Source organism: Neofelis nebulosa, chromosome 16, assembly GCF_028018385.1.
Source record: "Neofelis nebulosa isolate mNeoNeb1 chromosome 16, mNeoNeb1.pri, whole genome shotgun sequence".
In the NCBI taxonomy this organism is placed as follows: domain Eukaryota; kingdom Metazoa; phylum Chordata; class Mammalia; order Carnivora; family Felidae; genus Neofelis; species Neofelis nebulosa.
This window is the reverse complement of record NC_080797.1, coordinates 44,534,657-44,676,760: the sequence shown is the minus strand read 5'-3', so window position 1 is coordinate 44,676,760 and position 142,104 is coordinate 44,534,657. Positions and strand designations below refer to the sequence as shown.

Here is a 142,104-nt window from a genome sequence, read left to right as displayed (position 1 = left end):
AGCAACCAAACCTACATCATATCGCAAACAAGTGTGTGAATGTCCGAGCTCACTCCCTTTTCCACAGTGCAGCGTCAGAGAGGTTCGACTCCTTCCCCAGAGTCAGGGAGCTGGGACAGGCACACAGGTCCCTCTGGTTCCAAAGCCTCCTACTCACCATACACCACTGCATTTTCAAAGCCAGCAAAAACAAACCAGTCAAGAAACTTGAACTGAAAATTCATCTGCAATGGCCATGGGAAAGAAAACACTATTCATGCAGTTTAGAGCCTCAGTAGACCCTCAGGCAGCCCTCCATCAAACCTAATCTTGAAGACCAAGTATCTTGAAACATTATTATTCCCTATAATTCTGTCCCCTAGTCCCACCAGGGTAACCTCATCTGTTTCTAGAGCATCCACCCACTCCTGTGCTCTCTACCTTCCTGATCAGTATCCTCAGCCTAAAATTATTTTCTGAAGACCAGACCCCTCTCATCAACTGCCCAGATGGCCCCTCGGCACGTTTCACTCTGCCTGTCCCAAACTGAGTTCGTTATCTTTCCTTATCCGCCCACCGCCAAGCCCATTTCTCTGATGTTCCCTATCTTAGTTCATGGCATGGCTAGGGCCACACGCCCATCCTTGATTTGTGTCACCCTCAGACCCAGCCAGCCAGCCAGAGCTGTCACCTCTGCCTTGGTCACCACTCCCTGATCTGCTTCCTTACCGCTCCCCCCACCCCTTCCTGCTGCAAGGAGCTACCAAGCCCTAGTGAGCTGCCCTCAGACTGCTGAGACCACCTCAACGTACCACTACTACCCATGTACCCTTGCCACTGACTCCATCCCTTGAACAAGCACAGCCTCTTACACTGCAGGTGGCATTATCTTCCCAAAATAGAATCTAAGCACGGCTCTCTCCTGCTTTAAAACTTCCACTAACCCTTAGCCTGTAAGACTTGGGTCCACCCCCTAAGCATGGTGTCTTCACATGCTGACTCCTTCCTGATCCTCTCTCTCAGACTAAAGCCCACAAGACACCAGCCCCACCACCTTCCCCCTCAACAACATGCCCTCCTGGTGCTTTTGCAACTGCCCTTGTAGCTGCTGTTCCTCCGCCCAGGATGCCTTTATCCCAGCCTTTCTCCTACCCTGGCAAACATTTCCTCGTTCCCAGCCGCCATCAGATGCCTTACTCTATGGCTGCACAGCACTGATATGGTGGCCTCTGTCGTGTTGCGTTGGGGCTGAGTTTGCTCCTTCTTGTCCTGGGCTGGGCTCCCTCAAGGCAGGAGCTGAGTCTCATCCACCTCTGCTTCACTTGTGGCCTAGCACTGGGCTTACCAGAAGGGTGCAGAGAGCAAAAGGAGAGAGGGAGGGGTGGGTTAGAGGAGAAAGACCGACGATGAAGTGTGTTTAGGACAGACCTGGTTTGGACCAAGTACCTCTTGTCCATCATGAACACTGTAGCAGGCTCTCACTGACTCCCTGGAGATAACTATTTCTAGGTCCCTTGGCCTGACTGGCCTCCCTGACCAAGGGTCAGCTAGAATGTCCATAGCAAACGCAGAAAAGCTGATGAGAAGTTGTCACGGAAAATATTAGTGTGTCCGAAATAAGGGAACAACTCCAACCTTATTTACTGAAGCTTCCAGAGAACCAACTGTCACCGATTTATAAGTCGGGAAAATTATTTTACTACCTACTTCCCTTAGGTCCTCTTTTTCTGAAAGTATTGATAAAATTAAAAAAAAAAAAATAGCACTCAGTTCCTTAAGCCTTAGTGTAAATTGCCCTCAAAAAGCAGCAACTTTACATAACTTTTAAATATTATTTCATATATTTTTACTCTGAAAATACATAAAACACTTGGGAAAAGAGAGCATGGAAAAATTTTAAATTACCCAGAGTTCACTCATCCTAATACATTTTCATGTATTTCCTATAAATCTCCCTTCCCCCAATTTATAGGACTTGGTTTTTGTACTATATGATTGTAATTTGTATGCTGCTCTTTTCTCCACTTATTTTATCATAAACACTTAAAAAATATTCTTCTATAGCTTTCATAGCCGGCATTTTTTTTTTTTAATATATGAAATTTATTGTCGAATTGGTTTCCATACAACACCCAGTGCTCATCCCAAAAGATGCCCTCTTCAATACCCATCACCTACCCTCCGCTCCCTCCCACCCCCCATCAACCCTCAGTTTGTTCTCAGTTTTTAAGGGTCTCTTATGCTTTGTCATAGCCGGCATTTTCAAAGGCTCTGTCTTTTTTTTCTGGACTGGATATGCAGTCTATTTTGCTTAATCATTGACTTAATTTTGGATTTTTATTTTTTACTTTATTATTTATTTTTTAAACGTTTTATTATCCATTTTTGAGAGAGAGAGAGAGAGAGAGAGTGTGAGTGAGTGGGGGAGGGGCAGAGAGGGAGACACAGAATCCGAAGCAGGTTCCAGGCTCTGAGCTGTCAGCACAGAGACCAACGCGGGGCAGGAACCCACAAACCACTAGATCATGACCTGAGCCGAAGTCGGATGTTTAACCGACTGAGTCACCACCTAGGCACCTCAATTTTGGATTTTTAGATTGTTCCCAGTTTTTATTATAAACTGTACTGCAGTGGCTGCAGTGCATAGCTTTGTGATTGGGTGTGTAAGGTAATAATAATAAACAACTGAGGGCTTCCCATATATTGGGGATTGTGCTCCTTTGCATGGATTATCTCATTTAACCTTTATATAAATCCTTATGGGTAGATAATTTTATTATCCCCATTTTACAGATGAGGAAACAAACACAGATGAATGAGTTTCCTTGTCCAAGGCAAGTGGCAGAACTGGACTGAACCCAGGAAGCCTTGCGTCTGTTTTCATTCTCAGGAGTGCAAGTCCTGTTAAAGGTTTCCTAATGGGTCTACCCAAGGGAAGACCTCTTACAAATAAAACTCATTCCAAACCTCCACATTTTTACTGGGTGTCTCTGGGTTATGTCTACTCTTCTATGCCAATTAGGTGAAGAGTGGAACACGACTATCCCCAAACGAAACTGACCACAAAGAGGCTGGTTCACCTCCCTCCTTGGGAAGCCAAATAAAGTCTCCCAAGAGGGCCCAAGGAATGTTTTTAGTTTAACGGGGTTAGAATTACTGCATTCATGCCTTTCTGCTGCTCTTGCTATTTTAAATCGACAGTGCCAACATGTTCTTACGTTCTGTGCCATTACCACCTACATCTCTGCAATGTATCCGTGATGTTATTTTCCCAAGAAGCAGGGCTACTGTGCACTCGAGCCACTTTGCAAGGCGAGTTAAGCTATTCTCATCAGGAGCCTGTTCACCTCCCATTTTCCTCCGCAGCTCATTATCCCGCACACTTGCACTGCAGTCAGAAGGTTTAAGCTCAGACTGGCTGGGCTTAAGAGGGCCTTGGGGAAATATGCTTTGGAGCCTTACCTCATCCGCTTGGAGGGATCACAGGCCTTCTTGCCGTTCTGCGCCAGGCCAATCTCCGTATGCCCAATCAAACGTGTCCGTCGCTGAAAAGGTCAGGAAAATGTATTCATCAAGAGGATTTGGTTCTCTTAAAATCACGAGTGTTTTCTGAAGCCCATCTGTGAGCTGTGTGCTGAGTTGGCGTGGACTCATCAGCCAGCCTGTGACAGATTGGGTGAGCTGAGGCAAGTTACAGATTACCCTCGAGCCTCAGTTCCTATCTGCAAAAGGGGTATAGCACTTCCCTCATAGTGCAGTCATAAGGATTGAATAATTACCAGAAGTGTCTGGTTTATGCATTCTGGCATATGATTGGCACTGGATAAATGCTAGCTTTCTTCCCATATGGCCAAGCTTTAAAAGTTATGGTTATAGCCCACCTGCAGAGATTTTTCATGCAAAATCAACCTGAAGGAAGAGTTTCATTACACTCAAAAAACAATAAAAATAATAAAATAAAAAATCTTGTGATCTTTTAGCTCTTAAAAGTGGTTCTGGGTCGGGGTACCTGGGTGGCTCAGTTGGTAGAGCATCCGACTTCAGCTCAGGTCATGATCTCACAGTTCGTGAGTTTGAGCCCCACATTAGGCTCACTGCTGTCTGCGCAGAGCCTGCTTTGAATCCTCTGTCCCCTGCGCCCTCTCCCTCAAAAATAAAAATAAAAATAAAAACTGGCCCTGGGTCAAGTTATAACCAAGGCTATATGGAGGCATGTGGTCACTCCCGGCTTTCTAATGATTTTATGCCCTTTGTAGCCAATGTTCCTCAAATATTCACTATTTCTTGAGACAGGAGCTGAGCACCACATGGAAAATGAGAGAAAAGGAGGAAGCTGGGCAGTTCTCCTTTTGTGCCCAGATGGGAACGTGCATACTCCACTGTCAGACCAAAGTTTAGTTCATTGGACCCACACTCTTTGGACAGCAGTTTGGTCACCATCTGCTTTTCTGAGAGTATGCCTCTTGGGAGACTCACCCACCAGACCCACCCTTCAAGGCTCATTAAAGAGTTATTTCTAACTGCAGTGCTATAACGTCTTCTCCATTCTTGGTGATATTTTAGAGTCCCTTAGTCACACATTCATTCAACAGATATTCTGGGAGTATCAGGTATGTGCCAGGGACCCGGTCTAGACATTGGGGATGCTATAATGCAAAACCAAACAAACGAAACAAAACGAAAACCTTGCCTGTTGCTGTGATTCTCTGCCCCTCCTCTCTTAATCTGGATTTGAGGCCTCGTAGATTTTTCCGGATCTGGTTTTGGGCACCATCCAGATGCCCATAGCCAGTGTGTACAGACAAGGAGAAAGTGACAATGATCAAGCTAGCCATTCACCTGGGGTGCCCTTGTGCGAAAGTCTGCGGGGCTGAGTTCGGATTCCCTGGCTGATTCAGCTCTTGCCTTGGAAAACAATGAAGAAACTCATTATTTAAAGGAACCCTGTGGTAAACTCTGCCCTCAAATGTATACTCCGCCAGCCTGAATGACAGCCCTCCGTTCAGCAGCATGTGTGTTAAACATGTCAGGTTCCTTTGAAGCAGAGTTTACCTGGCCTCCCAGGCGGGGAATGATGACTGAGAAATCGCTGTTCCGGGCAAGATGTTTTCCTTCCCTGTTTACAGCGTCTGGGATGCCTACAGCCCCTCCGTCATTCACCGCAGTCCTGCCGTGAGTCACACACGTGTTAGTGGCCAGGGCTACAGTACTGAGTAAAGTAAGTCTCTGCCCTCCAGGCTCCTACAGTCTTCTGGGGAGAAGGACAGACTGGGAACAAATTAGCAATTACAATGCAACATAATTACAGTGTTTGTATTGGATGCTATTATTGGAGGAGGAAGTGATTAACTCTCCCCAGGGGAGTCCTTCCTAGGCAGTATCTCAGCTGAGACTTGAAGGGTGAGGGAGGAATTACAGAGAGGGGAGAAGTGAGGGGGCAGTGGGTGGACACAGGGTAGGGGAAAGACAACATTCCAAGCATAGGAAGGAGCTTGTGCAGGGGCATGTGGCAGGGGGAGGCCGAACTGGTTCAGGAACAGCAGGAGGTGGCCTTGGGAAATGCTGCATAGGATGTGTGGAAGAGGAGATAATAGCTATTCAGTGCCCACTGAGGGTCCCTTACATAGGAGTCTGCATATATATATGGAAGATGATCTCGTATGCCTGTGAATTTTTCTGCAGCAAACTGAATCCCGGATGGGCTTCTTTGTCCCAGTATTTCTGGGCTTCCTTTTCCTTTGTTCCACCCCTCAGAGCCACGTAACACCATCAAATTCTTACCGAAGGCAAATCCCTGCAGTCCTGTATTAAAATTGAAATAACACATGGTAAAGTGCATTATGAATTGGTTGCGCAGATCATCCGTCATTGGGGATTATTATCCTTTCCTGTTGACGTAGGTAATCAAGATCTGAGGGTATTTGTGGAGACCTTCATCTGGGCATCCAGTTCATTCAGCAAAGAATGAGCCCATCCTACGTGCCAGATGCTGGTCCAGTTGTTAGGGATACAGCAGTGAACAAAACGGATATACGTCCCTGCCTCGTGGGACTGACATGGTTGCTGGGGGTGGGGGGTGGGGTGGGGGGTGGGGAATAGACTATAAATAAAATGTCTAAGTAAAACATCTTGTAATGTTTTAATAAGTGCTATGGAGAAAAAAGGCAGGGGAGATACTGAGCAGGGGTGGGGATGTGAGCTCATAAATAGGGCACTTGGGGAAGGCTGCACAGAGGAGGAGGAGGTGTGGCTAAGGACCTTGGCCACAGAGACACCTGCTGGCAAAGACATTCCAGCAGAGGCCACAGTAAATGCCTGGCACAGAAGGCACGACTTGAGTATTTTGAGTGAGCAGAGAACAGCCTTGGCTAAGAGGACACAGGGGTAACAAAGACTCTCTCCTTCAACCAAACTTGAGTTAGGCTCCTTGAATCCTCTTTCTGGCCAGTCCCTGACCTTGAGCTCTGTCCTTGGCCCATTTAGTTCAAGTTTAGCAAGTATCCTGCTGTGTCAGCTCAGTGAAAATCCCCCTACTCTCAGTAGTGAATGAAATCCCTCATTTATCAAAATTGATATCTTACAACCTTGGCTTGCCTTCAGTAAGACTCTTCCTAGATCTGGCCCAAGTTTCTCTTCTTCGCTCATCAACTTTAGGAGCTGGAGCCTGTCAGAGATGAAGACTGGCTCTCCACAGATGGGAAGCACAGTTATGGTTCTTCACCGATGTGTTTTTAGGGGGTTGTGACCTGGCAACCAGTGGACAGGAAAGAGAGGAGCAAGTGATTTGGCTGTGCTGAGCCTTGATTTCATCATTTTGAAGGGGAGGATTGTGCTCTCAGCCTCAAAGGGCTATGACGAGATTACTTGCATAAAGTACCTAACACAGAACTTGCCAGTCAATCAGTGCTGAATTCTGTTCCCAACTATCCTTCATCAGAGGTGCTCTGAAGACTGTGCAAGAGCCCTTGGCTAGGAATTAGGGCAAAGGGGTGCAGGCGGATTGCTCTCCTCCTCAGCTCGGTTCATCCTGTATGAATGGCGGCCCTGCTCCCAACTGGGATTCTTGTTCGGGCACATTTGCTGCCAAGCGCTGGCTCTACCAACCAGGTCTTCCCTGGCCCCGTGTGGGGTCTGTCTTGTTCTTATCTTCTCTGAGGAACTTGCTAGCACTGTCTGTTCTCCCTTCTTCTATCTCCCCAGCCCTGGCCTCCCTAACATTGCTGTGCCTTGGTTTCCACCCCACACCTCCCTAAATTTCTGGTCTGAGTCTTTTTTCCCCCCCCTGGCTCCTCCCCCTCTACCGGTCCTTAAATATTGGTTCCTCCAGGGTTTTCCTCAGCCCTCTAATCCTCAGTGGCCTCACCCACATGCATAGTGAGGATCTTTAGCCTCACACTCTGCTGTCTCCCAAGTTCTTAAACCCATTTGCCCACCAGCTATTTTCACATGGATGTCCCACACCCACCTCAAAGTCAGTGTCATCCACACCACCCACCCCAGTACATCCCATTCCATCTGCCCCACCCACCTCATCCCACCTGCCCTACCCTACCCACCTCACCCCGTCCCATCCTATCCCTTCTATCCCACCCACCCTACCCCATCCACTTCATCCACCTCCCCATCCACCCCATCCCATCCACCTCGCTCATTCCATCTCACATACCTCTCATCTAGTCTCTACATTTCTACCTGAGGGCTCTTTCTAAAATGAGAATCTGGTCTGATTCTCTAATATCATTCCTCTTCTTCAGGATAAGCTTAGTGCTGGATCTGGTACCTACTTACCTGTGTGGACTCACCTCTCCCCACTCCCAGGTAGCCTCCAGCCAATCAAGAGGCTTGCTATTCCTCAAATATGCCACTGCTTCATCATGCCTCCATGCCTCTGTACATGCTGTTCCCTCTTCCTGGATGCCCTCCCTGCCTTCACCTTCCACCATCCACATTGAACATCCCTGTTTATCCCTCAAGTCCAAATTCAAGTGTTACCTCTTCCTGAAAGTCTTTTCTGACTCTGCTGGGCTTAGAAAGGGCTCCTCCTTCACATTCTCCTCAGGAATTCCACTGTGATAGTTATTAATCATACTGCATTGTGCTCATCTGATCCGTACAACAACCATCAAGTAAAGGCAGGTTACTAATCCCTGTACTATTGATCCTTGGGAGGTTCTTGACACATAGGATCTACTTAGAACATGCTTATTGAATAAGTGAATGAATGCATGATTAAATAGAGACTTGATGGTCAATGACATCCTTTTGTTAAAAGGACATCAGTAGTGCTGAGAAGATAAGAAACTGGAGACCAGGCTGTCAGATGTGTCCTGATGTCTTCACAAGTGACAGCAGAGAGAAAACCTTAAGCCAGGCTCAACTCTAGATAACCTCCCTCCCACCACCCAGAGTCTGTCTGGGCCACCTCCCTCTTCCATCTTGTAAAGTTCAGCTTGAGCAAAACAAAATTAAGAGAGTAAAACTTTTTTTTTTTTAATTGCAATGCTGAATTAAAAGGACCCACACTCCTTGAGATCACCTGCTCTCTGAGATCGTGCTTCACCCCTTAGCATGGATGATCAAGGATTGACCCCATCCCTTTCTTACAATACTGTTCCCTGAAGCAATCAGAGCCAACTGATAACACCTTCCGGTGGGATGAAAGCTATGTCAAACCAGCCAGACCAACCAGGAGGCATCCTGGAGAAGCAGAAAGAGCACAGGTTCAAAAGATCTGAGGTCCCATTCCGGCCGGGATCCAGCCAGGATTGCTAACGTCCTTCCAGCTTTAATTCCTGGGCAGCAGACAGCCATGGACTATAGCCACTCCCACAAACCCAGGTGATTCTGAGAAATGCTGTAATCAGAATATCTTCCAGCTTGAGACATTCCTCATTGGAAGTGTTCTAAGTGCCTTCATGGCCATCACCTCACCTTCTTTTGCATTTTTTGGGGAGGCCATTTGGTGGCAAATGTTCTAATTCCTCTGTTACAGTTGGAGAAAGTGAACCTCCTAGGTAGTAAATAACCCAAGACCACACAGTGAATTGTAGATCAAGCCAGGACATGCACCCGGACAAAAATAACTTCCGAACGGCCACTCTACTAAGCCTTCTACGAAACATCATCTGCTCTTTATTTAAGTCTGGGGGGAAATTAAATTTGGGAAAAAAGAATAGAAGCATAATTAAAGGATCTGGCAAGAGAATATAAAACCCAGAGGGAACAACTCATTCCTTTGTGCCTTTTTTTTTTTTTAGCTGCTTGAGCACACACATGATTTTTCTTATTCCTTATTCCCAAATGTTCTTTTTTTCCCTCTTCTTTCTTTCTTTCTTTCAGTCAAATCGTAAAGCACTGAAGCCCAAACCTTGAGCACCTGACTTCGTTGGGGCCTGACCTTCCCTTGACTTTCTCTACCAGGGCCTGACCAAACAACTTGACTCTATTCTTACAATGTTCTTAAACTTTTTATTATGAGAAATTTCATGTTTACACAGAAGGAGCTGTGTAACTGTGAATTACACAGCAACTCCACTCTACACAGAAAGACACATAATGCAAGGCAGAAACACCTAAGCCTAAGATGAATTTCCATCTCAGGAAATTGTTACCCATCCTTCTTCAACTGCGCTGAAATAGGATGAACCCGGGACTCGAAAGAGAGTATCTGCACCCAGCTTTCCCTCTCCGGAACCGTGTGGCTTTTGGAAAATCACACTGAGGGCTGGTGTCTTCACTTGCAAAATAGGAATGATCCAACTAACCCCACAGGATGGCTGTGACAATGAAGTGAGATCATGTCTGCAAATGTGTTTTGTAATTTATGAAATGCTCTGAAAATGTGAGGAGTTCTTATTACTATTTCACAGGGCCCTTGGAGCACGGCCATGCACAGCGTGGTTAGCACGCTCAGGAATGTCGACAGAAGGCCTGCATGACAGGAGTTCTGCCATACCCACCCTCTGTTCACACTTGGTCCTGAACCTTCATCTTATGTCATTTTGCTCTTCACCCACTTGATTACCAACTTTGCTACCCACCACTCATTTCCCTCCTTCCTCTGAGGACAATGTGTCCACCAGTCTTATCTTCCCATCTTTTCCCAGGCTGTTCGCCTCACCTCCTATTTTTTCCACCCGGACTATATCAACTTGGGCTGCCTTTGTTTAGAAAGGCGTCACTCCGCAGGGCACCTGTGGTCCTCTTTTTCTAGTGACGTCCTGATTGGTAGCACTCCTCTGCCCCCTACACCCCACCCCAGCAATCAGGACTCAGGCAGGAATCAGCATGGGCTTAGGAAGGAGGACAGAGAAGAAACCCCTCGCAGCAGACTCAGCGTCTTTCCTGTAGGTCAACAAGGAGGGGCCTGCTCTCTTAGAAGGGACCAAAGGTGAACAAGATGAAACCCATGACCTTACGGAGCCAGGGGGAGTGGGGGAGCTGACTATAAATGAGTAAATATACAAATAAGTAAAATTAAAAATAAATAATATTTCAAGATGACAAGGAAGTCATACATAGTTAGGGACTGGCAAGGCAGTGGAGATAGGAGTGTCTGATTAAGATAGGGTAGTCAAGGTCATGGGTAGTGGCTCTAGTTTTATAAGTGCCCTCCCACCCCACCTTACTGTGAACAAGGAAGCTAAGAACTCCACTTGCTGCTGGCAGTCATCCCATACCCTGAGGGGAGCCAGTTCTAGGATAAAGCCATCACTGTAGATAACAGAACAGAAAAAGGAGAAAATTGCATCCTTAATGCTATAGTTAAGCCACTGTACTCTTGAACCCTAAAGTCTACCTGACTCTGGACCTTCCAGTTAGGTAAGCCAACAACTCATTCAGGCCATTTTGATTTGGGTTTCAATGCCCAAAAACCAAGGGTGTTGTAAATGATGCATGCCTCTTGTGGGTTATAATCCCCACCCCAGGCAACGTATCCATCCAGCCACATACAGCTCTTCCCAGGAAGACTCTGAAAAACTGAAGTGTCTCCATCTTCTTATATTTCCAGGGACACCATTACCCAGGTGAGGCACGTGTTAATGTGCCTATCATATAAATGATACTTGAAAAATGCCTATTGAACTGAAGTGAGTGGTTAAGCCAGAGCACGGTTTAAAAGAAGAAAAGACACAGGCCGTCCTAGTCTCCCAAAAGACAAGGACATTCCAAAATAAAACTTCACAGCCCTTTCTAGGTCACAGAAAGCTTTCGCATACCTTATATCATTTAACCTTGTACTACCCCGGGATCATCATTTTATGGATGAAGGAATACAAACTGAGAAGGATCAAGTCAGGGGCATGGCAATTAGGTGATACTCAAAGGTATTTTGACCCCTGTTCTCTCACTGATTCCTGGATTCTGAAAATTAACTGGATGATATGGTAGACATTCAAGTTCCAGGTAAACCAGAAGAATTCCCAAAGAGTAATATGTGGGCTTCTTGACCTTGGAAATCAAAGATTCTGGAGATGCTGGCATGGAAAATGTGTTTGTCCAGACTTGCCAGACACTGGAGGAGCCACATATTTGTGACAGGAATACGAGGACCCTTTTCTGTGTTACTTCAACCAAGGTTGGCTGTAAACGCTACAGTTTCATGGGAGAGCAGGGTAAAATCTCGTATAGCTCTTTCCTCCCATCCTTTCCCTTATCATGCTGGCAATAAGTTTATTGTGCTTTTTTTCACTGTACAATGAATATTATTTTTAAAAATTTATCCCACTTTTTAAATGTCTATTTATTTATTTTAAAATAGAGAGAGTGGGGAGTAGGGGCAGAAAGAGAGGGAGACAGAGACTCTCAAGCAGGCTCTGTGTTGTCAGTGCAGAGCCCCAGGTGGGGCTTGAACTCCCAAACCGTGAGATCATGACCTGAGCCAAAATCAGGAGTTGGAAGCTTGACTGAGCTATGTAGACACCCCTGAAATTCACTTCACTTCTAATTAGCTTAAAAAAATTTTTTTTACTGTTAATTTATTTTTTGAGAGAGAGAGAGAGAGACAGAGCATGAGTGGAGGAGGGGCAGAGGGAGAAAGGGAGACACAGAATCTGAAGCAGGCTCCAGGCTCTGAGCTGTCAGCACACAGCCCGACACCGGGCTCGAAAACACGAAGCATGGGATCGTGACCTGGGCCGAAGTCGGACGCTTAACCGACTGAGCCACCCAGGCTCTCCAACTTTTAATTAACTTTTAACTTCGGAATAATTTAATTTACAGAAAAGTTGTGACAACAGTAGGGAGTTCCCCTATAACTCCACATCCAGTTTCCTCCATTAACATTTTACATTAAGGAGATACACGAGGCACAGTCAACCCAAATTGATGTTATTATTAACTAATGTCAATACTTTATTTAGATTTCCTTAGCTTGTATCTAACTTCCTTTATTTGTCCAGGATCACATCCAAACTACAGTAAGTCATGTTGTTTCCTTAGCCTCCTCTTGCCTGTGACAGTTTCTCAGACTTCCTTGTTTTTGATAACCTTGACAGTTTTGAGGTGTACTAGTCAGGTATTATGTCGAACGTTCCTCAACAAAGATTCATCTGATGATTTCTCATAGTGAGACTGAGGCTACAGGTTTGGCGACGAATAGTCACAGAGGTCAAGTGCCATTCTCATTACATCCTACCAAGGGTACATACTGTCAACCTGACTTATCACTGTTGATGTTGACCTGGATCACCTGGCTGAGGTCAAGTTTCTTCACCATAGAGTTACTCTTTTTTCTCTCCATACTATGTTCTTAGGAAGGAAGTCACTATGCACAGCTCACACTTAAGGAGTGGAGAGTTATGCTGTACCTCCTTCAGAGCAGAATATCTAAATAAATGATCTACATTCTTCTTCAGAGATATCTGGCTGTTCTCCCACGTTTATTTATTTATTCAATCATTTATTTATATCAGTATAGACTCATGGATATTTATTTTATACTTTGGGTTTAAATACTATTTGATTAATTTTGTTGCTGAGAATGTTCTAGCTCTGGCTGGTGGCGGCTCTTTCCATTGGCTGATGGCACTTTTAACCCAAACATATGTTCTGGTGTCTTTTTACGTAAGAGCACAAAGAATCAGAAGAACTAAATTTCCCCTTCTCTCCCCTACCGCCCCCCTCCTCCCTCATCTCTACCATCAATTTCTGTGTCACTTTGGTCAAATCTCAACTTGTCTTTGTCTTCGCCTCAACAGTGAAGTTAACACCACCTGCTTCACTTCGCCTCTGCTGTGACTGTGAAGCCAGAATAAAGTGATAAGAAAGGACTCTCGAAAATTTAAAACAAAACAAAGCAAAACATGCAAATACCTCATTTTAAATCTCTGCCTCCCGTCCCCACTCACATCTGTGGAGCTTCACAGTTCAAGAACTCAATAAATATTCTCTGAGTGAAGGCATGGATGGATACGTGAGTGTAAGAATGCATACATGCGTCCTGAGTTGTGACAGCAGATAAGCAAGGGAAAAGAGAGGACACAGCCTGGGTTTGCCAAGAAAACATATGATCTCCAACTCAGCTCATTTCAGAGCAAGTTCACAGACTTGTCAGGTGGGCTTATGATATGCAAACCCTGGCTTCGGAGAAGCAGGGATGCATGACACAGAGCATCCCATCGGGGGATTTATAGTCTAGCAGGGATCCAGACATACAAACAACTATTCATAGAGGATGTGAGATCTCTCATGGGTATCAAAAATGCATCCCTATTTTGTTATTTTCTGTAACTTGACTTAATCTCTCCATCCTCCTGGACCCCTCCTTACTGAATCCTCAGTCAAGCCAATTCCAGGATGTCAATTCCATGTTTTCTTCTCCTTCCGGGGACTTCCAAGGGCTGTGTCTCCGTTCAAGGTCTCGTGTGCTGGGTGGGCATGAGAGGTGGGGGTGGCACTGAATACCTGGATGTCACCTATCACCTGTGAGCCCACCTCTTCCTGATCCCCAGCTGTGGTTATCTGTGGAGTGGCTGCCTGCCCATCAGCTTCCTCATGACGCAGACGCCGTCTGGATCTACCTGCTGGCTATCTGTCACCATCTGCCTTGGAGACAGAGGGAAGTCTGGAATTCTCCCACACTGCTTTGGAGCCTAGGAAACTGCCAGTGGCTGTTTCAGGTGCTCTTTGCTCTCAGCCTCTCGCATAATCATCTCTACCTTCTGCCCTCAGACCACAAGGGTATGACAAACACCTTCCTGGGTCCCACACAGGAATCAGGGAAGGGTTCCTCTACTCTTGCATACTCACACTTACCTGGGAACACTGTCATCCTACCCCCTTTGAAGCTGGCTCTGGGGAGGGCCCCTTCCCCGTGCACTCAGCCTCTGCTTTCATTTGAACCTGCTGAGGTCCTTCCTCTTGGGAGATGGATGTGGGCAGAGGGGAGCCCGTCTCAGCAAGTACTCCATTAGATCTTTACAGCTCATACCTGGACTGCAATGTCAATCTTAAGACCCAATAGCTTTACAATGTTGTTCTTGCTTCTCAGTTCCACCTGACTCCAGAGACCTTTTCTCTAGCAGCCTGTATGAAGAAAGATCACAAGAGGATAAGAGAAGACTTGGAGGGGAAAAAAGCCAGATGTAGAACCAGTGGAGAGGGTAAAACAGCATCTTCTCCGTCTAGGAATATAATGTGATGAAGAAAGCAGGACGGGGGCAGCCTACCCTCACCATCAGGCACCTCATCCATGCACTTACTTCCCTCTTCTCATGCCTCTTTAGGCAGTGTAGACTCTTGCCTAAAGGAGGTGATTCCTCTTTTGGTCTGTGTTGGTGACCTTCTGAGATTAAATGAGAATAAGCCCTTAGGTTTGCCTAAGTCGTCACAGTTTGCCAAGCACGTTACATCACTTAGTGCATTCAGTTAGCACATCCCTGTGAAGAGGGCGGCTACTGTCACCCCTCCACCCTTTTACAGATGAGAAAACCAAGCTTCAGAAAGGTTAAGGGACCTGGCCTGAGCAAACCAGAGAATGATAACAGTCCCCAGAACTTACAGTCTTATTTCTAAATCCTTTGTGAGGCGTGTAAAGGTGTGCATCATCACGTTTGGAGAAGGAAGAAATGGGAAGGCAGAAAGCCCATCTCACTCCTAGAGCTTTGGGGAAATTGCTATGATGTGACAGTTACAACAAAACATCCAATTCTTCAGTGTTAGTAAACCGCTGCCCTGCAGGGCCACAGAGGGGAGTGTGTCACAGAGAAAAGGATGCAAATTTTGGGATATTAACTATTTGTTAACCCAACATACATTTTTAAGTGTCTATTAGCATTGGATGGTGTTCTAAATGCTAGGGATATAAAAAATGAATAACACAAGATTTTATTTTATTTTTTATACTATGTTATTTATTTTATTATTTTTAGTTTATTCTCTAGTAATGAGAGACCTGTGAACAAGTAAGTGAAATACAATCTTATGTGAGATTTAATTTACACAGAGTTTGATTCCATTTAAAGAGGGATTAATCAGTCCTGGGACGCAGAGGTGGGACGCTTAACAATTAAACAGTGTATTGGGCTGGATCTAAAAAATTGGTGGGTTTTGACACATGAATGGGGGGACAGAGTGATTGAGGAAGAGGAGGAGTCATGGGAAAAGGCCCAAGGTGTGAAATGGCATGGAATATCTTAGGAGATGCACTTCTGTGTAACGGAATCATTATGTGCAACAAGGGACGAAGATAGGACATACTGATGAAGTCAGAGAAGTTAGTTCACAGAGAGCCTAGGAAGCCATACCAAGGAGATCAAATTTTGTCCTCTAAACCCCACTAACCAATACGGTAGCTACTAGCCACATGGGATTATAGAGCATTTGAAATGTGGCTAGTGTAACTGAGCAGTTTAATCTTTAATTTTAATTTATTTAAATTTAAAAATGGATTCAATTTGGTTACTGGAAAACTTTTAAGTATGTTTGGAACAACTTGGATAAGCACATGTGCTCTTTCAACTCCATTGTAAATTGCATGAAATCTAAATATAAGTCAAGTTTCTCCACTGAAAATTTAACATCTGGAATTGAGATACGTAAGCATAAAAATATACACCAGATTTCAAAGATTTGGCATGCAAAAGGAATATAAAATATCTTATTAGTGACTCTCATATTAGGTACAGGTTGCAATAATATTTTTGATATATTGGGTTCCGTAACAGTGCTCGAATTAATTTTTAATTTTGCTTTATTTTTTTTTAACTTTAAAATTTTTCTAGCAGCCACACAAAAAGATTACATATGTGACCCATATTATATTTCTAGTAGTGCTGCGTAAGCATTGGGGGAACACTGGAGAATTTTATGTAGGGTAGAGACGTGATCAGATTTGCATTTAGAGGGAACATTCTGGTAGGAAAGGGGAGGGTAACATGGAGGGAACTAAGGGTGGAGAAAGGTAGACTGGTTAGGAAATGATCACAATAAAAGCTTCAGGAGTGGAGTAATCAGAGAGATACTATGGAAGGTCAGTTTAGCAGGCATGTTAAAACACAGCTTAGTGGGTCCTACCTACAAAGAGGCTGAACTAGGGAGAAGTCTAAGTATTTTTATTTCTAACTAGTTTCCAGATGTTACTGTTGCTGGTGATCTAGAGATCTTACCCTGAGAACCTCTCCTGTACAGGACTTGGCCACCAATAGGATATGTGAAGAGAGGGAGACAGAAAAGTCTCTGAAGACTTGCAGGTTCCTGTTATAGCTGTCTGGGTGGGCATGGACTAGAAGAGAGAAGCTTACTTGGGACAAAATGGGATGGGTTTTATTTGGGATCTATTGAGTTAGTGGTCCCTTAGGAACCGCAAGGAGGAGATCTCTCATGGGTAGTTGGATATGTATAGATCTGGAACTCAGGAAAGAGATTGAGTTGTAAAGATTTGAAGTCATCAGAAGTGAGTTGGCAGGTAAAGCCGCAAGCATGAGTGAGATTGCCCAGAGAGACATGGACGCACCCAAGGGCAGATTCCTATAGTTGAAATTACGTTTTGATCAAAGTCATCAGTGTTCAAGAAAAATAAGATAGGCATCAATATACACTTGTCATGTTTGACTGTATGTTCTTGTGTTTGATCTCAGTGACCTAGGCTTAGGTAACAAATTCATAGGGCTTTAAAATCTGCCTTAAGGGGCACCTGGGTGGCTCAGTCGGTTAAGCGTCCGACTTCGGCTCAGGTCACCATCTCACGGTCCGTGAGTTCGAGCCCCACGTCAGGCTCTGGGCTGATGGCTCGGAGCCTGGAGCCTGCTTCCGATTCTGTGTCTCCCTCTCTCTCTGCCCCTCCCCCGTTCATGCTCTGTCTCTCTCTGTCTCAAAAATAAATAAAAAAACATTAAAAAAAATTTAAAATCTGCCTTAAGGTTCCAATCAAAGGTCAGCTATGCTCCACCGCTAACATGATAGAAGTTAAAGAAAACCTTTTATTCATGAATTTGATCGTTAATAAAATAGGCTTGGCTGAGCAGCAGAACCTTCTTAAGCTTCAGGGTTTTTCACCTATAAAATTGGGATACCGATACCCCTCCCACAGAGTTTCTGGGGGAAGGGGATAACGTGTGTTAAGCACAGTACCTGGCTGACACTCAGGAGCATCTCAGTATGGTTAATTATCATCCTCGCTGCGAGACCACCTTCCAGGTGAGGCAACTTCACTAAACCTTATTGGATAGAGGGTCACAGAGGACCCATCTCACATAGAATCCCACTTAATGCAAAGAAAGTCATTTAGAGTCAACAGTACCAATAATAATAGTTTCATATTGTAATGATTGCAATTTTAAAGGTCAGAAGGAAAGAAAACCAATTCTTTAGAGAATGTGTGTTATCCATTGTTACACTGTGTTTTTACAAAACAATGAAGTGGAAGGAAAGTAGCCTTCGTATGCACTGGGCATGCTGGATATATTATCCCATTTAACATATCATGTACTATCTTTATTATTTATTTATTTTTTTAATGAGAGAGAGCGGGGAAAGGGCAGAGAGGCGGGGACAGCGGATGCAAAATGGGCTCTGCGCTGGCAGCAGGGAGCCCCATGCAGGGCTTGAACCCACGAATTGTGAGATCAGGACCTGAGCCAATGTTGGACGCTGAACTGACTGAGCCACCCTGACACCCTCACTGTAATACCTTTAAGCGTCCAGTGAATGGCTCCACGTGTTTCTTAGCACCAGGAAGATGAGCTGGGTCCTTGTACCAACACATTGCTGAGGCAATCAAAAGCTGGGTCACTGCAGGTGGCTCATTGTCATTATTCAGAGCAGCAGATGGCCACTCCCAGTCTGACTTGTCTGATGGGCAGGCCAGACCTGTATAGACAAGTGCAGCCTTTCTTTCGGTCATTTAAACCATATTCTCCGTCACCCTCTTCTGTTCTCATTTTCTTTGGGAGCCGCAGCACCTCCTTTGATTTGCCTGCTGCTTTCCCTCACACAAAACCCTTGGTCTGAGAGAGAGAGAGAGAGAGAGATCCTCACATTATCTTTAATCTGAATATCAATTTCAGCATCTTAACCAGAGAGCCTTGTCTAGTCCAGCTGCTTTGATGAGATGTGGTCTGTCAAGAAGTAAAATAAGAGCTTGTGGGGCTTGGCTGACATCTCTCCGAGCCCTCCTGTACTTTTCTTTCCAGAGAATTCTCACCTCTCCCAGGTCCTGGTGTGCTAATGAAATAGATATTCTGTTTTGTTTCTGCTGGGCACCGACTGAGGTACAAATGCATTCCCTAATGCTTTGTTTTCCTGCGGGGCTGAACAGAATCAAAGCCACAAACCACCGAGGGCCCAAGACATCTAAATGGACAGGGGAAGCCATTTAAAATGCTAGAAAAATAAAATAAAATTGGAAGCTGGTGGGATTCTCTGTCGTTATTTTACTGAAAAGATTATTTTATACACATATAGATGTATGTCATTATATTATAGCAAGCTATTTACCAATCAGCAATGCTAGTCCTGTTTTTTATTAATTTAATTTAATTTTATTTTATTTTATTTTATTTTTGAGAGAGACAGAGTGCGAGGGGGGAGGTGTAGAAAGAGAGAGGGAGACACAGAATCCAAAGCAGGCTCCAAGCTCTGAGCTGTCGGCACAGAGCCTGACGCGGGGCTCAAACTCACGGACCGTGAGATCACGGCCTGAGCCGAAGTCGGACGCTTAACCAAGTGAGCCACCCAGGTGCCCCCTGTTTTTTTTTTTTTTTTAATAAAAATGTATCTATACATCCCCTCATCTAACCAACTCTGTATTTCTTCCCTCCCTCCTAACCTCTGCTAGTCTGCCACCAAGAACTTCCACTAAGTGATCAGCAAACTCATCTATATCTTCAAACACGTCAACTATTTTCAATACCCACTTGCCTTAGTTGAAACCCAAGGTGACTGTGTGTCCTCTTACTCTCTCAAAGCTCAGGATCCAGTGGAAGGATGATGGTCCTCCTTGTTTGCCATAGCTACATCCAGACAATTATTTCCTTCCCTCTTATGAAAAAAAACAAACTAAACCTAGAGACACCTGGGTGCCTCAGTCAATTGCCCCTCCCTCACACACACACACTCTCTCTCTCTCAAAAATAAATAAACATTAAAAAAGTTAAAAAAAAAAAAAAAGACAATCACATAACCAACGTAGCTCCTTTGAAGCTCATGCTACCCTACATTACTTCCCTCCCCTCTTCCTTAGTTGTCACTTGCTCTCCTTCACCGAAGACTGTAGGACCCAAATCACAGTCACTGTCTCTTGCGGTCAATGTCATTGAGCTTATAAACTTGTATATGCAGGTTGGCTGCTCACCCAGCACCTTGCACATCTACTCATTGACCTTCTCAACTGTCCCTCAACCCACATGCCCAAGATCCTGCCCCAGACATTGTCAAATATCTGCACCCCTTCCAAAAATCATGAGTTTGCAAATCCAATTTCTAGGCCTCCTGCCTTTTAGGCTAACCACTTTTTTTTTTCTTTTGTTCATTTGCTCTCTCTTGACATCACTTACATCTTTATGACTTCAATTTCATGATTTATCAGCATTATCACTCCCCTGCTGCTATCTTTCTTGGTTTCACTCTTTTTTCTTTTCATCAAACTCACCTTTCAAGCCAAAGTTTCTATACCAGTGCTTCCAGGAACGGCTAGAGAAAACCACAATATGGAGCATACTGTTGTTGCTCTAAATGAATAACTCACTTCAAGTGGGCACACTGGGGTGCCTCGGATTCCTTCCCTCTCTCTCTCTCTGTGTCTCTGGTAAGCTTGATCTCCTATCCTCTTCCCAAATTTCCTATTCTTATCTTTCACTTCATGGTTAAAGTAAAAGCCATCATATGGTAGTGCTGCTGCCTTTCCTTGACCGACTCTGTCCACGTGCTTACGTCTGCATCAATCTTTTCTTCCACTCCTAGTTCAATGGAGCAAGTGTCCTGTCCTCTGAAAGGCCAGTCTCTTCATGTGCATCTGGTCATCTCTCTTCCCAAGGCAATACCGCTTCTGCACACCAGTAACCGCCCCTTCTTAATCAGGTCCATTCCATCCACACACAAACATGGTGCAAAAATTTTCATCTTAAAAACTTGACGAACTAGCATAACTTCTCCGATGATCCCACATCCCTGTGGAGCTCCACGCTGTTCTCTTGATTCCTCATGACACTTACTTCTGACAAACTATCTTCACTGCTCTACACGTTTGCACTTCACTCTTGCTCCCATTCTGATCTGGTGTCTCCCCCTTACCACTCCAAAATGGCTCCTCTCAAAGTTTCTGGGGACTTCTGTCCTCATCCTGCTCTGATGGCTCCTGAGGGATACAGTGCAGCCCAGCCTTCCTGACTCCCAGAGTTGACTGTGATCCAAGGAGAGTTCTTGGCTTCTCCTTTCCTTGGTTTTCCCTATGAAACTGCTGGCCATTCTGCCATTTTGTTTGTATCATGTAGATGATGCCAGCCTCCTTCTGCTTTCCACAAAGATGTCATTACTTTCAACGATGCACTTAGTCATGGAGTTTTCCATTCTTTATTCCAAAAAAAAAAGGTCAGTCCCCTAAGTCAGAGCTGTGGAGCTTTTCCTCCTTAGGACCTGCTTTTCCTGCTAGGCAGAACCTGTCTACTACTGCACCGGAGCTGGGTCAGAGACCCTCTTTTCTCAGGATGACATCCTGCTCTGTGATTCGGTATTAGGAGAAAGGGATGTGGAAACCCTTGGTCTTCTCGACTTGCCCTTCCCAGCATGGCATTTCTTCTCTGCAAGGGAGCTGGGGTGTAGGCAAGCAGGGCCCCAGTACCCGTGACTGACCATGCCTGGAGAACTTCCACCTTACCAATGGATGCCAGATAAGGAAAAGGAGACCCAGTCCTCCTGGTGTGTCTATCTGGAATAGAACTTCCACAAAATGGAGCTGGGAGCTGAGAAACACCAGCATCCTGCCCCTTCAGAAGTCAAACTATAGCCCGAGTCTAGGGTCCAAGGGATGATGGAGACCCTGGCTGCACATGCCCCGAGTAGAGCTTCCATAACATGGGGCTAGTAGGAGGATAATCGAGCAGAACACAGCTCAAATGCCTCAGACTCATGCTGTTCTTAACTGAGATTTTGTAGGTTTTCTTGAAAGAATGTTTCTCCTTTGCTGTATGTCATTAGGACACTTTCCAGAGACTTTAAGTAATGGCTATTTTAAATAACTTTCTCAGTTAAGTTGTTATTTTTCTGGGTAGAAATTCTTCCAAGTTGGAGCACCTGGGTGGCTCACTCGGTTAAGCCTCTGAGTTTGGCTCAGGTCATGATCTCATGATTCATGGGTTCAAGCCCTGCATTGGGCTCTGTGCTGACAACTCAGAGCCTGGAGCCTGCTTTGGATTCTGTGTCTCCCTCTCTCTCTCTGCCCCTCCCCCACTAGTGCTCTGTCTCTCTGTCTTTCAAAAAATGAATAAATGTTTAAAAAAAAATTCTTCCAAGTTTATTAGTCCACGATTCCAGAAAATCCCACCTCTTAATTCATCTTTGTATACCTACCACGGTATCTCTGGACATGTTAGCATCAGGGCTAACAGCATTACCTCCTTTAAAAAAAAATTACTTACCGGATTAAAAAAAAAATCTCACTTTTGCTAACCCAGTTGGAAAGAACCCAGTTGAAAATACTGGTGCTGTTAAGTCCAAGTTCCTCATACGGGAATTTAATGTGGGCTATAATCAATCTTTTTGTGGGAAACCTCAATCGCATGATGGCCTATATGCTGAATATCTAAAGTAATGTTGGGGGGCTTACCAACTAACCAACTATCTAACCAGCCCAGATTCAAGTCTCCGTTCTGCTACTTGTTAGCTATGTTACTTAGAACAAGTTGTAAAAGTCCTAGTAACTACCTAAGAGCATTGTGGTGAGGATAAATGGATTAAAGCCTGGGAGGTAGTTGGCTCAAAGTTAGGTGCCCACTAAGGGACCACTCTCCTGTTCATCTTATTAACCCCTGCATGGTGACAGATTGCCACAAGGGGGCATCCAGAACCAGGTGTAATGAAGCCTGCCAGGAATCCTTAGGTCATCCCCATGGTTATATTTCTAGGCCAATCAGAAGTGAATCCCCACTACAGAAGATAGGCGTGGTGGCACTTCCTAAACATCACTGTATTATTTTCCACAGAAGACAGAAACTCAAGACCCTTCCTAAACATCACTGGGTCATCCCCCGCCCCCCCCCCCCCCCCCCCCAACTAGAATTTTAGCTCTATAGGCATAGGAAGTATGCTGTCAGGAGGAAAGTCTCATTTGAATTACAAGGTGCTATTCCTGTGTGCAAGGTAGGGCCTGGGAGATGGGAGGATGCAGAGCTTCCCTTCAGGAACAGTTGTATACATGAAGCTGGTGTTGACTTACTGTGTCCCACACATCAAGGATCCTATCAGCATAAGGCGTCATCCCATTCCTTTGTTCTGATGGAAGAGGGCCCCAGGGGCTCAGCTGAGGATCTGACCTTTGCTCTGAGGATGATAAAAAGACAATCCGTATTCTGGAGCAAGGAGGAGGTAACTTGAAGAAGGTACGTAGCATGATTCATTCAGAGTGGAGTACAGGGAAGAAGAGTGGGGAGAAAAAAGGCAGAGATGTCCCTGGCAAGGTTGCAGTAGACCAGTGTGAAGTCAAACTTGATTAAAGCAAAAGCTCTCAATAAAACTAAATTGTAGGAGAAATCCCAACAGCTAAGGAAATAAAAATGAAGCTGAAACATGAGACAGTGAATTAAGCTGGCTGAGACTGGAGCCTGGCGCTTGAGTCTTCACCGACTGGACCTCTTTCTCACCTTCTTACAGCTCCCCAAATGGTGAATTGGATACAGTTTTTCAAAACTGAGTTAAATGTTGAAAGAGCCTTGGGTGTACCTCTGTGTAACACACCTCAAGAACTATTGCAACTGTCCAAACATTAGAGTGGATGGATGAAGGCGCAGGATACGATGACATCCAGGATGGAGGAAGGAGGTGGGGCAGAAAGATAGCCCCGGACCCAACACCAGGCTTTCCCCGGGCGTCTTTGCTCGGTCACAGCTACATCCTCTGTCCTTTACCTGCTTTCTCCTTGCTCCATTTCGCCTGCTTTTCTTTGCATTCTGTCCATTGGCTTACATTAACGTATAATGGAATACAATATAATACAATAGCGTATAATGGAATTCCCAACTCCTAGCGTATGTCCAGGATATGAACCTGACTTTTGGCGCTAATCTCGGTTCTCATCTTTGGTTACAATTCACATTTGCCTCTCCCTTCCCAGAGACAACCCAGCCTGACCCAGGCTTATAAATCAGAGCCTTGACATGGACCTGGGAGGCCACTATTCTTGCCAGGATTTTCTAGCTGCTGTGAAAATTGGGAAAGAAGAGTGAACGGGATCTAGCAACAGATCGTATATGGAGGCAGAAATAATAAAGGAAGTGAAGAAAAGGAAAAACAGTCATTGATAAGCAAATATTTATGAAGTAGTATCTAAGTACCAAGCACATTGCTAAGATGTTATATATACATGTGATATACATCTTACTAATGTATACATATTTATATATAATATACATAGTTGTATCTTTATATATCAAAAAGATTTATTATATCATTTATATTTATATGGGCAGTGGGTGGGAATAGACAAGTTTAGATGCCCCAAAGCACACTGTTTTTGTTTTTGTTTTTGTTTTTTATTTAAATTCAAGTTACTTAAAGTATTGTGTAGTATTGGTTTCAGGAGTAGAATTTAGTGATTCACCACTTACATATAACACCCAGTGCTCAACCCAACAAGTGCCCTCCTTAATGCCCATCACCTATTTAGCCCATCCCCCCACCTCCCCTTCAGCAACTCTCACTTTGTTCTCTGTATTTAAGAGTCTCTTATGGTTTGCCTCCATCTCTGTTTTTATCTTATTTTATTTTTCCTTCCCTTCCCCTATGTTCATATGATTTATATCTTAAATTCCACATATGAGTGAAATCATATGATATTTGTCTTTCCCTGGCTAACTTATTTTGCTTAGCATGATACACTCCGGCTCTATCCATGTTGTTGCAAATGGTAAGATTTCATTCTTTTTGATCACCAAGTCATATTCCACTGTGTGTGTGCACTACATCCTCCTTATCCATTTATCAGTTGATGGACATTTGGCTCTTTCCATAATTTGTCTATTGTTGATAGTGCCGCTGTAAACATTGGGGTGCATGTTCCCCCTTTGAATCAGCATTTTTGTCTCCTTTGGATAAATACCTAGCAGTATAATTGCTGAGTCATAGGATAGCTCTATTTTTAACTTTTTGAGGAACCTCCAGACTGATTTCCAGAGTGGCTGCACCAGTCTGCATTCTCACCAACAGCAAAGCATGCTGTGTCTCAGGAGATGCAGCCATTTCTCCCCAATAAATACTCCTTGGATTATTGCAAGGCTTTGGTTAATTTCCAGAGTTCTGAAAACGTTGATTCTGATCAGTTTTGTCAGTGTTCTCATTGCTTTTATGGAAGAGTAGGTTTTCAGAAGTCTTTACCCTGCTGTCATGGACATCAGAGCTCCCAGGAACAGTGCTTCTTAAACCCCTGCTCCGTAGGGCTCACTCATGCTTGACTTGTAGTCCTCAGGCCCCTGAGTCTTTGTCATGAACTGCCCACTACTCCTTCCTGTATTTGATTGTTTTCAAGTAGGTTTAAGACTTTCTATTTTCACTAATTAAATTTAGTTTTCTTAATTTTTGTTGTTGTTCCAAGATGTCAGATAATTTTGAATCCTGGCATCGGTAAGTGTGGGTTTTTTTTTCATTTGTTTCATTTGAGTCATAGACAACATTACTGGCCCAAGTCAAAGCAGGGACCCACCTTTGGGGCTCCGTAAGGTATCCCCTCCAGCGGGATGTTTACTCCATTAACTAGTTTGGGCACCCTTTATTCCCAAATGGTGTCTTCTAGCATTCCAAAATCTACCAGTAAGACACCTTTTCCTAAAAAGGAAAGTTGGTTCATTTTACATGATTTATTCATAGCGAATGTTCCCAACTCCTATTATTCACTATTTCTTTACTGTTCACACAGCATTTGCTTCTAAAGAATGTTATACTCTTTGAAGTACCAAGGACCCATCATTGCCCCTCTTTGAAAAGCAAAGCAACATTTGGTTTATCCTCAAATTTCTAGCTCCTTTCCATCTTTCCAGACATTTCTCAGAGGACAATAGCAATTGTGTGGGAATTAATCTGCAGACTTTTCTGTCTTGTCCCTGGTGACGGAGGGGCCAGGCAGAGTAAGGGAGGAACAAGCTTAGCGCAGGGGCTGTTCCTGCTAATCCAGCAGCCCGGATAGCTAATAGCTAACTCCTGGAGTGGTGTGGAAACCATCAATACCAGAGTTCCAAGCTGCACTCAGTGGGTTGTGCTGTCTCAGGACTGGCTTTTTTGGTTATACATGACAGCACCTCGTCAATAATTAGTGGACAGAGGGAGGAGAATCCAGTGTTTCCCACTTCCTAGGAGAGGGAGCTGGTGGGAGTCATACAGGGTAATAAGGCCCACTGAGCTGACTGCAGTTCAGGACTGGAGCCTCAGACATCGTCTCCAGGGCAGAAATGCTATACTATGTGGACACAGGGGACAACAGTGCTGTTAGTACCCACTGCTGACATGTTTTCTGCCTGACTCCCTGAATGCCTCAATACGGAGTGTGGCGCATTCACCATGCCAGCTGGCTGTGAGGGGTTGCAGAAGTCAGGATCTACCAAGGAATGCTACTTTTGAGAGTTTGCACGGTACAATGGAAATAAAGGCTGAGATCGGCTAAATAAACTGTGTTCCGGCAACTCGGAAAATTACTTATTGTGAGTTTCAAGTTTCTCATTTATGCAATTAAGCAGTCAACACACAAGAGCCCCAATAAATTGTACTTGGGAATTTCATTTTGCCGGCAGGTTTCTTTCTCGGAGCAATTCCACACGTCTACTGCCAGGTGGCGCTGGTGAGCAGCGCCGCCCTTTCCCAAAGGCTTTTCTTTCCCCTCTTTGGACGCTAGGTAGGTAGTTATCTTCCTGTCAGTGCTCAGGCTGGCATTTAAAATCCCGTAATGCACACAGACTTTGTGTTTTTGATCCATCTGGTCCATGAAGAACTGTGAAACTCAGAAATACCTACTGCTACCCAGACACCCATTGCTCCAGTAGGATTTGTCAGTTGATAAGCCTTTGTGACATAACCAGGCAATAGGGACGCTCAAAAGACTCAAACACGTAATTAGAATCTGATTTTTTTTTTCTTTGCATGCTTATCTCTATTATGAGTTAGAGAATCTGGAAAGAGTGCAGAGACTCAAAGTTCAGGCCTCATAGATCTGAATCTCAGTATGCTGAACCACTTCTGACAAATGATTTCATCTTTCTGAACCCCACTTTACCTGTAAAATAGTTGTACCACTAGTAGCTGCTTTATAGGGTTGTTGTTAGGATAAATGAGATAGTACACATAGGACATGGCATAAAACCAGGCACATAGTGCTCACTAAGTATAAGCAACTCTGTCAAGAACATGAGCTTTGAAGTCAGACCAATATAGATTTAACTCCTAGCTCTTTGACTTAAAAGTTGCATGATCTTAGGAGGTGCCTGGATGGCTCAGTTGGTTGAGCGTCTGACTCTTGATTTTGGTTCAGGTCATGATCCCAGGGTCATGGGGTCAAGCCCGGAGTTGGGCTCCCCGCTGAGTGTGGAGCCTGCTTAGGATTCTCTCCCTCTCTCCCTTCCTCTCTCTTGCTCTCTTTCTCTCAAAATAAATAAATAAAAATATTTAAAAGTCGTATGATCTTGAATAAGTTATGCAAACTCTCGAGCTCCTTGATACTTGCCTTGAAAGTTGCAAGATTAGGGATGTCTGAGCGGCTCAGTCCATTAAGCGTCTGACTCTTGATCTCGGCTCAGCCCATGATCTCACAGTTTGTGAGATCCAGCCCTGTGTCGGGCTCTGCACTGACATCCAGGGCCTGCTTGGGATTCTCTGCCTCCCTCTCTTTCTGCCCCTTCCCTGCTGACACTTGCTCTTTCTCTCAAAATAAATAAGTAAACTTAAAAAAAAAATCTTAAGAAAGTTGCAAGATTATGAAAATTACAGAGATACATACATATACAGCACCTCTTATTTTTATTTGCATCATGACCCACTTCAGATAGGAATTGAGTTTACCCACACAAAACAAAAAGTAGCCCAGTGACTTTTTCTTTAAGCAGGTAATAAAATCAGGGTGAAGAAAAAGCAAGGATAGGAAACATGAGGGAAAACAAGAACTAGGTTAGGATCTCAGGTCGCATCCTCAGAGTCTCCGTGTGTCCTTTGCCAGTGATGGGGTCACAAATTTGGCTTTGGGCATCTTAGCATCCAAGGCAGTAAAAGAAAGGAAATATGGTTACTTAAGTGATTCAGAGAGCCAAGATAAATGCAGAGGAGTTCTGAAGAAGAGTCTCAGCTATTCCTAGTTCTGAGACTGAAGACGCTGTAAGTAGCACATGACGGATACACAATAGATACATAAATGTTAGCTGGGCTCATCTTCAGGCACAGAGGAAAAAGTGAGTCTAGGAATAAAAGCAGCATGGAAGGGGTAACGTCGGAGCTGAATAGAACAGAATACAAATGCCAGGTGCCTGGAGGGCTGGAGAAGGAAAGGAGTCCGTCTGTGAGGGGAGAGCAGGTCGCTGTCAGGATCACCCCTGCCCATCAACAGCTCTGCAACTTGAAAGCCAGGGACTCACATGGTGGAGAGGAAGCTCCCATCAGACTGACAGGCACAGGGACTTGTGGTTTGCGGAGCCTGGAAGGAGAGAGGTGGCTGGGGAACTCAGGCACAGCTGTTTTGGTTTAGCATCTCTCCCTGCTGGACATCTGGTGTTTAATGACGGGCCTCAGAGGGAAGTGAGTTCTCTCTCTTTTTTTTTTTTTTTTTTCTTTGAGTGTGTTTTGTTTTCTTCTGTTTTCCTGTGGACCCAGCCTTGTGGTTCTTGAAGGAAGAAAACAGTCAGAATGGTCACAGGGAATGTTACTTTTTTTTTTTTTTTTTTTACCAGGTCCTCTCAGCCATTACAAGCAGGGCTGGAGGATTCTGGGATGTCACTGAGTCAGAAAGTGTTTCTAGGCTGTAGAGACCCACAGACTTGTAAGGGAATTGTGTTCCCATTCCTTCTCTTCTCACACCACACTCTGTGCTCCTTTTTTTCTTCTTCCTGTCTTTCAACACATTCTCTCTCTGTCTCTGTGTCTCTGTGTCTCTCTGTCTCTCTGTCTCCCTGTCTCTGTCTCTCTTGTGCTAAATGGGAAGGGGTCAGATAAGCCTACAGAAATCTGTGTTTTCTTCTGTGTTAGCCATCCGGAGGGGGAGGCCCTGAGGAACATCCCCTCAAGACTTTGTCCTTAATAAACCTATATGCAAGGACAGAGCTTTGCTGCTTCGAGGTGTTCATACCTCGTACCAGGGAGGTTGACAATGAACTAATTAGTGCTTACAAGTAGGTTTGGATCCTTGAACACACACATGATATTGCTGCCTTTCTCTTGGTGACTACTGAGTAGTCACTAACTTTCAGGACTGAAGTACCTCCTAGACTCTTCCTGGCCTGCCCATGGTGGGCAAAGCGTGATCACTGCAGTCCAGGGTAGGAGCTTATCACCTCTGCAATTGTCTGTTTTCTAAGAATTCTCCCCAGGGCCAGTTCTTGGTATGGTTCTGATTGTTATCTTTGCACCCTCTGTGGGACTATTGTGACAGAGTCCCCGTGTTAGCCAGGTCTGCCCAGGCACGGTGGAATGGACACAGAATAGGAGTCAAGACACCTGGGTTCTAGCTATGATGTCATAGACAAGTTTGGTAGCTTCGGATAAGTCACTTCTGTTGTGTGGTCCTCAATTTTCCCATCTGTAAACAAAACAAAACAAAACAAAACGAAAAACAACAACAAAAAAAAGTCCTTAAAATTTTTATTTTATGTATGGATTTTTCTGGGGAAAGGGTCCATGGCTGCCATTATTTTCTCAAAAGGATCTGTGACTAACAAAGGTTAGGAATCCCTGGGCTTGTTGATTTACAAATTCTTAGAATCCACCTTAGAGCAATTCTTCGGTTCCGTGCTTCTAGGAATGTCATGCATTGCACAGTTCAGCAAGTTTTTGCTGACGGCCTACTGCATGCCAGCTCCTTTGACATGGTGTGAGATGAAGAAGTAAGCAAGACAGCTTCCAAGGAGACTACTGTCCTGCGGGGAGACAGACCTGCAAACAAAGAATTATGATAAGATGTCTAAAAGATAATGATGGAGATACACACGGGCACTTGAGGAACACAGAGCGTCTGGAAGTGACAGCACCTTTTCCTCCTGGGGGTGGGGAGAAGAGGGGCGTGAGGGAGGTGAGGAGGGGTAGAGGGGAGTGGGAAGTGAGAAGGGGTGGAGAGGGGTGGGAGGGTAAAGGGGTGAAGGGGGTGAGGAGATGGAGGAGGGGAGCAGTGGGGTGGGAGGCCAGGAGGGTGGAGGGGGTGGGGAGGAGAGAGGGGTGTGGGGTAAGGAGGGATGGAGGAGGATGGGGGGTGAGGAGGGGTAGAAGGGGGAGGGGCAGAGGGGAATGGGGGGTGAAGAGGGGGGTGGGGGTGGGGCGGCAAGGAGGAGGGGGGTGAGGAGAGGTGGAGGGGGTGGGGGTAAGGAGGGGGTGGTGGGGTAGGGAGGTAGGGGGGTGGGGAGTAAGGAGGGGTGAAGGGGGTGGGGCGGATGAGGAGGTGGGGTGAGGACAAATCTTCTAAGGGCTTCCCTTCAGGTTTCCGAAGTGGAGGGCCAGCTCTCACCCAGTAATTCTGAAGGCCTCAGGCTCCCACTGACCCTATCCCTCCCGAAAACCCCCACACAGGTTCTCTGTCCTTGTGCTGCAAGATCACTGAGCTTCAGAAACTGGCCTCCCCCTTCCTGAGTGTAAGCCCTACTGTGCATTCCTCTGATGCCCCATTCCCTGCAGGAACCCAGGACTTTGCTGGCCCCTCTTTTCCTGCCCCTACTGGGCTCTCCTGGCCCCTTTCATGTCCAGTGCTCCGTCCAGGATACTGAACTGTGGAGATGCTGACCGGGGTGCTGTCCCACCCCCGTGTTATTCTTGTTCTGGTGTAGACCTTAGCAACTCCCAGTGACCTTATGGCTCTGCAAGAAGCACTGTTAGGAGGTAAGTCCATTTAAAAGAGAAAAGCAGGAATATTTATGTTGGCCAGAGGGATGGACGCTGCTGTAAGCCCGGTTCTACTCCCAGCTCCCTTACTCACCAGCTGGATCCAGGCCTTTCCATAGAGTCACTACCCCTAGTCCAGACTACCATCACCTCTGCCCTCGACTGTTCCACTTAACTCACATTATAGGTCTCATAATTCCCTCCTCATATGGCAGCCAGAGGGTTCTTTTTAAAATGTAAATCAGAACATGTCACTCCCCTGCTGCAACTCTCCAAATATTTTCATAGCACTTGGACTAAAATCCAAACCCCTCACCAGGTCCTGTAACACCTTCCATGATCTAACACCTGCCTACCTCTCTATCCCTGTCCTGGACCAGTTTCCTCCTCACTCACTAAGCTCACTGATCGTCTGTCTGTGTCCACATCACAGTCAGTTCTGCCTCAGTACCTTTGCATTTGCCATTTTTGTTAACTGAACTTCTCTTCCTCCAGGAAAAGTCTAGGCATGGCTTTTTTTCCCCTTATGATCCTCAGCTGAAGAGGCACTTTTTGTGAGAAGTCTTCCCTGAGGACCTCCTCTAGAGTTTCCCCACTCTGCCCCCAGCACAGCCTTTTTATTTTGCTCTCTTTTACTCTCTTCATGCCTAAAATCGCAGCTGTGTCCTAAAAGTATATCCCCTTTGGGATGCCAGTAAAAATTTGGGGGAGAAAAATTCTCCCTATTCTTCCAGATTTTAAGTTCCACCAAAAAGTTATCCATCCATTGTAGAATGGAACAATAAATATGTTTGGTCCACCCAAAAGCAAGGTCTGTGGCCAAGATAACCCGGTGGGGTGACAGACCCTATCCTCACAGATAATTCTTCTGTATCTTACTCATTCTGAGCACATCTACATTAGGTCATTTATATATTGATTCATCTCACATGCACATTAAGAGCCAGCCCTGCATAGGTATATGGTTGCTCTAGGGAGGAACCCCTGATTCATGCTAAGTGTACATCCCTGATCTCCCCCAAGAAATAGATGGTCCCCAATAGGACTTGTTGGCTAAATTGTAATTCTTTTGACTAAATAATATAATGCTAATAAAACTGGAGTTCTGGTATAGAGTGGGCACTCAAGGAATGCTAGTGATGATGACGACGATGTTGATATTAGAACCTGGATCTCCTTTCTCAGCCAGGCTGCCTAGAAGGAGAGAAAGATATTAAATATTCCCTTGGCAGTTTTCCCCTTCCAGAGTGTCATCCCATTCAAAAACCCCAGCACACATGACTTCCATTTCTTTTTCCTAAATCCGCAGCCTGTACAAGCAACTGAAAGTAATAAGCATAGTTTAAATGCTGTGTCTCTCCTAATTAAACTCCATCCAGAAGGGGATGCCAGAGTTATTTTAGTCCATGTGGCGGAGGAAGTTCCATTCTATTAACCCAGGCTTCTAAACAGAGTCCAAGGGGAGATGTGTCCTTGTGTGTGTACATGTAGCATACGTTTGTGTGCTACCAAGAACGCACAGTTGGCCCTGAAATGTAGGATACAAATTTCCAGAGGAAGCTGTTGATGGAGCCATTGGGAATTGCTCCCAAGGCTCTCTTCAGCTGGGGAATAAGCCTGGAGTCTGTCTTGGCCCTTGTCGGTGGTTCTGAAGAAACACACTGGAATGGCTTTTCCATGAGGAGATGCTGTCCCAGCTCTCCCCACGGAGGCTCCACATGCTTGGCGGCTCTCCTTGGAAACACCGGTTGCCAGAGCAGCTGTGTCAGCCCGGCTTCCCCAGAAAAGATGGGAAAGCGAGCAGGGAGCCCTCGGCTAACCCAAGGGCCTCTTTCCAGGGGACCACTCCCAAGAGCAAAGCACACCGGAAACCAAATCCAGAGAGAAAGGAGATGACAATGGAAAAACAAGGAGGAAAAGAAGAGAAAGCAGGGAAACTTAGAAGGGCAAGGAGGTTTAAGAGACATTCTCTCTGAGGATAGGTTTTGCTTTTCGAGGGCAGGAGTCCGTCTCCGTGTGGGAGGACAGTTGGCCGACATAGGAAGGCAGTTTGGGGCATGCTTTCCATTTTCAGAGGATTCTTCTTTCCCATCACCTGGCCCGGAGCCTTCACTGGAGCTGCTAATGGTTTTGAAATACATCTTAATGTATGTTCTCTTATTGATAAACCTGTTTCCTTCCTAGCAGCCCTGTGGCCATATTACCACTGGGAAGGAGGAGAGTCATTTACAGGTCTGGGCAGGGGCCGCGGAAGGGAGAAGATGGTAAGAGGTGTGAGATGGGGGTGTTTCTGCTCCCCAAATCAAGTTCAAACCCTGGGTTGTTGAAGGTAGGAGAGGTGAAAGATGTTTAGTATGAATTTAGAAGCACTTCGATGGGGAAATAGGATAACTTGCCCCTGGAACATGTACATGTCTTAGCCCAGGGTCGGTGGCCCAGAATGCACCCAGCATGGCACTGGGGCTGAGGAAGGTGTCCAGGTAAGGGGCTTGAGGTCTGACTTGCAGAGACTTTCAGACTCCGGCCTGGTGCGGAGAACATACCTGGGAGTTCCTGTCCCTCCAAGGGATGCAGAGGCTGAAAGAAATAAAGAACCCAGTAGATCTGGGTGGTAGATAAGGTGGCTTCAGGGAGTGGGGACCAAACACAACGCTCCAAAGGATAAGGTGGGACTCCCTTTCCCAGGCAGATACCCGGGAACAGTCCAGAACTTAACGGATCAGCGGTGACAGGTGGCCAGCATGTGGAAATGAGACTAGCCCCCATTACTGTAGGACTTGTAAGTCCCCCCGCCAACACCCCCCTCCCCCAACACAATCTGGAGAAAGAGAAGAAGGTGGAGACATATCTTGAGGGAAACTGCCCTGGCCATTTGTATTTTGAATTGATTGAATTCGTAACCCAAAGAAATTAAGTTGAACGGAAAAGGCTGTTTTAAATGGGAAAAAAAGAAATTACATTTAATTGGCCAATTAAGTTTTCTGGGGACTCAAATAAAGATGAAATCAATTATAGATCCTTTTAAGAGCTACAGCATTTTTTCCCCCCACAACTGAATTGCAGCGTAAAAATTTTGACCTCTCCATAATAATGCCCTTCCACAACCACAAATAGATTTAGAGCATTCAAGTCATTTTCACATACGTTATCTTTTTTGAACCTCACATCAAAACAAAATAGATCTTCTTCTTCCAACTTTACAGATGCAGAAAACAGAGGCTCCGCGATGCTGGGAGGGTTGTCCAAGTTCAACAACGGAGAAGAGGGCCCCTTTTCCACGCCCATTTCAACTACAGCCCGCAGAACCTCAATCTAAATGGTGGTTTGCAACCAGGGCCATTTCTGGAGACCATTTTGGTGGTCACGCCTGGGGGGAGGCAGTGTTACTGGCATCTGGAGGGGAGAGGCCAGGGATGCTGTGACACATCTCATACGATGCACAGGATGGACCTCACAGCAAAGAATTTCCTGGCCTAAAATGTCAGTAGTGCGGAGGCGGAGAGCCTCTCTAACACAGGCGATTCCAAGGGAGGAAATTGTATTTCTCCTTTTACATTGTAAAGATGGACAAGGACCCAGAGCCAAGGCGATTGCAGTTTAATAAGGAAGACACAACTAATAAACCTTAACTGGCCAGAAACACAGCCTCATAAGAGCTTCCTTTCCAAAACGCTGAGGGATGGGGACTCCAGTCTTGCTGGAGGATTAAAAGGAAATGGAGTTCACCATGGCTGGAGGTGGGGGCGGGGGAGGGGAGCACCCAGGGATGGACCCAGAATGGATCGTTTTTAGCCTTCTTTCCTCTGGACAACACAATTATTTTACATTGTTTTGTTTTGTTTTGTTTTAATGTTTATTTTTGACAGAGAGAGAGACAGAGCATGAGCGGGGGAGGGGCAGAGAGAGAAATGGAGACACAGAATCCGAAGCAGATTCCAGGCTCTGAGCTGTCAGCACAGAGCCGGAGAGAGGGCTTGAACTCACAGACCTGGAGATCATGACCTGAGCCGAAGTCGGTGGCTCAACCGACTGAGCCACCCAGGCACCCCACAATTATTTTAAAACAAATAATAACGGCAGATGACTGCAAAATGGCCTCTCATTGAACACCATATACATAATCATGTCAGTAACAAAAATGTGTATAGTGAAAAAGGAAAAGCATATAGTAGGTTAATACTTTTAAAAATTATATTGGTGTATTTTCTTTTAAAGGAAGACAACCTATACCTGCAGGTTGGTCTATAGCAATTAATAAGGAATAATATTATAAATTCTGCATTTGCCCCTTAATGTCCATATATTCGTCAGTGATTTTGTCAAAATTAGTCTTTGTAAATTCACGTTCAGTACCCAGATTTGTCAGGCTGTTTTCTTCATTTCTGGTTCATCAAACAATTCTTTTTACCAATTAAATTAAATTAAATTTATTTATTTAATGTTTATTTTTCAAAGAGAGAGACAGAGCGTGAGCGGGGGAGGGGCAGAGAGAGAGAGGGAGACACAGAATCCCAAGCAGGCTCCAGGCTCTGAGCTGTCAGCACAGATCCCCATGAGGGGCTGGAACTCACAAACCGTGAGATCATGACCTGAGCCAAAGTCAAACACTTATCTGACTGAACCACCCAGGCGCCCCTACCAATTTTAATTTTGAAATTTTCTTTCACACAAAGTAACAGATTTACAAATAGGGATTTTTACTATCTTCATCAGGGCAAGTTTGGCAGGGATACATAAACTATCTCATTTCTCAATAAATTCCAGAAATTGCAGTACTGTCCATGTTTTTGTTTCCCTTCAGGATTTATTCTAGCAGTGTTCCAAAGTCTCCACAGTTGAAAATTTCCACTAAAATACCTTCAGCGGAAAATCCATCACAATTCCTATTGTTTTTGGTAAAAACTGAGAAGTTTTCTACCGTGAAAACAGAGAAAATGGCTGAAAAACAGAGAACATCGACATTATCATTTTAAAAAATCACTTCAGACAATGTACCCCTTATTGTCTACACCCAGGGCTAATCTGTCCTGCCCCCAGTCATCTGTCCAGCCCTTGGTATGAGCCTGTCCACAGATGCATCTTTACGCAAAGGATCAATGTGGTAAGTCAGGCTTCATGGAATCAGAATGCTCTAAAATCAGATCCTTCTTTTCTTTTAAACTTTGTGTTTTTTTTAACTCTGTAAAGAGAATATAATAATACAAAAATGCATTAACGAATAAGGATCGTGCATTGCATTCATTAGAATTAGGTTTGGCTGTAATCCATTACCTACAGTATCTGCACCCAAAGATGCTGACATCTTGGGGCGCCTGGGTGTCTCAGTCGGTTAAGCGTCTGACTTAGCTCAGTTCACAATCTCACGGTTGGTGAGTTCGAGCCCCACATCGGGCCCTGGGCTGACAGCTGGGAGCCTGGAGCCGGCTTCGGATTCTGTGTCTCCCTCTCTCTCTGCCCCTCCCTCATCCATGCTCTGTCTCTTTCTCTCTCTTAAAGTTAAGTAAATATTTAAAAAATTTTAAAAATAAAGATGCTGACATCTTGGTAGAGGGGCTAAGTTGTGGACAAAGGTATCACTGTAAGGAGTTAACCGTCACAAGACAGGGGTGGATAGACAGCCTGGGTTGCAAGTGGGTGAGGTTCACAGGAGGCAGTGGCTGCTTCCAACCAAGGGACTAGAGATTTCATGGAAACAGTGACGTTTCAAGTTGTCTTGAAGAATGCGTAGCAAGCATCTGGACCCTTAGGGACCATGCTTGGACCTCAAAGACAGTGCACTGAGGGAATCAGGCTCTTCTTCATGCCTCCACTTCTGCATTAGCAAAGCAAGGATCAGATCATCTTTGCCCCTTGGGTCCACATGGAAGACAGCAAAAGAGAGGGTGCTTGTTCTGTTGAACAGAGCGCAGTCTGGGAAGGAGGGGTCGCTGTACTTGTATTTCGTGCTGTGTGACATTCAGCAAGGCAGCTTTCCGTCCCTGGACAATATTCTTGTCTGAAAAATAAAAGGATTTACCAGACGAAATATCTCAAAGGTATGCTCTGACTCAGACATTACTGTGTGATCCTAAAAGTGCCTTGGGATGGATTTCTGCCAGAGGAAACTGGGCTTCCTGTTCACACAGACACTTTGGTAAATGCAGATTTTGCTTAAGAGAGTCAACCGTGGTGTTAGCAAGTCACAGTCAGGGGGCCAGGAAGTCTGGGCTTCTCCAGTCCCATCCATCTGCCTGAGGCCTTGAATCTCCACCCAGGATATTCCTATAGCCCTTCCCACCTCTCGTCCACATCCACCCACTCACATCCCCCCTCCCCCCTCACCACACACGGGAGGGAGGGGGTAAGAAGGGAGAGAGTGGGGAGAAGCCAGGAAGGAAGAGAGTGGCCACCTTGGTGCACAAATAGCTTCAACCCGAGCTTCCCACTGAGAACCATTCACCTGCCCCCTCTCCTCTTTTAAAATGCTTTTCCTCTATTTCTGAGATTTCATCTTCTTTCAGAGGAAAGAAAGGCACTTTGGTCTTTTAAGGGTACCTTTTCATGAAGCTTTGGTGTGTGTCTGCTTCCCTCTGTAGTTCTGGGGAGGCAGCAGGGGGTCAGGGGACCTGAGAGAAGGGCGAAGGGGTTTCTTCAATGCCTCCTGCCTGGATAGGAAGGGGGGGGGCCGTGAGGACAGGGAGGGGCATCTTCAGGCTGTCGCAAGAGCCTGTCAAAGGACACTCATTTGCTGGCCTTCAAAGCTATGAACAGAAAGGATAGGAAGAGGAAGATAAGGTTATAGGTGGGAAAGATTTACTTCAGGAAAGACAGTCCTATCTCAGATGAAACCAATGGAGTCCTGGCTTCTCCCTCACCAATCATAACCTTTGATCTCAGAGATAGTGGCTGAGGAAGCACCAGGGGGCAGGCTGGGGAGTCAGTACCCTGTCCACGGCATTAATTTTTTTTAATTTATTCAAAATTCATTAATTATAGCTGAAGAAGTTGGGTGTATTTGTAGGGCATTGAAGAGACACATGTGATGGGCTGGGGTCAGCGCACACCCCCCAAGGGAATGCATAGACGTCAAAATACACTCTCCCCTCCTCTCTGAACTTGGACAAGGCTTGCTATCCCTAATGCTCAGTTTCCTTATTTATTTTACCCTGAGCACCTCTCAGGGGTACTGAAAGGGCTGAGATGGGGAGCAGGTGAGGGAATGTTCAGCTGTGCAGGGGTCTTCAGACATGTTGGGATCCTCACCACATGGGAGGGAATCATTTCTCGTCCCCAAGTGCATCCTTCTCCTGTGAGACACTCGTGGAGAGACCACCCTTCGCCTTCCTTCCTCATGAGCACCTCTCAAGCCCCCAGAGGCAGCCAAAGGAAAGGACAGAAAGGGAACATGAATCATAGCTACACCTTGGGGACTCCTGCTTGGAAGCCCATCTAACCCCCCGGGGGGAAAACCTTCTACAGAAGGCCATAGATTCCCATTCTTCACATCCTGGGACTCTTTTTCAGTCATGGCTTCAGAATTTCTAGCTAGGAGTGGTTTGGGGGCTGTGATCTATTTGGGTGGCGGGGGCATCTCTAGAAGAACTTGAAGCCATGTTAGCTAAAGCAAGTGTCCCGGAGTTACGCGAGCCCATGTTGATTTGGAGAGACTTTCAAAAATGAGTGGTGATCATGGGGTTCAAAGGTTCATGATGTTCCACTATATCAGTTTATCTCTGAGTGAAGATTAAAGATGTAATATGGGGGGCGCCTGGGTGGCGCAGTCGGTTAAGCGTCCGACTTCAGCCAGGTCACGATCTCGCGGTCTGTGAGTTCGAGCCCCGCGTCAGACTCTGGGCTGATGGCTCGGAGCCTGGAGCCTGTTTCCGATTCTGTGTCTCCCTCTCTCTCTGCCCCTCCCCCGTTCATGCTCTGTCTCTCTCTGTCCCAAAAATAAAAATTAAAAAAGAAAAAAAAATTTTTTTAAATAAAAAAATAAAAAAAATAAAGATGTAATATGGTTCTTAGAGGCAAGGCTGATGTTACTGCATGAGCAGCAGAGGTTTGCAAACCTGGGTGGAATCCGGTCTCCACTAGAAAATGTTCAATTCCTTATCTTAGAATAAGGGTAGATGCGAGCTTTCCCAAGATCCTTTCTCGATCCACTCCCTCTCCTGTGGTATGTTAGGGTGGAAAGCTTACAAGTAAATCTAGCCTAAGGAATAAAAAAGCCAAGTGTCTCAGCATGTTTTGTCATGTCTCTTGTGTTATTCGCTAGACTTTCAAAGGCCAGAGAGAGGACACAAATCCTGGGCCACTCCTGAGAACTTTTTATTTCCTGCAAGGCCAAGGAAGAAGCAGGGACTAGCAGTGTGCAGGAAGGAACTAATAATACTTAAAGAGGAAAATAGTGACTGAACTGCTGCATATGCTGCACACCTTTGGTAAGCTTTGTGTAAAAAGATATCATCGGGGGGCTCAGTCAGTTGAGCATCCAACTTCGGCTCAGGTCATGATCTCACGGTTCATGGGTCCAAGCCCCGCGTTGGGCTCTGTGCTGACAGCTCAGAGCCTGGAGCCTGCTTCGGATTCTGTGTCTCCTTCCTTCTCTGCCCCTTCCCCTCTTGTGCTCTGTCTCTATCTGTCTCAAAAATAAATAAACATTAAAAAAAATAGAAAGACATCATTCGGGAGAAATTTTTGAGATGGTGCACCCACCAAAAAAATAAGCAGTGACCCAGTGCTACCATGCTAACGAAGCACTCTGCAAGGCGCTTTTTGGTTGATTCCCACCAAAGGAAATTTTTTAAATGTTTTTTTATTGTTTTTAAGTTTATTTATTTACTTTGAGAGAGACAGAGCATGAGCAGGGGAGGGACAGAGAGAGAGGGAGAATCCCAAACAGGCTCTGCTCTGTCAACGCAGAGCCCAACGTGGGGCTCGAACTCCTAAAACTGTGAGATCATGACCTGAGCTGAAATCAAGAGCTGGACACTTAACCGAGTCACCCAGGCACCCCCCCAACCAAAGGAAATTTTAAAAAGCGAGTGTCTTGTGGCATCCATGGTAGCAAGAAACAGAAATGTACTCAAATTAGCCCAATGAAAGGTGTGGTGGTGGTGGTGGGAGTAATTATAATGCTAGAGATCAGATTGAATCCAAGGGATTGAATCCAGATTAATCCGTGATTAAACATGAAGAAAGGCAAGAATTGGAGAGGTCCGAGGACTTTGCAGGATTACACAGACACTAATTTGCATTCCCTCCTCCAATGATCTATTCAGTCCCTCTAAGGTTGTTTAGAGGAATGCTTTGCAAACTTCAGCCCACACAGGCATCACCTGGAGATCTCGTTAAAATGCAGATTCTGATTCAGTAAGTCTGGGGAGGGGGACCCAAGAGTCTACAGCTCTAACAAGCTCCCAGGTGATGCTGACGCTGCTGAGTTGTGGATTTCACACTTAGCAGCCAGAACGCAGACCACTAATTCACAAGCTGCAGTTGGAATCACCTGAGAAAATTCTTAAACTTGAATTTTTAATCTTTAAATTTTGAAATATGACCTGAGAATTAGGATTTCTTTTTTTAAAAGCTCCCCAGGTAATTCAAATGAGCAGCAGAGTTTGAAAGTCACGCTTGGATCAAGTTCTCAGGGGATTTGGAGTGGCTTCTCTGAGGTTAGGTATCCCTCCTGGTCCAGGCAGCTATGGTTGGATGTGGGGCTTACCAAGTACAAACATATCAGCCACACTCTGGACTACGTAGCATACTTGGAACAACAAATGGCTTGGCATGCAAAAAGCATGAACACAAACTCCAACATTCCCATTTTCCAGCTGGATGGTCTGCTCCAGAAAGTCTGGTTTCAGAACTCTTTCCATCTTAGTTTTTTTTTAAGTAAAAGATAGAAGCTAAGATTTCTGATCCACATCCCGCTGAGGGTCTTGTGAAGCTCAGTGCCGTGTTGTTCAAGCAGGGGGCTCAGGGGAGAATAAAGTGGGAGAGCTTTCGAAGGAAGACAGGCTGGCTTTCCACACAGAGGCTGTGAGTCTCAGGGCGGTGCAGACATGAGTATTTTTACAAGCCTCCCCCAGATGACCCTTCTGTGCATCCCTGGCTGTGAACCATTTATCAACTGAGATCATATAATGAAACCTTAGAGCTGTCCTTGACTCTTCTACCAAACCCCATGGATTCAAGCTCCCTAAATAGCTCTTGAATCTCTCCATCTATCTCATCCCTAGAGCCCTATTCAGAGACTAACGTAGAAAGTTCCCTCAGTCTCCAACTCTTCTTAATTCCCTGCAATCCATCTTCCAAGTAGCTGCCAGTGTCATCTTTTTAATACAGGAACTGCTTACGTCATTCTTCTGATCAGGATAAAGTCCGAAGGCCTTAGAGTGGTGTGCAGGGACATTCATGGTGTGGCCACACCTCACTTCCCATGACTCTCCCCCTCATATCCTGTGCTCCAACAGTGCTGTCACCCCCAGGAGGGTTCTTTTCTCTCTCACCTCTGTGCTGCTACTTGGAATGACCCCCCCCCCCCCACTTTCCTTGACAAACTCCTGCTTTTCATCTCCCTGCTCGACCATCCTCTTCCCTGCAGAGCCCTCCCAGACTCATCCTACTCCCCATTGGAGATTGAGGGAGGCTTGGGGCCGATTCTGTTTTATGGATCTTAGGGTATATTTCAAAAAGATGAAGAAGTGCCCAAAGAGAGTTACTCAAAATGTTATCATTGTATCTCTGTGAATATATATTCATTTGTGACAAGTCAGTCATCTTACTTGGAGGCCCTTCAAAAATGTAAGACATGGCCAAAAGACCTTTCTGCTCTGTCCTCCATCCACTCCACAATGAGCCAGCATAATCTTCAGACTGGGGGAGCCATGCATTAGTGCTATACAAAGTACCTGCGAGAGATATGTGTGCACAGGCAAATTATAAGGGAATTTCTAGGTCCTTAACTTGTATATGTCCTTTGCTTAAACCTATCTGTGCAAGTGCTTGTGGCTGAGGCCTTGTGCTGGTTCTCCCATTGTTTCCTCACACAATCAGACTCCACCCACTTTACCAAAGATAGACATACTCCCACCCATCCTAAATCTTACTATGGTTCAGGGCTCCAGTTCCAAATGTCAAAATGTCTGCGGCACCAAAGAAACAACGAGGAGATGGGCTGTTGGTGAATTCTTTTGTTATTGATGCACCAAAATCACCCACATTTATCTCCCCAGATTGGCAGTTCCAATAACGTTTTGCTTTTTATTTTTATTTTTAATTTTTTTAACGTTTATTTATTTTTCAGACAGAGAGAGACAGAGCATGAACAGAGGAGGGGCAGAGAGAGAGGGAGACACAGAATCTGAAACAGGCTCCAGGCTCTGAGCTGTTAGCACAGAGCCCGACGGGGGCTCGAACTCACAGACTGAGATCACGACCTGAGCTGAAGTCGGACACTTAACCGACTGAGCCACCCAGGCACCCCTTAATTTTTTTTTTTTTTTTAATTTTTTTTTTTTTAACGTTTATTTATTTTTGAGACAGAGAGAGACAGAGAATGAACGGGGGAGGGGCAGAGAGAGAGGGAGACACAGAATCGGAAGCAGGCTCCAGGCTCCGAGCCATCGGCCCAGAGCCCGACGCCGGGCTCGAACCCACAGATCGCGAGATCGTGACCTGAGCTGAAGTCGGACGCTTAACCGACTGAGCCACCCAGGCGCCCCTAACCCCTTAATTTTTTTAAGTAGGCTTCACACTCAGGTGGAGCCCAACTCAGGGCTTGAACTTATGACCCTGAGACCAAGACCCGAGCTGAGATTAAGAGTCGGATGCTTCACTGACTGAGCCACCCAGGCATCCCTAATGTTTTGCTTTTTAATATTAATAATTATTTATCAAAAAATGTTAATATATGATATGGTCTTATCAATTGTATAATAGTAATGAAGGTAACCATCCATCATACCTAAAGAAAAAATATTAAAACATTTTGAGCTTTCTGTTCAGGGAAAATAGAAATAATAATTTCAGTCTCTAGGTACGGTTTTCTGGCTGAAAAACATGATGGAGGCCCAATAGGAGACTTTCAAGCACAAAAACATATTTCTCTTAGAAACAAATTTAATGGGGGGAAATATAATGGAACCAATAATTTCAAGGGGAAAAGGGGTGCACGAATTCCAGCCACATCCTTCAAGCGGATGTTGGTAGATGCCACATCAGTGGGGGTCATTGGCTCCACTACAAAGAGCCATGTAGTGACTTACCTTAAAATGCCAACACTTAGAGCAGCTATTGTGCCCTTTGCAACTAATGAAATCTGCACTGAAATATTTTAGATGCTAGCTTTATAATATGCAATGCAGGTTCATGGTTTAAAAAGAATTTTAGGAAGTATGTGAGGGGGAAAACATGGGAAGATTGAGCTCAAAGAGATGTTAGGCCTCATTTTGAGGTGAGTGTCTGTAATCTTGGGTGAGGGATGGAAGAAGGCCCAAGTGGCCAGGGGGAGAGTCTGGGTGCGGGGAGGAGAAGAAGATGAGGAAAGTAGGGGTGGATGTAGAGACTGGCCCTCCTGAGGGAAGCTGGATAGTTCTGGACAGTGTTCAATGAAGGACACAGTGAGGCAACATGTAGGCAGTGATATTTTGAAGGTCCAACCCAGCAGGCTGGGGCACACCAGGGAGGGGGATCTGTCCAGAAGGTAGGTCAACTTCAAAGTCACGTATGTAATTGGTGATGAGCCTGGATTCCAACCAGGAACCGTCCTCCACTCCCTTGGAGGAGACTGGCAAAGATGTCAAGGCATCATATCAGGCCACTGGACTTCAGAAGAAGGTTCTCATATCAGGGAAGTTGGGCCACTGCAACAGCTAACTCCAGTCTCTCAAAGGTTTAATTCAGAGAAGCTTTTTTTCCTTCATATCATAGTTCAGTGACTTAGGGACCTAGGTCCTTTCCTTGTCTCTATCTTCTCAGGACATCTGCTGGAGCCAGAAGAAAGAGAAGAGAGGGGGACCATGTAGCTATGTTTATGGGCCAGTTGTAAAATGACAGCCATGCTCACGTCTACTCATATTCCAGTAGCTGGAATTTAGTGTATGGCCACACTCAAAGCAAGGAAGGCTGGAAAAGGTGGTCTAGGTGAATGTCCGGAAGGAAAAGGAATGGATTTGGTAAGCCATTAACATATTACTTACCCTTGTCAGGGACGGCATATGCCTGGGCCTGTGTCTACAGGTGATTAGCAGGAGTTAACACGCATAGAATGTGTGTGTGTATATACACTATATTATGTATATGTATATAAATACTGTTATATATATGTGTGTATATATATAGTATATTACATATATATGTATATATAGTATATTATATATTATATGCATATATGTACACACACACATAGAGTATATATCTATGTATATACAAATGACCCTTGAACAACATAGGGGTTAGGGGAAATGACCCTCTGCACAGTTGAAAATCTGCATATGACTTTTGACTCTCTCAAATCTTAACTGTTAATAGCCTCCTGTTGACTGGAAGCCTTAGTGATAATATAGTCATTTAACATTAGATGCATTATCTACTGTGTTCTTACAATAAAGTAAGCTAGAGAAAAGTATTAAGAAAACCATAGGGAAGAGAAAATATATTTACAGTATTGTCCTGTATTTATTGAAAACAAAATCTGCATGGACCCACACAGCTCAAACTGTGTTGTTCAAGGGTCAACTATAGGTATATGTCTATGTATGTACATAGATACATATGGGTATATGTATAGGTATAGTATAGATATAGATATAGGATAGATATAGATATAGTATAGGTATATGTATAGCATAGGTATAGGTATAAGCATAGGCATAGATATAGGTATAGGATAGATACAGGTATAGGTTTAGGTTTAGGTGTAGGTATAGTATAGGTATACTTACTGGGGAGACTGAGGTGGGCCTGAAGGCAGAATCTAACAGGAGGGCCTCTGGGAATCACCACGACTTCTCATCTCCATGTGAACAGGGGGTGACCTCAAGCTACAAGTGTCAGCATTTTAGTACCATTCAGTACACTGGTTAAAATAAAGGTCTCCTAACTCCCAAGGCAGCAAAGCTGGCTTAACATTAGTGATGCTTCATGAATTTTATGTTTATAAAATCCATCTCAGAACCACAGTTTGGCTCATGAAGTGGCCACACTCCCTCCCCTGTTTACTCATCCATGTGGGACTGGGATGTCTCAAAAACATAGCAGTGACTCTGGAATCAAGTATTTGCAGAATGAAAATGCATCCACTAAAATACGCAATGTATGGTCTGACTCTGTTGTAGCACATCACGAGTGAAATCAAATCAAGCAATTTTATTAATAATTACTATTATTATTACAAAAAGCAAGTGTTTGTTAAATTCCTGTTACACTCTGGGCAGTGATCTAAGTGTTTTGTTTATTTATTTTTTAAGTTTATTTATTTTGAGAGAGAGAGAGAGAGAGAGAGAGAGAGAGAATCCCAAGAAGGCTCTGCACTCAGCACGGAGCCTGACACAGGGCTCGAACCCATGAACCATGAGATCATGACCTGAGCCAAAACCAAGAGTCAGATGCTTAGCCAATTCAGCCACCCAAGTGACCCAAAGCTAAATGATTTATTTTATTTTTTTATTAAATTTTTTTTAATGTTTATTTATTTTTGAGAGAGAGAGAGAGAGAGCGAGGGAGGGGCAGAGAGAGAGACACAGAATCTGAAGCAGGCTCCAGGCTCTGAGCTCTGAGCTGTCAGCACAGAGTCTGATGTGGGGCTCGAACTCATGAAGTGTGAGATCATGACTTGAGCTGAAGTTGGATGATACTTAACCAACTGAGCCACCCAGGCTATATATATATAGCCACCCAGGTGCCCCCCAAATCTAAGTGTTTTAGATGCATGTTCTCACTTAATCCTGGTAACAACCCTACAAGGAGAGTACTGTGGTGCCCATTTAACAGATAAAAGGGTGATTTGGTGAACTGTCTATGTCACATGAATATTGAGTAATGGATCTGGGATTCACATCCAGGCTTCCTGCTCCCTGCTCACCCTCCCGACTACAGCAATTACCGTTGGCCTTTGCTGAGCACCTAGTTTAAATCACAGAGAGGAGTGGTGTAGAGCACACTCTCAAATCAGCCTTTCTGCCTGGGTGTAAATTCTGCTTACTTCCTTTTTTGAGTCTGTTTCTTCATCTGCAAAACAGGGACAATGCTAGCACCCTCTTCACAGTGTAAGAATTAAATGAGATGTGGCAGGTAGAGGTCTAGGACTCTTACTGTTAGCTTTTCCTATTGTTTCCTGGCACCGGGCCAGGCTTTGCAGGATGAAAAGAAGTCAGAGAGAGGGGCCTTTAGACCCAAGTCCACACTGACTCAAAGCCCAGAGAGGCAGAGGAATCTCACCATCATCTTCACTCGGGCCTTTCTTCTCTAAAAGGTCCTTTTGATTTATTAGCAAGAAGCCATCTGCCGACTACAAAGGCAAGATTTCAATAATTCTCACCCAGTTCCGGCTAAAGACGCCCGAAGAGACTTCTAAGCCAGTGATTTTCAAAGAGGGAATTTAATTCATATGCTTTGAAGAGGGGGGCCTGAGGGTTGGGCAGTTTGTTATATTTTAAGTGGAAATGGAAGAGCCATCCCACATGGGCAGCATGTGATGGACCCTGGGGACTGAGGACCTGTGAATGACCGGGCTTCTACACAGCTTGGCTTCCTATCTGTTCCTGCCATCTTAGAGGTCAAAGTCTTCCCAGACATGGAGACACGGTCACCTCCTATAAGAGATTTGAAGATGCCAAATATAAAATCAGCCACCCAAAGAGAACCTTACGGTCACTGTGCCTATTCCCCTGAGAGAGGAGAAAGTTGTTTGATGATGACAGTACAGTTGAACCTCCACTTGTAACTGTTCGATCTAAACGGGAAGGTGCCGCCAAGCAGATGGATGCCCACCAACCTGCGTACAAAGCTAGGATCTATTAGGGATGTCAGAATATGAATCCACATCTATGTAGCACCCCTCATTCCCACACCTCCAGCCACCTGCTCCTTCTTCTGAGCAGGATAATTTTTTTCTGTCCTCTTGGAAGGAACAAATGGTCTGAGACACTGAATTGCAGAAATTGGTCCCCATCCCACTCCCCGAGGCTCCCCACGGCAGTTATTAGTTGAGGGCCTATCGTGTGCCAGAGACTATGCATTTGTTATGGCATTCATTCTCCCCACAACACTCAGAGGTGGAGATTATACTTTTACTTCACACATGAGGAGATTTAGGTTAAAAAATGCTTCGCTCCGCGCAAGGTCATACACCCGCTAAGTGACAGATTTGAATCATCGAGCTCCTCACCAGAGTCCCCTTCTCTTACGCCCGAGATGCTGAGTTCCTTGGCCTGGGCTGCAGCCCACGCAGTGCCCGCGTTTGGAGCTCTCCAGGTGAGTCTCATGGGCTGCCAGGGCTGGGAACCACTGCACTGCATCAGCCTTCCTACAAATCCGCAAATGGGGACTTTATTCCATCTTGCATCACAGATTCCTTTGGGGAGTCGGGGTAGCTGTGCATCTCCCCTACAGAAAAATAAATGTTTATACGCAAAAAGTTGCATACAATTTCAGGTAATTATGGAAATTTTAAGCTTCTTCATGGATCCCCCAAGAGTCATGAACTCAAATTAAGGTCAAGTCTGTAAATCCTTGCTTCCAATTACTTGGCCACACACGGGAGTGAGTTGGGAGACTTTAAGCAATTCATTTTCTCTCTACTGATTCAGAGTTGCTGGATCTGTAGTCCTGGAATATGTTCCCAGTTGATTCTTATACGTCCAACCAGAAGCAGTCTTTGGACTTGTTTTTGGGAACCAGTTCTCTAAATGATGCCCATTCCGTGGATCAGAATTCATTTCTGTCACCTCTAATGTTGGGGAAGCTGCTTCATCACATGAACCCTCTATTTTCTCTTCTGTAAAATGGGAAAAACAATAGTCCCCACCTTGTAGAGTTGACATGGGATTACAATATTCCAGGTAAGTGTTTAGCACAATGTCTGGCACATAAGTGCTCAATAAATATTAATTTACCATTAATAAATTACTTATTATTATTTGTCATTGATGTAATTGATCTCTGTAAGTGGGCTCTTGGTGATAGGATTGGGAACAGAATCTAACTTCTAGCAGACTATCAACAAAAATACATGAAAGAAAGGAACAAATTCAAAGTTTATTAAGCATTGAGAATAACAGACAGATAAGGGTTCAGACTTAACAGCATAAACACCACCCATATCACGATGTACAATTAAACTGACCTCATGTGAACTTGTACCTGTTTAACAGATGCAACCTTTGTGGTGTTGTCAAAAGGATAATGGTTATGGTGGTTATGTTCGGGAAGGTTCTCCAAAATTAAAGATGTTATTATTTGACTTAAATATCCACACACGTGTGCACACACACACACACACACACACACACACACTCACACTCCTCTACATACACTTGGCCCTCTGCACAATGTACTGACTTGTCAAGTCTAATCCAATTGAGATCTAGGATAAGGCTTTGCTCATTTTTAAAATGCCATTATTAATTGTAGAGAAAACGAGGAGGAGACCTTGGCCTCCCCAGTGGGGCCCAGGAGCCCTCAGCAGGGAGCTGCACCCTGAGAGCAGAAGCTGTCTAGCACACTGTCCCCCATCACCTGCAGCTTGCCGACCCCGGGGTTAAATCCCAGCGTCCGTGCTCCACACAGGCAAACAGGCCAAGCCAGCCTGGCTTGGGACAGCTCTGATGAACGCTGACAAAGTCTGAATTTTCTTAAAAGGAACACCAGGGGGAAATTAGATAAACTACCAGAAAAAAAGCAAGTATACTTCTGCATGTTGTTTTCCTCAGGGGTGGCTGGAGAAGAGGGGCTGCACTTAAAATTCTTTTAGGCTCAAGACCTTCTAAATGCACATTTAGAATTATTGTGTGTTCCCTCACAAAACCGGCGAGTCGGAAGGAACCCCTGGGTTCTCTAGCACAGCATCCTACCCACCCGAAGCCACATCCCATCTGCACGCTCCTGGAACAAATGGTCCTTCTGCTTCGAGGGATGACTTCCCCCAGGCCTGTCGTACTGGAAGATGAAAGGCCTGGCACAGTCTTGCCCACTGAGTGTTTTGAATGGTCAGAAGGTGGCCCCTTTCTCAAAAGGAGGACGTGATCTCTTCCAGCCCTCCTATTCCCTACCTGCAGCCTCAAATTGCATGAGGCAGGACACGCTCATCAGGTTTTGCCCTTCTCTGCAAGTCTAAGTCCACAGAAATGACACCGCGACCCTGTCAGGAAAGCAGGCCGCTCATTCCAAATTGTGTCTAAATGATGTTGGCACGATAGGATTTGCATTCATTTTTAATGGCCAAGTAATTAATCTCCGAAAGATGCTTCTGATGAAAAGGTGGAAAAATGACAACAGGACTCTTTTAATAGCTGCGGTCTGCAGAACTCATCTGACCCTGCTTGATCTGAGTCCTTCCAAATCAGGCCACGGCTTCCTACGCCATCGAGCAGAACTGCCTTGTTTACTAGTTAACCGCCCTCGACAGAAAGCAAGTCCAGGAATGAGTGTTCATGTGTGTGTGGGGACAATGACCTACATATAAGGCACGGGTACAGACTCCAAAAGTTTTTAAATTTTAAGACGAGGTAGGTTTCTGAAACCTCTCCTGGCACACCCAAGAGTAAATTTTATTATGATCTTTTTATTTCTTCCACAGAGAAAATGTGTGACCCTCATTTGATACAGACAACCTCAGTCCAAGACCAGAGCTCAAATAAATACGGTTTTTTCAGCTACCATGTCATCCTGTGGTGAACCTGGATGGCCAATGGTGCAACACTTCTCCACTTACAGACATTGCTTGTTTCCGTTTCAGTCACTCCTGCCACTGAATACTTCTGCTGCCACTGGTCTCTCTACCTATAAAAAAGCTAACACTGCGTCCACCTGCATCTCTTCCTGAATATTGCTTATTCAGTTCTGCTTACTTTGGCCAAAGGTCTTCTTTTCTTAGTTGCATACCTGAACAATGCATTTCGATTCTAAAGCTCTCGCATTTCCCACCATAATCTGTAGCTCAGGACAAAAGGAATATCTAGTAGAAATAGCCTTCTAGTCAGATTTACGGAAACTATGACACTCGACAGAAGCACTGCTGGTGGATGGACAAGGGGACCACCAGGTCATTCAAGGATTAGATACTCTGGAGGCAGGAGACTAGAAAATCCCATTGATGAAAGGGTGTTTTAATCTAGCACAAAACGTATCTTTGCAATAACAGCGGAATCTCTTGACATTACACAACTTGGTGAAACAAAAGAACAATCACCTTTAAGGTCAAAACATCTACCAAATTATAAACCGTACATATAACACCGGTATCAACCTCATACTGCATAAGACACACGTGCCCACAGAGGGGAACAGAATTGTTTGGGGTGCTTGCAGTGATACTTCATTCCAGAAACTCGTAACTTTGAAGTGAACGTTTTCATGGCAGATGCTTTTCCTAAAAAACACTGTATCAGCCAATAAATATTTGACTAACATCCACTTTGTGCTTCTGGGTGATGTTAACTGACTTCTTTCTGAGACCTAATAGGGAACAGGAAAGCTCTTTATATATTTTAGAGCGGGATTCGTCACACCAAGCTTCGATACTGTCATAAAATTTTAATTTAAAGCAAAAAACATGCTGATGTATCAGTGATAGGCTTAAAATATTAAAGACTTCAAAAACCCCCAAGCGCTTCTTCTCTGTACAACACTGATGAATATATATCTTTGCTATATAATTTTAAAACATGGAATAGTTTTCCTCTTCTTTGCTATATATAATATATGTCTTCCAAAATACATTGTCAGTATTTATATCTGAAAAATACTGTACAAAAAAGAACTTCCTATAATTACTCTGTATAAACATTAAACAATTTAATAATCTCTCCTTTTGGTCTATAGTAAACATTTAAATTGATTGGATTAACCACAGTTTACGACAACACCATCCTTTCTGAGATACACCAGTGTCTTTTACATTCATTTTTCAAAAGTCCTCTTTATAAGAGCACATACTTTCAAAAAAGCAAACGAAATAAGAAACGTAAGCTCCAGAATCATTAATTTATGAAGCATTCAAAAATGACACCACTAGGAAAAAGGGTCTTACAAAACATCAACTTATTAACTTAATTAACTGATTTTTAAAAACAGCAAGGTATAATTCACAAAAATATATATATTACCCAAAAACGGGGAAAACTGAATCTTAAGTAATTGTTTTGAATATCAAGAGGGATATGGAAAAAGGGAACTAGAAAAGTGGGGGTGGGGAGCAGAGAAAACAAAAGCAAACATATCAATGTCAAAAGCTGTTCCAAGATGCAATTTTTTTTTTTTTTTTTTTTTTTTTTTTTTTGGCTCCTATGCTGATAAATTAATCCCTCGTTCTTAGACCTGGCATTTCCCTCTGCTTCCCTGTCCTGGGGATATTCTGGGCATGCTCAAATGCATTACTGTAATTTTTGTTTTTTAAAAGACAGTGAAATTCTTAGGTAGGGAACATATCCTATGTCCACTAGTAATACTCAGGCAGCATGCTCTAGCGTACAATAGGATTATTGCTTTAGGTACAGACGGTGCAAAAACACACTCTGTGTTCTAGAATAGTACTCTTACTTACCTGGGGTTGGTAGAATTAAAAGGAAACTTAGTAGATAGCAGTAAGTAAATATGGGATCTAATAAATCTAAACAGCACTTGAAATTTGAAGACAATTATCACCAAAACTGAAAATATGAGGAAAGCAACCTATAACTGAAGAGAGAGAGAGAGAGAGAGCGAGAGCTGCAGTGTAGTGCTAAGTGATTTTTGCGCACCTTATTAGCATGGTAACTTACAGATTAAAGAGAAACAAGAGCTCGTAGTCTTGACAACTGAGATCTACTATTTCACCAGGGTCCTGCTTGGTGGAGCCCAGCAGAGGGTCCCGGAAGAGCAGGCAGGAGCCACCAGAGAGCGACGCAGGAAGGGGCAGGAGGGGGGTTGGAGGGAGGGGCAGGAGACCCCAGGAGGCGTCTCCGCAGTCCAGTAAAAACACGGCACCTTTCTTTTTCGGAACTGAAAGATGAGGAGAGGGCTACCTTAACATGGCAAGTGCAAAGGCACGCGCGCGCACCGCGGACCACACAGGAGCAGAAGCGCGCGCGCGCACACGCACACCAGAATGTGAGTCAGTTGTGTTTACGCCTCTGGTAAAGTGCTGATGTCAGAAAGGTTGGTTCGGGTGTGGTGCTATCAGGCGGGAAACACACTGTCCATCTATTGGAAAGCCAGCCCGCAAGACTGCCATCCTACAGGGGCCCGTGCCTGGCCTCGTACTTGGCAAGTATGTTCTTGCATTTGCCCAGCTCCTTCCGCAAGTCAGCCACTTCCTGGCGCAGGGCCGAGTTCTCCTTCTCCAGGAAGGACGCCCGGATTGCGATCTGGTTCTCTTTCAGCCGCCTGGCGTCGCGGGAACGCTTGGCTGCCATGTTGTTCTTCCTGCGCCGGGCCCAGTACTTGTCATCCTGCTCATTAGTCACAGGGGGAAAGAAACAAGATGTTAGATTTCAGCCGCGCGGAGGGGCCCGGGGTGGCGCCCAGGAACCAGGAACCCACGCGTCTCACCTCACATCTCCTTCCCTGACAGTCCGTTTGAGTCTGAGACCACTGCTCGGGCGCCATGGCTTCCCTCCCGCAGCGTGGACGCACCTGTCACAGAGTGTTCCTCCTTACTCTCTGCCCTGCAGAGGCCAAGCCAGGGGCCACACGAAAGCAAGTGGCTCACCTCACACCCTAAACTACATTCAGATCGCTCTGCTTTCTTTGCCGAATGTTTTAAGAACCCTTTTCTTCCATGGGCGCTCATAGGCTTGTTGGTAGAAGTCCATACGATATGGTTGCAAGGCGACTTGGCAGTATCTATCAACTATTTAAATGCACTACCAATGATGAAGCAACTCTTCTAGGATCTGCCTCCACCCATCTGCATGCATGTGCACACAGACACCCCAGGCACAGAATTCTCACTGCGGCATTGTCTCTAATAGAAAGAGATGGGGGAAAACTAATCAGTAGGAGATTTAATAACTACATGACTGTGGAGTCCTACAAAAGCATACTCTGCAGCTGTTACAAATAATGACCCAGCTGAACCAAAAAAGATGTTTATGATCTACCACTATGTGGGTGGAAATGGCAATTTGCTGATAAATATGTATGGCCTCATCCCACTTTGGTTAAAAAATCACAATATTGTATATTCATAGAAAGAGGCCCGGAAGGATTTATACCAAGCTATGAAAAGTGGTGCCTCTAGACGGGGAATCGGAGGAGGGATGCCAAGGAGAGAAGTAGGATCTTTCACCTTTTCTTTCTGATGTAACCCTTGGTCATCAAAAACAGGAAGAAGAAAAAAAAAAAACCCTCCACCTGCCACCGATCAGTATGCTCATATTTGGTGGCTACCATTTAAATGATTTACTCTAATTTCCTGTTTAACTGTTCTCTAGGCCTTAATTCACCTGGGTACTATTTAAATGTGGTCAGTGTGAAAGCAAGGTGTCCTCTCCCCCTCATCCTTGCCCCTCCCCCAAAGAAAGGAAAACCTTCCTAGGAAGACTAAGAAATGTGAATCTTCTTTTAGGTCTTACCAATTCATTTATGGAGCCACCTGGTGTGTTTTGCAAACCCCTCTTTCCAGCCACTTGCAACAGCAAATCCCTCCATCCTAGCAAGGCTAATACCTGCAGGTACCTGTCACCCAGAATAAGTGAGTTGAGGCCAGTTCTTTCCCTCCCCCAGGATTACAAGGGGCAGCTGGCATTGGAGGAAGTCACATGGCTTGGGACCATGGCTGCAAGGAAGGCCCAAGGTCAGCGGTGTATGCCCATACCTGTCCATTACCTTTGGCAAACATCTGCCCTGCACAAAGACAGAACGTGTGAGACAGAATGCCCGAGCAGGCCCCTTGTGTCAGCCACTCACAACCTGGTAATGTTATTTGTAAAGCAAGCCTAGCTTTCTACATGTTTCATAATAGTATCTACCAAAGTGAAAACAGATCTTCATAAGAGCTGGTACCAGCATCCTTCTTTCAGAGAAGAAGGCTGTCCTTTGAAGAATCCCTGGATAAGTCAGCTTGGGCAGGTGTGCTGTGGCCGTTGGTGGGATTTGTCGTTTGTGCTTGGGAAAGGGGACAAGGGGCTGAAGGAAGGGGGGAGAGGCCTGACCAGCTGGTTGGGGGGAGCAGGGAGGAGCTCGCCCCAGGACTTCACAGGAGGTAGGAAGACCTGAAGGCATATTAATAACAGTGAAGGCTCCAGTTCTGATGGCAGCTGTTCGGTTACTTGGATAGAAGCCCCAATTCCACCACCCTTGGTAGTCTCAGTGAATCCACCACATTCAATGTTCCTTGGGCATATGGTTTCCAAGATCATGCAAAAGAGGGGCTAACTCAGGATGTATCAGTACCCAACATAGAGGAACGGGAGCACAGAAGTGAAGGAGTGCATAAGAATAAGCCCCTGGGAAATGGCAGAAGCTGGGGGAGTGGAGGGAAGGGAAGGGAAGGGGTGTACTGCCATAGGCCACGGACTTGGTGGCATATGACAGAGTATTATGGGCCAGGGGGTCACCAGCTGACCTCAGGGGAACAACCAACATTTCTGTCTCTTAGAGCTCTTCTCACTTGTAAGGTGCTTTCATTTCCCAGCCTCACCTGTCCATACATGCAGGCGAGCCAGGAAAGGTATCGAGTGGGGACCATCTCAGGTGAGAGGGGAGCTAACAAGAGGAGAGGAGTGGAGCAGAGGATGCAGAAGGCAGGAATGAATGATGGAAGGAGGGGGACCAGAAAAACCAGCTTGCCTCCCTTTGTTACCAGGGCATGGTTGGGGGAGGGGGAAGCAGGATATTGAGTGCCGCTGACAACTCCGGCACCACATTCCTGTCCTCTTCTCTATTCCCAGGTGCAGGTGCCATCTGGCTAGCCGGTTGCCCCCACCCAGCAAGGGCCCACCCAGTCCTGCCCCATCGTCTTTCGGAAGGAAGGTCTCGTGTTTGACAGCGCCTCCCCCAGTCAGCCCCCTCCTGAAAACCAGCGATTCCTTTCTCTTGCCAGACTCGAAGTTCCTTGAGAGTAGGAACACTATCAGTTCTGATTCACCTTGGTGTATCCCCAGGGCTTGGAACATACAAGCCTTTGAGATATCTCAGTCACGTGAATGAATGGATAGTCAAAAGTATTAAGACATCAAGGTGATTAAACCGATTCTCAGCTGGGAATGCTGGTACTGCTTAATTCTCCTGGGGCACGCTAACCCAAAGGAACGGCTCAATAGAGGGGTTCGGGCAGCTGTGGGGAAGACCATTTATTGGTGGGGCTCTTTCACTCGTTTGGTTTGCTCGTCCAATGTTGGGGGCCACAAATATGTCACCCACCCCTAGCTCAGCCCTCTCTACTGGAAGGAAAAATATGTTACAGCTCTGCTTCTTGTTTTACATAAGATCATGGCCTGTGGCCTGAGGCTTCACTCACAACTGAAGAAATCCAAAGACACTTGGCAGGAGAATGTTCCTGCCAGCTACCCACCTGCCATGGGAAAAGGTCAGGCATGGCCATGACAGCAGTACTATGCATAATTCCAACACATACTGTTTTCACAGGGCCTCTTTGTTGCCAAGGTTACCTGGGTTATTGAGTTTGCTCTTTGCTTTGAACTTGTAAATCTGGAGACCTGTGAAGGTTTGGCTGGAAGTTTTATCTACTGCTTAGCATCATCCTTCTGAACTACCCTCTGTTCAAAAGGAAACCCATGCTGCATGGCTCCCCAGTTTAGCTGAAGAGGTGAGCTCGAAAATACACACAGGATTGGGTGGCTAAGATGAGGAAAAGCATCCAGTTGAAAGAAGATTCTCAATTTCCCAGGACCCCATGGCCCCTTCTTATCCTATCTTAGTCTTGACCATCAGTTCCCTGACTTGTTTAGATTTTTTTTTTAAGTTTTATTTATTTAAGTAATCTCTACACCCAACGTGGGGCTCAAACTGATGACCCTGAGATCAAGAGTTGCACGCTCTTCCAACTGAGCCAGCCAGGCACCCCTTGTTTAATTAATTTTGTGGAGTGTTTACTATGAACTTTACTCTTTTGATTCTTAGGGTGACAGCTACTGGTTTGTCACCCAAGAGACCCTGCTGTAGCCCTTGTCAAGGCCAACATGCTGCAGTGACCTTTCTGGAAACTAGAAGACTTCCACTAACTAGCAGTGTTCACCTCACTTAACCCTTCTATTTCTCCATTTCTTCAACTGCAAAACAGCAACTTTGGTCTAACGAACCTCTGAGGTCCCTTTCAGCCCTGACATCTGATGAGTCTGCTACACTCAAGGTAATCTCAAGTATGTAGTCAACAGAAGTGATTTCAATCTGCAGGGTACCTTTTCCTCCAGTGGTCTTTCTAGATGGCAAAAATAGGTAAGAGGTCGAAATTGGTTCCAGGACAACATTCCAAACTCCCATGTTCCCAGCTGACAAGTGACTTTCCATCTGTACCACAGTTAGTTTTGAGAAATGGGGGTCAGAAGTTAGAAAAAGGCTAATTATGCCTGGTGTCAACGCCTCCAACATATACAATCAAATCTCTATTGTCCCTATGATTGGAAGGAAGCATAAACACAAGAAATTCTAAGCCATGGCTAATTAAAATTGTTCTATTTTGGGATTAGTGGACATGGCAAAATTTTGGAAAGAATTCTCATTAATTATCATTAAATGTGTCAGATTAATTTTGATTCTAGTTGTATCAGACCTCATAAGGTAAATCTATTTTCCTTTATAAATCATGTGTCCCCTCAACACAGCTGAAAAGAAACAACTTGGAATGAACCTTTTGCTGAGATATTCAAGTGACCGTTATTTAAGATACAGAGTAAACACTGCATATCAACAACATCAGGGAACCCACCAGCTTCCTTGAGAATATCCCACCCAGGTCCTCTGAGAGTGGCAACATGGAGAGAGGTCTTAGCTCTAGCTGTTGTTCCCTGTGGACTATCGGGAAAAGGCAGCATTGGTTATCAGCAAGTTCCCCGAGGGAAGGTAAGCCTTGGAGAACTATTGGCCCAGATGTCCTCTGCAGATAATGTCCTTTCTCTTTCCAACCCTGAAGGATTTTGGGTTTGGGTTGATTTTATGGGGCTTTCAGAGCATTCCCTGCAGATAGCAGCAGGTTTGTTTCCTTCATGGGTTGTAAATCACGCCAACATTTTTACTGCTTCTTCTTTCTGTGCTATATCAAGACATGAAAGGCATATTTCAGAAGATACCCAGGGAGAAAGCAACTTGCCCACAGTCACATGCCAAGAAACGGGATCAGAAATCACAAGTCTGTGGTTCACCAGCTTGTGTGATCTTCCTAGAGGTCACCCTTTTAATCTGCCTCTTGATCCCACCCTCTGTTTGCCCAAAGCCTGATGACCAGTTCCAATTTACCTTCAGATCATCAGGGATGAAGACTTTACGCGCTTTCTTAATCATGGGCTGTGGCTTCAGTTCTTCCTCAGAGAACTTGCGTTTGCGAGGGTCAAACATTTCCTGGCCAGGGATGCTGGAGAGGGCAAGATCTGCCGGGTCTGGCTCGTAACCCACAGGGACCTGGATGGTGTCAGGATCAATGGGACTCGGTGTATTGCGGTTTGCTGGCAACAGCTGACCTGGAACAAGGCAGGAGCTTCAATTCAGGAACACTACCAGCGCCCCAGACAACTCCCTGGTGATACTTCGGGATAAGTGGCGAAAGTCTTCAACTTGCTTACATATGACTAACACTGTTCATTTTATTCATCCTCACTATGTTACTGAGAACACAGCAGGTTGAGTAGGCCTTTACTCATGTCAGATCAGGCAAAAACAAAGACCCACACACGTCTGCAAACTAAATTTTAAAGATATGGGGCGCCTGGGTGGTTCAGTGAGTTAAGTGTCCGACTTGAGCTCAGGTCATGATCTCACAGTTCCTGAGTTCTAGATGCGCACCGGGCTCTCTGCTGTCAGCTCGGAGCCTGCTTCGGATCCTCTGTCCCCCTCTCTCTCCTGCTTCGGATCCTCTGTCCCCCTCTCTCTCCTGCTTCGGATCCTCTGTCCCCCTCTCTCTGCCTCTACCCCACTCTCTCAAAAATAAACATTTAAAAAATTTTTCATGCATTCATTCTTTCCAAAAACACGTTCGTGGAGCACCAGCTATGTGCCAGGTACTCTGATTTTTACCTTTCTCATGTTTTCCAGGCAAGTCAAGGAATCAGACCCATCACTAGTCAGTTAGGATATAGTGAAGGTGCTGAGACAGAAGTAAACATCACGTGCTTCCAGAGTGTGGGGGACAGTATATAACACAAAGGAGGTTAGGGACAATTCCTAGAGGTGACACCTGGTGTAACTGCATCTTGAGACAAACAGTAATTAGCAAAGAAAGGTAATCTAGGGACAAATACAAGCCAGAGGGCTGCCTTTTTGAGGGGCACAGGTGGTCTTGGGTAGCTGTAGCCCTGACTCAGAGCACAAGATGAAGTGGAGAGAGACATAAATGCAAGAGATATGGTCAGGAGGGTGGGCAGTGGGGATGTTATAAAAGGCCCTGAATGTCACTGAAGGATTCTGAGCTCCAAAGTGACAAGCAGAACTGAAATCTGCAAAGAAGATTCAGGCAGCGTGAGGAATGGACCAAAGGATAGATGGCTGGAGAGGGGAGCTCGGCTTCCAGGATGCTGTGATGACCCACATGTGCATCTGTGTTGACAGTGAGACAGTGGGAAGAGGGTAGGTTCAAGAAGCATTTCACAAATCAGAAAAGATGCAACAGAGGGGACCTGACTTCCACTTGAGGGTTCTGCAACCACTGAAACGCACAAACGTCCCCAGAACAACAGGCTTACTGTGCTTTGGAATGTGTCTTACTGGTGAAAGTGAACTTAATGACAGACTGCGATGTTTACGTGGGCAGCTCTGAATCTTCACTTCTAATTTCATCTGAATTTTACAATTGCCCCTTTCACACCCAGAGAATAAAGGAGAGGATACTGCCCGGCTGTATTTGGCACACCGCCCCCCCGCCCCTCCTTCCTCACTGCCAATGGTTGGACAACGTGTGAAATCTCCTTTAGGCTTCATTAAAACCCACCCCAGGTTGAAGCACGAAGCCATGGGCTCCCATTCTAGCTGAACTATTAAGCCATGCTCATCTGTTTTCTGGAAAGGCCTGGTGGGGAGCCTGCAAAATGAATGTTCTGGGTGACCTTTTAGGTCCTCACTCTGCCTGGAGCTCTCTTTGTATCCTGCTTGCCAAAGAGGAAGAGATGGGCCCCCGAGGCATTGGCGGAGGACAGAGATGTCTCATTAGCCAGCCTGCCGCTCAGCTACAGCTTCTAGAGACTGCTGAGTTCGGTATTGGATGGTGTCAAGCTAGATTTGATCTTGTGCCTCTTGACATCGCCTCAGAAAATGAGCCATATCTGAGTCAAATGGGGATTTTATTTTCCCTTTAGAAATTCTCTTTGAACCAGATAACAAAGCTACCCCAATGCCCTATCACTACCAGCACCACTGCACCAGCACCTCCCCCACAACACACACACGCACACACATGCGTGCACACACACACACGCACACTCATAGGTGTGTACACCCTCTCCTACCCTCTGGAAGCATCTCGTGATTAGTATTTCCCAAACCTAATTGCTGCAAGTTTTCACGTTCTTCTTGAGGACTTTGGAATTCTGTTAGTTATTCTATATTGCAATGTTCTCCTTTATTGCTTCATAAATGTTAAGCTTTACATGCACGCGTGCAAGCGCGCACATGCACACACACACACACACACACACACACACACACACACACCTCTCCTCTACCGGACAACACGGTCTTTCATGTTTTATCTACTTTATCCCCACCCCTCCTGACCATGGTACCTACTTCAGAGCTCGGCTTCTACCAAGCGTATTCCTCATGTAACGGTGGCCCACTGGGACGCTGGGCTCTGAAATTCATTCGTGGACATTCTAGCAACAACATAGGCCGAACCTTAGTTGGGCATTCTTTCTCCCCAGCCCTTTCTGCAATGGAAGTAGGTCATGCCTCCCTGCAGAATGCAGAAAACCTACTGGACAGTAGATGAGCTCAACGGCTTCCCCAGCGTCAAACAGTACATGGCAATGGACCCGAGTGAACCTGAGAAATACATCCAAATCCTCTTTCTCCCCAGAGACACCCTTGAGTTTACCTACACTTTCTACTGAGTCAACTCTGCTGGACTCATTTTTCCCCCTTTCGTTCCAAAATGTCAACAGATGGGTAATGGAAAGGAGGACCTTTATTATTTTGTCCTACCTTTGCAGATTTTCAAATGTTTTACATAAGAATTTTCAACCTAAGAATGTTTCATTCCATACATTTTTTAAATTACCAAGGATGTTCATTGTAAAACTATAACAAATGCACAAGTGTGTCAAGAAGTGCTCCTCTCCCCTGCCTCCAATCCATCTTGCTATTTTTCCCAGAGGTGACTGCCCTTAACTGCTTGGTGAAAACCTTAGTTTTTACACATATGATTTAACTCAGTAGGATGATACTACCCACATATCTTAAATTACTTTTTCAACATACCATACACAATTTCCCATGTTCTTTTTAATTATTTACTTACTTAAGTTTATTTACTTTGAGAGAGAGAGAGAGAGGGAATGCATGAGTAGGAGAGGGGCAGAAAGAGAGGAAGAGGGGGAGAGAGAATCCCAAGCAGGCTCTGCACTGATAGTGTGGAGCCTGGCACAGGGCTTGAACCCGCAAACCGAGATCATAACCTGAGCTGAAGTTGGACGTGAACCGACTAAGCCACCCAGGCGCCCCTACTTTGTTCTTTTTAAAGGGTTTATAGGGGCGCCTGGGTGGCTCAGTCGGTTAAGCGTCCGACTTCAGCTCAGGTCACGATCTCGCGGTCCGTGAGTTCGAGCTCCGCGTCGGGCTCTGGGCTGATGGCTTAGAGCCTGGAGCCTGCTTCTGATTCTGTGTCTCCCTCTCTCTCTGCCCTTCCCCCGTTCATGCTGTGTCTCTCTCTGTCTCAAAAATAAATAAACGTTAAAAAAATTTTTTTTAAATAAATAAATAAATAAATAAATAAATAAATAAATAAATAAAGGGTTTATAGTCTACCTACTCATTCCCAACTGATGGATTTTTAGGTGTGTATTTTTGTAGAAAAGATTTCTAGAAGTGGGACTGCTCATCCAAAGGGATGTACATTTTATATTTATACATGTGCTGCTAAACTGTCATTATCTATTTACACTTGTACCAACATTTATGAGTGCATTTCCACACAATTAAATACTAATTGTTAAAATGCTGTCAATTTGAGGGACGCAAATATCACTGTTGTTCTAATTTCCATTGCCATCACTACTAGTGAGACTGAACATCTCACATATTTATTATTTATTTCTTCTGCTAAACACCACCTCTTCCTTCCCGTCATTTGCCCCCTATGAAATGGATTTTGTTGCTTACTCATTTATAAGGACTCTTTATAGACTGGATGTCATCCTTTCATCTGATTTATCTATAGAAAATAGTTTCTCCATGACTACTGTTTTCTAACTTTGCATATGGAGTTTTTCACTACTGGCAAGATCTTATATGGTAATGTAGTAGTATTTTTTTTAGTTTGTTTATTTTTGAGAGAGACAGAGACACAGAGAGAGAGAATCCCAAGCAGGCTCCACCACTAGCACAGAGCCTGATGCGGGGCTCAAACTCATGAAACCATGAGATCATGACCTGAGCCAAAACCGAGAATCAGATGCCTAACGATCTGAGCCACCCAGGCATCGCTATAATGTAGTAATATCTTGAAATCTTCTCATTTATGGCTTCTTACTTCCATACCCACCCCCAAGTTATATTATATATGCATACATATCTATCTACCTATATATCTCTGTGTATTTATTAAGTTTATTTATTCTGAAAAAGAGAGTGCACATGAGTGGGGGAGGGGCAGGAAGAGAGGGAGAAAGAGAGAATCCCAAGCAGGCTCTGCACTGTCAGTGTATAGCCCATCATGGGGCTCAAATTCATGAAACATGAGGTCATGACCTAAGCCAAAACCAAGAGCTTAACCGATTGAGCCACTCAGGCACCCCAACATGCATATGTATTTGTAGATGTATACTACTCTGTATTTTTCTTTAATATAACTATAATGGATTTATGTTTTCAGAATTGTGAGTCACCTGGAATTTAATTTTGTATACAGTATAAGCAGGGGTTTTACTTAATGTTTTCCAAATGTCTTAATATAATGATATCAGTAAAGCTGGATATTCGATATATCAAGTTTTACACCCCTTATTGTTCTCTTTAGAAAATTTTCTTTGGATGGGCATTGAGGAGGGCCCTTGTTGGGATGAGCACTGGATGTTGTATGTAAGCAATGAATCATGGGAATCTACCCCCAAAACCAAAAGCACACTGTATACACTGTATGTTAGCTAACTTACATATATATACAAATATTTTTTTCTTTTATATATTTATATATATATATTTTTTTTATATTATATATATATATATATATATATATAAAAGAAAATTTTCTTTGGTATTCTTACAGTCTTCAGGATGAATTCTAGAATCCACCTATTAAGTTATATTTAGAGATTTTGAATGAAAACTACATGAAAGCTTTGAGTTCAGCTGGGGACAAGTGAGGTCTTTAAAATATTTACTATACCCCTAGCATAACTTTCCTTTTTTTTTTTTTTTTTTTTTGGTCTTTTTCTTATATCCAGCAGTTGAGGCTTATAGCATTCTTCATTTTAACTATTCACGTTTATTGCTAGGCACATCCCTTAAATGTTTTATAGTAGTTGTTCCTAGTGTAAATTTTCACTTACCTCCTAATTGGTTATTGCTGGCATCTAGGAAGCTACTGGTTTTAAAATGCTGGGTTTTATATCCAGCCACTTTACTCTCTTATTAGTCCTAATTGCTCTAGCATTGCCAGCTTACTTTTCTAAGAGAAAACTAATATAATCTTCTGCCTCTAGGGAAGTTGTTGCTTCCTCTCAATGTTTATAATTCCTACTTTTTACAAAACCTCACTGCATTAGTTAGGCTCTGCAAGACAAGGAGGAGTAAGGCAAGTAAATACCGGAGATTCCTGCCTGTCCCAGACTTTAATGGAAAAAGTTTTTAGGACGTCCTCTGAAGTATTAAAGCATAAAGGCCTGTTCCTGCATCCGGATAGCTGCAGCATGACAAACTAAGGCAGTCCCAACATATTATATTGAGAGTTTCTTTTTTTTCTTTTTTAAATCAGGAATGGTGCATGAAATTTCCTCAAAGGCCTTTTTAGAATCTGTTGCGATGATTGTGTGGTTTTCTCCTGTATTTATTAAGTCTGAGCTTGATATTTCTCCAAGGCTTTCTTTGAAAGGTCTATGGGGGACGAGATCAACCCCACAACATAGACTCTGCAGTTTTCTGGTACACTGTTTTCTTCTTTCTAAAAACATCTTGATGAAAGTCACTTCCAAAAGGGCCAGGGAGGATTTCTGGAGGAAAGGACGGAACGAAAGGGCTCAAATCTGGAATAAGATTAGAAGTCACCTTCAAACCCAGAACTGGCCTCCACTTCTGTCACAGATTAGGCATGACTAAACCTCCAACTAGTGTAACTGAAGATCAGCCATTTCTTATTCTTCTATACTTTCACAAGGATTTAGCATCTCGTGTTCAATTGGCCGATTGGCTAGAATTCAGCAATGAATGGGAACAGCAGTGATCTGTGTTCTTATCTCTTCTCAAGTCAACAGTTTGTTTAATTGATGGCTGCCTCAAAGTAGTCGGTTATAGCTGTATTTGCTATTTCGTCCTCAAGGCTAATTGCAACACCTCCAATCTTTCTCTTGTGCTTCTTGTTAAGTAAATAAAACCTTACATCTGCAGCAGTAATGGCAGGACAAATAGTACTCCAGTGTTTATCACTGACAAGCATTATTCTCTATAAAGGAAGGCTGAGAAAAGAGAAAGTAATCTGGTTTTGGCCAAAGTGTTCTCTATTAGCACTGATGGGTGAACTTCCTTGTGATTTAAAGTTTGGTCCCACATCTTGATCCAAAATCTTTCTCTCCTCCCCATAACCAGTTTGTGGTCTGTTTGCTTGTCATCACCTCCTGGACCCTGGGTGGTCCTAATTTGAATCAGCACCATTTACCCTCTCTGCACCCACGGTTTTCAGAAGAAAACTGACATGGGGGGCACAGCCTATTTCATTACAAAACACACCTGCTTCTGAGAATCTCTTAGAGTACAAGGAGCCAATTAACTTAGAAGACTGTAGTAACACTAGAGGGTCCCTAAAGAGTGCTCACAATATGTATAGAGATTAAATAAAACTCTTACAAGTACATCCTAAGGATATGGGCTTCCTGGACATGGAGGCCAATTAGCTGGGCTCTGTTCCGATGGCAGGAACCTATTCTCTTGTTCATCAAGCAGTCTGCAAAAGCAGCTACGTGCTAACAGATAAAGGTCTCACCCTTCCCTCTACCCATGTCCCATTCCATGTGACTTTGCAGTTCCAGGCAGAGTCTATCTCCTTACCCCTTGAATCTGGGCTGGCCTTGGGACTTGTACTGCCCAACACAGTGTGGCAGATGTGGCAGTGTCAGTTCCAAGGCTGGACCTAAAGAGGCTTTGCACACTTCTACCTCTTCTCTTCAGCACTTGGCACAAACATGCTCAGTCCAGCCTCCTAGGGAGTGAAGGGCACATGGCCAGGCTAGGTCAGCTCCCTCGAGGTGTGAGTCCAGCCCTGATCAGCAGAGCCATCTGACCAACCCATAGCATTTCCAAGTAGGTAAACAATAAACCTTCATGTGTGCATGCTACTGGGTATCTGCGACTACCTGCTAAATACAATCAGGAGAACAGAAGACTGATCTGCAGAGCTGGGCTACTGCATACAGGGAGATGCTTATACAATAGCGTAAATACCACAGCAGGGTTTTTCAATGTATGGGGTAGTGGCTAAACTGTGAAGTGAGTCAGACTTGGGTTTCAATTCTGATTCTGCCATCAGTATGGTATCAACTTGGGTGTTTGTGAATAAAGGACCAGAAAGAAATACCCTCTCCCCCATTTCCTAATAAGGTCTGCTTTAAGGAACAGAACTATTGGGGGGTGCCTGGGTGGCTCAGTCAGTTAAGCGTCTGACCTCAGCTCAGGTCATGATCTCACGGTTTGTGGGTTCAAGCCCCGCATGGGGCTCTGTGCTGACAGCTCAACCTAGAGCCTGCTTTGGATTCTGTGTCTCCCTCTCTCTCTGCCCCTCCCCCGCTCACATGCTTTCTCTCTCTCAAAAGTAAATAAACATCAGAAAAAAAAAAAAAAGGGAACAGAACTATTGGTGTCTCCCCTTCCCCCCCTCTGGCTTTTTTAAAATTTCCCTCTCTGAGTTTCTTCATCTGCAAATGAAGATTACTATGCCAGCCTCATGGGGTGGTGTGAACAATGAATGAGATAATATGTGTATAAATAAAGTGCTTAACACAATGCATAGTACCTGGAAAGTACTCAATAAATGATCTATATATAAATACAATTACAAAGTAGATGCTGTAATCACAGATGGTTAAAAAACATGAAACAGGCTGTGCCCCCTTGTCCAAGCCAGCCCAGTCTCCCCAGAACCACTGCCACATCCCCCTAGCTGCTCCTTTTCCTTCCATTCGTGTCTCCACAATGCACTCTCCACGCAGCTACCAGAAGGTATTCTAAAAATGCAGACCTATGCAGGGCACTCCCCCATACCAAAACCCTCCCAAGGCTTTCCATTGCCACATATGATAACATTCAAGACTCCCCCTCACTCAATATGCTTAGCCATGCTGGCCTTCTTTCTACTCACAGAGCCCAAGTAGGACCCACCCGGGCCTTTGTACTTAGCGTTCTCTCCCCCTAAACCGTTCCTCCCCTGCTCTCTGCCTGCCTGTCCTTTTGCGTCATTTAGACACCAGCTCTCTGCATCTCCTCTGTCCTCTGACTTTCCCCCCCAGCACTCGGCCTTTCCAACCACCCATCTCATCACCTTTACAATATCTATCTCACCCAAAACTGGCTTTTCTACTTCCTTGACATTTGGTGACCACCCTCCTCCACCTGTACAGAAGCTCCACAGGATGGAGACCTTGTCTTATTTGCTGCCCTGTCCCCAGCTTCTACAGGCGGCCTGCATCCGGGTGGCACACAGAGCACACTCTGGAGTAACCAGAAACAAAGACTCCTAGATCCTAACAAGGACTGTTTGGGGACACAGGGGCTATTTTTTTCTTTTTATTATATTTTTGCAGGTTGTCTATAGTGAGCACCTTTCACTTTCAAGGTCAGAAACTAAAACCTTATTTTTTAAACAATGGACTTTGCTACACTTCATACCTAATATTTTCAGGAGCCCATGTTAGATGTGGTTGAGAGAAGACCATTCGAGTCCCTAGAAAGGAAGAAGAGAAGGAAGAGGAGAAAGAACAGACCAAAGAGGGAGAAGAGAATGGGACAAAGGGAGAACAGGAAGGGGGAGAACGAGGAATTAACAAACTAAAGCAGGAATACAAGGATGAATGAAAGAAAAAAATGGAAGAAGCGGGGAAGAAAGGAAAGGAAGAAGAGAAGGAACATGAAAGGACAGAAGGGCATAAAAAAAGAAGAGAAGGAAGAAAGAAAGAGGGTGAGAAAGAAAAGATTTAGCTGAGGACTGAAATGGGAAATGTCCTTCTAGACCCCAGCTCCTGGGAATCCATCATGACCCTAACACTCTTCAAGCGTCCTGAGCCTTATACAGCAGATACACTGACGTTAAGGCAAAAACGAATCTCACACACACACCCACCCACCCTTGTGTCAGATTCAGACAAGGTTCCAGTAAGTGCCGTCCATGACTGCTGAACAGATGCACCAAAAGGCACGCTACAAAGATGGCTTTGATATAAGTAGCTCTTTTCCTGCAACGCCCTGAGCACAGTAACAGACTGTCAACAGAAATATGGGACCATCAGTGAGCATCTCCTGGAGTCCGTGGGCTGGTCGCCAGGCCTGCCCCACCCACGGGTAAGCAATGTCAGTGATACTGCTGGTGACTGGGTGGGGCCCTTACTCTCCACCAGGCCCCTCTGATGGGTGGCCTCATTTAATCCTTACAATGGCTGCATGAATGTGGAATTATTAGTATCCCCATTTTTCTGACGTGGAAATAAAGGGATGGAAACAGTTTAAGACAAGCTCGGCGAAGCTAAATAATTTGCCAAAGGTTGCCCAACTAGCAGATGAAACAGGGACTCATCTTCTGATTTTTCTGACTCTGAAACCCAAGTTTTTAACTGTGTAAATGCCCCAGAAGTGGGGGCCAGAGAGCCTAACCCTGGGCCAGTGGAAAGCAAGGGACTTTGTGCTTCCGGAGTGAGAGTCCTGCGTCAGGACCCGGGCTTGGAGCCTAATGTGCAACACTGAACTGACCCGTTAGCCTGCCCCATGGGGGCGGATTGTGTCCCACATTTTATGGATGAGGAAATGTTTGGTCAGAGAGGTGAAACCACTTGCATAAAGTCATGCAGCTAAAAAGCTGGGGGGAGGGGCAAAGGTTGGGTAGAGTTCAGACTCCAAGTCTGCTTGATCCACAGTGGACCCATGCCCTTTCTACTCTGCTTTCCTCTCAATGGGACAGAAGAGGATGAGAAGGACTCTGAGGGTTCCCTTCTCTCTAACCCGACATGTGCAAGCAAGATGGACCCCCCAAAGGGGTGGGAATAGCCTCCTGTCATGGACAAGAGCCCCCAGGAAGTTATGGCCGGACAACCGCTATTTTCCTCTCCCTCCTTCTCTCCCCCTCCCTCCCCTCCTCCACTACCTCGGTCCCCCTGAATGGCCAGCCTGTGCTAAGGGCACGTCTGCCTTTGACAACACCACTGCTGGCCACGGGGTCAGGGCTACTATGTCCACACTATGTCTCGCTCAATGGCATCTTAACGAGCTTCTGGATATCCAGAGACCATGCCTCACAAGAAGAAGGGCCAGGATTCCTGGAAGGGAGGGTGTGTAACATACCGTTGTGTGGATATGAAGGTTGCCTCGTGGGGGGGGAAGCATGTTTTACATCTATACCCTTAAATTATCACTATGCCAATTAGTGCTTGGTCTGGGCTTAGGCAAAGAAAGTCAGCTGGAACTCTGTTTCTGAGGCTCAGCTCTGGCCTTCATCCCTCTGCTGTGACCCGTCCTGCGAGTCAGCACGGTTCGTCAGAAAGCTCAGACACACTTGGACTCATCATGGCTTTGCCCCTAAATGGCTCTGTGGCCTGCGGCTGTCGCTGCACATGCCATTTCGTTCTCTCCTCTGCTGTGTAGGGCTGGATGGGGTGGGCAGCAGGCCGGAAAGCAAGTCCCCGTGTCCCTCCCTCATGCTCCCCAGTGCCTGCTCTCCTGTAGCTGCAGCCCAGGCGACCGTGTCCCCCCATGTGACCCTAGGACCAGGACAAGCACTCTGCCCTGAGATTGTGCAGCAGTACCCGAAATGGCCCTGACTTGACTCGGCAGCTCCTAACTTGGCAGGAGCCGGGACCAGATTAACGAGGCCTCTCATTCCAAGGGTGTTTATCATCATGCCTCTTGCCAACGGTGTCAGCAAGAAAGCTGCCTCCTTGAACTGACAGGAAGGTGAGGCCAGAGGAGCTAATAAGTGCAGCCTGTTTCAAGTCAGTCAAGTGGGGGGCAGAAGTTTCAGCTAGTGGTCAGAGCACACATGGGCCTATTGGCCTGCTCGCCATAGCTCCTGAGACAGAGCACCCTCCACCTCCTCTCCTTGGGGCCCGTGGCCTCTCCCTATCCCTGCCACAGCACCTCAGGGTGCAGAGGAATAAAGCCTGGCTGGAAATGAACTTGGTGTCAAAGACTGAGGCCCAAGTGAGGCATATTTCCGATCGGGCCACACTGGCCCAGGGCAGGTAGGTAGGGTCATGAATGGGTAACAGGAGGCACTGTCTTCTTCCCACACACTCATGCCCCTGCCCCCACTCCACCCCAAAGCTCTGGTGCTACAGCAGGGGAAGATCGGGCCCCCTGGTTTCCTCTGTGGGTGCAGGGAATGCACGGTGGGGTAAAGACCCAGGAACTGGAAGGTTAAATCCCAGCCACCTGCTGTCTAGCTCAAAGTGTTTGGATCGTTTTGTGCTCCAGCTATCCCTTCTGGAAGAGGGCAGGCCCTATCCCTCCTGAGGCTGCCATTGTGACCATGGGAGTGGCAGACAATGGCCATCTCAAGTCTCCCTGCAGCTCCACGCACTAGACACTAAGCAACAAGAAACACGTGGAGAGGACCAAGTGGACACTGAAGTCCAGTGTGTGCTCACCGTGGGCCTCTCGTCAGACCCCCGCCACGGGCTGCATGGCGGTGGGGGGGTGGGGATGCAGTCAAGACCGACCGTGTTCCACAGAGGAGCGGTGACGGGCAGGGGCTCCCACTCGCACTGACTGTTGCATCTGGACCTAGTTCGACCGCATGTTGCGTCTCTCGGGCCTCAGTGCACCCTCCTGAGGGCCCTGGGAGGCAGGCAGAGCCAATGGGCATGTTTTCCAATGGAGAAAGTCGCTAAGGGATTTACCTGGGTCCCCGTAGGATGGGGCTACTTTCTGATCAAGCAGCGAAACAAGCTCTCGCAACCTGGAGTCTATTTTCAGAGGCTCTTTCCATTTTTAATGACAATGTGCACCACTTGAATCAGCACCACCTAGGTCCCCGGAGTCTCTTTAATTGTCTGAGTTGGTGAAAATGTGCAGGCCTAGTCATTTGAAACCGGCAGTTTCCAAAATGCTGCCACGGCGTGTTATCAAACTGTCCATTCTCCTTTGGGCTATGTTAAATTTTTTGTTTGGATTGAGAGGAGGGAGTGAAACAGGAGGCCAGATAAGTGGCGAGGTTGCTGACGCTCCCGGAGAACCCAGGAGCCCACAGCAAACAAAGGGCCCACACTGTCCCTGAACAACACCCTTCCTCCTCTCCCCAACCCCCAAACCACAGTAAACAAACATAGGAAGAAAAACAGGATTGTTTTAAAGCCTGAGTTTCCGGATGAACACGAATAGGATTCAGGTGTGTCTGTAGTTCTGCAGCTTCTCAAGGAGATTCACAAAAATTCTTTCCTGTGCAAGACTCCAAGCTGAGCACCCAAAAGTAAACACGCTTTTCCAGAGCCTCCTTGCCTTGGCCCTGGGCCAGGGCTCTGTGTGGCTGGCTCCTACCAAAGTTCACAGAGTCCTAGCCTGATCCGGTCGTCACTGCACATTGCCCCTGGTTCTCACTGTCACCTCCACCTCAGGGTGTTTAGGCCAAACCCATTCTCCACACTCCCAGGGATCATCAGCCTCTCGTGCCGGCCAACTAACTGTCCATTTCTCCATTCTATCAGGCTTTGAATATTAACCACAGGCCTCTCACGTGGGAAGGAGAAGTGAGCCACACATCTGAATCCAAAGACTCCATCAGTTATGGAAACCTTGGGGAGACTCCCTGGGCTTCCCTTTGACCACCCATTAAATAACGGGATGCAAGGTTGGAATGACGGTAAAGGCTCATTCCAGCTCTGGCAATAAATGATCCCTGAAGCTCCAGGGAGGTTTTCCTTTGTGGTTTAAGTCCTTGTTTTAGGCCAGGTGCGGGCCCTTCTACTAAGGACTCCAACAATCTCAATACCTTCTGGACTGGTCTCTCTGACACCTGCTATCCTGTCTGCCAATACAGCCACCAGGATACTCTTTCTAGAACATCTCCAGAATCAACAGTAGCCAATGGCTCCCCACTGCCTCCCATTTCTAAACTCTGAGAGTGAAGGCCCTCCTTATTCAGGCACACTGCCCTCATCTTGTAGTCTCTGCTCAAGACAAGCTGCCTTGCTTCCTGGATATTCTTGCTCACATCCTACCTCTACCTGTCTTGCCACCCATCGGGGTCTAATTCAAACCCTCCTCCTGCTGAATGCCCCAGTGTTGGTAGCAAATTCTAACTGCCCTCGCAGTTAGCATCCATTTCATGTTGCACTAAGCACATGCCAGCCTAGAATTTTTACCAAATTAAGTCAGTCTACAACTTCTAAGCAATTACCTATTCTCAAATTAGATTGGAAATCTTTTGAGAGAAAAGCCTTGCCAACGCCTTGCATAAAAGATGATTAACAAAGGCTTGCTGATTAAAACATTCATTTGTGTAACAAACATTCATTGAACACCTAGTATGAACTAGGCTCTGAGAATTTATAAATAAAACAATCCCTGGGAGCATACGGAGTGCCTGTGGAAGCAAGTGAGCAAATAGATGAATACAGGTGCTAAGTGCTCCAAGAGAGAGCTTTACCCTGGGAACCAAAGGTTGGAGTTCAAAGGTTGATCATTAATCCAGATCCCTGCAGAGACTGTAGGGACATCAGGAATAACTTCTCTGAGGGAGGAGGCATCTTGGTGGACTCTTGAAATTGGCCAGGCAAATCAAGAAACAGGGTGGTCAAGGCAGAGGGAGCAGAATATGTGAAGGCATGACGATATGAGAAAATTCATGGCCAGTCAAGGAACTGAATGGTTGGTATAGTTGGAGCTCAGACGGCAAAGAGAGGTCTCAAAAAATTGAGACCACAGAATGGCTTCAGATGGTCAGATTTATCCTCAAGGGACTGGAACAATTGATGGCATACTGCTATAGCAACCAAACAGAGGAGAGATCAGAGGGAAGACTGGAAAGGAAGGCCCCCCACAAAATGGCAGAGGACTAGGTAGGTTCAAGACCTACTGATGAGTTGAGTTCACTATGAGCCAACTAGATATGGGGAAAAGAGGAGAGAACAAGATAAATTTTTAGGTTTCTGGCCGGGACAGCTGGAAAAAGGAGGTGGTTAAAATTCACTGGAAATAGGGACTACGGTGGAGTGAGCACATCCAAAGGAAAGGAGAGTGTCTGGCCATGGGCCCATTGAGTGTGGGGTGCCTATGCATTCCAGATGAAGAAGCTTGAGGACATGATCTCAGCTTTGTACATGAGTCTAGGCTTCAGAAGAGCAATCCTAACAACACCTACAGATTTAGTAACCTTGAAATCCCCCACCCCAGGTGAGAACACAGAGCCTGAAGGAAACCAGAGAAAAGGTACTGGGGGAAACCCTGACATTTTAGGGACAGGGAGAAGAACACTCCATGGAAGATACTTTGGAGAGGCCAGAGAGAGAGGAGGTAAGCTAGTTCTTGGACAAGCTGGTGAAATGGGACTGACCAAAAAGATGGTTCTCCTAATTATGTTGTTACTCCCTTATGGGCAGTCACTGTGCCTCCTAATCAAGGAGCTATATTATTACCTCCATTACACAAATGAGACACAATACAAGGAGACAAATCAAGTAATTTACTCAAGGTCAAGTACTCGGAAGAGACTACATTCAAATTAGGGCTAGTTCCAAGGCCCTAATGTTCTTTCTACATTTCCACCTGCACCCACACACGCCCACCAGTAAAATTAGTGCCAAAAAGGCTGGTGTCCAACAACTTCCTCCAAGCAATGCTCATCTGGCCCCTACATGCGGCAGAGATCCGAGGGTTCTTCCATGCGTCTTGGGATGTTAGGTGTCTACTTCCCATTCTCTGTGTGGGTATTTTGTGAGGGGGGCTTGCAAAGGCATCTTAGTATAGCAAGCCTAACAGAGGTATTTCTCTTTGCTGCCCACTGTACCTACTGCGTGAAGTTCCCACAAAATCTTTATTATTATTATTATTATTATTATTATTATTCCTGGTCTATCAAGTGTATGTTTTGCGGGCATGGGCAGTAGAGATAGGGAGGATGATGGATGAAAATGCCTGGAGAGATCCCCTCTCTAGCCTACAATTAGAGATGTCTGTATGTACCACAGGCTGCGTATATAACATGGAACAGGGACATTTTTCTCTCCTTATTAATGATAATTCTGGAAGGTTACTAAATAAGCGTTGCTAGGCAATACGAACTGCCAAAGGGGAGGGGGGTTATGCTAAGTCAGGGATGTGGATTCTTGGGGGAAAAAGAATCAACTTCATTCCATGGAGTCAGCTGTTATCTAAATAAAAAAAAAAAAAATGGATGTTGTGCCCCCAGCGTCTCACGGCGGGTGAGGTGAGCAATCCCCTAATACTGCCGGCCCTGGTAGCTGCTGCTGGGCATTTCAGCTTCAGTCTTATCACTGCCAGACTGGCATATACCTTTGTGATGAGGTGTCACAGAAAGAATTACATTATAAATAAGAGACAGCTCGGTCTCAGTCATTTGGGGGGAAGTAAAGAGAAAGCTATGGCGTGAGATATATAGTTTACAGCAATCTGCTGATTTTTACATTCAAATGCAAGCCAAGGCTTGGGGAAAAGGCATACACTCAGGTTTTCTTAAATAAATTCAAGTCCCACAGAGGGAAGAACATGCCAAACAGCCACTGATTCACACAAGTAATAAAAATGGAGGGATTATTAAATCTAGTTCTTACCACCATGTTGGTTGGGGGAGGGAAGAGGGAGACACAGGTAAATTTTCACCCATATTTATCAACCTGCAGTAAGTCAGCCTATAGTCCTAAAGTTCCTTAACACACACTACAATAATACCCCAGACCAGGCAGTTTCTTAGAAAAATGTTGTTTCAGAGAAATTGAAAATTTCCACCTTGCACCAAGAGTTTGTAGCCAAGCTAAACCCATCTGGCTCCTGCCTGATGTAGTCTAGGGAGAAATCGGCATGGGACAAAAATCTGCCTTTACATTTCACAGGCAGGAGATGTGGATGCCTCTCGGAAAACAGAAACTAGACACTAAGCCATTGTCAAGCACTTTCTTCTTTAGTTTGTCAAGCCAGTGCCCACTAGGATGGTGCACGAGAATGGAAGTCCCGCCATAGTCTGCAAGTGGACCAAGACTACTCCAGTTACTCTGAAATCCTTCACTGTTCTAACGTCTTGAGAACCCCGCATGCCAATCCGCTCAGGTTTCCTAACAGAAAATTCTCTTCACAGAAGGCAGTTCTTGCCTAATCATGGTGATTGAGTTGGTTGACAAGGATACCAACCGTAAAGATAAGCCAGGCAAATGACAGGTGGGAGGGGCAGGAGTCAGTTTCCTCGAAAAGGAAAAGACATACATGCTGTTAGATGGAGAAAAATGGTCTTCAGGTTGGTAGGGGCATGAGGGGTGAATGTGTCATGTGGCTTCCCAATGCCACACAGCAAGGGACACGATGTCCCTTTGACAGCAGCTCAGTGGACAGACATACAGAAGAGGATGCTGAGCATGGCCTCAAGGGAAAGGACAGAAAAACTGAAGATGGTGATTTTTTTTTTTTTTTCATCAGAAACAGGCTATGAAAGAAGGCCAATAACTGGAGTAATTCCTCAAGATGGATAATTCTTAAAACAGGTCTCCTGGAGAAGAAATGTCTATTCCGTGTCTCTCTCTCTCTCTCTCTCTCTGTCTCTGTCTCTCTCTCTCTTGCAATCTATTGAGGCTAACTAAGCAAAAGAAAGGAGACAATTTAATTCCCAGAGCTGGCAAGCTGTGTACCACCAGCCTGGGGGTTTTTCATACTGAAATCAGAGAAGGAAGTATTGACTTTTAATACCCACAAACTCTACTTACTTCTGATGGAATCTGAGGCCATGCCAAAAGGAGCAAAATGATTCTTTCTTAAAGGTCCATACAAAGAAAAAACGGATTATGGCTAAGTAATTACAGAATAGTGAGAAAAGTATCAAACTGCACCTACGTCCTCCTTCTCAGGCTCTTGTAGCTTGACTCCTATGCTATTTCAAATACAGATTCATTTAATGTTTATATTTGTCTAAATAAAGACCTCCAGTTCAACAGGAACTCTAGAGAAAATGGATCGTTCTATTTCTCCAATCGACCACATTACAGGAAGTTTTGCTGTATGGATATGAAAGGGCACAACCAAGGCATCATTGTTGAGGACCACTGCCTCTTAATTGCACCCCCTCTATATAAGGCCATAGTTCCCAACCCTAGCTAGGGATCGGATTCACCTGTGGAACTTTTAAATAATGTAGATGCTCAGTGCCCCTTCCACTCCAATCAGAAGCTCTGTATTTTTTTTGTCTGTTTTTTGTTTTTAGGAAGTAACCATGTTATTTTATTTATTTTTTTTTGAAAATATTATTATTTTTATATTTTGAGGTTTTTTCTAATATGAAATTTATTGTCAAATCGGTTTCCATACAAAGAAGCTCTGTATTTTTGTTGTGTTTCATTAGTTTTGTTTTAATGAAAGAGGAAATAGTCTTCTCACATACTTTTGGTGGGAGTATGAACCAGAACAATTCTTCTAGCTCCTATACACTTTAATCAAGCAATTCCACATCTAGGAATTTAAACTTTAGATATGCCACACAAATGTCCAAAAAAAAATTGGCAACCAAGGATGAAAACAAGCTAAAGGTACTTGTTAAATAAATTATAGCATAGTCCTGACAACGGGATTCCATGTAGTCAGTAGGTCCATATACACTATTGTGGAAAAAGGCAAGTTGTATAACATTATGTATAGTCTATATATACTATGTGTAGTATGCATACTGTTCTATGTATAGTGTACGTACATACATATATTTCCATACTCCATACGCACACTCTTATAAACACAAAGAAGACGGAAGAGTGTCCAAGAAACTGCTGACACTTAAATCTGGGAATGAGATGTAAGAACTCAAGCTGTACACTTGTAGAGTTCCGACTTAATTTTACAACGATCATATATTACTTTTGAACTAAATATTTTAAAATAAATTGTTTGAAAGAGATCCGCCGGCAACTTTCACATGAGGCCAAGGTTGAGAACAAGTGATGTAAGAGAAATAGCCCTTGTGGATGTAAGTAGATCAGACGCTCAAGCTTGTTAAGGAAACCCACCGCCCACACAAACTGGAGTATTCACACCATGTGCTACCTCAGACTCGCCAGAAGATGGCGCCCCAGAGGCAATCATCCAGTTCTCAGTCAAAACTTGTCAAAACCAATTTTTCATTAACCCAAGTCTTTTTACTACTCTAAGGATGGTTTTATTTATGTCCAAAGCATTCTTTGATGCTGCTTCCATAAACAGAGGTTTATACATATTTATGTCATGTGCATTTTTTTCATAGAAATCCATGGTCGTTCAATATATTCAAACACAACACTGGGGAGATGTTTTCCTAAAAGAAATTGGCAATGCTTGCTCAGGCCACCCCCTCTTCCTCTGCACTGTTTCCCTGTTGTCTTTGCTCTGCTTTACTCATCTCCTTATCTTATTCCAGAGTCAGTGCCACAGAGGCAGGTGATAATCAGACATGTGGGGCATTTGTCCTTCTCAATCTATCCACACCTTTGGCCCAGAAAGCATGGGGCATAGGGCAGCCCGGGGCGAGTGCCACGAGTTTTTCTGCCCTCCCACTAACACTGATTTTCTGGAAGTGGGCGTGTTGCCACAGCAACTGTCAAATCACATCAATTATGCCGCCTCTAACCTCCCAACATCTTCTTTAAACATACCACGCTTGAGACACGTGGCTCAGCTGCCCTGGAAATGCAGAGCACTGGGTCCCTCACCATACAGCAAACATGTCCTTTCTCTGGGTGGAAGGGAGTTAGCCCCTTTGGGGATTAACCACCACGTACATTCTTTTTATTCTTTTTCTCCCCCCATTTTTTTTTTATTCCAGTTCAGTGTGATCACATTAACACTATGATCTGAAGGGTTTCCTGTGCTTTTTTCCCCTGTGCATATTTCATGGAGATTAATTCTTAATATCAGTCAAGAAAAACTCAATGAGTCACTTAAATGTATCCTTCCTATTGACTCATTTTTGCTCATTCTTCAAGACACAAGGGTAAGGGACGGTGTCTTCCTTACCTCTGAATCCCCAACACCTCATTCAGTGCCCTCAGTAAATATCTGGTTAGAAAGTAAGTGCTCTCCCAAATGTCCATTTGATGGATCTCCATTAATTTTTATTATGTTATTAAATAACAGGGATAATGACCAGGTATCAGACTTGCCGTTAAGATCCAAATAAGACATTACAAGTCCTTTTGAAGAGGGAGAATACAGGAAGTTCATTCCTAAGACTTTTATACCATCTTCCTTTTCATTCTTGTTTTTTTGGATCCAAGAAGTGCATTGAAAGGGAGGCTTCTCCATATGGGGAGAAGCAGCGAAGCCCCAAAGAAGGAAGCCATCGCATTCCCCGAGTCCTTACCAGGCAGCCTGACATCTGGTCCGCACTCGGGGAAAAGAGGCCACATCCTCACATGGAGCTCTATTTTTGCATTCCGAACTGCTGATGCTTCACTCCTACAACTCGCCTCACACACAGGAAGGGGAAGGGAACCAATATTTACCAAGTGCTGGCTGCATGCTCTCTGCTGCTTCAGATCCAACGCTCTGGGAGAAAATTTCGGCCCCATGCTCTGAGTCTGTGGGGAGCTCTCACCAAGCACAGCTCTCAGGGGGCAAACAGGGAGTAAGCACCTACAACTGCTTCCATTCACCCAGCTGAGGGCAGATGCAGAGCTGGTGCCCAGCACAGTCACATGACCATGTTGCTTCCCCTCCCACCCCCCTGCCCCCCAGGACTTCTCAGGATGGCTGAAGGGGGAAATCCGTGTCTCTCTGTTGCACTGGGACAGACCACCAGAGGGTGGGCACGGGAAGAATGAACCCTGTCTTGACTTATGCAGACTGTACTGCGGGCTTAGCTGAGAGGCATTAAGTGTTCCTAATACCCCACTGGAGCATCCCTATATCTTCCTGGATCAGCGTGCTTATCATTTCATGGTGTTTCACATTTAAAACGATATTGGAAGGCACTGTGGACTTGAAGCGTCCTTCAAAAGCACAGAATTCATTTGTAAATGAAATCCTTCCTGATTTATAAGTAACGCCTGTGTTTTGAAAACCAGCTTCTCTGTGTCGTTTAAAATCAGACTCCCCAGGAACTGGCTGAGAAACTAGGACCTCCAAAGACAGGCACTCTGGTCGGATTACAGTGGCTCCTTTTGTCTTCTTTCCTTCTGCGTCTAGCTTCCCGGTACCTATGTGTCACTCTGTTGTGCCACTGACAAAGGTGTTCAGAGGTTCCAGGAGTTCTGCCACGTTCCACAGGCCAAGAGCCTTCTACTGAGAAGCAGTGGAGGGTAGTGGCTCAGCGCGCGGTTCGGGGTCTGACTCCGTGGTCTGGTCTCGTATTCCAGCCATGCAGACTACTAACTCTGTGTGCTGCTGCATTTCTTTGGTTCTCTGGGCCTGTTTTCTCACCTGCGAAAGGGCGGTAATAGTGCCTGCCTGTACTAATAATAGGAGTACCCACAGGCTGTTTGGAGTTTTAATGAGATGATACATGTAAACCACTTAGCCTAGTGCCCAGACCGTAGTAAGCACTAAAGAAGGGTTCGTTATTACTGTGCCGTTTCTTTTCTACCCATCCTGTGTGATGGAGGCTCTACGTTCAGAGAAAAACTGGTACACACTGCAGACCGCCTGATCCTGAGGATTTCATCAGTCAGGAGAGAAAAAGCACAGTGACCAGCAGCTGCACATGGCATAGGTGTGCCACCGGCATCCCCTGGGACCCTGCGTCCTCAGGGTGAGCCAGCATCACAACACACGACTGAAGTCCTCAGGCTGCACAATCTCCTTCTTTTAATGTTGGTTTCGTGTATCGGTCTGTTTCTTCCTTCAGCACAGAGGCAGGAAGGGATGTGCCTCTGGGGCTAAGGGATGCTCCTTCTACATCCCAAAGGGAAACATCCAGCGCTGCACCCAAGAGCTGCCCTCCCGCCCTCCCACCCTCTGACAAAACGCAACCCAAGGGAATGCAGCCTTCTAATGAATTAGCCTGGCCTTCTTTTTTTCTGTACTAAAAACAGGCTTATTTATTAATACAATAGATGCAAAGTGCTAGGAGGGGGTTAAGACCTGAGAAAACAGACTTTGAATTATTTCAGTGCTCCCTTAGGAGTTAACACATTCCTCTTTTTAAAAAGTTCCCCAAGATCCCAACGCGATCTGCAATGTTTAAATTCATAGATGAATGTGTTCATGATGTTTGTATATCAATATAAGGTAAATATGTTAAATTGTTAATTCTGGGAGATGGGAAGGATGCCTGCTATGTACTATTTTTTGTATTTTAGAACTTTTTCAAAATAACGCTTCACATGCCTCAGTTGTTTGAATGATTTTCTGCACTGTTCTAGCCACAGACCTTTGCCGCTTCACCCTGGTGAGAAGGCTGTGATTTTTTTTCCCCAACATACTACTAAACTGAGGCAGAGTAAGCTGAAAAGCAGCGGCCCATGTGGGAACAGTCCAGCCTCTCAGGGCATTTGTCAGAAGGTTCATGCTAAATTCCCTGGTGTGGGCGCAAGCACGTAGGGCACTTAGAATGAATTCTGCAGGGAATGTTCAAGACATCACAAAGCCAGGGATCAACCCATTCCAACTCTTGACCTGTGGCTGCCGGTAGAGCAGACCAGCAACATACATGTCAGTGGTGGGTTGTGACTCTTCAGGGCAGTGACCTGGGAAGCCCCTCTCCTCTTCAGCAGCACCATGTCTGTTTTAGTGAACCCCAACTGCTGGCTGGTATGGGCAGAAGAGCCATTCCATGGAGCCATTCCATAAACCAACCAAATCCTACACTCAAAGAAGTTCCTCCCTAACATGCAACACCCAGAGGCATCCTCCCATGTCTACTGACCCAAGAAATAGAAGCTGGTGTTTTTTTGTTGTTTTTTTTTTAATTTTTTTTTTCAACGTTTTTTATTTATTTTTGGGACAGAGAGAGACAGAGCATGAACGGGGGAGGGGCAGAGAGAGGGAGACACAGAATCGGAAACAGGCTTCAGGCTCTGAGCCATCAGCCCAGAGCCTGACGCGGGGCTCGAACTCACGGACCGCGAGATTGTGACCTGGCTGAAGTCGGACGCTTAACCGACTGCACCACCCAGGTGCCCCAGAAGCTGGTGTTTTAAATAAAAGTCTCTCTGCATTTCTCCCTTCCCCCAACCCAACATAGAACTTCTCTACTTACCCAGGTAAAATCCCAATCAAGAACCTGTTGGATGAGTTTTAAGAACTCTTACAAGTGATCTGGGAACATGCAGGCTGGAGCTGGTGCCTTCCAATTCTGCCTGCCATCGAGGGATGGAAAACTGGGGGGTCAAAACCCACTTTTATTTGTAAGCATCTAAATGCTCTGGTCAGAAAACACTCTTCATCCATGACTATCGAATAATTAGTTGGAAAATAGCAAAGCGTTCACATAGAACAGCAGCTCACACAAGCCTCAGGATGAGCTCTGGAGCTATCACCATGTCAGCAGCAGGATATATCTGCACCTCACCTCCTCCAAGACCACCCTGAGTCAGCTCTGTCAAAGGGCCATCCTGACCCTTTGCAAAGACTCACCGCGTTGAGCACAATTCTGTCGGCATCAATGAAGATATTAAAGTCAGCACAAGTTCTCTTTTAAAACCATTTATAATGAAAGTAATGCCTTTGTTATTTCAACAAATGTTTACTGAACGTCAACTATGGTATAAAGCACGTGCTGAGGCAATGGAGATAAAAGCCTAGTCCCCACGTCCGAGAACCTCAAGGTCAAGTGCAGAGTCATGCATCTACAGAAGTGCTTTGGGAGACAAGAAGATGGGTTTTAACACACCTTCACCTACTTCATTTCACACAAAATGAAAAAAAAATCCTGCAGGATTGAAATACTCACACTGGAGTGAGGACAGGCCAACTCAGGACCAACAAATTCACCTACGGATTTTCAAAGCAGTCCAGGGACGGCCAATTCTGAGTGATAACTGCCCTGCCACAATAATGCATGAAGAAATGCACCGTGCATCACTCCAGTTAATTATGAAATGAAATCACATTCCCTGAACACTTCCCCAAGCGAGGGCACAAGGTGGAAGCCTTGAGGTGGTCTCTGGCTGGGTGGCAAATGGCAACCAGCCAGGGCTTACACATTGACCGTGGCCAATATGCCGCACGGATAATCCACACAAGCAATGGAGAACTGACACTTGATGCCGACTACAGATCATCTCAATCATGTGCTAGAGCTTTGGTCTGTCAAAAAAGAAAATGTGGCTAAAAATTACCTGTCTGGCTTATCAGGGGAAGGGGAACAAAGCTTCAAATAAACTTCTGAACTTCAACTATTTCTCAATACTTTCAGGAGACCTCTTTGAAACTGCAGGGCGACTTCCATCTCTCCAATAACCTTCTCTGACCTCGCCTGGAATGACTAATGTGATCGCAACGGTCTAACTCTGTGAAGTAGCACTCTTTCCACCCCCCCAAGGAGCGTGTGCATCTACTAGCCATGTGAGGACTTGGCATTATTTTGAAAGCTAATTACCAGCAGGTTTTTGAGACAGGTGGAATGGGTTTCTGTCACCTCCCTTCTGCAGAGTAAGCAAAGGCTTCCCCAGGTGACCAGCAGGAGGCTGCAGCTTGGTCCCTGAGGTTCTGGGCCTCTTTTACAAATGAGGGGCTTCCCATGGGTGGCCTGTCCTATGAAGCAGCAGCCTGATATATGCACCTTGCTGGAAAACGTTTCTTTAAATCTAGATTCATTGTTGCTTGGCTCCATGGTACTGACAGCAACAGTCCAAAGCAGAAAACACTAGAATCAGAATAAGGCTGAGCACTTGGGAAATCCCTATGAAATTTATGGGTTGGCATGACTGGAAAGGAAGAGTTTATTTTCAGTCATTTGTTACAAGAGGGGTCTGTTTCATCGAGAGAGGAGAAGTTAGCATTATTCCCATAAATCTTTGCTTTCAAATCATTTTGATCTTTCTTAAGGAGAGCTGAAAATTCCAGAACCAACTTTATTTTCAAGCCCAAGTCAGGCGCTAGGCAGCCATCTATAATAACTGAGTATGAGGGGATAGACCAAAAGAAGCATATCACCTCTCTTCTCGGAGTCTTCCTTTTGAAATTAAGATATTTGTTTTCCCGAAGGCAAAATGATCAACTTGGTCTCTGAGAGGAGTAAGATGGAGAGGAAACAGAGGTAGAGAAAGGGGGGTGGGGTATTACAAAGCAGTAAAGTACACGGGGTGGGGGAAGAGGATAAATAAAAATAGACCAGTGAGGGAAAACTGAATGGAAGAGGCCCATTTGTTTATTTTAGCAGTGTTTGCCATTCCAGGAGGCTAGCTGAAGTTCCTTCCTTCAGTGGTTGGCCCTGGACCAACATTTGAAAGTCTTAGATCTTTGGAAAGAAAGATTTGGACAACAAAGTTGTTTTATCTGGGAGGGTAACTAGTTTACTCAAGAGTTCCAGGACTTTGGTTTTGATGTTATTACCTTGGCCTAAGTTTCTCTGTCCCAGGCGGTCCTGGCTATGTTTACCGATTTAGCAAGGGAAACAAGAGATGGTGGGAGGGATGGGATGCCACTGAGACACAGCTTCCATGTTTGGTTGGATCGCCTTAATACCTGGGCACCCTGAAGATGGCAAAGATGGGGAAAAGTCAAATATTTTTTAAAGGTCCTATCTCTCTACACTCATAAGAGGGAAACAACACTTCTCTAACTTACTCCCCAAATAGACACTGCCGTGGATGTTCTGCCAAGGAGTGATGTGAAAGTGTGTTCCAAAGTGAAATGTAAGCTTGGCCCAGTGCCCAGCTCTTGACTGTATTTTGCACAGAGAGCTGCAGGCTGGTGTACCAAAGGAGCACATTTCTCTCCACGTGACTGCAAGAGCCAGGCAGCCCAAGCAGATTTCTTTGTGTTAATAAAATGTGATCTCTAGACGGTACACACCAACAGCCCTAGGGAAACGTGAGCCAGGGAGAAGGACCCAGGGAAACCCATGGGCCTGGCCAAAAAGGGACTGCAGTTGCCGGCAAACTCAGTTGTATCCAGGCAAGGCATTCCAGGCCTGGCGAATGCAAAATGAGAACAGAGTCAGAGAGGAAAAGCCAAGTCAGGTGCTCAGGTGAATGCTGCTTAAAAAATAAATGTAATCCATGGAATCCCATCAAACATAATCCTATACAAATATTTATGCTTTCTTGGTAGGCCTTCACGGACACTTTCTCAAGATTTGGAGTATACTTGGGACTCTTGGCACCTCCCCCCAAAACTGAGATTACCCCAAATACGGCAGTTTGACTCCTAGGTTAAATTGTGTATATTCGGATCTGGTGTAAGGTGTGGCAAACACACATACTTCTACTCCCTCACCCCCCAGGGGCCCAGCAAATGCAGTCAACTATCCATGAACCCAGGCAACCATGGGGAGGGACTCATAAGTAACTACAACAATCACCATGGGAAGGCCTGAACCATGAATGGCTTGCTTTTGTGGACAACTCCTGCCTCATGGCCCCTGTGGCCTTGGCCTCCTCTGACCTCAAGAGGGATGCATTGCTCAGTGCCTCAGGCCTGTCAATCTACATCTTTGGGCAGGAGGTACACAGGATGAGGAAGAAAAGGGGGTATTAGCCACCCCTGCTCATTGGGCCTCCTTTCAACACAGTAGATCACTTAATCTCCAGAATTTTCCAATTCACTGTGCCCTTTGGCCAATTTCATCTTCCCAATTTGGAGAGTGTGTTGAGGCTGGAGGTACCAGGGGCAGAGTACCCTGAACCTCTCAGCGATTATTCTGGGGATTGCAGGACTTTACAGGCCAATAGGTTCCTCTGGCTGAAGTGAGTAGAAGGTCCTAGAAGACACTGCTCCTTTGATCCCCTCCCCTGCAGCAGCCCAGCCCCCAGGCTCCTTGACCATGGGTAGGCAATCAGCCATAACCAGCTAATTTTGGAGCAGCTGAGTTGATGAGCACCTCCCAAGCCCAGGTGAGCCTTCACCTTGGTTAATCTGCAAACCAGTTAATCGGCCTCAGGATAATTGAAAGTTAATCGTATGCAGAACTCAAGTGCAGTCATTGGAAACAAGAGGAAACCACAGTAGCAGAGGAAGTCAGGTCCACTCTCGGCGAACTCTCTCACACCACTCTTTTCTATATTCTCCACAATGTTTAACCTCACTTCACCTCACTGCCTCACACACTCTTGGACCCACCCCTTGTCACACAGTGACCTTGATCCCAGGGAACACATAGTAAGTTCTCAATAAAATGCGACTGTTATTAGTCCACTGGTGCAGGGCATGGATCTAAAACTGGGAGAGGCTGGCTGGTTGTGGGAAGCATAATGGGGCAGGGGGCTGCAAGAAGCATTATGGGTTCAAACATCAGCAGGAAAGCAGATCAACACACCAAAACATAAAGCTCATTCTAAAACTGGTGAGAAATAAACGTGGAATATTGGTTCCATTAGCACAGGTAACGGAAGGTCATCCCAAGCCTAAGCAGACTGGTAAATTCTCCAATGCCTTCTTAAAGAAGATGGGGCCACTTCTGTTTTAAACGTCAGGAATCGCAGTGTGGAGCACTGGGGGGCCCAGCCTCCTTGCCATTCCAAGGTCCAGGTTTCCAGGGAATCCGCAGCCGTGACCGCTGGCCACAGCCTGCCAGGCTCGGTGGTTTATGGCAGCCTTCACTGAAGCAGTGAGCACCCACCCAAGTCCGCCTTCCACTGGAGTATCTACTGGAACCTGATGGGGACTGTTGGAATTACAACTTCAGTACATGTTGCAATTCCTGTCCTGTGACCATGGTGCAGAATCAATAGTCTTCCCTTCTTCTATTCTATCAAACTAACCAGAATAAGCCTCCTGCAGAGAACAAAATAGTAGTGCCAGGGGCTTGGAATAACACTCTTCCAGGACACCAGAAAGAGCACTGGCCCGAGTCCCTGATCCTCTGCCCAGTGGAGGGACCAGTACTAAAGGATCTTCCCAACTTGCTCTGTCAGGACAGCAAATACCTGGCACAAATACTGTCCCACCTAAGCCTATGGCAGACATCCCTAATTCATCATAGAACTCTTTCCGCTGAGCTCAGACCAAGCTTCAGTCTTTCATGATGACATTCAAGGCACCTACCAACCCACAGCAGCCAGCTGGGAGGTGAAACCTACTGACATGGATTTGGGAGGGGGGTCCCTACAAATCTGAGTCCAGACATGCAGAGGAGCAAGCCAAAAGCAGAGATGGCTACTGCTCTTCTAGAGACATTGCCATCAAAAGAGCTAGCTGTGGCCTTTGGAGTTTTTTTTGTTTTTGGTTTTGGTTTTTTTGCTCTTTTTAAAAAATTATTTTGTCTGGCTAATAAAACACTGCTAGAAAAAAAAAATCCAAATCTTGGAGCGATAATTCCAGCCAGATAATTTGCTTCCAGGGTTACTCAGATATGTTGAATACCAAAGAGAAGCCAGTGGTTCCCATTCAGAATGAAGACCATTTTTAAGGAAGAAACTAGCTTGAGTGCTGTTGAGTTTTTTCCCCAAAGGTGTCAAATGTCTTTTGCTTTTCAGCTTTAGTTTTTAAACTCCATCACTCTTTACGAGTGGCAGAATGTCAGATTCTTAATCCATCTACTTGCTTGGGAGCAGCACCATCAACCCAAGAGGCTTTGCATTCTTTTCCACCAAAGTGTGAATGTTAGTCTTCCAGCTTATGGAGTCTTAGAGCAGAGTCATCAAGCTAAAAATAGCACCCATGTTTTACAGGTAAGAAAACTGAGGCCTTGAGAACTTCAGTGACCAGGGACATACAACCCAATCCTGGTAAACTAGCCCTAGAGCCTCAACTTGGTAGACTCCAAATTCAGTGCTCTGTGTAAATGACCTACCTTCAAATTGTCGCCACATGTTTTCTCTTCTTGCCACCTAAAACCCAATGGAAATAAGAATGCTAACCCAATTTACACTTTAATTTGAATTTAGTTTGGTCAATTTTCTAATTGGTTAACTTATGTTATATTTATGACATACTTGTAAATAAGAAGGGCACAGATTATTCTCATCTTACAGATGAAGAAGTAAAACCCAGAGAGGTTGACTACTTGCTTAAGACACTTAATAGCAGAGCTGGGACTATAAATAAGTAAATCTTCTCATGTACCTAGAGAAGCACCTGAGGCTTTGCAAAGACTCAGTCCAACAACACAGAAATCTGGGACTGAGAGTCCAGAGACTGAACTACAATCTTTATATTTATTTAAAGATTACTTTTAGGAAGTAATCTTTAAATACCAGATTCTCACTCTGAATTAAAATTTACTGAGTGCTAACAATCCCAGGTCCGTTCACTGACTAGCCCATTTAATGTAATTTAACCCTCATGATAATCCTGTAATTGGCTGCCATGTTCCAGGTGAGGAAATGGGGGGGGGCTCATAATTTAAGTGACTTACCCAAGGTATCATGGCTTCTCAGGAGACCTCCGACTCTAAATCCAATTTAATTTAGTGCCTAAAGGGTCTAACCACGACGTGCTTATGCTATTAGACTGTGTTTCTTTGAATATCTTTATCAAAGCTTGTTATTTCTGCCTTGAAAATGATTTCATCCTGATCTCCATGGTTTTTGGCCACCGAGACATGCCCAAATTTATTTTTAAGCTGCCTGTAATCAGAGTGGAAGGGCTGATGAAGAAAAGAGAAGACACACTTTGGCGACGTCGCCACAATATTCAATCCCCTTGGGAGACACACTAAATTCCAGGAACCGACATCATTTCTAATATGAGTTGATTTCCTACAACCTCTTGCATTAAGTGCTTAGCGCCATCCCGGCTGTAACACATAATGGGTACTGCTATGATTTCATATGCATTTAGCTGATTTAAACTTAGGAGCATTGTGCCCACTCTTTTATGAAAGCTCAGAGATACTTCATTAGATGTAAAAATATGCTCAGGGAGTCTTAGCTGGAATCAAGAGGGGGAAATCTTGCTTAGTTTGATGTACTTTGTTAATCTTAAGACAGGACTGTTGTACCTTGAGAAGCTTTATCCTGCCACACCCGTATGTACAGTACACAATGTACTATATCAAGACCCATGCCAAGAGCTCCACATCTCTAATCGGGCTGAAAAACAAAGTAATATCAGGTTAATCCCAATTCTTAAATTAATCAACATCACATTGTCTCCTTTGTGTAAAAACTACTTTCATACTTTTCTCCATTTTCTCAATTTCCTCATGTTCCCTTTCTCTTTCAACAGAAGGGTCCATTTTTCCTATCTGGGGACCTCCCTGGTAAAGGTAAAGTGAAACACACTTTACCATCTTGTAGGGGGAGTTAAGAAGAAAGTATCTAAGAGATTTACACTGGGGGGAATGGCAGGCCAGGGAGAGGGCTACCTTTGGAGACCCATAATCCTGCCTCTCCCTACCCCGAAGCCCATCACCCACAACTAGGGGGACTGGTAATTCTTCACTACGTGGCCCAAAGGTGTCACCAAAGAGCAAAAAGAAGAAACCCAACTCACAATACTTACAGCATGTTGGAAAGGCTTGAGAGCCCCAAAAGACATGTATGTAAGTTCCACTTGTCCCTTTCTCCCCTCAAGCTCTTTTTTTGGCACAGGGTCGGAGGATGGTGGGAGACAGAGATGAAACACACAGCCCTGGCTGGTGAGGCATACATCTCTTAGCAGAGCCACCCAAGAAAGCAGGTGGTTACATGGTCACAGGACCACAACAGGGGTTTCCAGGTGGATAGATCTTTCCACAGAAGTCAATACACAGGATGCTCAGCCACTCTGCTTCATCATTACCCTTTCTTCCCTACAATGACATGGGAGGTGGGGAGCCATTTCCAGGCCATCGCTGCTGCAGCACAAGAGTCACTCCTACTTGAGTGTCCATAAGATGAAGAGGGAGGCAGAGGAAAAGAAAGAGCAGAAAACGGATTCAAGTGATGAAAGCTCCCACTCATATATTGACCACCACTCAAGTGCTTTGCATGCTATCACCTCATTTACTCCTCCAGGGATCCTCTGGCACAGGTGTGATCTCCCCAACTTACAGAGGAAAATTCAAAGGCAGAAGAGTTACAGAGGCAAGATCTAAGCTCAGGCCAGAGGTTTAACCCCCACGTTATGCTGCCCTTTGATGTAGAAAGGGGAACATGAGAGGAAGTTGCTCCAATAGATGATTATTTCATTAGTCAGATGCAAGAAAAAAAACCATCCTTGGGGATTGGTCTAGGACATCCCCTCTGTTGGTAGGTAAATGAACAAAAATCCTCTTTTGGTCCCACACACTTCCTGTATATGGAAATTTAAGTTGATGAATATAAAAGAAAAGCATGGCAGAGCAAACGGGGGAGGGAGGCAGAGAGAGATAAACAGCAACAATTTGGTGGAACACGGATCCACACAGCCACAAATGTCCAAAGGACAGACACTCTCTTGCAGTTCACTAATATACACTGTGGTTACGAACATCAATTTATATGCACACGGAGAAGATGTTTGAAGATTACTTTGAACTCAAATAAGTTAAACGTGCCTAAGATTATATTGGCATAATTAACCTACTGGGGGCTATCTTTTTTTTGAGAGGTGGGGGTGAGGGCAGAGGGAGAGAGAGAATCTTAAGCAGGCTCCCCACCCAGCACAGAGCCTGATGCGGGGCTTGATCCCATGACCCTGTGATCATGACCTGAGCTGAAATCAACAGACACTCAACTGGGCCACTCAGGTGCCCCAATATCTTTCTTTATACAGAAGACAAAAAAGTAAATTTCTGTTTAATCAATTAAAGATCAAGTAATTGTAAAATCTGAATCAATGCGATGTGACTATCAGGAAGGCTTAAGGGTAGAAAGAGAAACAGAATATAAGTAAATTCAAATTGTTTCTTCACACCTAGGTTTGGTAGTAGTGAAATTTCTTTCATCTTCAAACTTGTAAGGAATCCAGTAACTAAATGCCGCTAAATGGTCTGTTCTGTTTGAGTAAATTTCACTTACAATGCTAAAAAATACTTATTTTTTGACACGGATGTATATATTATTTTAAAAATCATCCAGGTGGTTACTGGCCATTTGAAATAAACATACATTGGATTCTACAGGAAAAAAGACCCCCACCTCCCTTGGGAAAGTGTATTAATATAAATAAATCAATTGTAATGAAATAAGTTCTGTGAAATTCTTATTGTCAGTTCTAGAAATTTATCCTCGGAAAGTCTATCAAGGCTGCATTTCTCTATTTGTACACAGTATATCATCACTCTCTTCTCTTTAAATCTCTCAGTGGCCTTTGGTCTCTTAAAAACAGTATTATTTTGACTGAATCTGAGATCCCCATTCTATTTTTAAACTTTTCTCTAGTAAAAGCCTCCATAATCTTCTTAGTGATACTAACTAATGAAACCCAGCCCACAGAATAATGAATCCATTCTAAGGTGAATTAAGTCTCAAGGCAGATGGAGTTTAACTGTTTGCCACTCTCCATATCTTGGAGCATTGAGATCTCTGATCTGGGTAATCTGATTACTCCATATCTAGATGATCTTGTTCATCTGGTTTACAGCATGGATTCCCATTGGTCCCAGGGGGATCCTTCCCCAAACAAACCTTCCCTTTCCCCATTCAATTCAATTCAACAGGCATTTACTGTGCATGAATGGACAGCCTCGCTTCTTAACTCTTTCCATTAAGTGCAGAAGCACTTCTAGAGCACCAACGAGACTTTCCTTCTCTGTTCGGCTGTCCGGGCCTGGATTCCACAGCAAACACATCAAATCAGACGGTTAAACCCAGAGCTAATTAGAAAAGAAAGCATTGCTCTTCCCCACTCAAGGATTTTTCTGCCAAAGCACTTATTTTTGCTGATCCATTTATGCAATCCCACATTCTAAGAGAACATTTTGTCACAGATGATTTAGTGTTGTAGCTCCCTGGAGCATCTTTCTGTAGCATGCACTCATTGTTTTTAGGAATCTACGGTCTCCCAGGCAAGATTTGAGAGGGAAAGAGGTTTAATTAGCCACAAAGCCATCTCTCATTATAAGACCCCAAATTCCAAAGCATTCTTCCAAAAATCATTAATGAAAAAAAAAATCCCAGATTAAACTACTAAAACCAAAACTTTTAGGAACCTTGAGGAACAGGGGAACTGTCTGATTTTTCAGGAAAGAAAGTGAGACTGGATTCTCATTATGAGCTGGATGGGTAGGGAGTTGAGACAGCAATGATATTTGTAAAAGTCAGAAGAGAAGGAAAACAAACATTTTAGGAATTTCCACCTTCAGTCACAGAGTATGTATCCACCAGAAGCCAATTTAACAGAAACAAGTACTGTATGGTTTTCCCCCAACAGACACTCAATTCTGCCAACAGTCCTGTAATTGTCTACTGTACATAGCTGGAGGTGGAATTGCACACATTAACTCTTCTTCTTTTTTTTTTTTTTTTTCAAGTGAACTGGTTTGGGTTAGGGCAACTCCTCCAGTTTTCTGCAATCTTGGCCTGATATCAAAATACCCTTTGGGGGTATTTGGGCGAGTCACTTCACACATGTGCCATTTGGTGTCCCCATCCCATCCCCCAAACCCTGTTCCTATAACACACACAAAGTCCCTTTACTCTAGCAGCATTCTCAGTAACACACACACACACACACACACACACACACACACACACACCTCATATCCACCGTACCTAAGCATGATGTGCAATTAATTCCGGTTTCAGGAAAGAAGGAAGCCACAAATATAAGGTCAGGACTCAAGAATGCAAAACTGTAATAATGATTCCTTTGTCTCTCAGGAGTAAAATTAATAAGTTGGCCAGAAACTTAGCTAAGTATTTTTAGCTTGATATTACTGCTGCAGGTAAACTTATAATCAAGTACTATTTGTATCACTGAGGCATCAATGTTTTCTTTCTTTTTCTCACATGCATATATACACACATAACAGCAACAATAAACAAAACACACTCAGAAATCAGTTCAATACACTTGTTTGCAAACCTAGTAAGCTTATAACAGAGGCATTTAAAAGTGATGAATGTTAATGGGTTGGGTTTATTAAAATCTATTTTTCTACTCCTGTGAGACCAGGCCTGCTTTTGGACTTTTAAATTCTGAACCATTCAAGTCCCTCAAACTATGTCCTTGCCAAAGACGGTTTCCCCCAGTCACTAAAACCATAAAGCCCAAAATGATGGGCTTTATAAGTGAAACCTAAACCCTTTGTTTTTGAATTACTTTCCCTAGATCATTAGAACATTGTGTTTGGAAAAGCTGTTTGATGTTCAAGGGAGAGTATTTATTTTCAAAATAATAATAATAAGGAAGTCCCGGTTTGCCAGAGGAAACTATTGTGAAGTATCTAAAAATGTTTCAAATCCAACCTTGAACCCAACTGGAAATGTCCACATGCCACTTCCCTCCTCGCAAACCTTCAATGGCTCCCCACTGCCTCCTGGATAAAGTTCAAGCTCTGCAGCCCAGCACTCCTGAAGCTGCCAGCCTGCCTGGCACCTGCCCCTCCAGACTCTTCTCCCCGACTCCTTCATATGAATTTCCCGTACCAGCCAAACTGGATCTACACCTTGTTCCCTAAACACCCCGCAGACGTTCCTGCCTCTACAACTCCGCGCACCGGCTGCCCACTCACCACTCCGGCTCTCCACACCTCTCATTCCCAGGCCCAACACAGGCTCCAAGTCTTCCAAGAAGAGGTACCTCAGACGCTCCTGCCCCGGGCGCTGGCTGCTTCCTGTGAGGTCTGGCCCTTCACAGTGTCTGCCCTGCTCCCTTATTCATTTTTAAACACTTTACTCATTTTCCTGATTACTCTTCCATCTCCTCTTTTCAGCAGATATTGGGGGCCTCTCGGTCCCCATCATTTGGCACCACGGACATGCTACGCTGTCCTGTCACTCACCCTTTTACCTAAAACCTCTATCTTCCCTACTAAATTGCCATCTCTTTGAGGCCAGAAGCCAAGTGGTACCCTTGTCTGTCTTCCCCAGGGCACACCACAGACTGAAAGCTGATGCTATTTCTGGGAACCATCCACACTGCTCCTAAAAATGCCTCTGTTGCTCCCTAACCTTCAAATCAGAGAAAAGGGGAAAGTAACAGAGCTGACCTATGGTGCCACAGTGGACCCTTCATGCACATTAGCTTTAGAAAGCTCACATAAGCCCAAGAAAGATGCTACTCTACAGATGAGAAAATGAAGGCGCAGAAAGAGTAAGGATTTATCCAGTATGGGAGCATTTGGGGGAAAGAGGAAATATTACTCTGGAATGCTTATGCAAAGTATTGCCTGTGAGCAAGGGGATGAACTAGACCTCTCTCCTCCTCCCGCAACATAACGTGCCTTACAGCTTCTTTACCCCTGAGGTCATTATATTGTCTTCAAGTGTAATTACTTAATGCCTGTTATTAAAAATTCAATAGTAACATCAACTGATGGATTTTACTTGCAAATATGTCACTGAGAAGCCTTCTAATCAGGAACTTATTTGAACTGCATTTTGTTTGTTTCAGTTTTCACCTCGTGAGCAAGGAGGAATGCATACAGGTTACAGTTTAGCTACCCCCGGTTACCTAAAACTCAGAGGCTAAGTGGGGTAAGCAAGACTAGGCAGAAAAGCAGAGGAGAGATTCAAATGCCTTGACCAGAGGCCTTAATGGGCTAGGAAAGGAAGCGTATACAGACCTGGCTGGAGACAAACGCTAGGTCCTCCTCTGAGAAAGGAGATCAGATGGTAATGAGAATGCCACACACAGCAGCTGTTATTGAGCACTTACTGTGTGCAAAGCACTGTGCCGAGTACTCTACACGCACCGGCTCACAGGACCTTCCACGGTCCCATGAGGCCAATCCAGAGATTATTTCAAAGTTCCAGATGGGAAATCATTTCAGTGATCTGCCTGAGACCACAAGCAAGCAGGGCAGTCAAGATTTACACCCAGGTTTGTCTGTTTATTGGATCTTAAGCTCTAAAACTTTGCTATATTGCCAGTAGAGAGTGGTCCCAAACATTGGGCATTCTCACGGATGCTGTGAACAGTAAGCTGGTAAGCACCTAGGCCTTAAGGAAAATTAAGTTTATTCCAAAACAATGGTTTCATGGCTTCAGGTCAAGACATTTGCTGGGATAATATCAAATATAATACATGAACAATATTCTCAACCATTTCCATTACAGAATCCAATGTAGACCTTGTATCTCCCGTCCCTCTCATGTTTTTTTCCCAATTTTTTTTTTTTTTTTAATCTTACTACTTCCCCTGCTACTTTCCCTCTTCCCTCCATTTTCACTGCTGAGACATTTAAAAAAAAAAAAAAAAGGCTCTTGGTTAAGAGTAATTAAATTAGTCCGGTTGCAGAAGAGGGTTCCAGAGAAACCTAATAAATCACTGATGTCTTTTCATCCTCTGGCTTTCTACATCAGGATGTTATCAATGCTTTTCTCTTCCCACCTTCCCCACCCCTCTCTTTCTCCCCTACCTAGTTCTGTCTTCATATTGCTATTTTTCTAGTCTGGTAGGCACAGTGCTCAACTCAGAAGACTGTGCCAAGACCCTTGGCAGGAGCTGGCCTACAGGAATCCGCCCGCCAGGGCGGTGCAGAGAAGACAGGGCTGCTGGGCAGGCAGGCAGGAGAGAGGGCCGAGTCTGGGGTCTGGCTACAATGCTGGACCGAGCTGGCTTCCTGCATATGAACTGCCCTACAGAGCTCAGCTTTCTCCTGCCAGGGTCGGGATTACAATTTCTTGCTGGCACTTGCCATAGTTTGCCTGGGAGGAGAAGCAAGGATTGGGGTGGGGGATGGAAGCAAGCCAGCACACCACCCAGGGTTGGGCAAGCTCGACGGGGCACAGCCATGTGCCTGAAGCACACGGTCACGCAGGCAGGTGGCCAGGGTTGTCAGGGTTCACACGAGAGCTGGGGCGGGGGGCGGGGGGGCCTTGGGCACGGAGTGAGTGGCTGTTTCCATACTGGCAGACCAGGAGCTGCTAACCCAGAAGCGATGCTGCTGGGTTAACACCAGGAAGTCACTTGTCCTAACCCAGAATGAAGGAGAAAAGTCAAGCAGGCTACACAGAATAAGGATTAGGCATGCTGGAGAAAAAAAAAAAAAAAATGCATGTCCTATTTTTGCAGAGAGAAGGGGACTGGATGAAACAAATCCCTAAACGGAGAACAGGGGTTGGGAATCCAGTTGAGTTCTCTTCCCGCTCCCATGCCACTGACATCAGAACAACAGCTCCAGGCACTGAGTATTCATGTGCCATACACGGTGTCAAACTCTGTCAGGCGTTACCTCATTTAACCGCAAAAACCCCAAGGGAGGGGTCTATCATCTCCATTCCAAAGACACATAAACTGAGGCTTAAAGAGGAAGGGAAATTAACACTATGTTGCATAGCAGGCCAGTGTGGGTCCAGGACGTGAACCCAAGCCCCCCGAGGTCCAGGGCTTATGCTCTGAACCGCCACCCAGCTTTCCATACCTATCTGAAAATACCTCTTGCCAGGAGACTAGAACACTATCCTGGGAATGTCACAACAGGTCAAACCCAGCAAAATAGGGCAAGTCTGTCCTCTATAGGGTGTGTGTGTGTGGGGGGGGGGGGGAAGATAAACTCTAACAAGAAACAGAAAAAAAAATCTGCCTGCCTCCAAAGAAAGCTGGACTCTCTCCCCTTGATGATGTCCTTGATCCCAATGAATGTAAAACACTTCCAAGATACTTGAGGCACAGTGCACAGCAACGATCAATCACGATGCTCCCAACCTACAGACCTACGAATGTGCTGGGTGGGAAAACACAGAACCACATGCCCTCACGGGGAGGGGGAAACTGAAGCTTCTTCTCATGACGTTGAGAAAAGCAAGAGAATCCTGTTGCCTGGGCAGGACCTCCCATAATCCCAGAACCACCAGCACAGAACTCCCCTCTGTCATTACCCAGATCCCAGGGCCAGCAGGTTCCTTCTGTGCCAAATCCTTAGCACAAAGGAAGGTCAGCAGAAACAGGACACAAATTCCATCTCGCAAAGGTGTGAGGGCTTCTCCCCCATCTCCCCACTCTGCTTATACCACCCGCTTACGCCTTCCTCTTCCTACACACCGCCACATAGAAAGATTTTCACTTCACTCTGTCAGCCTTCATCATGACCCGGTCTCTGTGCCCAGAACTAGAAAGACAGCCTTCTTAATTCTCAGCCGAGTATGGGTCTAACAGTGGTAGGACACCCCCAAGCTATTCAAAGAAAAACCACCCGAGGAAACGATTTCAAATCTGGCTTTACAAGCATGTGATTTAAAAATAACTCTGCCTTTGTCTGCTACAGATGACTTTCCCTAAAGGGACTGCTGTCCTTAAAGCAATCGCTCAATTCTCCGGGCAAACAGATTCTTATTTTTCCAGTACCCAGGACATACCTCCAGGAGAACACTCCTGGGTACTATCTCTGATAGCATCTGAAAGGCAAACAGCAAAGCCGCCAGGATGACTCCTGCCATCTCGGCTGACCTGGGACCAGACCATCTGGGATGCTGCCCTTCAGATGACAGAGGAGACCGTGCAGGTGGCTACAGCATCCAGCAACCAGCACTCTGCCTTCATCAAGATGTCAACCAGAAGGCTTGGCCATCACCCCATAGCCACAGGAGGCTTCGACAGATTCCTGAGTTACTTCAGGGAAACTGGATTTCTTTGGATATCTGATTTATCCTTTGATCAGACAGTAGACAGAGGAACAAGGACGAGTGCACAAAGCAGGAAAGGGGGTCGGGGGGCAGTCATGGTGAACAGTAAGAGAATTCACAAGAACGCTCACCTTGCCGTTCCAAGACACTTGGGGTAGACCTAGAAATGCAGTAGTTGTCAGCTCATGGCTTAATTTCCTTTCAACCAGACAGGTGGCCCTAATGACACAATGCTACTGAGCATAACTCAAAGATGTATGCTGAGCAAATACAGAAAGCAAATGTTCAATAAAATTGTTTTGTAATTACCTCCTGATTCGCTGGATGTCATAGCTTTATCAACTAACAGCGTAGAACTATGCTTTATTAACATGATATTTCTTCTTGGCAACCTAATGCCTCCTGACCTTCTCAAAAGTTTTGCCAGTAAGTGTTACAGGAGGCAAAAAGCATCCGGGTGTATGTGACAGGATGTTGAGTTGTGCCCAGGATAACTACACCAATTTGCTGCCCCAATTGAAAGTTCTCAACAGGGGTGTCCCAGGGGACATGTAGCAGTGACTGGGGGTGGGGGGTGGTGTGTGACTGGCATCTAAGGGACGGGAACCAAGGATGCTGTGGAACGTGCAACAACGCACAGGACACTGGCCCATGGCAAAGACTTACCTGAAGCCTCACCAGTGCCAAGGTTGGGAAATCTTGGTCTAGACTGAAATAATATAATTCCCAGAATGCTCAAGGCTACACCTGTGCTCTTGCCTTCTGAGGACTCCCTTTCCTCAAGATCCACTTGGCATGTCTACTCTGGTCTCTACTGTGATTACATGGAAAAACCAAGAACTGTCTTCCTTTTCAGTTTTGTTGGTGACATACCATCCATCAAGTCCACATCCCTTAGATTTTTATTTTGCACATAATCTTTATAATGACCAACCCTGTACAAGTTGTTACAGCAGAGTGTCATTGTCTCTATACTTGGTATTTGAAGAAGACCTTTAGCTTTTTTCCCTTCTTGTTAGGAGTATCACTGAGTTTCCAATTCAAAAAAGAAGATTATTTTGAAGTATGTTTCTGTTACCAAAAACAAAACAAAACAAACAAAAAAAAACCCCGAAAAACAAAAACAAAACAAAACAATAACAACAACAAAAACACATTTAAATGAAGAACTTATTTCTAGATTCCAGTTCCCCCTTGGATCCTGGTACCTTTCCCCTGTCACCTGACAAAATGATTTCTGTGGAAACTCAGAAGCCCTTTGTTGTGGATTACAAATCTGATTGGGGCATCCCAAGTTTTTGAGTCACTGATTAATTACCGATTCTAACAAGCTCTGACAAATGACTTCTAAGAAAGCCTCCAAACTTCAAACCTTAATTCTTGATTGTCAGTAGGAACCAAGATTTGGGGACCCACTGTTCACGTGCCTTTTCGGAAAAAAATACAATACTTCTAACATGGCACACATCTTGTATTTGGCAGGGGATGGAGAAATACTTGTCAATTGAGTATAAGTGTTAAGGCTGCAACACACCAATCCAATAACTATCAGCCAAAATCTCTTGTTATTTCTCTCCAGAAGGGAGGAGGGTTATCAACTGTTCCTACGTATCTTAAGGAAGTATTTCAGAAGACAGGGTTGAAATCAATGATAAAAATTGACACAGATAATAACAGTGACAACTATTAGTAATTATTTGACTATTTATGTATATTATATATAATTTTCACACTAACCCAATCAAATAAAAATTATATCCTTCAAAGGGAAGGGAAACTGAAGCCCTGAGAGGTAATATCACTTTCTAAAGCTACAAAGTAGTTAAATCTCATTCTACAGAGTAGAGTGACTGAGATACAGGGCGCCTTCTCACTGGGGCTCCAGCCCCTTCTCCCTGGTTTAAATGTTATTTCACTCACTATCTGTTTCTGGAAAGAAACAAAACCATGGCACCACTGTCCATTCCAGGAAACTAGGGCTTGGGGTCACATCAAGGAATGTGTTCCCAAGCTTCTGCAAGCTCCTGGAGTGGTCAGAAGTTAAGACTTAATTCCATTCTAGCCAGTGGCTTTGAGTTATCATTCAAAGTAGGTTTCAGAGCAGGGGGCCAGCACAGAAAGATGTTAAATCCAATACTAATATTTCAAGGCAGGGGTGTTTTCTTCCTCCTTTGCATCATTTCCTTCCATTTTAATCTTGCTCTGCATGTGACATAAATTCTATGCGAGGTGAAGACACAGAGTTCAGGAATGATCTCAAGCACAAATCCCCCATTGTCCTGCTTTCTGTCTTCCCCTGCAGCAAAGGCCTTCAGCTCAGTGACCTTCCTGACAATTTATCTGGCTGAATCTTTGTTCCTGGTTACCTGTGCACGTGAAATGGTCTTTCTACCTGTTCATTTTGCACTACAGAGTACTAACAGCATAGAGCCAGGGCTGAGCCACCTCAAACCGTGTCTCTGTCTGAGCACTGAGCCATGGGTTTTGAAGTACTGGACATTTTGGGTGATGTTTCTGTGTAATATTTCAACACCATTTACAGCTGACCTTGTGGGCTTTGATAGACATGGGTTCAGTATGACAAACAAGTGAAAATGAAAAAAAAAAAAAAATCCCTAAGAACAATCTGGTTTACAGAAATAATAGAGTTCCGGCCCTGAGAAAAGCTAAGCCACACTTACAGTGAGAGGTGCTTGTAGACTCAATTTCTCAACACAAGAGAACACAAGAGGAAAAGGATGAAAAAGTGATCGGCCCCCCACCCCTAACTCACATTTTTTTTCCCTTCAGACGAGACAGAAATGAACACAGGTGAACCACAGCCTTAGAGAGAGCCTACCCGCATCATTCATCAAGGTCCTATATCATGTATTGGGAAGAGGGGAATGGGAAGGAGAGGAGATAGAGAGGTGCCTACATATCCAAACCATTAACTGTAGGCTGGTGTTTCTTAAACTGAAGCCCGTGGATCAACTGCAACAGAATTGCCCAGGTTCAAAGCAATATTCCTATGCCCTCATCCCAGATCTGAAAAATCAGGATTTCCAGGGGGGAGGTCCATAGAATCTGCATGTAGCCGACTCTCCCGGAGATACAGATGCTCACTGATGTGGGACAATCATGGCTGTGGGTGAAATACAAGATTCCTCTTTCAGAGCCAGCCAAAGTCTCCCTGATGGTGAAGATATTTCTGCCATCCCCATCCTGCCCCTCCCCTGCACCCTCTTCCCCATCTGAAGGGAGAATCTTTTCAGAATTTACCTGGTCTGATGGGGCTCTGCATACAGTTTGGGGACGGGATGCCAGGGTGAAGGGGTGCAGAAGCCCGACTGCTGAGGTCCATGACGGAGGGGGCGGCAGAGGAAGCCGGCTGCAGCCCAGGAGGGTGAGGGCTGTGGTCATGCTGAGACGGGCTGGGGGGAATGCCATTTTCTGACAAAAACTCCTCCAGGTCCATGTATTCCAACTGGAAAGTATCTCCGTCATAGGGAAGGGTTTTGTCCCATAAGGTGGGTCCCAAGAACGCCGACTGGGGGACCGTCGGGCTATTACTCTCATCATCCAGCTTCTTTTCCTTGTCTTTATCTTTACTAAATGCTGCAGAAATGAGGGAAAGTTGGACTTAACAAAGGGAAGAAAAAAAAAAACGTGGCTTTTTTTTTTTTTAATCACTCCTCCTGGCCTCTGCTACAAACCACCACCTTCAAACCGTTCTCACAAACCCAGGGGATCTTCTTGGGCTGCTGGCTTTTGTGGATCTAGAGTTAAAAGTTCAGACAGGACATGGATCTCTGCCTGTTTTTCAACATCTTCCTATTTACTTTGGAAAGAAAGCACTAGTCCTTGGGACAGGGTTACAGACTGATCTAGAATATAAACAAAGGAACACAGTTTTCAGTACATTATTGGAGGGGACAAATAATTCAGATCTACAGTGGCAAAGTAACACCTGCAGTTACATTCAATGGCTGTGATTTTTAACAAAACAGCCAATAACCAGGCATGGTTTCTCTTCCAGGAAATTCATTACAGTAACAATATGAGGTCATTCAGACTTAGCCAGTGAGCTAGGGATTCTAATTTTGGTAAAGCAGGGACTCTCCACCCTCCTCTGAAACCATGCATTGAGCACATACTATATACCTGCTTCCTTCCATAAATTATGTCCAAAAATCTCACAATAAATCTGCAAATCGCTATTGTCCCCATTTATAATGAAGAAATAGAGGCTCTGAGACTTGAAGGAACTTGACCAATGCCTCACATTGGCAGAGGAGAAAACAGAACTTCCGGAACCCACATAGGTTTGCTTTTAAAGCTGCTGGGGCACCTTGCATTTTACAAAAGGAGGTTTTTGTTTTTGTTTTTTAAGTGTTTTCTTCCTCCTCTTCCCTAAAGGCTTAAATACGATCCAATTCACAAAAATTATACATGTATGCAATCTGTCAAAAGAACAGCTATTGGAAAGCTCGTTACATACCTATAAGGGAGGTATGCAGCTATGTCCTACCTGTAAGAACCGCTCACCCCAGGACGTCTTTAAACAGTGCTCTGGATTTTGCCCATTCTAGTACTCAGGCGCGGGTGGAATCTGGGATCAGGGAATCTGGCTTCTGAGTTTCTTCCTCAGAGAAACACAGCCTCCGCTGCCATCCATTCTAATCCTCTAGTCTCATCTCCTGAGAATCTGACTTAAAACACCCACAGATGCAAAAGACTGCAGGCAGCACCTTCCTCCCAAGTGCTACTCCTTAAAGGAGAGTTAAGAGGGAAGCTGCTTTGCAGACGGCGAACCAAACCCCTCAACTCTTGCAATGCAACAGGTTGCCCCCTGCTAGGAGAGAAGATGCGAGTACTCCCAAGCTCTTTGTAACCAAATGATCTTTCAAGACTTTTACACTAGAAGCCGCACCATTTGCATTTGCAACTGTGATATCGAAGGCATGAAACCGCATCAGCCCAACTGACAAATCCCTTGGCGGCACCAGCTCAGTTCCGCGCCGCCTCTCCCGACCCCTCCTCTCCCGCTCCAGCCAAGGTTGCCTGGGGAGGTTTGGGACTTACCAAGAAAGGGCTCAAGCCAGAGGAGGCTCCTGCGCGATTACACGTGAGCCTGCTCCGTTCTCCCCTCCCACCAGGAAAAGTGCACAGGGAAAGTGTCAGAGCTGGAGGCTTGCACAGCTTCCCGCCCGGAGACCACTCCCCCTCCCCCGCCAGCCCCAGCCCCCACCCCCCTTTTTGAATTACCCTTCGCTAGGAAAACACGCGTCTCAGCTCACGCCTCGCAAGTTCCTGATGCTAACTAACACACAAACAGTAGCAAGATCCCAATACCCGAGGTACGATGCGAGACCACCTACCCCCCCCCCCGGAATAAAACGAGGCCCCCTGTTTTCTCCTCCCCAGACTGGGCAGCTCTGCCCTTACGCGGGCGGTTTCACTCTGCGTGCGGGTGACCCTCAATCTAGGGAACACTGACCTGTCAAGTTATGACTCCCACCTGCGCCGCGGGACCGGGACCCGGCGAGCCTGGGTCTGTCCCAGCACTATATTAAACGTTCCTCAGTGAGGGGATCCCCCTTTTGGGGGAACAGGGAGGGTGATGGGTGGGCTCCTCAAATTTCATCAAAGCAGGAATGGGGTGCCAGGGGACAGGGAGGGAGGGTATGGATGCTCCAGCAGGGTTGCCCAGCCAAGGAAGGGGACCCCAGGGAGCGTCGTTTCTTCCCAGAGCGGGGCAGCCAGGAAGGCAGCGCTCACCGTCTTCGTGATGAAGGGGGAGCTTCAGCGGGTTCTCCAACAAGGACCTGAGCACGCCGTAGGGAGGCGGAATAAAGGTGGGATTCAGGGGGAGCGGTCGGGACATTTTCTCCATCGCGATGCACTCAAATGTTTTTCTTTAAAAAGAAAAAAACCCAACCGCCCCCCAAAATGTTGCTGAGCTTTTTCCTCCGTCCTTTGCCAAAAGTACTCGCTTTCAAGGCGGTGGAGACAAGAAAAAAATTACTTATATCTTTATAAATACATCTGCATAAGAAAATAAAAACAAAAAACTTTCGGGTTCCCAGTGCAGACGGTCCCCGGAGAGCGCGCCAAGTGCCCGCAGGCTCCTGGGCGACGTGCAGGATGCTCTCACCTGCCTTGAACCCCTCGTCCTGCAAAATATTCAAAATTGCGAAAAAGAAAGAAAAAATATGCAGATAGCTGCAGAAGGGCGGAAGGCACCGCGCCGGCCCGGCCCCCACGCGCCAGCACCCGAGGCTGGACGCCGTCCCACCCCACCCCCCACCCCGCGCCGGCGGCCGCTGCTCCCCCGCGCTCCGCGGCCCCGCAGCGCCGGGCTCAGCGCATCCGGCGGCCCATGTGCCGCGGCCCTGACAAGAGTGACGTCAGGGTCCGCACCGCGCGCCGATAGGCGTGCAGGGGCGGGGCCACGCGCGGCCCCGCCCGCCTGCCCCGCCCGCCCCGCCCGCCCCGGCGCCACGTGTTTAGCGTCGTCGCGCGCGCGGATTTTCCAAGGCCATGCAGCGCTGAGCTGCAGTAAAGAGACAGGTGCCAGATCCCTGGATCACCCACCTGGGCTAAGAACCCAACTTTTTCAGGTTAGGAAGAGAAATGAGGAATTTCTTTCAGTAGTTTTCAACCTGAGAACAACGTGGAAAGTTAAACACACACACACACACACACACACACACACACACACACACACACACACTCACACACACACAGAGCCAGATGTCCAGGCTGCATCCCAGATCAATTAAATCAGACCTCTGGGCTGACATCCAGGCATCATTAGTTTTTAAAGTTCCCCAGGGTGGTTCCAATGAGCAGCAGGTTTGGGAATGACTGGTTTAGACCAAATGGAAGGTAAATACTCTTTTAAATATTTCTCCTGGCCACAGCCAAGCTTAGCACCCTCTTTCTTGCCCTGTTGCCAAAACTACTGAAAAATAATTACGTGCTAGAAGTTCTAATGAGATACAAAAAGTAGAGTGAAAAGGAGAGGGACCAATGTCAAGGGTTTCCCGTGCTCTCAGGAGGACATTCATAAGGATACCCATTTGCTTGGGATTGAATAAGGGCAGAGGAGAGACACGCATACACTGGTGGGATTTCAAGAATATTTGCTGCAGGAGAGTACAGATGACTGTGCCTTGATCGAGTTACAAGGTCCACACAGTAATTAAAATAATTTTGTAAAGTTTTTTTTAAGGAGGGTCTCCGTCTTCATTGCCCTAGCAGCGGCTTCAGCAACTGTGGGTTGGGGCCTGCAAAACTCGTGGTGCTGTGCTTGTGTAGAGCCTGGAGCCTTCTTTCTGCGAGGCGTGGAAGTTGGCGTCTGGCTTGGAGAGCTCCAGGCAGGTAGGCAGGGTCTTCCCCTCCCTTCCTATAACTCCTCACTAAAATCAAGATAATACCATCATCTGGGGAAGGGTCTGCAGGAAGGAATAGGCACAAAGTAAAGAAAATTTTCTTTTGGAGCGCCTGGGTGGCTCAGTTAAGCATTCAACTTCCGCTCAGGTCATGATCTCACTTTGGTGGGTTAGAGGACCCCCGCCCCATCCGGCTTGGTGCTAACAGCTCAGAGCCTGGAGCCTGCTTGGGATTCTGTGTCTCTCTCCCCACACACACCCCCTCCCCCGACCCTCCCCTGCTCATTCTCTCTCTCTCCCTCTCTCTCAAAACTAAAAAACATTAAAAAAATTTTTTAAATTCTTTCAATGAGACACAAAGGCTTTCTTTCGTAAAGGCTGTCTTTGGGTTGAGGTATGGCAGAGTCTTGGAGGTTCTACTTCCCTGAGGCCCCCAGGAGGGAAGTGCAAGAGAAAAGGCACCGGAAACCAGGAGATCAGGAGGGCCATAAATGGGCACAGGATGCCAGAAGTCAAATACCTTCCCCTCTGAGTTGGGCTGTGATCAAGTGATTTAGTTCTCTTCACACTAAAATTATAATGAGGGGTGTCTGGGTGGCTCAGTGAAGCAAGCATCGGACTCTTGATTTCAGCTTAGGTCATGATCTCACGGTTCATGAGATTGACCCCCAGATGGGGGGCTCTGCGCTGACAGTAAAGAGCCTGCTTGGGATTCTCTCTCTCTCTGCCCCTCCCCAACTCATGCTCGCTCTCCCTCTCTCTCTCTCAAAATAAATGAACAAACTTTAGAAAATAAGATTATAACGAAGAGGTAACATTCTGAGAAAGCATGGTGATGTTTCAAATTTTAGCCAAATTCCAAAAACAACCAATTTTTAGCTAATACCACATACATTTATTGAATACCAACTGTGTGCCAGAACTGTGCCAGGATTGGGGAGAAAAAGATGTGTAAGACATAATTCTAATGTAACAGGTTATGGACATATGCAAACATTATAATATAGTCTTAAAAGAGCAAAAAAGGATAGATGAAGGTGGCATGGGCACTTATATTAGGAGAGGGATTCTAGAGAAGGTGTCTGAACCGAGAATGGAGCTAAAGGTCTTTCCCGAACTTCCCAAATCCCTCAACTCCATTATACAGCGTTTCACGAAAGAAAGGACTCTTCCACTATCATTCAGAGAGGAAGAGGCTATTTCCCTGCCCTCATTCCCCTACCTACCTGTAAACCCATTCATTAACTAGGATAGCCGAGAGCATCCTCTTAGACTGGTTAGAAACAGATGATAGACTGCAGGTGCACAAAAGGATAACAGTCCACTAGCAGTCCTCAGCACGTCCAGGATGCGCTACTTGCTCATGGTTCCCTGTACTTCCTCACTTTCCCATGAAACCCCTATCCGTTCAAGTAATCTGGTTTCCCAGAGCGATCTTTTCCTTACCATTGGAGAGAGTCTAATATTGTGGCTTGAAAATTACACTTCTAATTGCAAATGGATATACTGGCATCCTGGTTAATCAACCAGTCTTTTGGGAATTTGGTTCTTTTAATTTTTTAATTTTATTTATTTTTTGTTTATTTATTTTGGGAGAGAGAGAGAGAGAGAGAGAGAGAGAGAGAGAGAGCAAGTGGGGGAGGGGCAGAGAGAGAGAGGGAGAGAGAGAATCCCAAGCAGGCTCGGTGCTGCCAGCACAGATCCTTACACAGGGCCCAAACTCATGAAACTGTGAGATCATGACCTGAGCCGAAACCAAGAGTCGGATGCTCAGCCAACTGAGCCACCCAGGTGCCCCATTGACAAGTTGGTTCTTATCATTCAGTTCCTCTGATCAACTCTGAACATGGCCCACATCGAGGACCAGCCCCTTAGACCAGGATGTGGATGATGCACAGTATTTGTACATTCAGAAATCAGGGATGGGAATAGGAAAAAAGGAACTCCAGAAGAGAATGGCATGGAGAAAGATATGGAGAAGGGAAATTGGCAGCCACAAATTGTGAAAATTTTTTCATTCCTCTTGGGTAAACAAAGTGGAATTGCTGTAACATGGGGTAGAGATATGATTTATTTTTTTTAACGTTTATTTATTTTTGAGAGAGAGAGAAAGAGAGAGAACAGGGGAGAAGGGCAGAGGGGAGAGAGAGAGTGAGTGAATCTTAAGCAGGCTCCACGCTCAGTATGGGATCACGACCTGAGCTGAAATCAAGAATCAGACACTCAATCACTCAACACCCACCCCAAGATATGTTTTAATTTATAAGAAACTGCGAAACAGTTTTGTTTGCTGCATTAGGTGAATTCTCCTGCATTGCCAGCAGCAGTTGAGAGTTCAGGTTGCTCTGGAATCTCACCAACACTTGGTGGTGTCAGTTTCTTAAAATTTTAGTCACGTTATGTCTCATTGTGCTTTTAAGTTGAATTTTCCTGATGAAAAATGATGTTAACCACTTTTTCATGTGCTTATTAGTCATTGTATATCTCCCTTTGCAAAGTATCTATTCAAGCTCCTGGCCCATGTTAAAATTGGGGTGTTTGTCTTGTTATTGCTGAATTTCAGGAGTTCTTTATATATTTTGGAATCAAGTTCCCTTGCCAGATATATGTGTTGTGAATATTTTATTCCAATCTGTGGCTTGCCCATTAATGTTTTCACATTGTCTTTCCATGGGCAGAGTTTTGATGAAGTTCAATTTACTGATTTTTTTTTTATGATTATTACTTTCTGTGAACTAAGACACCTTTGACCACCTGGAGTCTTGGAGAGATTTTCCTCTAAAAATTTTATAGTTTAAATCTTTTTCATTTAGGTCTATGCCCCATCTCAAATTCATTTTGTGTATGGTGTTGAGGTAGGGGTTGAGGTTCTTTTTTTATTTGTCTCATGGGGACTTCCAATTGTTCTAACAGCAATTGTTGCAAAGACATTCATTCTCTCCTTTTAATTGATGTGGTGCATTTATATGGCTGTACATTTGTGGGTAGTCAAACCTTGGACTTCAAGGGACAAAATATTCAAAGACAGAATAAATGTTATTTGTAAGTTTCCTAGGCTCTGATTGTTATCAAGTAACAGAACAAAGTTCATCAAAGTTCATGGCTAACATGAATGGCTTGCTTTCAGTGGCTCATTTGGTTTGTTACAAGACCTTCTACAAAGTTGTCCACATTAACTTAAATAAAAGCCTGGAGGCAGAAGCAATGGCCAACTTGCTGTTTATGTACATGAACAAATATTGATCTCTTAGATGCTTTTGGTTACCACTATCAATATTCCAATGCTTTTTTAAAAAAAAAAAAAAGCCAAAATTAAATCCTTTGTTGGAAAAAGCCAAAAAATTTTATAAAAAGAACACTTGACAAGTCAGTGGAAAACTCTTCAACTGTCTCTTCAAGGAGGGAAGGATAGTAGAGGCTCCTGAGGTGTGAAACTGTTCTAAAAATAGGAATGACCGTAGGAGAAAGGTTTCTCAGAATCAACTTCTTAAAAGATGCCAGCACAGCCTGACTCTGCTCTAAAGCTCTGGAAATCAGCCTTCTGCCCAGCCAGTGGTTTCCACCTGTCCAGTCATTTCAGGACTGTGAGTAGTGAGGTTGGGTAAGGAAGCCTTTCTTGTAGCTCAGTGGGTGCAGATGTGAGGCAGCCATCTTGGCACCCGCTCTGCAGGTCTGCAGAAAGAGCTTTGCGGCGTAAGCAGTGTCTGTTTCAGATTCCCAATGAGTGTGAAACCTTGCTGAGCATACAATGCCTGCCACTGTACCCTACCAGGGACTGGGAGCATGGGGTGGATAGAGCCCAACTTTGTGGTTATGAAGGGCTTTATACACCAGCGAGCCAAACCTCTAGATGAACCTGTTTATCTTGTTGCCAGAAAGGGCACTTTGTCCAGGGAATTAATTCAGAAGTAAAAGGCATCACATGGGAGTTCAGCTGAATACACCTAACCCAGCGCGTCCTTCTCCATCCTGAAACCTCTAACCCAGCTCACACACTGAAAAGGAAAATTATATTTCGTTAGCTTAATTTCTGAAGACCCTCAAATTTATTTGCTTGAGACAGGAACGTGCAAACCTGAAACAAAAAGACATGTTGGGAATGCTAAGCTCTCCTCCAAAGGATGACTCATGTAAAGGACCATGGCTAGGCTTTCCTACCTCTTCTCTGAGTCCTGTGGTGCTCTAGTAAATCTGAGTGGGAAAGACTAAGACAGGTATAAGAGGCAGGCCAAGGGTGTGTGTTTAAGAATCAGAGGCTTTATGTAAGTGTGATAGGAAGGTAGGAGAAGGAAAACAGTATAGAAGAATATATGTGGCAAAAGGAGAGAAACGAATAACGCAGTTGCCGTGGAATGGTCTGGGGCCATGCATACCTTGGTATTTACCACTATTCCTACTAAAATAATAAAACCAACATCATGATGAGAGAAAGGCACATTTATTGTGTGCTTAACTATGTTCCGGCATAGCATTAAACACTTTGAATAGATTTTATCACTTATTACTCACAAGAGTGGTATAGGGTATGTTAGCATTACTATCCCCATTTTATAGATGAGCAACAGTGAGGCCAGAGAAATTAGCAGACATGCCGTGGTCCTATGACTAACTAATACATGGAGAGGCTATGAGTCAAAACAGCTCTGCTTAATTCCAGAGCTTGTGCTCTTAACCTTGATATAGTAAATGCATGGCGGACATCCACCCAATAAACCCACTGGGTTTCCAAATGGTTCAAATTCTGCCTCTGTCCTGTAACCTTGGATAGCCTCTCTGATCTCAACTTTCTTTGTGTGAAATATAAACTAATGCCCATGTTTCCCAGCTCACAGAGTTGCGAGGAAGACTAAATGAGATCACGCATCTGGAGGTGCTTGGTAAATTGCGAAGGCTAAACAAATGTGAGGACTTGTTAATTGGGGCATATTTGCATTTTCTGGAGATGCTCCTACCTGTGAGTCTGCATAGCTGTTGGGCCTGTGATCTTTCTACTTTCCATCCAAACACATGTGTCCTTTTTTCTTCTCCCCTTTTTGTCCCTCTCACCAGGGCAGCCACCTTCTACTGCACCCAGGATCCAAAGAAAATTGAAATTCAGTGGGAAAACAAATTTAGCAATGACCAATTCTAAATAGCCCCTCAACCAGAGTAGGGAAGGCATGCCCATTTCCTTCATCTTCCCAAGGGGTGGGAGGAATAGAAATGTGTGGGTTAATTAACAAATGGAAATTGTTTCAAATGTAGTAAATATAGCTGGAGTTGGAAACAGTTGAGCTATAGAGGCATGGAATCACCATGACTCAGAATTTAGTCTTTAATTTCTGGATCCAAGGTTGATCAACTTTAGCAAAACTGACATGCCAACCACACTCTAAAATATAATTTTCAAGCTACATATTAGGCTCTTTGAGGTCTACAGAAAAATAAGACTAGCTGCCCTGTGGTGATGAATTTCTTGTGAGGCTAATCTGGTGGAAAGGAAGACTATAAAAGTTCTAGGAGCATGCATGTGCTCATGGACCACATGGAAGCATCCTGCAGACCTGGGGAGAACGTGAACAATGGCCTCTCATCATGTAGGGATACAGGACCAGCTTGCCTCCATTCCTTGTGCCTTTATCCCAAGATGAAGATTCTAATTCGTAGACATTGTCAGCATCCCATATGGAGCTCTTGCGTTGGGCAGAGTTTCACATGAGCCATCTCATAAGTGATTGGCCAACCAAATGCCTATAAATGGGTGTCTTTGTTGGGACATTGGTAATTGGTCCAACTAAAGAGGCCAAGGCAACTGGTTTCTCAGACATATGACACAAATCATATGCGACCAGATTAATCTGGCATGGCTTTCCTTTAGAAAGAAGCTCTGGGCATGTAAGATATGTTTGACTTTAAGCAAAACTTAAAAATTTGTGTCAGCTGGACAGTGTGTTCCCTGCCCTGTAAGGATACTCTCCATGGGAGCTTTTTTGCTGAGCATAGAATCAGAGTGAGGCAAGTGAGTCAGATGGCCTTAATGACATCAGGCAGTGCCAGCCAGGTGCACAGAGCTTTGCTGTGACTTCTTTCCAATTGAGTAACTGAGGGAATGTGGACATTTCCATCATGGAGACTCACAGCCAGGGTGAGAGGAGCAAGAGGAAGCATCCTGAAGGATCTACTCATTATATCTCGAGGTATCACATCTGGTGGGTTTTGCAAGTTGCTAGAGGCAGCATTCCTAACTCTTTGAACTCTGCATTTACTGGGCCCCAAGCAAACTATTCCTCATCTGTTAATGATTGGGGGGGGGGGGGAGAGGGGTGGTCAGGCACAGAATGTTAAGATTGGTGAGCTTTTAGTGGGTCTGCCTTCCTGAGACAATACCCTAGTCTCTTCCCCTCAACGCACCAAACACTAGTGGAGGGCTCTTCTGAGCCCAGTGCTGTGCTGGATGCTGAGGATTAAAGCAAAGAAGTATGGAGTTCCTTGCCATCAGGTGGGGAGACAGCCGCTTAACCAGATATCTATCTCAGTGTCATAGGTATAATTGATGGATAAAAAGGGAGTATGAACAGGGAAGTGATTAACTGTGTTGGAAGGGCTCACAGAAGTCTGCACAGAGGGGCCTCAAGGAAAGTTTTGTAGATAGAAGTAGATCAGGGAGGAGAGGACACAGGCATGGAAGAACACAGTCAGAATTACAGGCTGTTCACTTGCTGGAATGCAGAATTGACAGGAGAAAGAATGATCTTTCTTCCAGCACCATTTGCAGAGCTCTGACTAGGCCAGGCATTATGCTACTTGCTTTGCATGTACCATCACCTTCTACTTTCAAAACAACCCTATGACATGGGTATTAATATTTTTTATTGATGAAAATACTTGGTTGTGTCATAAACCAAAATCACACTACCTTGGGCAAATTGGGGGAGTTTGGGAGGCCTTTTCATTGTCTTTTCATGGTCTCATGCTTCTCTCTTTGTGTTGACTTCATGGTCTCCCCACAAATTGGCCTCTTCTATACACTGGGGCACAGGATTTCCAGCAGCTCAGGGGTTTCATGTCTTTGTTTCCTCCATTAGAGAGCGACTGACCAGATCTCTGAGTTTTAGCTCAAGAAATGCAAAAGAAGGGCTCCGATGGGCCTAGTTTAGGTCAGCTTCCCATTCTTGGATTAAGTAGCAATGACCTGTAGAGGATGTGAATGTGGCCACTCTAGCTGGGATCAAATGGTTGGAGTGGAGAGGAAGAGCAATTCTCAAGAGGAGGGAATCTTTCATAGGCAAAAATTGCAGATTCCCACTGCATTCTTCATTTTCTAGATGAGGAGATTGAAGCTTGGAGAGGTTGAGCAACATGTTGAGGTCACAGAGCTAATAAGTAGCAGAAAATGGAAACCAATCTAAGTCTTTCTCTGGTTCTCAAACAGAGAGGATTTTGCCCCCTCCCATAGAGTACACCTGGCAATGTCTGGAGATATTTCTATTTGTCAGAACTTTGGGGCTGCTTCAGGGTAGGGCTGCTGCTACAGGCATCTAGAGGGCAGAGTCCAGGGATGCTGCTAAAATTCTACAATGCACAGGACAGCCCCAAACAAGGAGTTAATCTGTATAGTGCTGAGGTTCAGAAGCCTTGGTTTATCTGAATACTGAGCCACCACTAGCCTACAAGTGCTCCCCTCTCCTAAAGGGCCCTGATTGGCCTTTAGCGGATCCCAGGTCTCCTCCTCACACATTTACAGATAACCTGTTGGGGTATCACAACCTCATTCTTAGTGTTTTGATTCTTATGTTTCCCAGTCACAGAGCGGCAACCTTGCTTTCAACGCTGGGTTTAACTTCCACCAGCCACCAAAAATGCTAGCTAAATGCAAAACAATGCACAAATTGAACACAGGCCATTTTAAGTATTTTATGAAGACAAAAACTGACAGTCTAATAAAATGCCTTCAAAATATGAGGATTGTATCCTATCACTACAAAGTATAGTTTTTCCAGGGGATGCCTGGGGAGCTCGGTTGGTTGAACTCCGACTTCAGCTCAGGTCATGATCTCTCAGTTTGTGAGTTTGAACCCCACATCAGGCTCTCTGCTGTTAGCATGGAGCCCACTTCAAATCCTCTGTCCCCCCCCTCTCTCTGCCCCTCTCTTGCTCCCTCTCTCTCTCTCAAAAATACATAACATTTAAACTTATGTTTAAAAAAAAGAATAGTTTTTCCATGAGGAGAAATGGATTTAACCATATTCCTTCATCCCTCCTGTTATTTTGGCCAAGGATAATAGTGCAATCTGAGGCCACAGGAAGGTTGTTTCAGAGTTGGGGAATTTACCTGTGTTCTGTGCTCTTTTAGGTGATGGTCACAGGAGGAGACAAAGGAGAGGCTTGGGGAAACAAGTTTACTGTACTCACAGGTCCTGGAAACCAGGTGCACCGCACATATCATGCAGGGCCACAGGGGGAAGCACCAGTGCCGGTCGGCAGGTAGAAGGGCAGCAGCAACAGGAGAGCCAAGGCCCTGGCTTTTATTGGAGTTGACACAGGAAATGCAAGGTAGGGCAGAAGAAACAGTTTAGGATTCGCTAGTTTGAATAATTCTGGCAGGCTCTAAGCTATAGGGGTGGTCCCTAGTTTCTAGCACCTGACTCTGGGATGATAAAGGAATTTCAGGTTTCCAGGCTGGATAGAGGAGGTATGGCTCTGGATTGGCTAGTCTGCATACCAAAGGCATGTTCCCAGCTGAGTCCTTTGCTACAGTGAAGAAGTGGTTAGCCCTAAGGAGACAGTTTCTCACCCCACCCCAGCCAGAAAAATTTTAAGATGTCAAGCCATAATAATATAGAGAAAATAAAAATATAAGCAATATGAGCTGGCTAGTACAATTTTCTAACTCAACCAAGGAAGCTTAGATGCCACAGTTCTGTAATAGGTCCCAAATATCTGAGAATCTAATTCTCTTTGCAACATAACCCGAATTTTAATCCCTCTTTCCTCCTACCCTCAAATAAACCAAACCCTTCTTTTTGTATTCTCTCCCTCCCCTAATGGTACCAATTTGCTCAATCACCAAGTTAAAAGCTGCAGAATTGACCCTCCTGTCTTCCTCACCCTCCCATCCTCATACTTGCATTTGAGAACAAAATGCAATCCTTAAAATCAAAGCCAGATCCTAACTATTTCTCAGAAATACTCTCTCCCTTCTGTCCTCAATGCCATGGCCTTTGTGAAGACTTTTTTCAGCTCTCCTTTAGAAAATCCCAATGGCCTACCTAACTGCTCTCCTCACACTTTCCCTCTTCATTCCCACCCCAAAATAATCTTCTACTAAAACCATCTCTCGAAAGTACTGATTTGATTTGATTTTTTTTTTTTGATTATGAGCCATTGATGTCTCTGAGCTACATGTAGAATGAATCCCAACCTTCTTATGCAGTAGACCCATCCCAGTTGAGCACCAATCTCCAGACTCCTGTCAGGCTCCTGCCCGACCCCCTGCCATACACCTCTACCGTAGCCCCACCAGCAGGAAGCAGCATGCAGCATGCAGGTGGGCAGCTCTTGAACAAGACCACCTACTAGAGTTCAAATTCTGTCTCCACCATGTTAGTAGAGTGCCTCTGGACAAGTCACCAGGCTTCTTTGTGCTTCGGTTTTCCCAACAGGATGATGAGGACTGCAGCTATCCCAACCTCACAGGCAGGGATTAAGTGCATGAATACGCACAAAGAACCTGGACAGGTGCCTGGCACAAAGTAGTAACTCGGTGAACCAGAGTTGTCATGCTTTCACACTTCATGTTTGCATCTGATGTCTCTACCTTCCAGGCTCAGCCTCACTGTCACTCCTTGCTGAAACCTTCCTGATGCCCCCAGAAAAAGTTAGTCCTTTCTTGGGCTCCTGAAACCTGTTTATATGCCCATCTCCTCCACTGTCCCTGGAGGGTGTGGTTCTTTCCTCCTGACATTCATCTCTAAAATACTGTACCCACTATGTAGAAGACACTCAATAACTGATGCATAAATATATAGACTTCATGGAGACAAGACCAAAACATAGAGTCAGCTCCTGGGTCATCTAAAGGTGCTCACTCATCTGTTTTCCCAAGCATTGTTTCCTCTAACTCTCACGTTTCAATTATTCTTATGTGTCTACCTCTGAAGGAGTGAAAAATATCATTTACAGAGTTCAGGAGCTTGGTCCTTCCTCCTTTGCCCGTCAGCTTTTATCCAAAACTGAATGTTAGTTGTGTTTGTTATCAATGCTCCCAGATTCTCCATTACCTCTCCAGCTTGGGTTTCTGTTTACCTGCTGAGACTAAAACCCAGACCATTCAGCTCTTCTTCCTTATTAGTTTCTGCACACACTGATTCAGAAGGTTTCCCGTCCAATGAAACCTGCCACCATGTTCTTACACTTGTGTCTCCAGTTGCTACACAGTCAGTGCTTAAGTAATTATAAGTCTCCAATAACTAGTAATCTGAGTATCTCATACAATTGTCTAATAATCCTATGTTCTTTACTAAGGGAAAGGCAGGCAGCCTATGGGATTTCCTTTTATTCTTTTATTTTTAATTTTTTTAACTTTTATTTATTTTTAGAGACAGATTGTGAGTGGGGGAGGGGCAGAGAGAGAGGGAGACATGAATCTGAAGCAGGATCCAGGCTCTGAGCTGTCAGCACACAGCCCAACACAGGGCTTGAACTCATGAACCTGAGCCAAAGTCGGATACTTAACCAACTGAGCCACCCAGGTGCCCCTCCTTTTTTTCTATCACTAAAAAAAAAAAAAAAAAAAAAAAAAATCTTGAAATATTGGGCTATTTTAGTCTTGGAAGACAGACGCCACACTCAGTTTTTCTTATCAGTAGCTGTCAAATTTACACACCAAAATTTAGAGGGGTTCATTAGGATGCAGAGTCCCAGGCCTGCTGTTAAGAGTTCTCATTCAGTAGTGTGCGTTAGTGTCTGAGTATCAGCGTTTTTGACAAAGTATATAGTTCCCTAACAAATTACAATAAACTTGGTATCTGAAAACTACAGAAACTTTTATCTCACAGTTTTGGGGGCCAAAAGGCAAAGGTATTGGCAGAGCCCTGGTCCCTCCAAAGGCACTTGTAGAGACGCCTTCCTTGCCTCCTTCAGCTTGTGCCGGCTCCAGGCATTACTTGGCTTGTGGTTACATCTTTCCGATTTCTGCCTTCAGTTTCACATGCTTCTGCCTCTCTTCTTTCTAAATATCCCTCTTCTGGGGCGCCTGGGTGGCTCAGTTGGTTAAGCGGCCGACTTCGGCTCAGGTCATGATCTCGCGGTCCGTGGGTTCGAGCCCCGCGTCGGGCTCTGTGCTGACAGCTCAGAGCCTGGAGCCTGTTTCAGATTCTGTGTCTCCCTCTCTCTGACCCTCCCCCGTTCATGCCCTGTCTCTCTCTGTCTCAAAAATAAACGTTAAAAAAAAAAAATTTAAATATCCCTCTTCTTTCTCTTGTAACGACAACAGTCATTGGACTTAAAACCATCCTAAATAGAGGGGGATTTCACCTAGAAAGCCTTAATTTAATCTGCAAAGATCCTATTTCCAAATAAGGTCACATTCACTGGTTAGGACTGGACATCTCTTTCGGGGGATACAAAATTCAACCCACAACACAAAATTATTCTTGATGTATGGAGTTCACAGCATGCTGTACACAACGCTGCCCTAGATCCTAGATCAGTTTTAGAGTTTATCTTGACAATAATTCTCATGATACCTAAACAGTTCTACAATAGGAAACTAGTAACCCGAAAGAAATAAGCAATAAAAGAACGAATACTCTCCCCACTGGCTGAGCACATCTTCCTTTGTGCATTGCTATGGTGGTGGAAAGGGAGGGGGAGGAAAAGCAGAGGGGCTACTTCATACTGTGCATGATTTCTCTCTCTCTAAAAGCAAAGTTCTAGGCTCACACATTGCCTCTTCATCCAATGTGCTGAACCTCCTGTTCAAACACGAATATTAAATATGTGGATGAATGACAAACACACAAAGGAATGGAAGTATTTCCTCTTCTTTCAACTTTGTATATTGAACCTTGGGGAAAAAAAAATCAAACCTTCCTCCCTATAATCCTTATCCTGGTTTTCTCCTCCCTGTAGGTTATCAAGATAATTTTACCACTGAGATAAGAATCCTCCTCTTTCTCTTCCTGTGTGTTAGCCACCTTCCCCATCCTGTTTCAAACCAAAGAAGTCTTGAAAACAAAGGATCTACAATAATACCTGCTTTTTCTGCTAAGGTATGGGTATCTTCATTTCATGGCTGCAATCTGCCTTGCTTAACAAGAGTCTCATCTCCTTTATCACATGTTCACTTCTTGTACACTTAATCCTCCAACTATCAGTTACAAATCCTTTAGCCGGTGCCCCCTCTTTAGATAAGATGCATTTCACCTTTTATACATCCTCAATCCCTTCTCCTCTGTGCAATTTCCAGCTCCTAGAACCTTTCTGGAAGCTGTGACCTTCTTTGACCTTGGGATCAGTGCCAATCACTGGGTTCCATCCCAAAGCTATGCCTCCCCCTCCTAACTCCATTCTCAGATATTAACCCAGTAGCAAAGTCTGGCCAGAAGTACCTCTTTACTGGTGTTCGCCTCTCCCATCCTTGTACCCCTGCTATTCATTCTCCCCTTAATGAATTCAGTCCATGCAATGGTATGAATGAGTCTCATGAATACAATGTGGGTGAAGCCAAAGAGACCAGCCCTCCCAAGAGTATTAGAAGCCAGGTCAGTAGTGGTTACCCTTGGGGATGTGTGTGTGTGGGGGGGGGGGGGGGCGACCAACAAATGTTTAACAATTGGATGTCCAAAACAAAGAAAGCCATGTTTTGTAGTATTGGCTGATTTCTTTGGTGTAAATACCTTTATCCTGGCCAATTTCAAGCTACTAATGGGATGTCACTTAATACAGAGTTGGGATGGGATGAGCTGTAGTACATTATGGCCTGTGGGATTTCCACTAGAGAGATACAATAGATGTATGTAACCTTGAGAGCATAAATAATAATAAAATGTAGTAGCATATTTAGGAAGTGGTGACTTTTGAATATTTATTACCTTTTTGTGTGCCAAATGATCTTTCCAGCATCTCACTCACCTACAAATTTGAAAGCCCCAACAGCTGTAGTCACCTGAGAGCACAGGATTAAAATAACTTCAAATGTTCTTGATTTCCACCATCCTCAAACTCTCCTAGTCTAGTCCATATTTATTTAACTTTTCAACAAATATTTAGTGAGCTATATTCCAGACCCTTTTTTTTCCTTTTTGGCAGATCTATTGAGGTATAATTAACATACAATAAACTACACATGATTAAGTATGCAATCTGATAAGTTTTGACATCTGTATACACCCATGAAACCATCACCACAATCAAGATAATGAGCACACCCACCCTCCCCAAAATTTCCCTGTGCCCCTTGGTGACCCCTCCCTGCCTTCCTCTATCTCCAGGCCACATTGATCTGCTTTCTGTCAAGATACATCTGTTTGCATTTCCTAGAAGTTCTTGCCTTTGCTTTTAAAGTAACTTAAATGCAAATTTATATAAATTAAAAAAAAAAATAGTGTCCATGTTTAACAACCAGCTCTTAAATTCCTGAAAATTTGATCATCACCATTTGCAAGAGGATGCTAAGAGCACAAGAATGCACAAGACAGTGGGTGCATAAGTGAATGGAACAAGACAGAACAAGACAGGAGGAAAGATCCTGGGCTTGGGGTGATGTTTCATTTCTGAATGCTGGTTAACTAGAGATCTCCATGTTGTTAAAAATTTATTGAACCAAACACTTACAATATGTGGACTTTTCTGAATAAATGTTACATTACAATAAGATTTACCCCCAAAAAACACTAAGATTAAAAAAGGGTGGGGATATTGGGTCACTTTTCTTCCCTATTTAAAATCCTCCTCTGGCTTTCTGCTCCATTTCAGTTAAAATCTAAGCTCCTTATCACAGTTTTCAAGGCCTGTGCCTCAGATTCTGGTCCCTCATTGTATCTCCAGCTTCCCTTACTCAGGCCTCGGTTCCTCAGAGGAACCGTTGAGCTGTTCTTTTTTCTCAAAGCTTTTTTTTCTGAATACGTTTAAAACTGTGTAATTGTTTGTTTGTTTATGGCCAGGGGCCCCCCACTAAAGTGTACGCTCAGTGAGGCCAGGCATCCTTCACATCTTGCTCGCCCGTGTGACCCAGGCACAATGTCAGGTACCTAGAAGGTGCTCAATAAATATTTAGCGAATGAAGCAGTTAACCCTCAGCTTTCTTGGGGAATGCAGGGAGGCTGTGGCCCCTGGGATGTGTGTGGACATGAGTAATGGGAGCAGAGAAATTGGCCTAATATGCTGATTGTTAAGCACTTCGGGTCATTGCTCACCAGCTGCAGGTTCCACATCCTTCCATTTTCAAATGAGGAGATGGAGATCAAAGCCAAGGTCATGAGAATTCCCTTCTCCTGACTCCCAGTCAAGAGCTCACACCTCTTTCTCACACCTCAGAAGCTCAGGGCAGGGTGTAGGGTTGTGGGGGCAGGGGCAGGGAGGAGGAGCCTGGGTTTTTAACACACAGAGAGGTAGAAGAGAATCTGGCTTTCTAACTGCCTCTTTCAGCATTCTTGGACAAACAGCCAAATCCCCCAAGCCTCAGTATTCTCATCAATAAAATGGAGATCATTATGACTGTTTATAGGGCTCTTGCAAGAAATGGAGGAAACAACATATATAAAGCACCCACCTCGTTATTAGTATGAGGTAGAAACCCCAGTGGTGGCCTTTTTCATCCTGTAGTGGCAGCGGGAAGAAGAGGTCTCTCCTCACTATTCCATGCCTTTCTTAATCATGGCTCTGACTGTTGCCCAATGTAATTAATGCCCCCGCAGTGGGTTGATATTCACGGGCCTCAACTAAGACAAGAGCTGCTACCATAGCACAGTGTTATCACACCAAGCTTCTGCCGCTGAATGTCTAATGCATCCACTCCTCAGGTGCCCAGAGAAGAGCGAGAACACCCAGGCTTAGATCTGATGACGAGCTGTCCATGACAGTTATAAGGCAAGAAATTAATAATGCTTCCCTTTCCCGAAGAAATGAAACCTTTTAAATGTCAAAAATATAACAAGATATCTCCTGCCATACATGTGTAGTGATGCTACTATCCTCTTAAAAACAACCTTTTCTAATCACAGGTATTTGGTTTCCCATTAACATTCAGTCACATGGACCTTACGGCTTTCAGGCATTGAAAGGATGTACTGAGTCAAGTGGGGGGAAGGGCAATGATCTATTTTTAGTATATACCTGATCCAAACTCTGCATGAGGTGTTAGCCTTCCTATGAGATAGGCAGACTCATCTTCAAATTGAGTCCAGTTTTAAGTGTGAAAGGAAAAGTATCAGTTAGGCAGGATCTACCATGCTGTAATAAAGTTTCCAATAGGTTAGAGGTATATTTCTCTCTCACATAACTGTCTGCAAGTAGCCAGCCTAGGATTAGTAAGTGGCTGTCCATCCTCGAAAGGATGCAGCGGAAGGGAGCAAGCATCATGGATTCAGAAATAGAAGCTGGAAGCATCCTTTCTTTTTCTCAAAATTTTAAATGTTTATTTTTGAGAGAGAGAGAGAGAGAGAGAGAGAGAGAGAAAGAGAGAGAGAGCAAGTGGGGGAGGGGCAGAGAGAGAGGGAGACACAGAATCCAAAGCAGGCTGTAGGCTCTGAGCTGTCAGCACAGAGCCCGATGCGGGGCTCGAACTCACGGACCATGAGATCATGACCTGCGCTGAAGTCAGAAGTTTAACCAACTGAGCCACCCAGACAGCCCAAGAAGCATCTTGGATGATCCATCAGTACCACACATCATTTCTGTTCACACCCCTAAATAGCAATGATTTAAATAATAGAGTATTTCTTTCTCATGTAACAGTCTGAGGGTAAGCAGTCCAAAGCCCTCCAGTGTGTCAGGGACCACATTTCTTGTTATTCCACCACTGCCTGGAATTTTCCATCTTAGACATGGTGGAAGGTAGCTCACCACCATGTGGTTCCATGTGCCAGCCAACAGAACTAGGGGAAATTAGAAGGAAAGGACAATTCAATCAAGAAATTGTTCACGTCATTTCTGCTTGTATCCGATTGGCCAGGATTTGATCCCATGGCCAAAAGTGGGAAATGTGCCTAGCTAAAACTGTATAATTTAATTAGTATATGAAGATAGAAGTAACCCTCTTTGTCATACATAGGATGCCATAGCAGAGATTGGTGCAAACCAATGATGGAGTGTGATTCAAGTTTCAGAAGTTATTCTGGATGCCAGAGGACAGCAGACTAGGAAGACTTGCCCATGAGTGGGAGGAGGGAAACCAGCTGAGAGATAAAGGTAGCCTGGTCTATGGTGGTGGCAGCCGAGGTGATGAGAGTGATCTGACTCAAGATACATTGAAAATCTATTCTCAAAAACCCTCAGCACGATTTTCTAAGGGGTTAAATGTGCAACATGACAAAGAAGAGTTGAGGATCTCTGGATGAATGGCTTCTTTCAGTCATTCAGGGTTCAGCTCAAACACTTAAGTTGTCCTTGGTCCACTGCCTCGTGGGAGTCATGCTGTCATGTAGGTCTGGTTTTTCTCCTCAAACATAGCTCTATCTGAAATTATGTTGTTTAATTATTTTCTCTCCTCCCACTAAAAGCATGCTCTGTGGAGTGAAAACTTTGTTGACCTGTCCATTTCTCTATTGTTGGCATCTAGAACAATGCCTGGCACATAGTAATACTGAGAATGTTGCTTGGGACACCTGGGTGGTTCAGTCAGTTAAGCGTGCGACTCTTGATTTTGGCTCAGGTCATGATCTCATGATCTTTGTGAGATTGAGCCCTGCATCAGGCTCTGCACTGACAGTGCAGTGAGGAGTCCTGTTTGGGATTCTCTCTCTCTCCCTCTCTCTCTGCCCCTCCCCTGCTCACACTTTCTCTCTCTCAAAATAAATAAACTTTTTTTTTTTTTTTTTTAAGAAGAGTGGTGGCAGGGCACCTGAGTGGCTCAGTCAGTTGAGTGTCCGACCTCGGCGTGGGTCATGATCTCACAGCTCGTGAGTTCAAGCCCCGCATCAGGCTCTGTGCTGACAGCTGGGAGCCTGCAGCCTGCTTTGGATTTTGTGTCTCCCTCTCTCTCTGTCCCTCCCCCCCTCAAAAATAAATAAACATTAAAAAAATTTAAAAGAAGAGTGATGGCTAAAATTTATTTAATATTTGTTGAATGGATAAGTTACGATAGTTGGTGTTTTTGAAAATAACAGAAATAAAAAGAAAAATTAAATGATATAATAAGAAAATGAAATGATGGAAGCCAGAAATCTATACATTAAAGAGTCTACAATGTTCTTTTCAATTTTTAAAGTTTATTTGTTTTGAGAGAGAGAGAGAGAACATGAGCAGGGGTGGGTGCAGAGAGAGAGGGAGGGAGAGAATCCCAAGAAGGCTCCACACTGTCAGCACAGAGCCCAACATGGGGCCCGAACCCAAGAACTGTGAGATCATGACCTGAGCTGAAACCAAGAGTCGGACACTCAACTGACTGAGCCACCCAGGCACCCCCCTTTTTTAAAAGTTTTTTTTAAGTTTATTTATTTATTTTGAGAGAGAGAGAAAACGTGAGCAGGGGAGGGGCAGAGAGAGAGGGAGAGAGTCTGCAATGTTCTTTTAAAATGATTAAATAGTGACCAGTGCTGTCACATAATCTTTAAGGAGTTGCTATTCCAAAGTTGACAGTCTCGAAGTACCCTAGCAGGAGAGTCAGCTTACTTTAAAAGAAGAAATAATCAGGCTGATCTCAAAACTTCCCTTCAGTCCAATAGATTAAACAAAACAAAGCAAAAACAAAAACAGCAATCTCCAGAGACTTAGGCGGAAAAAATCATGACTCAAGAATTCTAAAAACAATCGAGATGTCATTCAAATATGAAGAACTCTGAGAATGTATCATCCATATATCCCTTCTGGAATGAAAAGATACATCATCAGGCCCACTAAGCATGATTAAAGTAAAGTGTTTATTAAAGAGAGGATCCTCTTTATCAACATCCTCTCTTTAGGATTATTGGTGAGTACTCAAATATATTAAACATAAATATTAAATAATTATGGTTATAAAACATGTTACACTTGTGTATAAAAACTTCACAATGCAAAATAATAAGAGAATATTGATGTGGCAGCTTTAACAGATACCAAATTAATAGTGGTTTAAATAAGATAGATGTTTATTCACCACTCCCCCCGCCCCCCATCCAAACAGTCTGACTGCAAACAATCCAAGGCTGATCTGGGATCCATGGTATCAGGAACCAGGTCTTCTCTCTTGTCACTCCCCATTCTCTAGCTGGTGACCCTCTCTGGTTTGGTTGAATATGGCTCACCACCGTGTCCACCGGGTCTATATTCTAGCAGCAAGAGAGGTTAAAAGAGGGAAGATGACCAGAGGGTACACCCACCTCTTCTACTAGTATCCAATTAGTTGGCCACCTAGCAGCAAGGGAGGCTGGGGAATTAGTGCCTAGTGGGGAGGGGGGTTACACGTCCACCTAAAATTCCTATTATTATAGAAGAAAGAGAGAAAGATGTGTGTGGGGAAGAGAGAAACCTGAGAATGAAATGAATTAAAATGTCAGGACACCTGCAACACAGTCAGTATCTAGTAACTATCAGGTATTCTTTTTCAATGAAAATAATGATATTTTTTCTTATAAAATGATACATGTTGGTTGGAAAGATTTCAAACAATCTCAAAGACCACACAAAAGAATATAGAGTTCATTCTGACCCCTACCTTCAGAGATAACCACTGCGAAGATTTCATCCATCTGTGAGCATTTATCAAATCAAATGTTTCTTTGAATCCATCCAAATACATAGTTACCTTTTTTCTACTGGTCTTTTGTTTGTTTGTTTTGTTCTATTTTGTTTATTTCTGCTCTAATCTTTATTATTTCCGTCTTTCTACTAGTTTTGGGTTTTTGTTTGTTCTTTTCCCAGCTCCTTTAGGTGTAAAGTTAGGAACATGCAGTTATTTTTATAAATGTTTCAACACTTTGAAAAGGACATGTATTCTCTACTCACGGGGTAAATTGTTGGTGTTTATATATGTTATTTAAACAATATTATCTGTTACATCTTTCTGTTATGTTATTTGGTGCAAAAAGATGTATGATAGTTATACTTCATGGTGGTTATACTTCTCCTTGATTTTGAATCCCTGATATTAACATCACAACCCTTCCTTCCTTTTTGCTTCCACTTTCCTAGATATCCAGGTTGATACCAGAATTTGCCCCAAGCAAGTTCAGGACTTTAAGAGGTCAATTTATTTTAAAGGCTCAGTTTTCTTCTCCCCTTCCCTCACAACCACCAAGGGACAATTTACAGCCACCTGCTTTTGTACTTTACTAATCTTAGGTTCTGTAAGAATTGAGATCTTGTAAATAGCACTATCTATTTGAATCCAGTTTCACCATATTGAAAAAAATGGTGTTGGGGCGCCTGGGTGGCTCAGTCGCTTAAGTGTCTGACTTCAGCTCAGGTCACGATCTCGCGGTCCGTGAGTTCGAGCCCCGCGTCGGGCTCTGGGTTGATGGCTCAGAGCCTGGAGCCTGCTTCCGATTCTGTGTCTCCCTCTCTCTCTGCCCCTCCCCCGTTCATGCTCTGTCTCAAAAATAAATAAAACGTTAAAAAAAATTTTTTTTTTAAAAAGAAAAAAATGGTGCCAAATTGTAGCAGCAGCTCAACTCCAGGGAGTTTGAGTTTCATGAGAGTTCAAGTAAAGTTTTTCATTCACACCTAAAGTGCAGTTCAAAGGAGGTTTAAGGGTTTCTTTGTATTCCCTGGAGAAGATCACACATACCTTAGTATTTGTACATACTGTGTTTCATCTACAGACAAGCGGCTACTTCTGAGTGGGCATATTCTTATTTACCAGCAGACAAATTAGAGATTTCTAAATTGAGTCTAATTCCTTTTGAATTCTCTCATTAAGAGAAAACTATGAACAAAAACCAAATCCTCGCTTATCACACCTATTTTTTTCCCCTAAGAAGATAATAATGATGATGCCAAGAACCACTTGAGGGTGTCTGTTACATGCCAAACACTTCATATACACTATCATTACTCTGGTCCTCTCAGGGCAACCCTACCCCACGAGTGTGAGTTCCACCCTGTGCAGGTAAGAGTATTAAAGTTCAGAAGGGGATACAACAAGTTGAGTCACACATGGAGACTAGGTAAGGGTATTAAAGCTCAGAACGGGGGATGTAACAAGTCGAGTTACACATGGAGACTAGGTATGAATACTAAAGCTCAGAAGGGGATACAAGACAAGCTATACAAGTAGACTAGGTACAAGTACTAAAGCTCAGAAGGGAGTGTAAGAAGTCGAGTTACACACGGAGACTAGGTAAGAGTATTAAAGCTCAGAAAGGGATACAACAAGCCCAGTTACACATGGAGACTAGCCGTGGCACGAGCTGCTAGGGGTTGAACTAGTGCTGTTTGCCCCATGATACCTGCTTATCCCATTGCTCCAAGAGCTGGACTTCTGGAGGAAGCAGGAAGTTGTTTTTCTGTATTTGAGTTCTCCTTGGATGTTCTTTACTGGCATCCAGTGAGAACAAATTCCATACGCAGCTACAGAGATGCAGATGTGAAGGAGTGGAAGCCTGGAACCTGTTTAATTTACAGTTCAGCAAACAAATACAATTTCCCTGAATCAACCCTCCAGGAGTGTTAATGGAATCTAACCTCTTATTTGAGTGCTGTAATTCCAGAATGTACCTCGGTGATATAACAAAGAACACGGATACCAGATATTGTTCTCAATGTATTGCAAGTGCCATACGAAGTTCTGTTGTTGTTTTGAGGACATTCGCTCTGCGGCAAAACATTATATGTAGTTTCAGAAATGATAACTGCATTCAGAATGGCAAAATAGGTAAAATTTTATGAATTACTTCGATTTTTTTTTTCTTATAACCAACTAAAAGTCTATGTAACTTGGGAAAAAAGAGTTGTCCCTCTTCATTGCAGATGCATTTCCATTAACGAGAGCTGTACTTTTAATACAAGGTGTTTTAGTATCATGACTAAAAGGACCTGGGATGACTTATGGGAAGGAGGTAAGGGTTTTGGACCAAACCCACAGTTCAGAGCTGGTGTTGCACGACATTATACCTGCAGAACTTTTCACACGTTCAGGCCCTTCTCCAGACTCACTGACTGAAACTTTTGAGTAGAGTCTTAGGCATGTGTATTTTTAAAGAGGTGATTAAGCTGTGCAACCCTGGTTAAGAACCTCTGGGCTGGAGCATGACTTCCCTGGGGTGGTACACTGAGTAGCAATGATGCAATATTTCCCTTCAAATGGTGGTTTCCGCTACAAAAAAATTCTTCCCCTCCCCTTTCCTCACTGTTAAGAATAAATAATTAGAAGAACTGTGCAATGAAATAAACACGGGCATATACATTCAAAGATGGGAAATATGAATCCCCTCGTTTTCAGAGATGTGCACCTTCATTGTCTTCCGTGATACCTGATGCAGGTAGGGTTTCCTAGCCACTTGTATGCTGGGAAAGAGTTTTTGAGGACAATACACTTTTTACTAACAAAGCCCAACGAAGAAGCCAAAATACTTTCTTTTCGTCCAATCATATGATGACTAGATGGAAATGACATTAGAAATCATGGAATCCAACTGCTTCATTTTACATTTAAGAAACTGAGCCCAAAGTGGGGAAGGGACTCCTTTCATGTCACACAGCTTTTCCCTACAGCATAAACTATGTGCTTCAGTGACCAACCTAGGAATGCAAACCAAGCTCTCCATTCTTTTTCAGAAACCGGCCTTACTGACATTAGAAGGAACACAAACAGTGGCTCAGCCATGTCTAGAAATGAGATTCTAGTCTTCAATAATAAAGTGCCAACAGTTTAACCAAGTGTTAAGGGAGAAAAAAACAAAAAAGAAAACACCTAGGCCTGAAACATTTTCCTTAGAAAAGTTACCCATCTCCCCAAAGAGTAAAATTACCAGGGGCTCCTGTGTGGCTCAGTCTGTTAAGCATCCGACTTCAGGTCAGGCCATGATCTCAAGGTTTGTGGGTTCGAGCCCTGTGTCAGCTGTGCTGACAGCTCAGAGCCTGGAGCCTACTTCTGATTCTATGTCTCCCTCTCCCTTTCTGCTCTTCCCTGGCTCACATTCTCTTTCTCTCTTAAAAAAAAAATAAACATTTAAAAAAAATTTTAAAAATAAACCTAATAGTAAAATATCCAAAGCTACCTGTACATTTGCTTTCCTGTCATCAATGTGAACTGTCCTTTGAGGACATATTTAAGGGTAGACTTAGCCAGAACTTCACTGTGTGCTGTTTTTCTGGATCTATACTTGCTCTTCCAAATTCAGTCTCTTTCCTTTCCCTAGCCCCTACACATAAACAAACACATACACACACACACCTAAAGAAATCCCTTGGAGAAGGAAACTTAAGGAAGGAGATCTGATTTTAAATAATCCATATGATATCAGTAATGTCTATGGGCTAATTGTGTCCCTCACCCCATTCATATCACGAAGTCCCAGCCCTAGAATCTCAGAATGTGACTGTATTTGAAAATAGGGTCTTTAAAAAAAAATTCTTTTATTTATTTTTGAGAGAGAGTATGTGTGTGTGAGGGTGGGAGGGGCAGAGAGAGAGAGAGAGAGAGAGGGCAACACAGAATCTGAAGCAGGCTCCAGGCTCTGAGCTGTCAGCACAGAGCCTGACGTGGGTCTCAAACCCACAAACCGAGAGGTCATGACCTCAGCTGAAGTCGGATGCTTAACTAACTAAGTTGCCTGGGTGCCCCACAAATAGGGTCTTTAAAGAGGTAACTTAGTTAAAACAAGGTTTTAGGATGTGTCCTAACCCCATATGAATGGTGTCCTTATAAGGACAGGAAATCAGGACACAGATACACACAAAGAGAAGCCCATATGAACACAGCAGGAGAAGATGGCCATCTACAAGTCAAGGAGAAAGGTCTCAAAGGAAACCAACCTTGCCAACACCACGATCTCAGACTTCTAGCCTCCAGAACTGTGAACAAACAAATTTCTTTTAAGACACCTTGTCTTACCATCCAGTGGTATTTTGTTATGGCAGCCCTAGAAAATGAGTACAATGAGTCACTGTATTCATCCACCATGATAAGCTTTACTCCTTAACAAGTTCTTGATGCTCAGAATGGAATGCCAGTGTCATCACTTTACCGTGGAGTTAAAATGACAGAAAACCCAACTCCAGTAACTGAAGTCACAAATGGGATGTATTTATCTCCAACAACTAGAATGTCAAGAGGTAGCACAGACTGCAAGAACAGTTTGATCAGGGTGTGGCCTCCTCTGCCCCTCCTTGTTTATTAGGCACGTGGTTAGGTTGGCTCCTCTCAAGGTGGAAAGATGGCATCAGGTACACATGCTTCTTCACCCCCATCCAAGAAGAAAGAATGTCAGCACATAACCACTGAAACAAGTCCAGGCTTCCTCTGATGGAACCAGTCATTGTTACACCAGTATCAACAACAAGTGTTCATTGAGCACTAAGCATGTGCCAGACCCTCTTCAAACTCAGTTTGCTTTTGTTGAATTGACTCTGGTAATCCTTATAAGAAGGGCAATGGTACTACCCTGATTTGTTTGTTCAACTGAAGCCAACACCGGAAGCTCAGGAAAGGTAAGCCCCTGCTCCTAAAGCATAAGGTCATTTCACAATGCACAGAATGGATATCAAAGAAACTGCGCAGTATGAATAAATCCATGCCTCTGAAATTATAACTACACCATGCTCCAGTTTTCCTTAATGCTGTAGCTTAATACAGGCAACAAGCAAGACACATCCTGTTTTCATTGTCCATATTACCTAAATTACCCTTTTTCCTAAATGTGCTTTTGAATGTCACAGTCTTGTTTACTCTTTGCAGGTACAGATGCCAACAGAGACCAAGTTGAGAAGCATGCAGGTTTCTGGAAATTTGTTCCCAAATGTGTGCCCAGCCTTCCTCCTGCACGGTATACTGGCCTCTTAGGTCAAATCTGGCCTCTTTAATTCTGCTGCTTTTCTGACATTTGTGTGGAAGCCTCTTAGCTTGTTCTGACTTGTGTGGAGCTACCTTCCCTGTTACTCCTGATTCACAGGAAGAAAGGAGCCATCAAAGAAAGGTATGTGGCACTGCTTTAGTTTGTCTCACTGTTACCTCCCTCCAACCCCAGCCTTGTACCTGCTAGGTGGTTCCGTGTAAAGGATTAGATGCACTGGTCTGACAGTTTCCATTTTTCTGAATTCAACTTGAATTTTATCATGGGTCACAAAACCCAGAAATGCATGTATTATGATTTATGGCATTCTAGTAAACCAAGTGTTAATCTCATCAGGCTTCACTGATTTGAAATAAATAACGGGTGGAGCACCCAGCTGGCTCGGTCAGTTAAGCATCCGACTTTGGCTCAGGTCATGATCTTGCGCTTGGTGAGTTCAAGCCCCACATTGGGCTCTGTGGAGCCTGGCGCCTGCTTCAGATTCTGTGTCTCCCCCTCTCTCTGCCCCTCTGCAGCTCGCGCTCTGTCTCTATCTCTCTCAAAAATAAAGAAACATTAAAAAAAAATTTTTTTTAAAGAAAAAAATAATGGGCGACTTACTGCCTGAATGCTAAATATTTAAATGCCACCTTGGCACAACTTAGTGCAACTTTTGGGGAACATAATCTGACAATGCTTTACCAACAATTATCTCACGTTTGTATCTTTTATATAGTCATCCCACTCCTGGGTCTTATTTAAAAGTGGAGGGGTAAAAGCATTATGCACAACTATGTTCATTAAAGACCGGCTTAGAATAACATAAATGGAAACAATATACATTCCAACCACATGCATGGCTAAGACAATTATAGTAAAGGGCTCCTTGAAGGAAATATTATGTAACTATTAGTAGTTTCCTTTGTTTGGAGCCCTCTTCCACCCCCTCTGCCTTACTTTTCTGCCAGCTAACTCCCACTTAGACTTGAACACTCAGGGTACCTACCCCTGTACTCGGTGTCCCCCCCCCCCCTCCTCTGTGCTTATATAACACCTGGGCACACCTCTGTGAAAGGATTTATAGCCCATCCCAATAATTTTGCTTGTCAGTCTCCCCCAGTGAGTTGCAACTCATTGAGGCAGAGCCTATCCTCTGTGCAGCAAGTTAAAAATCAGAAGGGGCAGGGGCAAGAAATAATAGTATTCCTAACACACAAAAGTCAGGCTTCAGCTGACTTCAGGCTGCTTTCTCCCAAACACCCAGCCCCATCAGCAAGCACCCCCACCTCTCAAATCTCTACTGGAAGGTGGTCTCGCTTTCTGCTTAAAGTCCCTCTGGAGGAGAGTCTTTGGCGGGCAATGGGTAGGAGTTCGGCAGTAGGGCCTATGGAATATTCCAGGAACCATTAACATCCTTTTACATCTCCTTTCACAAAGTTTCTTTCTACGAAAGTCTGAGTTACCTCACACAAATGGGACTGCAAACGGTCGGGGAGATTCGGTTTACACTGAAACACGGCTCGCGTCCCCTCCTTTCTGGCAGCACTGCTTCAAAGAGCAGGAAGGGGACTCAGCCCTGGTCGGGTGTCGGGGATTTGAGGTCTCTTTCATCTCCCTTTCTTTTCCAGCCCGGCTCCCGGAGGCTCCGCGCCGCGCTCCCTTTTGCCCGCCCGACTTCTGAGCGGAGCGCTCCGGAGGGAGGAGAACCGGCGAATCCTCGCGGGCTCCGGGCGCTCGCGGACCGGGCCCGCCCCCACCCGCGCCCGGCCCCGTCACGTTGGCTGCAGAGCGCATCCCGGCTGCGCCCCGGCGGGGAGGCGCCGAGGGTAGCTGAGGGGAGCGGGTCACGTGAGAGGAGGAGTCTGACCTACTTTCGCCGGCAGCCGGCGCATGCGTAGTTCCGGGCTGCACGCCGGCCGGGAGGCTCACGTGGAGTCGCACGTGCAGGGTGCTCCCGCCGGGGGCCCGGGGCGGGGCGCGCGCAGGGCGGGGCGCGCGCAGGGAGGCGTTGCTGGGGTTGCGGGACCCGTCGGCGGGTCTGGTCGACGGGCTGGAGCCAGAGGCGAGCGTGGGGATCCCGCCACCCTGGGCCCGGTACCCGCAATTTTGGAGAGCTGCTTCGGCGCCCTTGGGGGGCTTCCCACGAATTCATCGAATTCAGTATTTCTGAACGCAAAAATTAAAACAGAGTTCCTGCACATATGCCCTTTGTTGGTATCAGCAAATCCACACCTCGGAAATTTACCCTACAGATGGGCTCCCCCTTTTGTGAATTGTCACTCCAGAAGGATAATCGTTGTATCACTGTTTGATATCACAAACGATGGGAAACAGTCTGTCCGACCATAAAACCGGTCAATTCGTGGGCTCATAAAGTATGATTGGGCCGTATCTGGAATTCTTTGCAGCCGTTAAAAAGAAATGGACGGCTCTACAGATACTGATCTGAAGAGACTTCCAAGACCCATTTGGTGATGCAAAAAAAATTTAAATGGAGCATAACAGCGTGTATGGGATGCTGACATTCGTGTGGCAAAAATACACATACGTGTTTGTAAATGTATAGGATATGTATAGAATGTATAGATATGTATAGGATATGTATAGATGTATATAGAATGTACAGAATAGCTCTGGAAATACGCATAAGAAATTGGTAAAGGAAGGTATATTCAATGACTGAGGGATCAGGGAGAGGAAAGAAACTGACTTCCACACTTTTGTACCCTGTATGATTATTTTATTTTTATTTTTTTATGATTATTTTTAAATACAAATTTGAAAAACGAAAAGTTATTTAGCACTCTGTGCTGGACATCAGGAATTATGTAAATTAGTTCCTTCTAGAAAGTTTGTCTCGTATAGTATCTGCACCATTTCCTATTCTATTTAGTTTGTATCTTAATGTTTCAAGCTTTTGATAAACTCTGATAAGAGATTTTTTTGAACTCCCAAGGTGAACAACTCAATAGGTCCTCTATGTGATTAAGATACTCTCCAAGTTCTATCTCTAAAGAGAAGACATCTTAACTAAGGGATTCTCAGTAACAAACATTTGCACAATAAAGCTCAGGCAACAGTATTGCTTCTGAGATTAACCTTTCCTCTCTCAATTAATCTGTGAGTTTGTATTGCAGCTATTATTGTCATTGTAGTTATTTTATATGTATCAGTTATAGTATATTTGATTGCAATAACAGAAAATCTGAGTGGCTTGAGCAGAAATCTCATTTAGTTGAAGTCTAGGATAGGGTGGACTTCAGGAGTAGTTTGATTCAGCAGCTAAACAATGTCATGAGGACTTGGTTTCTCTCCATTCCTCTGCCATGCATTTCATGGTGTCAGCTTCATCTAAAGTTTTGGGAAGGTGTCAGTTAGTAAAAATGCTTCTTTACTAGAGGTAGTAGCAAACATCTCATATAACTCATTGGCCTGAGTTGGGTCAAGTACCCACTCAGGAACCAATAAGTTGGGGAGAACTAGAAAAAATACAAACAAACAAACCGGGTTTGGATGTTGAGGAAGCAATGATGATGCCCCTCACCTCACATCTATTATTACTGCTCTCACCATTACAGTTGACAGTTGTGTTAACTCCTGAACAGGGGTTAAGGACACTGGCTCCCGGCTCAGTGCAAGATCCACGTATAACTTTTGACTCTCCCACCCCCCACTTAACTACTAAGAGCCTACTGTTGACCAGAAGCCTTACCAATAATATAAACAGCTGATTAACACACATTCATGTTAAATAGATTATATGCTGTATTACAATAAAGTAGGCAGAGAAAGGAAAATGTTAAGAAAATCATAAGGAAGAATATGTTTATGGTATTGTACTGAACTTATCAGAAAAAAAATTCAAGTATAAGTGAACCTATGCAGGGGCCCCTGGGTGGCTCAGTTAAGCATCAGACTTTGGCTCAGGTCATGATCTCATGGTTCATGAGTTCGAGCCCCACGACAGGCTCTGTGCTGATGGCTCAGAGCCTGGAGCCTACTTCAGATTCTGTCACCATCTCTCTGCCCCTCCCCTGCTCTCACACTGTCTCTGTCTCTGTCTCTCTGTCTCATAAATAAACATTAAAAACTTTTTTTAAAAATAAGTGAACCTATGCAGCTCAAACCTGTGTTGTTCAAGGGTCAACTGTATTTGCCCCTTTTCCAGGTATGGATTAGGTGACAGGTCTTGGCCTGCCCCACATTGTGCAGCCACTGCATGTGCGTTTTCCCTGCACTGTACCTCTTCCCAGTGGGAGAGGGGAAATTTGTCTCCGATACTAGGAAAACAATTTGAGTTACAGTGAAAGATCAAATGATGTCATCTTAGCAGGATCATATAAAGGAAGTATACAGGCACCATACTTATGTGCTATTTCTTTATCCACCCATCCAATTAGTCTTAGACTCCTACTGTATGTGGACACACATGAAATCTTGGAGAAAAACAGAACACATTCACAACCAAGACCCTAACCTCAAAGTGAATATGGTCAAGTCAGGCATATAAGAGAGACACTTGGAAAACATTAAAATAATAATATGAGACAGCATGCAATTAAGTGCCTAAGTGGATGATAATGCAGTGTGGCAGGTACTCACAGCAAAGGGAGACCACAGAGGCAGAGACTGGTTGGAACGAGACAGCAAATAGAAGAGGGCCTTGACAGAATGCTCAGATTAAGTAAGATAAACAGGGGAGAAGGGAAGGGCTGTATATAGTCAGACACTATAGAGTAAAGGAGGGAAGTAGAAATGAATCTAGTATTCTCAAGATTAGAGACCAGACTTAGTGGCATGGGGTGGGGGGTTGGTGGTGGTTGTGTTGAACACGAGTGACAGATGATGTTGGAAATGTCAGGAACCAGGTTCCCCAGGTTTATATCCCTTGTGCATATAGAGACATAGTGATTATTTAAACTGCACTGACTCTTGCTCCCACCTGCTCATCCTTTCCAAATCTCACCCAGTTATATGAGAGAGTACCTGAGTGTCTTCCACATGTGCTCACACATCACTCAGCCAATTACAGTCACCCTACAGCACCTGCCAGTCCCCTCTGTCCTGCTCTGGTCCCCCTCCTATCATCCTTTCCTAGGAGAGCAGGATGAATGATGACGACTCAGCACCACTTGACTGGTTACATGGGGAAGAGAGGGAGGGGTCGAGAGTGATTCCAAACATACTCACCATGTCTGCTGCATGCTATGACATCAGGGTACATGTTACATATGGATCATGCCCGTAATCAGTATGTTTGCACCATAATGGGGAGGATCTCCTCCAGCACACTGGGTGTTCAAGTACTCAACAACTGTTAGGTCAAGATGAAGGGGAACTCCCAAGGGCAGAACCCGGACTACACAAGGCGAATGAAGCCTCAGCTGCAAAATTTGACGATGCATCTACTTCTTGGGTCTCACAGGGGCAACCCTACGGGAATGGTGTGCCACTGTCTTTGTTTTGTGGTCTGGAGAGGCCAAAACTAGAAACCTAAAAGTGTCCATCTGAGACTTTGAGACACATAGCATTAAAAGGAACTTTTAACAGTTGTTAGTCATAGATGTTGATTTTGATTCACACCCGTATATTTGTTTGCATTTTTTCCCCTCTATTTCATTCTTTTGAAAGCCTTTTTTACTCACTCTTTTTTCCTAAAGCCCAATTCATGCTACAGACTTTGAATTGTGAACTAGATTTGTGAATTTATACGGAAATATAAGTTGTATATTCATCTGATAACTGAACAGACATGCAGCAAGGGCCTGCAGGGAGAGACCAGGGATGCATTGTTATTGGGAGTATGAAGGAAATAAACAAAGGAAGTGGAAGGCTTGCTTTCCAGGAAATCCCAGACTATTAGGGGAGATGGCCTATAAGGAGAAGACACGCTTGTAAATAAATCAGTGTAGTAAGCAAGTATAAAAGTTTATCAGGGTTGGGAGAACATAAGAGACTGAATGGCTGTCTCTACCAGGGTTGGCTGTGTGTGAGGACAGGGAGAAGTCAAGAAAGGGCTTCGTGTAGGATGTGATACCTGTCACAGGTCTTCAGAGGTCAGGCCCTCATAAACCAGGCATTGTGTTAAGCAGAGGGGTATTAAATCCCAGATGTTAGAAAAAACTCACAGCCGTCTTGGGCACAGGTCTCAAAACAGAAGATCGCAAAGGTCCTGAGAACTGATCAATAGGGCTTTCTGCTGAGTGCTTTGAAGAGACAGAAGAAAGAGTCAGATGCCTGATGTGTGGAAACCGGGTGGCAAGTTTGGGAAGTGAAAAAGCTACCCATTCCTTTGGTAGAAAAAGCTTAAAGATTAGTGAGCAGGCTTGAACATAATTGCATAAGGAACCAAGTTTTTAACAGGCTGGAAACTCCCGTTTTCTGTTTGTAAATTTCTGATGACTGAGATAGTGCTGACTGAGATTAGTAGCTACAGAAGGATAGCAAAATGTCACAGTGATGGAGAGGTGGCGTGATGGTGACAGGGCCTTGGTTGTCAAATTGAGGAAGGAGCATGTGTTCAAGTGTGAGCCATCTCATCACCAAGGGAATACTGGCTTCAAAGAATACAGAAGTATTCCTTGCTCATACTATATATCCATTACAGGTTGGCATGGACTCTGCTCCATCTTGTCATCGTTCTCAGTTGAGGACTGAGATAAAAGGAGCAGCCATTATATGAAACACTGCTGGTCTCGGCATAGTGAAGACACTTCCGGTGGGTCCTGCATCGGCCACCTTCCAACAAATGCTCGGGCCTGGAGGAGCTAGGCGTTGCTTCCACTCGCAAACCATTGGCCAGAGCTAGTCACGTGGCCCCACCCATCCACAAATGGTTGCGCGAGCACAGTGGGACTATGTGCAGGTAAGGGAGCTGGACTATTTGCGAACAACTGTGCAGGTGGCATCCCTTTCCTCAAGCTGGCCTACCAAATTCAGGCTCCAGTGGGCAAACTGAAATACCAGGAATAACATTAATGGCAAGAATGATGATAAATAATATTTCCTGAGTGCTTGCTCTTCTATTAGAATCGAGGTAGACACTAGTCTAATCACTTTCTCTGGAATAATTTATTTAATTCTCCCAACAAGCTAGAATCACAGGAAAGGGAATCCTAGGGCAGAGAAGAATAAACTCCCAGAAGCAAGTGGAACCTTAGAGTCATATAGATTTTATTATTAACAGAAAAATGAACCTATTTTATAAACCAGTCTATGAAGTGGGACGTATTGATTTTACATATATATCCACTTTTGCTTTGTAAAGGATGGATTCGGTGTGTAACAAAACCAGGGAAGTGTAACTTCAAAAGCATGAATAAATGAGCTAGGGCACTATTTCTTGTACTCCATTGTAGGTAGTAATAATAGTTACTTTATCAACTCATGCACAACATTTTGTTACAGGTTTTTCCTTGCCCTGAGCAACCACGGGCTCCTCCAGGGACACAGTGATTAGACCGCTTTCTGCCATATTGGCTCAGGGATCATCCCTAGAGGGACACAGTCAAGAGTGATACCAGGCATCCCTGTGTCCCTAAGTGTGTTTTCTTTTTATGTCTGTATACGTTGCCTGCTATAGTCTGAATATTGGTGTTCCCCTAAATTGATATGTTGAAATTCTATCCCCTCAAAAATTATATTGGGAAGTGGACCTTTAGGAGGTGCTTAGGCCATGAGAATGGAGTTCTCAGGAATGGGATTAGTGCCTTGTAAGAGAGGCTCCAGAAAGACCCATAGCCCCTTCCATTGTGTTGAGGACACAGAGAGAAGGCATCTGCTCTGAACAGAAAGGGGACCCTCATCAGAAGGCAACCATGCTGTCATCTTGATCTTGGACTTTCCGGCCTCCAGCCCTTATGAACAATACATTTCTGTTGTTTAGAAGCCACCCAGTCTGTGGTATTTTGCCATAGCAGCCAAAAAAGATTGAGACCATGCCTAACTATTTATAGGCAGCTTGTTGAGAGTCTCCTTTATATTTGCTCTATTTTCACAGCCCCCAAAGGGGATTACTTACCAAATATTTCTGAGAAATTGCTGGTGATTTGGGGAAAACGTTTTATGAATTGCACACAAAAGTGGTAAAATAATAATAGCTAACATCTGAGAGCTTATTATACACCAGGCACTGGCTACTCCACATTCATTCTTATTCAGCCTCAGAAGAACCCTATGAGGTAAGTATGGGTATCTGCTCAAGGTGACAAAGGAGGAGCTGAGGCACACAGAAGTCACACTACTGTTGCCAGAACCAAAGTCTCACTGACTGCAGTGCCCACACTTAAGACCTCTGTACTGTCCTGCCTTCTCAAGCCTTCCTTTCACGTACCTGAGTCTGGCACAGTGAGTGCTCTAACCCTGACCCATCTTTAAAACTTATTGTCTTCTACCCACTTAGTCCACCTGCTGCTGGCTCTTTGGAGGTTTTCTGCACACCTCTAGGTTGATTCTCCTGACTCTTCATTCATGGCTCATTCTGTCTTCTTTGCCAGGTTGGGGTGCGGAGGGAGATGAAGGAGATACGATCCATGCTCCTGAGTATCTCACAGCATAGTGACAAGATAGATACCTAAACAGTTTAGATGCAGAACAGGGCAGAACCTGAGGCTTTATCAGAGGAGGAATGGAAAGTAACTCATACTTACTGAGTCATTGGATGTGACAGAGAAATGACAGCTTTGATCTAGCCGCAGTGCTAGGTGGTGAGAATTCAGGGATTCATAAAGCACAGTCCCGCCCTTAAGCAGCCCCATAACCAGTAAGGCCTGGGATGCTGGTATGTGGTCCATCTGTGCACACAGGGCATCACGTCCCTGCTGGGCCTCAGGTTCTTCTCCTCCATCACCCTTGGCTGTCCTCAGCTACCCTTCATGTTGGGCTATCACTGTGTCCACACTGTGGGATCAGAAACTCAGATTAGGAGGACTCCTCAGTGACCGTCTCTCTTCAGTGGTTTTCAAGCTATCCTGTAGGGCCATTGGAGGATCCCAGGGGCTCTCGCAGGGGCAGGTGGAGGTGAGTCAATGGGGCAAAGAGAAATCCAGCAAGAAAGATTGAGCCACATTCCTTTTAATTTTAACTAGGGCAGCTCCGTCTTTATTTATTTGTTTTCATTCTCACTTGAGATCTCACTTAAATAAAGGGTTATGAAGCTGGAAAATGTTTGGGGGGCACTGATTTGATCTCTACACAGAAGAAATCTGGAAGAAAGGGGCTCTTCAAGAGCCTGGGCTTTGAACTCACGGGCCACTGCACTTCCCATGGTGCCAAACTGCCTCACTGTGTGAGGGCGCATGTGGAAGGGTGCCTCCAGCTTCTCCCTAGAGTGATTGGAGAGAGGTCGTGGGAGGGGTTCACTCTGGGGGTGAAAGGGAGGAGCGTGGATGAACTATGTTTACGGCCACTACATAGCACCTCTCCCTGTCTGCAAATCAAGAGGGTGTTAGGTGAGTGTGTAGAACATGAGAGCATGCTAGAAAACAATCCAGAAATGGGAAGGTGGCAGGAATTAGTGTGTTTTGAAAGAGAGACTGTTTAAGAAGTGTCCCAGGAAGAATAGAAGTAAGCAGCTTCTCCCTGGGCACCAAGAACTCAGGCAGCTTTTAGGATAATGACACATCCTTCATTTTGTTTGCTGAGTGCCCATGGGGGAAATAAAAGTAAATCAGCCACTCAGCATGCCATGAGGAAGCCTACAGGCCAGTGGGAGTAGTGAGGGCATTTACACATATCAGTGTAACATGAGGGTGAAAGAGAGAATGCCATAAGAGATGAGAGAACAGGTGCCATGTGAGCTAGACGTTTGTGAAGAGGAAGTCATTGAAGTTTCCTGGTGCAGGGTTGCTTTGAGCTGGCACTTGAAGCCAAGGAAGCCATCAAGAGATGGGAAAGTGCACTCCATACGGAGGACATAGCAGGAGACAAGGCACAGAGGCAGGTCCTCACTAGGTCTGTAGTGTAGTGTAGGTCTGGCGAGTGGGAGTACTTTGGTCTGCCTTGGGCGTACACTCTGAAAGGTGATTTTGAGCTCTATCACATTCTTTCCAGAACTTGAGGAGGTGTCCTCAGGTGGCCCTATTGACTGGAATGCTATGTGGGCCATAGCTGACGTGGTAGCTTTAGGGGGTGTTGTTTGGGTGCCTCGTGAGAGGAAGCCAGGAGCAGAGAGAGACAGGAGAATTCCAAGTGGTTTAGCAGCTCATCTTCTCCTCCATTTCTTTCTTCCCAGAGGGAGAACGTGAGAGCTGGTGATCCATGGGGCTCCACAATGAGTCTGGAAAGGTGGTGTGCAAATGGCATTCCCTAAGAACTCTGTCCCCACTCCTAACTTCAGCAAACAGTTTGGAAACCAGCCTGAAACTACCAGGAATTACCAGCCTTCTTCAGCCAGTTGGAAAACAGTATTTATTATTCCTTTGGCATTTCCCCAAACCAGCCACCTGACATAACTCACAGAGGGGAGAAGGAATGGAGCTTGGCAAACTGAGGGCACCTTCCTCTCTCCTAGAGAGAGGGTGGAAAAGTGTCAAAGATGGGGAGTGGGAGGGAGACAATAGAGCAGGCCTTGAATGATGTGGCTGGATTCTGATGCATTCCAGTTCTTAGAAAAGTAAGCCGCTCCCAGAGAAGTCGTGAACATAGTGAAATGTTTTCCAAGATATATGGTTTCCCTTGACAGAACAAACACATAAACAAAATTAATCGCATGTCTCACTATGGATGTGTGACCAGATGGACAAGGGTCCTCATTCAGAGAGGCTCAAGCTAGAAACCCAGCTAAGTGGACATCCTTTGGAGGCAACTTTAATCATTTATGTTTTCCTTTTAAATAACATCCAAATTGGCAAGGAGTTTCACATGATATTTTCTTAAAGTTTAAGAACAAAAATACTCTCTCTGTACTTTTAAAAAGTTCTCACATACGTTCCTCAATGAACCTGCTATAGAGTAATATTCATTCTTATGGTCAAAACATCTTGATATATTATAAAGTACAAAAAGGTTGAAATAAAGTGTGAATCAATGTTATAAAGATATATATGCATGACATGAAAGGATGAAAAAAAAAGAATGAAGATACATATACCTTTGTGCCTATCTGTCTTCTTCAAATTTCCTGCATCAAGCATTCCTTTGTATTCAGCTAAGTTTTTTTGAAACCAAGGGGATTCCTTCCCTTCTTCTTCCCTGGGAATAAAGGAGGACCACTCATTCACAGGATATGATTTCAAGTCCCCTCACCTTTTTCTCGAGATACACCAGCATGTTTAATACACAGAAGCAGGTCTGATCTCAAGATGTGGACTGACTCTCACAGAGTGGACAGAGAGCAGCAACAACCACTCTGACTTCTGGCACCATGAATATGGCAATATGACGCAAGCTTACATTGGCGTTTATTAACCTGTCTCGTGGCTTGACCATTTGTGTTGTACTTCTAGCAGTCCGAGGGCCTGCATTTTCCTTCCATGTACCAAGATTGGTGAATGCTCCGTGGATTCTGTCCTTAAGCTATCTGTGGTCAGAGGAAGTGCCAGCATGGGTCCTGAAGACTGGGCTCAAAGATGCTAGAGTATAAACCAGAAAGGGTCAAAGCAGGGGAAATGGGATCATAGTAGCAGAGGGGAGCCCATGGTCAGAGCCAAAGGGCAAGTGTTCAGCCAATGTCAAGAAATGGAGAAAGGCATCAGGAGTTTGGTAACAGACTGGGTTAAAAAATGAATTCGCTGTAACCTTGGGAAATAGGACTACACTTGTGCTCTTGTAAGATATCAGGGACTGAGTTTTCCAAGATATTGGCTGTGCAGCTTGGGAATGGTTTGGTCTATCTAGAAGAATTCAGTAGGGGTGATTAATTTGCTTGTCTTGATACTTATCTCTATTAAATTCAGTCTTGCTATATTTGGTTCATTGTTACAGCTCAATAAGAAATTTGTGGGACCTGATTCTGCCACCCATATGTTAGTTCTTATTTCTAGCTCTGCGATCCACACATATGATCATTACGTATTCCAGGTATTCATACCAAATCCATTGAAATCCATCACCAAAGACCCCTGCTGCATCTTCCAGGGATGGTCATTCAATCCTAGGCCCCACTGCTTCCCTTCTTGTCTCTGAGGATAACCTGAGAGACCCCATGAAACCTGCTATTGCAGAACATTTCTCCAGATCCAACAGCTTAATGACCCTAACCAAAAAAGACATGGGATGAATTTGACAAGGCTTGTTCTAGTGAGCAGGTTATATCTCATCTCGGCATTTCCCCCTCCAGGCTAAGTAAGCCCAAGGGCTCTAATATTTTCCTCATAACAGAAAGGAGAATAATGAAGTGTAATAAATAGAGTGACATTAAGCTACATTCATATCCAGTCGGGTGATGTACAAATTTCCATTCCCAAATACATTTATTCCCAAATATTTTTATTGTTGTGTGGGGTCACTTTGCCTAAAGATTCCTGCTGTCTGGATACCCAAACACATATCCACAAAGTAACCTGATCTTGGTACTGGATCTGATCTGGGGACCAGCAATTAGCTTTGCTGGTCTAGAAACTCTTTGATAAGTCCTCTAGAATTGAACAGATTCATGAAACCCGACCCATGACAAACATACACTCATTCAATAAATTCATTTATTCATTTGAAAAAAAATGCTTCTTTGTATCTACTTGGTGATTGGCACACTGGTTCTGGATGCTGGGATACAGCAGCAAAGAAGATAAAGAGTCCTCACAGGGTTACATCAGAGGGAAGAGGCAGATAATAAATAAGTAGGCAAATAAATTTTTTAAAATGTAATTTCAAATAGCTGTAAGTGTCATGAAAAAAATAATGCAGGTTGGGGGTTAAAGAATGACTGCTGTGTTACGAATGGATAATTGATCATGTTAATATATTAATGTGTGATATGGATTTCCTTTCCTGTGACCAGTGCTTTAGTTTTCACTTACAGAGTTCAGGAAAGCTAATTGGCATACATGTTAATTTGGAAAGCAAGGAAAGCAGGAAGGATGGTAGGAAAGGCAGAGGATGGTGGGAAAGCCAGGAGGAGGGTAGGAAATCCAAGGGGATGGAAGGAAAGACAAAAGGATAGTAGCCTGTCCTCTTGTGTTGAAACCTCCAGGAGAACCCAATGGAATGGTAAGAAATGAGATACAGAAGGAAGAACAGTAACTAACTATGTATGGTTCAGCAAAAAAAAAAAAAAAAAAAAAAGTGTATATATATATATATATATATATATATATATATATATGAACCTAAGCTCAAATGACATGTTATAACATGATCTGATTTCACCTCCTAACCCCAAGCCAAAAAATATGAAGACAATGAATGTGCAGTTCTGGGTTCTTCTGACTTGACAATGCCCCACTCTGTGGGCTCTGTGTGAGCCCACCCTATCTTGGGTATGGCACTTGAAAAGAAAGGAAGGCAGCAGAGACCTGTTCACTCATGCCAGCATATATTTATCATCTCATTTAGAGCCTGTGTAGTGCTTTTTGGCTAATACAGCAATTTAAAGACAAAGAAACTTCAGCTGGGTCTGACTTATCAATTTCCATCTTTTAAAAAAATTTTGTTTAATGTTTATTTATTTTTGAGAGAGAGAGCAGGGGAGGGGCAGTGAAAGAAGGAGATACAGAACCAAAGCAGGCTCCAGGCTCTGAGCTGTCAGCACAGAGCCCGACGTGGGGCTCACAAACCGTGAGATCATGCCCTGAGCCGACCGAACTTGGACGCTTAACTGACTGAGCCACCCAGGCGCCTCTCAATTTCCATCTTGAAGCCTTCACCAGCCTCAGAGAAGTCTGGTCTAGATGAGAATAAAAAATAATAGTTACAAATTTTAAGCACTTTCTATGTGCCAGCACTTTCCTAAGTATTATACCTGGACTCATTTCTTTTAATTCAACAAGAAAATCCGCAGTGTATTAGTTAAGATGGCTAACTGCTGTATCAAATATGTCTCCAAAGAAATAATGGTTTGTTCAGTAGAATTTCTTTTTTATCATACATATAATCTAAGGTGGTTCCAGGTTGCTAAAGGGCGTCTGGTCCACACAGTCATTCAGGTATCCAGAATGTTAGAGTCTCTGCCACATGGAACCAGTGGGGAAAGTAAAGATGATGAATATAGAAGTTTTTAACAGGTCAGGCTTGGAGGAGTTGCAGACTACTGCTCATATACTACTGGCTAGAAGTTGGTCACATGGCCACTCCTAAAACTTTAGGAGAGGTTGGGAAATGCGGTCTCACCGTATGCCTGGGGGAGGAAAGGGCAACAAAGAACTGTTAATATTATCTTGAGTTTACATATGAAGAAACCAAGGTTCAGAAAATTTAAGGTTTTTTTTGTTCCAGATAGTAACTAAGTACATATATAAGCAAGTAGGTAGGTAAGCTAGGGTCCGGTTCCAATGACGTTAATCCAACTCTAGGGACATTGTTTTTAATGCTTATTTATTTTTGAGAGAGAGAGACAGAGAGTGTGTGCATGAGTGGGGGAGGGGTAGAGAGGGAGGGAGACAGAGGTTCCGAAGCAAGCACCATGCTGACAGCACAGAGCCCAATGTGGGGCTTAACTCACAAATTGTGAGATCACGACCTGAGTGAAATCAGAGGTTTAACTGACTGAGCCACCCAGGCACCCCAACTCTAGAGATATTCTTTTTTTTTTTTAATATAATTTATTGTTGAGTTGGCTAACATACAGTGTATACAGTGTGGTCTTGGTTTGGGAGATTAGATTCCTGTGGTTCATCGCTTACATACAACACCCAGTGCTCATCCCAACAAGTGCAGACATTCTTAACAAATGTGCTGTACGGTGTCTTGAAGGATATGCAGACTGTGGTAAACCTTCCAGATTTACACCCTCTCTCTCTCCTCTGGGTAGTACCAAGCACACAATGCCAAGTTTTTGCTTATCTGATCCCCATTTTTCTACACTTTTTTTTGGCTAACCAACCCATTTCCATTGCCATAGTCTTCCTTCTCACGGGTTAATATCTATTAGGCTGGGATCAACGTGCCTTTTCCCTTTGTCCAGGAAAATTTTCCATATCCTATTTCTGCATTGATTTTGCCGACGAACTCAGAACT

The 142,104-nt window shown here is 44.7% G+C and overlaps 1 protein-coding gene and 4 long non-coding RNA genes across 6 annotated transcripts; 1 reads left to right on the top strand and 4 right to left on the bottom strand.

Moving 5' to 3' along the window:
• Positions 1–47,899: 47,899 nt before the first annotated feature.
• Positions 47,900–101,784, bottom strand: HLF (HLF transcription factor, PAR bZIP family member). 2 transcript variants are annotated; one of them, XM_058706010.1, is made up of 4 exons: positions 101,268–101,784; positions 98,769–99,104; positions 57,277–57,497; positions 47,900–52,313 (listed from the first exon to the last, which is right to left on the bottom strand). In XM_058706010.1, the coding sequence occupies exons 1-4, from the start codon at positions 101,380–101,382 to the stop codon at positions 52,095–52,097; spliced, it is 891 nt and encodes a 296-aa protein (XP_058561993.1). In that variant the 5' UTR covers positions 101,383–101,784; the 3' UTR covers positions 47,900–52,094. The 2 variants fall into 2 exon arrangements, with proteins under 2 accessions (XP_058561993.1, XP_058561994.1); XM_058706011.1 differs by having other exon boundaries at positions 47,900–52,310; positions 101,268–101,782.
• LOC131498578 (uncharacterized) lies at positions 76,861–88,541 on the bottom strand. The gene is made up of 2 exons (XR_009255476.1): positions 79,970–88,541; positions 76,861–78,192 (listed from the first exon to the last, which is right to left on the bottom strand). It is a non-coding gene; the product is annotated as an uncharacterized LOC131498578 (long non-coding RNA).
• An 825-nt stretch (positions 101,785–102,609) lies between the features above and the next one.
• LOC131497573 (uncharacterized) lies at positions 102,610–111,383 on the bottom strand. Its single transcript, XR_009255020.1, has 2 exons — positions 111,275–111,383; positions 102,610–102,946 (listed from the first exon to the last, which is right to left on the bottom strand). It is a non-coding gene; the product is annotated as an uncharacterized LOC131497573 (long non-coding RNA).
• Positions 111,384–121,057: 9,674 nt separating this feature from the next.
• Positions 121,058–128,645, bottom strand: LOC131497662 (uncharacterized). Its single transcript, XR_009255073.1, has 3 exons — positions 128,457–128,645; positions 123,451–123,814; positions 121,058–121,332 (listed from the first exon to the last, which is right to left on the bottom strand). It is a non-coding gene; the product is annotated as an uncharacterized LOC131497662 (long non-coding RNA).
• LOC131497663 (uncharacterized) lies at positions 126,455–128,704 on the top strand. Its single transcript, XR_009255074.1, has 3 exons — positions 126,455–126,652; positions 126,900–127,137; positions 128,622–128,704. It is a non-coding gene; the product is annotated as an uncharacterized LOC131497663 (long non-coding RNA).
• Positions 128,705–142,104: the final 13,400 nt, after the last annotated feature.

Coding starts and splice junctions, on each gene's coding strand:
- HLF (XM_058706010.1), bottom strand. CDS start 101,382: ATGGAGAAAATGTCCCGACCGCTCCCCCTGAATCCCACCTTTATTCCG. Junction 57,498..98,768: donor GCAGAGCCCCATCAGACCAG/GTAAATTCTGAA, acceptor GCCTTGTTCCAG/GTCAGCTGTTGCCAGCAAAC. Junction 52,314..57,276: donor TCATCCCTGATGATCTGAAG/GTAAATTGGAAC, acceptor GTGACTAATGAG/CAGGATGACAAGTACTGGGC.